Source organism: Cyprinodon tularosa, unplaced genomic scaffold, assembly GCF_016077235.1.
Source record: "Cyprinodon tularosa strain WSP-4 unplaced genomic scaffold, ASM1607723v1 ctg20, whole genome shotgun sequence".
Taxonomy (NCBI): domain Eukaryota; kingdom Metazoa; phylum Chordata; class Actinopteri; order Cyprinodontiformes; family Cyprinodontidae; genus Cyprinodon; species Cyprinodon tularosa.
In genome coordinates, this window is record NW_024038734.1 from 1,752,987 (window position 1) to 1,897,165 (window position 144,179).

At 38.9% G+C, this 144,179-nt stretch overlaps 2 protein-coding genes across 2 annotated transcripts; one reads left to right on the forward strand and one right to left on the reverse strand.

Moving 5' to 3' along the window:
* The first annotated feature begins 5,349 nt into the window (after window positions 1-5,349).
* ctnna1 (catenin (cadherin-associated protein), alpha 1) lies at window positions 5,350-113,114 on the forward strand. Its single transcript, XM_038284582.1, has 18 exons — window positions 5,350-5,539; window positions 9,234-9,349; window positions 11,136-11,331; window positions 17,715-17,881; window positions 20,127-20,246; window positions 21,272-21,541; window positions 26,781-26,984; window positions 51,054-51,134; window positions 51,389-51,541; window positions 57,575-57,667; window positions 60,464-60,620; window positions 61,020-61,220; window positions 62,973-63,124; window positions 71,614-71,724; window positions 75,101-75,282; window positions 91,128-91,233; window positions 110,078-110,212; window positions 111,568-113,114. The coding sequence occupies exons 2-18, from the start codon at window positions 9,245-9,247 to the stop codon at window positions 111,856-111,858; spliced, it is 2,724 nt and encodes a 907-aa protein (XP_038140510.1). The 5' UTR covers window positions 5,350-5,539; window positions 9,234-9,244; the 3' UTR covers window positions 111,859-113,114.
* On the reverse strand, window positions 39,960-45,293 carry lrrtm2 (leucine rich repeat transmembrane neuronal 2). The gene is made up of 2 exons (XM_038284583.1): window positions 44,567-45,293; window positions 39,960-43,987 (listed from the first exon to the last, which is right to left on the reverse strand). The coding sequence occupies exons 1-2, from the start codon at window positions 44,568-44,570 to the stop codon at window positions 42,351-42,353; spliced, it is 1,641 nt and encodes a 546-aa protein (XP_038140511.1). The 5' UTR covers window positions 44,571-45,293; the 3' UTR covers window positions 39,960-42,350.
* Window positions 113,115-144,179: the final 31,065 nt, after the last annotated feature.

Here is a 144,179-nt window from a genome sequence, read left to right on the forward strand (position 1 = left end):
CATTTAAGGCTTTATATGTGAGAAGGAGGATTTTAAATTCTATTCTGGATTTAACAGGAAGCCAATGAAGAGAAGCCAGGATAGGAGTGATGTGATCTCTCTTTTTCATTTCTATCAGAACTCTGGCTGCAGCATTTTGGGTCAGCTGAAGGCTTTTAACTACAGTTTGTGGACTTCCTGATAGTAAAGAATTACAATAGTCCAGCCTTGAAGTAACAAATGCATGGACTAGTTTCTCAACATCACCCCTGGACAGGAGATTTCTCATTTTTGCAATATTGCGCAGATTAAAGAAGGAAATTCAAGAAACCTCATATGGGGTTAAAATGACAGGTCCTGAAAGTTAAGAGTCATCCAGGTTTTTATGTCTTCAGACATGCCTGTAATCTATGTAATGGGTTAGCTTCATCTGGATTTATAGACAGATATAGCTGGGTATCATCAGGATAACATTGAAAATTAATCCCATGCTGTCTTATAATTCTACCGATTAGGAGCATATATATATAGTAAAGAGAATTGGTCCTAGCACTGATCCCTGTGGTACTCCACAGGTAACCCTTGAGCATGAGGAAGATTTGTCATTAATGTGAACAAACTGAAATGTGTCAGATAGGATTTAAACCAGTCTAGAGCTGATCCTTTCCTACAAAATATTCAAGTCTTTCTAAAAGAATATTATGATCAGCTTTATCAAATGCAGCTCTGAGATCTAACAGGACAAGTACAGATACGAGTCCATTATCTGAGGCCATGAGAATATCATTAGTGACTTTCACCAGAGCTGTTTCAGTGCTATGATGAGCTCTAAATCCAGACTGAAACTCTTCAAAAAGTTAATTATGGTGTAAGTGATCGCACACTTGTTTGGCTACTACTTTCTCAAGGATTTTAGATAAGAAATAAAGATTGGATATAGGTCTATAATTGACCAAGTCATCTGGCTCAAGAGACGGTTTCTTAAGCAAAGGTTCAATTACAGCAACCTTAAAAGCCTTTGGTACATAATCCTGTAACAGGGAGAGATTAATCACATCTAAAATGGTTGAGTTTTGTAAGAATCAGGGATAAGATTGATATTTCAGTGATAATGGAAAATAGAGACCGTTTGGGCAAAAAACAGTGTCAATTAAAAATTTCCACAAACAAAGCAAATCAACTGTTTATGCAATAGATGTGTGTATGTTTAAATTGGGGAAATTAGATTGAGAGAGTGGCTTCTGGCCTCTCCAGATAATCTATTTACGTCTGTCACACTTCATTATGCCCAAACCAAAACTATTTGACACTTGAACATGTTTATCGTGTCTAAATGCCATCAGTCAGCACTGGGGCAACAAGATAAAAGTGCATCTCCTGCTTACAGATCATGACTTTCATTGGTTTTCTTGACCTTGAAGTTGTAAAACCATGTTATTTGATACATATTTTTTTTCCATTAGTGACATATCTTTTCACTAATGTTGAATATCAGGATGTTTCAGTAATCCAATTTAATGTGACAGACTTCAGCGTTTTCTTTCAGCATTTGTATCCATGGCTGCCTGAGTGCAACGGGATCTGCCTCTTGAGGCTGCCGTCGTTTGAAACAGCTAACCCTTGAACTGACTGACTTAAAAGCAGCTGCAAACAAACACGCAAAAGGGAATGATTGAAAAACACTTTTAGTAAAACTCTGAGGACAAGCAAGGTTAGCTCCTGTGTGCCAGAGAGATGGTTTCTTGTCAAAAGAACTGTGCAGATCAGGAGAGAGCGTGTGTGAAATATCTTTTTAAAGATTACTGTCAAATGGGATTTGCAAAGCAGATCTGTAGTAACTGAAAAGTACATTGTTTACAAATGTCCTTTTGCTTTCATGATATATATATATATATATATATATATATATATATATATATATATATATATATATATATATATATATATATATATATAATTAGCCTTTTAATGTTATTTGCTATTTTCCTTATTCTTTAAATCTTCCAATCTATCAGGACTTTTTAGATTATTTTAAATGGTTCTTTGAGGGCATTGTTGTTAAAGCATCTTTAATTTATTTACTTATTTTCTTTTTCAAAATTTGGTGGATCTTTTATTGAAAACATGGTTGTACTAATCCTATGGTTCCCATGATTTAAGTTCTGACTAGAGAGATAAATGTCCACTCGTTTCTGTTTCACTGTTGTCCACTTGAGTTCATACTAAATTCTCTGAGTTCTCTGAATTCTTTCCGAAGCACTTCTATTTTGAGAATATTGTGATGAGGCAAAAGGTCAGCATGCTGTCATCTTTTTAGCTGCTAGTGCTTTTTAACTCTACATCACATTTTCTTGTAAATGACACAAAAAAAGGTTTTGTATGTTTGTGAAAAGATTATCCAAACCAATACCAGTAGGAATAAAAGTGCCAAAGTGAAATATCCATCTAGTTATTAAAGCTTTCATTATTCTTATGTTGCATTTTATTTTTATTTTCTGTTTGGCATCAACATGTTTTTTCGTTTGTTTTTTGTAAACGGTTTTGCTTCTCCCACAATCTCCTAACATTCCAATGGAGTTTAGAGTCTATGGAAGAGGATTAGGGCCACTGAAAAAATAAAAAAGTTAACTGATTTTTAAATATTATTTCAGTTTAATATTGGGAAAAAAGTCAGAATTCTGACTTTTTTTTCTTGAAATTCTGACTTTTTTCTCAGAATTCTGACTTTTTTCTCAGAATTCTGACTTTAATCTCAGAATTTTGGATCTTAATCGTATAGAGCACCCCGAAGGAAAGATGTGGGAGCACTCAGCTTCACTAACAAAGATGTGAGTTGTTTGAGAGGGCCATTAACACATTAGAAAATGGCGGAATTAGGCGACTTTTTACATGCCCTAAGGATCCATGGTGATGCTATTTCATTAATGTAAGAGCGGAAGGTGATTATAAAAGAGAGCTAGTTTACTCTCAGGATATGGGTACAGCTTGATGCTAACATGTTTGTTACCTCTCAGAATTCTCACTGAATTCTGAGAAAAGAGTCAGAACTTTGAGATTAAAGTCGGAATTCTAAGAAAAAAATTCAGAATTCTCGTAAAGAAAATCAGAATTCTGAGATTAAATTCAGAATTCTGAGAAAAAAAAATCTGAATTCTGAGATTAAAGTAAAATTTCTGAGAAAAAAAGTCAGAATTCTAAGATTAAAGTCAGAATTCTTAAAAAGAAAATCTAAATTCTGAGAAAAAAGTCAGAATTCTGACTTTTTCCCATATTAAACTGAAATAATATTTAATCAGATAACTTTTTTTTAATTTTTTCAGTCGCCCTTATCCTCTTCCGTAAGAGTCATCTATATTATTTCTTTCTTTTTTTTTTTTTATTAAAAAGAAGCTTCCCGGATGGGAAGAGAAACGTCTTCAAACTTGGAAACAACGTCCAGTGGATTGTTTTTTTTTGTTGTTGTTTTGTTTTTTGAACTCTTTTTGGAAAGTCTAGGAAAGGAAACCATAAACGATCCCACACTACAGGTGCTGGTCATAAAATTAGAATATCATGAAAAAGTAGATTGATTTCAGTAATTCCATTTAAAAAGTGAAACTTGTATATTATATTCATACATTACATACAAACTCATATATTTCAGATGTTTATTTTGTTTAATTTTGATGATTACAAATGACAACAAATGAAAATCTCAAATTCATCATATCAGAAAATTAGAATATTGTGAAAAGGTTCAAAATTGATGGCCCCTGGTGCCACACTCTAATCAGCTAATTAACTCAAACCACCTGCAAAAGCCTTTAAATGGTCTTTCAGTCTAGTTCTATAGGCTACACAATCATGGGGAAGACTGCTGACTTGACAGTTGTCCAAAAGACGACCATCGACACCTTGCACAAGGAGGGCAAGACACAAAAGGTCATCGCTAAAGAGGCTGGCTGTTCACAGAGCTCAGTGTCCAAGCACATTAATAGAGAGGCGAAGGGAAGGAAAAGATGTGGTCGAAAAAAGTGTACAAGCAAGAGAGATAACCGCACCCTGGAGAGGATTGTGAAACAAAACCCATTCAAAAATGTGGGGGAGATTCACAAAGAGTGGACTGCAGCTGGAGTGAGTGCTTCAAGAACCACCACACACAGACGTATGAAAGACATGGGTTTCTGCTGTCGCATTCCTTGTGTCAAGCCACTCTTGAAGCACAGACAGCGTCAGAAGCGTCTTGCCTGGGCTAAAGAGAAACAGGACTGGACTGCTGGTGAGTGGTCCAAAGTCATGTTCTCTGATGAAAGTAAATTTTGCATTTCCTTTGGAAATCAAGGTCCCAGAGTCTGGAGGAAAAGAAGAGAGGCACTTCATCCACGTTGCTTGAAGTCCAGTGTAAAGTTTCCACAGTCAGTGATGGTTTGGGGTGCCATGTCATCTGCTGGTGTTGGTCCATTGTGTTTTCTGAGGTCCAGGGTCAACGCAGCCACATACCAGGAAGTATTAGAGCACTTCATGCTTCCTGCAGCTGACCAACTTTTTGGAGATGCAGATTTCATTTTCCAACAGGACTTGGCACCTGCACACAGTGCCAAAGCTACCAGTACCTGGTTGAAGGACCATGGTATCCCTGTTCTTAATTGGCCAGCAAACTCTCCTGACCTTAACCCCATAGAAAATCTATGGGGTATTGTGAAGAAGAAGATGCAATACACCAGACCCAACAATTCAGAAGAGCTAAAAGCCACTATTAGAGCAACCTGGGCTATCATAACACCTGAGCAGTGCCACAGACTGATCGACTCCATGCCACGCCGCATTGCTGCAGTAATACAGGCCAAAGGAGGCCCAACTAAATACTGAGTGCTGTACATGCTCATACTTTTCATGTTCATACTTTTCAGTTGGCCAACATTTCTATAAATCCTTTGTTTTTATTGGTCTTCAGTAATATTCTAATTTTCTGATATGATGAATTTGAGATTTTCATTTGTTGTCATTTGTAATCATCAAAATTAAACAAAATAAACATCTGAAATATATGAGTTTGTATGTAATGTATGAATATAATATACAAGTTTCACTTTTTAAATGGAATTACTGAAATCAATCTACTTTTTCATGATATTCTAATTTTATGACCAGCACCTGTATATGACTTTCCTGTGTTTCTCTCTGAGCTTCAAACGCATAAACTTCCTCTTTAAACTCAGCTGTTAACGGGTAAAACTGGGACTTACTAGGAAAGCACTAATTAAGCCTTATATGGCCGCGTGCGTTAGGGGCCACGCCTAGAACCCCTCGGTGCTCACCGGGCCTGCTGTGGCGTGTGGCCGCCCTGCCTCACTGCCAGGAAGCTCTCGGTCACCGCCCCCTCCCTCCGGCCCCCCTCCCTCCTCCTCTTAGTCTCCTCCATTGTTGAGCAATAGTCCATCTAATCGAAACGGTTGTAACCGAAACTCTCTGTTCAGTAAAGCGCTTCTAACTTTTTCAAACGCTCGCTATCGTTTTCAAAAAGCGGTCCAGAGGAAAGGACTCTAGTTTTCGGGAGGAGAGCGCAGCAGAACTCTTTGAGGTGAGGAAAACTTTTAAGGGCGATGAAATTCCATACTTCCCATTCCTCCATTTTGAACTTTTAAACTCCCAGTTTATCAAGCGGTTTGTTTTCCAAGAGTTAAACGCGGTTCGTCTCTCTACATTCCATTGTTATTTTTTGAATTGTTTAAAACTATAATATGACAGCTTAAAGCGTAAAAGATGGTTTTATTTTTTTTTAACGTAACGGTTAACGTTGGTGTTTGTTGTTAATCGGCTAACGTTAGCAATAGCTGCTGCTACAGCAGGTAGCGGCGTCAAGCTAATTTGGCTAAAATGTAGAAGTACCAACTTGCTGAGATTTGTTCTACTTCCTCATTTATGTTTACTCACACAGCTGTGTTTCTTTAACACTGTAAACTAATGTATATTCAACAGGATGGAACAAAACTTTAGTTTTGTCGAGCTTCTCAGGGCAACAGGTGTGACCTGGTTGTTTAAAGTAACAGTACCTGAGGTTAGCTGAGCTGGGTTTGGTCGACAGGTATTCACACATCTTTGTATTTTTTTTTTTGAATTTTTGTTTCTATATGATGTCAACTAAAATCTGACATACACATATGTTGGTGTCCTTAAAGTTTTTAGTTTCATTTTTACGCTTTTAAGTTTACCTTTAGAGCGTAGGTGCCCCACCCTAGTGGATTGGGTAAACATGTTAGATCAGCCTCTGTCGTGTTTTGGATTCAAATCACGACCGTGATTTCTTAGCTGTTGGCCACACTGGAAGCCATTTTTAAAAATAAGGGACAGAGTTTAACATTTAAAAACAACTGTTACAAGAATAACCAGCCGAACTGCAGTTATATAGGTTAAGGGGTAAAAAAAATCAGACTATTCACATTGTTTACTTTTTGTTTTATTCCTATCAAAGTAGGTTCACACTTAATAACAATGGCCTATATAAATGTGTGTGTATATATATATATATATATATATATATATATATACACACACACATTTTTTTCCCCGAACCACAGTTGGGCTGTCTGTAAAAGTAAAAAAATCTTCAAGTCAATCTACTTTTATTTTAAACTTTTCTCTTAAGGATTACACTAGAGGAAGACTGTTTTACAAACACAAGTATCAACGAGTAGTGTTGTCACAACACTAAAACTTCCCACTCAATATGCTGATGAAGATTCTCCGTCATCCAGGTTTCCCACTCAATTCCCACTCAATACTGATTCCCAGAAAAATATTTGACACCTGATACCATGGGAATGAAATATGCCACTTAAAGGCATAAAAACATATTTATGACCATGAGAAACTCACCTTTTAACCTCAAAAATCAGAATCACAGATTCAATCAGTTAAATAAGTGTACAAATGCATTTAGGATAAATAACCCAAATATATAAAAAAAAATCAGTTGTTTGAGGTTCTATTCTGTAAATAATCTAGAAATCTAAAACAATAAAAGCAAAGACATGCAAACAACTTGTTTTACTACAGATACCATGTCATATTAGTATGGTATCTGAATACTGCTTTTGAGTATTGATAGTTTTCCCCTTGCACAGGGATAAGGAATAATTACCTACTTAAATTTAGTCATTGTGTCAGGTAAAATCAGAATATACAAGAGGAAATTGATTTGAAGCTATTAAAGATATTTGTATTGCTTGTTGGTCTACAGCTCCTTAAAAAGTGATTCTAGGGGCTTTTTTTCAGTAAACTGCACTATTTTGTTTTTGCTGAGGCACAGCCATAGCTTTTAATACCAAACACTGGCGCTGACGCAGCTTCAGACTCGTTTGGCCAGAGGAAAGAACCACTTTCATCAGGAACTATGAGCAGGCTTCCTTTTTAATTGCTCAAGTATAAAACTTTACAACACAGCACTTTAAAAACGAAATGTAGAATTAGCATTGGAATCACAGACGTTGGATGTTTCTTATCTTCCTGCAGTTTATTTTCAGTTTAAGTAGGTCAATGTGCTGCTCACAACTGATCTCACAGTCGATTGTTTTCCGCCGCATCCATAAATGTTATTTCCGACTCAGTTCTTTACACTGTCTGTCTTTTAACGTCACTAGATGCTGTTAATGAATCTTGCTCTAAAAGCTCTGTTCAGCTCCCGTCTTTCCAGCTCTGCTGGTGCTGATGAGAGATCAGCTGATTAGGGCTGTGATGCATTCATAAGCACAGCAGGTTGTTTAAAACAGGCTTGATAAAGTCAGGTTGAGGTATTCAGACATTTATCCGCAGGGATAGTTGAACACCATATTATTCATGTGGTTAAAAATGTGTTCATGCACCACATTCCTTAAAACAAAAATACAAGAGAAAACCTCATAAGAGGGTCAAATGATGTAAAATGATTTAAATTCGAACTAATTTTACATAGCCCAATTTAATAACCAGAAACTGGTTAGTGAAATACCCTATTATATCAGTGCAAAGATCCATTAACACTCCAAATCCCACATTGTTTTCTTTTGTTAATGGATGTTGTGTTTAAAAAAAGAAATGTAGGTTATGAGCTGCTTATAACATTGTTCCCACATTACAGTTGACCAACATTTTAGTTTTGCTCTCAGCCTTCGAGGGGTTTGCTGTTTATCTTTCCCTGCCCCATGTTTGAAGGTTAATCAATGGAGTCGCAGTGAGTGTCTGAAAAGAAAAATGAAAAGTTATTGTGTGCAGCCCTTGACTGTCCTCCTCCAAGGGAAGAGGTGTTGTCTGTTGGATAAAAAGGGAGCAAAAATATTTTTGAACACTTTGTGTGTTGAACTCTTTGAGTGCTTTCTGAAAAGATTTTCACAATATGAGGTCACTGTTTAAGACCTAATTTCAAAACCTTAACGCATCTGAATTGTTTGCCATACAATACAAGTTTATTAACTGGGTCAGACTGGATTTTGAATGGCCCTGAATAACCTATTATGTCAGCATTTAAATTCTAGATTAATAAAAACTGCAATTGTTCGTTTGATAAGAACATATGGTGTTAAACTTTTTCTAAAGTAAATATGAAAAACAATATCATGGGCTGCATCTGACACAACTTTCATTTTCCAGCTATTTAAGGATTCGGATATCAGTGCAGCCATTTTAATCTTGAGTTAAATCAGCAAAGGTAATGTTTAGTACAAGGCTAATTAACATCCCATGATAATTGCATGTTTATATTATTTAATCTGCATATATGGCCTTACATGATGCACTAAATTCAGCACTTAAGGTCATGCGTAATCAATCAGACAGCACCTGGGTAATGAGCGTTCACATTAACTATGTGTTTGACTCTGTTGGTATCGGTGTTGATCTAACGCTTGCTGTGGCTCATGTAATCCGCCTGTATCCATGTTTGCATTCTTGCTGCAAGCTGTTGAAGAACCATTATGCAACCTCTCTGTGGGAAAGAGAGAAAAAAAAAACCCTCCAGGATTTCAAACAGAGATTAAATGCCTCTGCTGAAGGAGGTTGGCAAAGGTTGACTGTGAAAAGGATATCTGGGATTTCATCAGCACTGGGCCTACAGTATACGGATGTTAGACAAAACTATACTGTTTAATAGACTAGTCATCCTCATGGCTTAAAAGAAGAGTGTGAGGAGATGCTTTCTGTAGATTCAAAGTAAAATGCTTATAGATTTCTTTCAGCATGTTTATATTTATGTGTGGTTGCAAGTTAAAAGTTTTTCCTATTTATTTGTTTTTAATCCATAGAACCAAACAAGATGACTAGCATCAACACACCCAACATCAACTTCAAATGGGACCCAAAGAGCCTGGAGATCCGTACTCTGGCAGTGGAGCGCCTACTGGAGCCCCTTGTTACCCAGGTAATGCAAACATGGATAACATCTTTAGGCCCCGTCCACACGAAGCCAAACCCTGGCCTAAACGCACAAATTCTTCACCAAACCAGCCTCTCATCCATACGAAGCCGGCGTTTCGGGGGTCTGTAAACAATCTTTTTTTTATTAAGGCTTGTGGGAAGTGGGAAGATTTTGAAACGCCGTTTTCGCGTTTCCATCTTTAAGCTCTAACCTTTTTTTTTCTTACACGCATGCGTCACAGCGTCGCCTCTAAACACGCATGCGCGACACAGTATCACAACAACAATGGCGCCGTACTGTGTTGAATGGTTGCTGCTCATGCTACTCACCCTGCTGTCGGGCTTACAACAGAATCTTCTTCTTCCGGAATATCTCCAGGAAGAACAGAGCAATATCGACGACATAGTTCAGCACCTGAATTTGACTGAACCACGAAAATGGACCCGCAGGGCAACCATGTATAAAGATTAGTGCGCATGCCCAACATTTCGTCGCCTATTTTTGCTTTGGCACCACAGCGCCACTTACAGGCCTGGCATACATTTTGCAGCGTTTTCATGCATTCGTGTGGACGCTCACATTTATTTTACGTCTCCGTCTTTACGACAAACGTTCTGGAAAATATTAGCGTTTCGTGTTCGTTTTGACTTCGTGTGGACGGGGCCTAAATTTCACTTTTTTAATGAAATAAACCAAAAATCAGTTTGCAAAAGAAGAATGTTAAAATGGATGGAAACTGTAATTCGTAATATTACGCTACGTTCAGACCGCACACGCTAGAGGCAGTGGAAGCAGCTAGTTTACATGCAGATACGATGGATCAAAAGGTCCTGCAGCGCCTTTCCAGTTGCAGGAGCAGCGCATCATGAGCTTCTGAGCATCTGACGAGCGTGACGTGCTGCGAAAGCAGGAAAAATTTAACTTTTGCTGCTCGACGCTGCCACAACAGCCAATGAGAGAAGCTGGTCTGGGAGCTGGCAGGTAGACGGACACAGAACTGCTGATGCAGAACGCTATGATCACCCCACTGAAACAGTTTATTAATTCCTAAATTAACTCAAAATGTCGAAACCTGCTGGCAAAATATGTTTGCTTTTATGAGTCTGGGGCATGCAGTTTGAATTACGTACACGGAAAAGGCCTTCCAGCCACTCCGAACAGTAGCCAAAAACCGCAAAGAGGCAACCGGCCCAGATGCTGCCCGTGAACAGGATTTCCAAGGACAGCACACCGCAGTACAACCGCTCAGACCCCCGTACACCGGCGGTACACAGACTGCACAGATGAAGTTTTAAGGCGGACTTTATAACTTAAAAACATATTAAAACCACTTTTTACCCACTGATCACAGCAAATATAGCAAAGCCGCTCTCTACCATTGAACATAGAGCATCAGACGCATCTGGACACACTTTACTGGATGTCTGACCTTAACGTGGACAAACATAAAAAATTAGGGAGCAGAACCTTTGCTACCGCTTCCAGCCTTTGCGGTCTGAACATTGCATTATTCATTACAATAAGCCAAGCGACTCTCTCATGTTTATCAGTCATTGTTAGTGACCCAACATTGTCAGCCAAAGGATAGGGTAGCTCCACCCAACACGCATCAGACCCAGTTTTTGACCACCCAGCTAGAGCAGCAAAGATGCTTCAGCTGCGCGGTGGAACTAAACTTGTACAAGCATCAAAAATGAAGCAGTACCTGCATTTTTTTTGCTTCCAGTGCTAGCATTAGAAAATATGCTGTGTTAGACATGAATGTGACATGTAGTTCTTTAAATGTTAGGTCACCACGTTGGTAAACTCCAGCAATAAAGGACCATCTAACAAGAAGAAGGGGCGCTCTAAGAAGGCTCACGTTTTGGCTGCCTCAGTCGAGAACGCCACTCAGAACTTCCTTGAGAAGGGAGAAAAGATCGCAAAGGAAAGTCAGTTCCTTAAGGATGAACTCACCGCTGCAGTGGAGGATGTCCGCAAGCAAGGTACAGTCTACATACGGTACAGTATGTCAATTAAATGTTTTTCAGTTCGGTTTATCTCTATAGCATCAAATTTACAACACGTCATCTCAAGGCACTTTACAGTTCAGATCATCCAGTCAAATTGATTCAAAGTTTTCTATCTAAGGAAAACCAGTTGATTGCATCGAATCAAAGGCAATCCCTCAAGCTAAGCATGCTTATAGCGACAGTGGAGAGGAAAAACTTCCTTTTAACAGGAAGAACTAAAATATCTGCCTCCCATTCTACTTTTAGAAATTCTAGGGACCATGTATGTCTCAAAAGAGTCCCAAAAGATAGTGAATAATTTTTAGTAAATGTAAAGCTTTCGTTGGTTCAGTACTCAAGTTGAGGGGGGATGGGGAGGGGTGGCATCCCCCTTCTTAAATCACCTGTGACATATTAAATAATGTGTAACATTTCTACTATATATTAACAGTAATGGAAATAATATTGCCCTTTCAACATTTGTCGGGCTGTGGGCTTACGAGTAGCCTGATCAAAATAATAAAAATCAAAGAAGTGTCCTACCATGACTATGAAGCTGATCTCAGTGGGAAATGAGTCCCTAACTATGTAGGGGCAATGATAGCCATGCTAACTCTGTAGGGGCAGTGATAGCCATGCTAACTCTGTAGGGGCAGTGATAGCCATGCTAACTCTGTAGGGGCAGTGATTAGGTAAGTGTTAGGTGCCTTGGCCAAGGTCAATGAACAGTCTACCTGGCATGTAACAATCATACCAAGCATATTGCTTTAGGTGAATAGACTATATTAATCAGGCTATGGATGCTTCCAAAAAACATTCTGCCATCCCTCTTCTTTTTTTTTTTTTTTACAACTAGACTACTGCCTGGAGTACACAGATACCTGTTATTGAGAGCTTAGCTTAGCAAGGGTCTAGTAACTGATTATTAAAAGAAAAAAAGGCTTTGATTGGCGCTCTAGTCAGACTTTGGCTTCAATAGCTGTTTCACTTTGTAATCTTAACACCTTTTTATTGCCAACTCTGACAATATTTACAGGCATATTACAAAGCACTTTTTACCCATTTCACACCTACTGTGTTCAGGAGCAGAAACGTGTTTGATTTTTCATTTTAACAAACTAATGTGGATGATTGCTGAGAAATATTTGCTCCCTGGAGTTAAATGGTGATAATGGTAAAGATTTACCTACCAGTCGGTTTTTAAAAGTTTCTTCTCCTTGTTCAACGGAGGAAGATCTGACAAATACGCTTTCTGCTGCTGTTTCTGGTTTTTAATTAAAAAGCCTCCCTTTAAGCTGTTGCCACAGAGATCAGAGTGGTGTGGGGCATGTAGTGATAAAAGAGCATAGTTTCCTGCTGCTCCTGACTGTAGATTTATTTAAATGTTTGTATCCTCCTGTGTGGGCAGGAGTCCTCCCACTCAGCTTCTACTTCCAATTTAATTTTATGTCTCCAGACAAAAGCTGAGAACCGGCTAACCAGCCAGCGAAATAGAGTTTTTTTTCCCCCTGCTTTTTTTTTTTAGTGATCCTTTACTCCCAACATCTTTCAGAGGCAAGATTAATTTGCCTGTTTGGATGGGGAGCTTTAACTTGAGGGTGGGCTGTTATCACCCTGTGACGCGACATCCGTATCACGCCGTTTTTTTCTTCCCGGATCTCCTCTGCTCAAGTTCAGCTCTGTGTTGTAGCCGGAAAGGCTGCGCTGTGCCCAGGAATGTTAGTGTAGTTTGGGTGAGCTGTCACTGGGCTGGAATTCACTGCCTTTTGTTTGCCGGTGCCCAGGCCCGGCTCTCAGCTATGCCACGCTGCTCAGTGGAGCGTGTTTGGACTGATAATGCAGCCATTGACCAGGGCAGCACCACCTTGGATTCTAGCCATTTTTAGCCCACCAACTGATTTTAAAATAGGATTATTATGAGTTATAAAAAAAAAAAAATGGATGACTATTAAGCATACATTTCCAAATAGTTAAACAAGGTTTTTTTCTCCCTCCTTCCATTTTAAGTGGTTTGGATATTTTACACAGCCTTTATTTTAACATTCATGTTACATTAGAGTAGAGCTGATGATGTACACATCTATTGTCATGGGAGGTTTTCTTTACTCAGCGGTTTCTCCCTATACGTGTCCTTGCTCTCCCTCTTGCCCTTCCCACCTGTCTCTTTGCCGTCCTTCTGTTTGAGAGGCTTATTGTGTGACTTGCATTTTAATCATTTCATCGTCACACAGCCGGCTGCAGATAAGTGTTAGATAGATGAAAGTTTATTAAAGGAGCACTGATCTCTATCTACCTTCCGAAAATGGCCTTATTGATTTTCTTTGTTGCGGGTGTGGGGGGGAGGGACAGCCTAAGGGGCAGACTTTGCTTTTTGAGGTCTATGTTGTTGGTTAGTTGCACAAACTGAGTTGGAGGTGTAGGAGTAATGTGGGTGAATCGGTTTGAGCAGATCTGCTTTAGAAATATCTTTGCAGCTGCATATTGCCTTGTCGACTTGCCAGATCTCATTATATGCATGTTTTGGTTTGATAAAACGGTTTGTATGCACCTTATAACCAACAGATAATGTCATAATTATCAGTTAATTTGTTAGACAGCTACTAATTGGCATCTTATGATGATTGAATTGTACCTATAGAGATGGAGGATTCAGCAGTAATATTATTAAGGTATAACAGCTTTCAGGACAATGTTGCTTTAAACACAGCTGTTGTATTGGTAAATTAAAATTAAATTTAGCTGTTTCTATCTGTGGACTTTTCTGTTTCACTTCCTGCTAGATTATTTTCTCTGCAGCAGCAGAAGTTTATTGTGGTGATTATGATTGACAGCTGTGAACCAGTCAGGCAGCCTATATGGCTCACAACTCCCCACAATTTCTCACTCTGCTTGGCTGCTTATTATAGTTTTGGTTTAAGTTAACTAGAGATATAAGACCCTTTTACTGGCAGAAGCTTAAAAAATAACTCAAACCCACATCCATTAAACATGATACAGCGGCTGTTGATAAATAGAAAAATGAAGCAGCATAAGCTCGACCCAGGAAAGTTGAAAAAAAAATGAATATATTGGTGAAAATGGACAAATATACTAAATAATACAGAATGAATTTAAAAAACAACCCTTAATGATCCTCATTGGTTGACTAGAAGGATGTTTTGCTTATATGTACGCTGTGTACACATGTTGCAGAGGAGAATATCTGACTGAAATCTGCTTGGAGGGAAAGTATTTCAGTACAGGAGGGTTCTACTTTTAAACGGGAACGTAGCAGCCGATGCTAGGGGGGGGGGGCAAGATGGTGGAAGAATGACTGGATGTGATGGAGATGAGATTATTGGAACACGTTTCCGCTCTCCTTCTGCTACAAGGCCTTATTTGCATCAGACCCTCGGCTGGAAACTCAGCTGCCTGCTGTGTGCCCTCCTCAGTGTGGATGACACTGTGATGCCTGTAAGCCAATTTCTAACAGAAATGGCCTCTATAGGTAACATGCTCGTTCTGTAACACGACCACAACCTTCTGTTGGTTCGATCCTTTTTCATCTGTAGCTTTTAGATATGTTCCTTTTATGTGAGTTCAGGCTAAAAAGTAATGTTAATGTAATTTTCATGCTGCGATAACACAGCATCAGTCCCGCTAAGTCGGACGGTAATATTCTTTAGCTTAGGTTATTTTTTTAAGAAAAGCTAAAATTTATTAAAATGGAATTCTGTCGTATCTGAATGGACAAAGAAATAATTTTATTCTCATCTTGATGTATCTTAACTGGTTGCAAAAATGCAACCTTTTTCCCAATTTATCATAATTGTCATAATTATAACCCTCTTTGGTGTGGAAGTTATTACTGAGGGAAGAATCATAGTTGTCCATTTTAGGGTCAGAGGTTTATTAACCTGAAGGTAAAAGAAGCACAAAGGTGATTAAATCTGTTTTTCTATGGCGTGTTGAAATGTGTTGGTGATTTATTCAGGTTGGATGAGAGCAAAACCTGATCTTTTTTAGTTTCTTTTCTTTATCTCTTTTCATCTTTGAACTTGGATTTTGAAGAATCCCATTTTCAAAAGACATGGCAGATCAAAGCAAAGCCCTACATTAAGAAATGGTCTCAAAATATTATTTATTGGACATAGTGAAGACAAAAATATATCGGTTTACATTTAATTGGACATGTTTCCTTATTTTGAATTTCCCTAATTTTTTTTTTTTGGTGATGAATAGTGTATTTAAAAGAATTTTTTTTTCATTTAAAAAGTTTAATAACCCAGTTTTCAACGGCTCATCAGGAACTTTAAGATAACTTGAAAAGCTTTTCTAGAATCTTTTCAAAGGGGCTTTTTTGGCCTTGGCCTCAAACTTTTACATTGACTTGACCTGCAAAGATGGAACATGTTGAGCTTTGAAGAAAATAATTTATGTGACAAAACAGACGATGGATGAACCAGGTGCAGTTTTAGACTGATAATTAGGTTCTGGTTTTCAGTTTTCTGCTGGTTTGTTCTTTGGCCTCGAAGCTTCTTATTGTCTTGGCAACATAGGCAGAGGCAGATGAATTTGTGCAGCTATTTAATTTATGCTTTTCCAGAGGTTTCCGTCTAGAATTGACTCATTGTAGGTCACTAGTTGTCTTAAAAGGTGGAATTGGACTCATTTAATGGCTTTTTGCTCTTTTTTTAAAACTACTCATATGTTAGCTTTTTTCATCCTACTCAGAAGTGTCTTTTTTTATTTTTGTCTTGAAGACATTTCTTGTCTTAGAAAACCCAGTCTTCTTTCTGTGAAGACAGCTGGAATGTAAACACCTTAATTAGCTGGCACCTCTGTTCTGCAGCAAAGAAAAGTTTGTTTTGTGGCTTGTTTCAGTTTTATCTGCACTTCAAAGAAGAAAACTAAAATCAAGAAACCGTGTTTGACCTCCTCTTCAACATTGAGGGGTCTAAAGCCGCACCATTTGCAGCTATCATCGATGTTTTTTATGTCTTTTGGGCGACTGCATTTCATGATTAAAAGTTTCATCCAGGAAAAGATGTAGGAGCTGCACTGATCGGGTCAAAGTCAGGCTGCATTTTTAAAAATAAAGATATGCGTGTTTCCACTAGAAAATAAGTCACTAGCTTCCATTTTTAATTCTCACTGTTATTTTAAACATGCATGAATCACAAAGTCTACGAAGCAAATGGAAGAAAAAACAAAATTATATGGGGTACATTATTTAAAACGATTAATATGCCAAATGATGATTGACTTTGGACGTCTAAGTTACATTAAAACACCATTTTCAGTCAGTTTTGCAATAATGGAATGTTAAAATTAAAAGGGTAAAAACACTGTAATCCATAATGAGCTAAAAAAACAACAACTTTAGATTAGATAGTTTTAGGTAACTAAAGCAAACTTAAAATAATTTTGCAAATTAAATCAAGGTATTAGATTTAATCTCATGTAGATTTTTAATCATAAATCTTTAAAGGATTGTAGAATAATTTGTCATGAAACTCTCCGTAACCCTTGAAAGGAATATAACACAGATTTAATATTTCAAAAGGTTGTTTGCCTGCTCACACAATACACCTATCATCTCAGACGAATAAGTTATCCAGATCATAAAAGACGAGCAGAAATGAAACATGGCAAAGCACGATTTGTTCCATATCTACAGCACACCTTCTGTGGAATAAAACGTCCATTTAGATCCGTACTGCATTACAGGAAATAAATAAGATAAATACCTGTCTCTTTTGTCTCTGGAATACAGCAGTGTTGTTTTTAGACCTTTTATATAATAATTTTGCCTGTCGCTTTCAGTGAAGTAAAGGACAGCTTTGCTGTCTTGTTCATGATTTGAGGCTAAAAAGGCAATTTGTGTGCCAAGTCAGCTGTGCAGACCTGTCCAACGTGAGCCCAACGCACAATGCTGGGAAAACCAGACAGTGAGCCATTGTTGTGGTTTTGACCTCCATATTTTCCTTCATGGGGAAGAAGGAACGCTGAGCGACATGTGCTGACCTTTGCTGAGCAGAAAGATGCATCAGACCGCCGCTGTTCCTGCGCACTCCTCTTTCTCTAATGACTTTTGACGCAGTAAACATGTTGTGAAGAATAGACTGTGACTGATTTCAAACATGTCTTGACCTGCAGATGATCACTGCTACAGCAACAAGCTGATACTAGACACAATAAATGCTGTTTAGTGCACTTTACTCGTAATGAACCGTACACTTTTATTCCAATTAAAAGGAATATAATTACCTTTTTCTACCTCTATCCTGATGGTCTTCTTCATGTATACTAACCCAAATATCACCAGTGATTAAACAAGAACCAACTTTAATGTGTGAAATTAAGATATTTTTGCTCTACCTTCTTTTTTTACTCAGGTGAATCAATGCGACTGGCCTCTGGAGAATTTGCAGAAGACCCCTGTTCCTCTGTGAAGAGAGGCAATATGGTGCGAGCAGCCCGGGCTCTTCTGTCCGCCGTCACACATTTGTTGGTTCTGGCAGACATGTCTGATGTCTATAAACTCCTGGTGCAACTTAAACTGGTAAGATTATTTTTAAACCAAGCATGTTTCTTTTATTTATTCGTTTTTACCTAAATGTTAGTTCTTTTTATTTATATTTTATTGGAGGTGAATCTGATGAATGGCGCTTGCAGTGCCTCTTCATTCTCCCTGTCGGCAGGAAAGTTCCAGCTTCACTGTTTAGTTTGCAGCTTTAGTTTGGCGGTGTTCTGAATTTATAATGAAGCATGTAAAAGTTGTTTAGGGCTTCAAAATATAACCTGACTTAAAAAAAATAAAAAATTTTATATCTCATATGGGAAATTAGTTGCCAACAAATGATGTATTTTTAGGTTTTAAAATAATATTGAACACATAAATTCCAATCTTAATTCAAAGAAAAATGGTTCCAAAAACATACTTCTGGTTCTTTTAATGTCATTATTTTCCATCTTGTGTTTATTTCCATCTTGTGTTTAAGAAAACATTTAAGACTAGTACATTATTTAGCTCTTTATATACATTTTAGCCAATATTAAGAGCCGCTGTAGGGGGTCCAAAGAGCCGTATGTGGCTCTGGAGCCGCAGGTTGCAGACCCCTGGTCTAGTGTTTCCAACTCTAGTCCTAGTTTGAGCTCCTCACCTGCAAGGTTTACATACGGCAGTGAAGCAGAGCTGTAACTAGTGTTGCACCGATACCAGTATCGGGCGAGGCCCCAATCCAGCACTAAAATGGTGGTATCGGTAACGGCAAGTACCAACAAATAGGACACAGATACCATTTTGAGAGTCAAAAGTTTATTCAACTATTGTCACCCATTCCAGGTAGACAATAAAAGGTTCTACTGGATTCACTTCGTATTAGTCTTTTTCCTGCTTCACAAAGGTAGGCAGCAGCTTGACAAAGCCATAATGGTAATCATTTTACATCCAAGTAGTATGCAGTTCTTCATAAATACAAACATCAATTTCAAAGAGATGGTATCGGCCGATACTGCACAGCCAGGTGCAACACTAGCTGTAAACCCATTATGTCAAGTTCTGCGGTGCCTGTTAAAAACCATTTATTGGGTGTTGGATACGTGTGTGTCAGAAATCTAAAAAGAATCTTTTGAGGTGACTCAAAATGGCTGACTGTATGCAGAATGACCTTGTTCTACTTTTGTTGAAAGCAAAGAAATTTTTTACAAAAGGAAATATGGGAAAAAATATATATATAAAAGGAACTGAAAGATGTTTTGTTAAAAAAAGGTTTTGAGAGTAGCTTTGATTTCTAGGATTTCTTTTTTTATTTAAAATTATTGTTTATATTTTAACATTAAATTGTCAACAGATTTTTTTATTTTTGCCTTTGAGATTAAGTTTTAGACATTGCGTCTTTTTCAAGTTGAATTACACATCATATTCTCTTTAGAGCAAAGGTGCATTTCTATTGGTGAAACGCAATTTAAAACAAATGTAATTCGTAAAACTCAATCTGGAGAGCAGAAATGTGAAAAATTAAACACAAACTCTAATACAAGTTAAAAAAAATAATTAAATCAGAAATAAAAATAGAAATTATAAAATTACTTTTTTTTTGATTGATCTGTTTTCAAAGTTTATTTCTGGATTGCTTTTTTTATGTGTGTTTTATGTGTTCTTTTTACTTGGACAATTAGTGTAACAATGACTCTGAATTACTGGTCTTATAAAGGCCTATTATAAGTTTGGAAAATTGAAACTAAGAAATAAATCCTCCAAATTGTAATGATCCATAGTGGTTTACTTTGAAATAAAGAAATTGTTTTAGGACTGTAATAATAATAGAGGATTAAATGTAGCTGTTTGAAAAGACAAAATTGTTTTATTAAGGGCTGCTCAGTGGAGAAGTGGGTAGCACTGCTGCCTTGTAGCATAAAGGTTCCAAGGTCGATTCCCAGCCCGGAGTCTTTCTGCAGGGAGTTTGCAGGTTCTCCATGCATGCGTGGGTTCTCTCCGGGTATTCCAGCTTCCTCCCACAGTCCAAAAATATGACTGTTAGGCTAATTGGCTTCTCTAAATTCTCCTTAGGTGTGAGTGTGTGTGTGAATGGTTGTTTGTCCTGTTTGTCTCTCTGTTGCCGTGCAATGGTCTGGTGACCTGTCCAGGATGGACCCCGCCGCAGCTGTAAATGGGCACTGGCACCCGTTGTGACTCCAACTGGGATAAAGCGCGACAGAAAATGGATGGGTTGTTTTTATTTAAATGTAAACCATAGCCTGCTGCATTACTGCTTAAAACAGATTTTTTTCCCTCTTTGGTTAAGGTGGAGGACAATCTGCTGAAGGTGCGAAATGCTGGAACAGAGCAAGAGTTAGGAATCCAGTATAAGGCCTTGAAACCAGAGGTGGACAAGCTGAACATGATGGCTGCCAAGAGACAGCAGGTAATGTGAAGTAGCCAAGAGCTGTGATTAACAGAAAAGCCTGAATTTTATGGAGCTGTTTGTTTGGCGTGGATGGTCCATATGAGATTAAAATCTCTCGTACTGAATGATGATCAGAAAAAAAATTCACATAAACAAAACAAATACTATTTTATTATTTAAGTGAGTAAAGGGATACATTCAGTTCTTGTCCTATTCTCCTTCCCGGTGCAAGTTAAATTAGCCTAATTTGAATTAATGTGCTTAATTGTTTTATGCACTTGTTCTACAGCACCATGACAAACAGGAAGTATTTAGATGAGCAAACATTTGTCATTTGCATGATGTGAAGCAAAAATAATTTGTCTTCTTTAGAAGTGGAGGATTACAGAAAAACAGTTTGTACCAATTTTCCAAAGTTCATAAACACTGGCTGAGAGAAAATGAATATTTTTCACATCTAAATAGCTGCACCCGAAGGGCCAATGTCATTGTTTAAGGTAGCATTTCATTTCTGCTTTGTTCTTTCGAAGTATACATGTTTTTTTAAATCTTAAATATATTAAATGAAGAAAATTATCTTTTACTGGGGTAACTTGCATAACATTATCTTATTTGGCTTGTTTAAATAAGTCACCTGGTGATGAGCACAGAGTTTTAAATGGAAGGATAGGCTGCATAAAGTGATGGAGCTTAGCAGTGATCAGTAGTATAGGAGGACAAGGCCCTCATTTTCAATGTGAAAGTCTTTTCTTTGTTTTAATATCTCGCTTGTGCTTTCGTTTCCCATGGCTGTAGAATCTCAGTGCAGTTCTAAAATCTAAATAGCAACACATTAGATTTCAAAGGCACTTTATAATGGCCTGATTATGACTGTTGTATTACCACAGGGAACAGAAAAAAAATCTAGGTCATTTATTACAACTCTTAGTGTCTCCATCAGGGCACGATAGGCCCATTTTAAACTGAAACTACATCATCCCGGTAAGTGTTCCAGCTTTCACTTTATCTCCAGTTTCATCCTTTTTTCCATTTCACCCTCCTAGGAGCTAAAAGACGTCCATCATAAGGACCAAATGGCTGCAGCACGGGGGGTGCTGCAAAGGAACGTCCCTATGCTGTACACGGCATCCTGTGCCTGCCTGCAGCACCCTGACGTGGCAGCCTACAAGGCTAACCGTGACCTGATCTACAAGCAGCTGCAGCACGCCGTTTCTGGAATCTCCAACGCCGCCCAGGCCACCGCCACCGAAGAGTCAGCCCTGAATCAGCCAGGAGGGGCAGGAGAGCTCGCCTACGCCCTCAACAATTTTGATGTAAGTTACATGAGTGATTTACAAGTCACAGCCTCTTGGCTTATGAAGTTATATAAAAAAAACCTTTTCTAAATCCTATATCCACAGGTTAAACATTTTAATAAATAATTAAAAAAAAAGATTTAGATGTATTTATTTGACAGGGACAGTTTACTTTAAAAATATTCCTTCAAAGCGCTAGAATTAGCCAAAAGGCTAATGGACAGATCTGAAATTTTTTTCCTAGATTACAGACTTTGGGTTAATAAAATAGAATAAAACATTCAAATAAGTTAAAAGAGAAAACCTAACTAAATTATGAAGTGACCAAAACCCCTGAGGGGCTTGAACTGGAGGTGGAAATGGGGACAGGAAGAGCAGACAATGTGGGACATGGCTGTGGGGTAAAGTGAGTCTGCCATTGAGTCACTACCGCTTCGTTTCTTAATTTGCTTCTATTTCAAATCAATGAAAACGCCACAAACATTCCCTTTCATGTAAAGACCTACATTACGCTACACAATAAGCAGACAACATAACCCTTCATAAACAATCATAAAACAATTTTTTTTCTCTAATAAGAGTTGTTCTTTTCTTTTCTTTTAGATAAAAATCCCTGATATACAATTACAGCAACCAATTTATTAGTTGTATAAAACATGTGACCCTCTACTCATAATATTGACATGAAACAAAACATCAAGATAACTGATGGCTTAAAAATTGAGCTAATCAACCTGATGCTCCCTATGGAGATAAATACAGAGATGATTAGATTTTCTGTGGCACTAACCTCTCTGACAGGCAGGGCATTAGATATTCAGAAGGATTGTTCAGTTAAACTCCAAAGACATCCTGTAGCTCCAAAGTCACAAAGGTCTTTAGAAACACCTTTTATTTTTCTTCTGTTGTTGTAAATCCAGTCACATATTTATTCATTTGACAAGTAGCAGTGTCAAAAGCATGTGTTCGTATTTGATCAAGTTTTTCCCCTGAAATTTGTATTATTATTACGCCAAAGGGAAAAACACTAAACTCCCTCACTAATTTTCAATCTGCATAATTTTTGATTCATAATGGAGACGTTGATTTAACAATTTTATCTACATACAAAAACATGGAAACCTGTTAGTACAGCTCTATGTCTCATGCATCTATAAAAGGGGATTATTTTGTTAAAACATCTTAAGAGAAATAACCGATATTTATATTAGGGTTGTCACGATACTAAACTTTTCAACTCGATACCGATACTAAGGAAAATATTCGATACTCGATACCATTTTCGATACTACAAGGATAAAAACTCCAAATTTCAACAGAAATATTTGATTAATAATTAAAATACAATAAGCAATAAGAACAATATTTTGAGGTCGTTTGCTGTGCACAGTATTAAGCAAGCTTGATAAAAAACGTACAAAATTAAAATGAAGTTTTCCTTACTTGGCTATGCTTTGCACACATAACCATGACACTAGCCAAACCGGTTAAGAAACAAAAATAATTCTCAGCAGCTGCCCCTGTTACAAAAAAAAATTTGAAACTGAAAAGTGCACAGAATTATTCAATCACACAGTGTTCTGAAAGTGCTTTTTCCTCTATTCTGCACTTTAGATGAATGACTGTTTAGGTGCCACTGGTGGTAGCACCGTATCGATACTTTTGAAAATGAGTATTGTATCCGGATACAACGTTTTTTGACAACCCTAATAAATATATATAATTCACTTTTTTTTGGGTCACATAATTCTGGCTATAATTCTTACATTTATTAAAAGCACAAACCTTCATTGAGCGTGACAGTTGCTATTTTTAAAATTCTTTTAAACGGTTACATAGATTTTTAGGTTTCATGTGCTAAACTGGCCCGAGAACCCCCTTACACTAGAAAACATGCAGCAAATTTTTCCTGTTATTGTGACTTAGGCCTGGATCATGACTTATGGAGTCAAAAACCTGGTTTATGCTCAGAAACCAGGTCGTCGGCATGTGTGTCGCATTTAACCCGTCACAGAGAGGAGAGAAAGGAGGCTTCTGATTGGTTAATTCTACATACACTTTACACCATGCATATTTCCTGTTTGGTACCTAATGGCAGAAGCTCTGGCTGTTGTGCCATCCACAATGCCTGGAACATCTCGGTTACAATCCCAGACAAAGTGCAAGACGCTAGGTTGTAGCTCCTTGTGACTGTCTGTTGGTATGCATCTGAAGCCAAAACACGCAGCGCCACGGCCAGTCTTTGAACACTCACGGGTAAACTGTGTTTCGCCCGGCGTATGGATGAGGTGACGTAGACGGCGAACAAGCTCATCAAATCGACACAAGGACACCTGGAATAACATGGCGCAGACCGCGCTCCAAAATTGGGCATAAATCAAAAATATCTGCGTCAAACCTGCGACAAGCTAACTGCGACACACTTCTGCGGGAGGATACACAGCCCTTAAAGGCATACTATGCAACCTTTTTTTTAGTTAATTAATGTGTTCCATAACGTTTTGGATGATTAAATGAGTCATTTCAGGTCAAACAACGGTTTTCTCGGCCGCCCTGGTGGTCTGTAGGGGAAATAGCGTACTTGCAACTGCAGGAGCCCTCGGCCCGCACCCACAGGCTCAGAAGTCTCGTGCATCGAGAGAGTCGGTCTTGCTTTACGGCGAGAACTGCTACACGCCCCCAGTGAAAGGCATGGGCGTTGCTAGCACAGTGGCGATATTTGTGCAGTTATCATGGCGGAACCAGCGAGAAAACAGCGAAAGCCGATGTCGGAGCAGGCAAGAAAGTGGACCATGTCTACTCTACCGCAGTAGACATGGTGATTCGTTGCGTTCGCCTGTCTGCTATGCTCAGAACAACCGCGCCTGGCTTGACTGAGAAACCAGGAGAACAGCTGAGCATATATTTATTATTATTATTACTTTCGCCCTCTGGGGGGAGCCTCGCTGGAAAATCAACACCGGTTGCATAGTATACCTTTAATGTTAAAGCTGTTAGTAGCCACTGCTGCCACCCTCTGGTTTATGGGGGAACTGCTTGTTTTCTCCATAAATCACTATCTCTCAATGTTAAAGAATCATTAAAAAAAATATCCAGATTATGATCTGGATCCTCACCAGAATATAATAGATAGTTCATCGGCATGAGGCGCACCTCTGGTAAAAATGTCATTAAAATCAGTTTATAACTTTTCAAGTTAACCTGTACACAGAAGGACAGACAGACACACAAACTCCTAAAAGCATAACATCCTTGGCAGAGGCAAAAAGAGGCCAGAGTACATTTCCTCCAAAATATACGTCCTTACCTTAATTCTGAGCTTTCAGAAAGCCTTTTTTTAATCCTGCATTTTCCATTAGAGGTTGAGTGCTGAAGAGGATAAGGAGGAGCAGTTCAAGCCTCCTGTTACATGCTAAAAGTTTCAGTCTTGCTGCCTGAATGAACTGCAGACATCCTTGACATATCAGAGAAGAATTTAAAAAGCGTTTCAAACGTTTTACATCTCTGGGCTTCCTGGCTTCTTTAACAAGTTACTTAGAGAGAAAACAGCTGAGCTGGTGTTCTTCACTCACAGTAACAGCTTACGCACTAAAGAGGATGTTTGTTTAAACCGGCCCCCCTTAGCTATGTTGGGTTTAGTAATTAAAAGGCAATTAGCTTTTTTTTTTTTCTTCCTTCAGATGGGTCATTGGTCTAAAAGCACTCAAGCTCAACTTGTTCTGTTTTGGTCACCTGTTTCTCTCCATTTCTAATTAGATGTGGGAGGAAGGAAAACTTGATGAGTGATTTTAAATCTCTTGGAAAGAAGGTGTGATTTCATTCTGAACAGTCTTCGGAAATTGCTAGACATCTGAGCAGCCCTGATGTCTAGATAAAGAACCTCTCTTCAAATTATAGCTTCATATGAGCATGTTTTATAAGCTGATTGAAAAGTTTGGAGCTGTTTTTTTCTGTTATTCAGAGTCAAATTTCAAAGTCTTCTAATAGTGGAATAATTTAATAAATTAGTCTGGATCAGACTTTTTGTGTCCTGTATCAGTGGAGATGAAAGCAGAAAAATTCTTTCAAAATAAAAAGTCCTTAAATGTGCTTTTTTGTTCTTTTTCTCCCTGAAAATCGCCTCCCTAAAACCTGCTTTCAAGTGCTAGTCAAAATTAGCAAATGAGTCAACTCCCCTCTCTCTCCCCCCTCTATTTTCTCCTCCATGTCTCTCCCTATGCCTGTTACCATGGTGACGTGTCACGCAAGCAGGGGAGGTCGGATGAGACCGAGCGGACGGGTCCTATGACAGAAGACGAGCTGCTTAAACAAACTACAATTATAACAGCCTAAATATTTTGTAGCAGCAAAGCATCTGAAGTCGTCCAGATGTCAGGAGGACGCTGGTTTACTTTCATTAGCTGCCAAAAAACCCATGAAACATTAGGGCCTTGACTCGGAGCTGTAGTGAGATCTAATGCCTTTTCAATGCTTCAGCAGCAGAACTACTTGTAGGCTGTTAAAAGGCTCGCCCCTGCAAAGTCAAACTTAATTGGACCCGTCTTGTCCTGCTGAACTAAAAGAGGCAAGACAAGGTTATAGGAGTGTCTCTATTAGGCAAATGGATGCATATCTGAATTATATTAATTTAAGTGTTATGTCGTTGGGTAGGAGCATTTCATATTTTTCAGCATCTCTGGTCCGTCATCTTTAAAACATTTCATGAGTTTTACAATTGAACTGAAATTTCAGAATTGGATTGTGAAATGAAAGTCCTGAAAAGGAAAGGAAAACGACTGGAAACATTTTTCACAATCTGTTTTCGTACTTGGAGGTCCTTGTCAAATACTTCTGACTCTTTAGGGTATATAAAGATGATTTCTTTAGAAGGATCGTATCAACGAGCTAATCAACCACAAACTGCTACTTTAAACAAGTTATTATAAAATCTTTACTGATATCCTTTTATTTGCCAAGTTGTGCATTTTACTAAATTTTCACTTGGGTGGACATGTTGCCGTTTAGGCTTCAATCTAGTTATGACACCAACTTCAAATTAGAATGCAAACTTATGCTTTTTCTTTCAGTTTGGATTATTTGTTAGCCATATTCAGCGCATAGCATAGAGATGTTGGTGCCTTAATATTTGTCCACCTTATGACTTTCTAATATGTTTTGAGGTTATGCAGTCAAGTTTAGTACTGAGGCTGAATATGTTCCTTAAAATGATCTTTCCTTGGTCTTTCCTTATTTTCTCTTATTTTTTTCTTTCTAACAGAAACAAATCATTTTGGATCCCGTGGGCTTTAGCGAGGAACGCTTTCGTCCATCGCTGGAAGAGCGCCTTGAGAGCATCATCAGCGGAGCTGCTCTCATGGCTGACTCTTCATGCACACGTGACGACCGCAGGGAACGCATTGTGGCCGAATGCAATTCAGTGCGCCAGGCTCTGCAGGACCTCCTCTCTGAGTATATGGGAAATGTAAGTGTCTTTATTTTCTGCCAGATCCTTAACAAGCTGCTGCAACTGTCGAGTGTTTCTCTCCCATCACATTACAAACGTCGCATTATGATCCTATCTTTCATGGTAGTGAACATTAGTATGCTGTATACAGCAATTCCCACCATACTGCCTCCATTTGAACACATAGAAAATACTAAACTGATGTTTAGCAAAGAAAAAATAGTATGGATGTAAAAAGTTTAAAAAGATTAAAGCAATAGTCATTTTTTTTATTCCCTATATTATCACAATAAGCTCAACCTTTGGGTTTAGTGTTTTGGCTTCATTCCTGCTTCATTTATTGTTTTTGTTGGTTTTAGTTTCTTTTTTTACTGTCTAAGTCATTGTTCTGATTTTCACTACCCGATCCGTCCCGGAAGCACGATCCATCCTGCGCATGCACCATCAGCTCATGCGTGCATCCGGATATACATCCGGGTCGCCCTTGATTTTCATTTTGTTAAAAAGACCTGAATGACATTTTCCCTCCCCAAAAATGGTAAGCGTACTAAAATATAATGTGTTAAAGGTTAATAATGTATTTCCACCCGTCTCTGCTCGATATGCCCTGGAAATGGGATCCTACGCTACTTCCAGGAGCTTACTCTTCGGCTTTGGATTTAAAAATAAAGCTAGTCTTTTTTTGGAGTTTTATGTTTTCCTTCCGTGTTAACATTGTTATTTAGTGCATAATCTTAAGAAAGAAACGACTAAAATGCAGATAAACATGGATTAATTATATTTTGCCGGACTGCTCTGAGGATGTCAGATGATGTCAAGAGACGCAGTTTTAAGAAGAAAATGTAAAAAGCATCAAAATTGTCTCACAAAAGTCATACATTTTTTTTAAAGATGTGTATTATCATTCCTTAGTGAGTAAGGATAGAAATAAGTAAGCATGATTACAATATTTATGGACATGTACATCTATCTGCGCATGCGCAGGACTGATCGCGCTTCCGGGACGGATCGGGTAGTGACACGGCGTGTGGTGTAGATTTTTATTCCCTTGGAAACTTCCTGCTCCATCATAACAACCGCTGCCTCTTGTATTGTCCAGCTGAGATCAAAGTCAGTTTATTTTCAGGTCCCACCCAATCGAGTTAAAGGAATAGTACACCCAAAACATGATTAGCCTTCATTTTCTACTCACCCCCATGCTGAACAAAACTCTGGAGTACTTTTTTGATATCTCAAATGCATCTGGAGATCTGGGAGGCTTCTTGCTGTCTGCTGACATTCAAATAATGGAGGTCTATGGCGCCCGAGACAGAAAGGTCCACAAAAGTCCACAAAAACTTGTCAATATTCCTCCATACTGCTCGTCCAATGTAATCCAAGTGTCCTGAGTGGGTAGCATCCAGAATTTACTCGAAACAAAGTCATTTAGAATGTTTTTAGAGCATAAACAGTAGTGTATAGGATTTCCTAATAGCGCCCCCATGCGCGCTCGCGATTCTACGGAAGCCGGCAGACCAAACCAGCGGATTCAGCTCGGCAAAGAACTCATGCTCTTCCTCAACACTGAAGTCCTCAGACATTTTTCTTTCGTTGTTTCTTTCTTTGCACAGGTAAACAGCACATTTCTTCTTCTACGCTTGCATTATCGGCAGACCAGACGCTGAATGCGCACTTTCTTCCGGTTTGGTCTGCCGGCTTCCGTAGAATCGTGAGCGCGCATGGGGGCGCTATTAGGAAATCCTATACACTACTGTTTATGCTCTAAAAACATTCTAAATGACTTCGTTTCGAGTAAATTCTGGATGCTACCCACTCAGGACACTTGGATTACATTGGACGAGCAGTATGGAGGAATATTGACACGTTTTTGTGGACTTTTATGGACCTTTCTGTCTCGGGCGCCATGGACCTCCATTATTTGAATGTCAGCAGACAGCAAGAAGCCTCCCAGATCTCCAGATGCATTTGAGATATCAAAAAAGTACTCCAGAGTGTTGTTCAGCATGGGGGTGAGTAGAAAATGAAGGCTAATCATGTTTTGGGTGTACTATTCCTTTAAGTCAGTGTTTTATTTTATACATTTTCTATAGCATCGAATTCCTGCTCCTCTCTGAAGTCAACTATGACTAGAGAAATTGTGACGGTGACTGGACATGGCAGTGATATGACTACTCATTTGGTCAGATGAAGAAAATAGATTAGAAGCATAATGTATTATTGTCTGTCATGTGCATTAAATGGCCTAATTTGGCCTGTGAGATCTATGGCATGTGACATGTGCTTAGCATAGTGAGAGAATGTGAGCCTTGACCTCATGCCTTATAGTGGTGATAAACTGTCAGATGCTCTGACTGCATTTGTCAGGGATTTTGAAAGATTGAACAAACATTGCAGAGGCTTCATGACCATATGTGTGCTGTTCAGCCTGACTGGGCGGTAGAAAGTCTCTCATCTGGGATTTTATTGATTTCGTTTTTAGAATATTTGCTGAAGCTTGATAAAGCACACAGATTCAGCCACTGTATTAATAAAATGAATAGTTCACAATGAGACCTTTTTAATTTCTAGGATTTATTTGGCAGAGAGTGAACATTTTGTTCTAAAAAAAAAAAATGTCAAATAAGGTTTTCAGTGAGTTTGAAAATCATTTAGCTCATTAGTTCCATGTATCTCTGTATGTATTTGACTGGATTGAATAGTTTTGCCAAACATATTAAGAACATTAATTAATCCCCTCTGGCTTTTTTTTTGAGCATCTTTTACTGCTATAGAAAACATTTTCTGTAAAAACGGAAAACAAAATCAAATGGCGAATATTAATTAAAATGTCTCTGTGATTGAAAGAAAATGTTTTGACCAGTTCTTATAATAACAAGTATAGTTATTATTTTGGTTTTGAAGAGGCTACTTATTTTAAATATCCTGGGATCTTTTTTTAAGGTTTATCTTAATTATTCACCAGGGTTTTCCAAAGTTGGGATCATTTGATTGTTGTCAGAATCCCGGTGATTTGATCCCTGAGGAATATGGAAATGCATAAATGTGAATAACATCGTATAAATTGAAAAAAGTAGATGTAACATTTATCTAAATAAGTAATTCAAATATTAAAAATACTATTAAATAGTAAAATGCACAATTGAAATGTTCCACAAATAATAAAAAATACCATTTAAATACGGAAGCCAAGACCAGTTGTACACATTTTTTTTTTCCTTTGCCTTCTAGCGATAATCAATCAAACTTCTTTATTGTCAACTACAATTTACATTAAAATCAAAGTTTCAGTTTCAGTAAACGTTCGGGGGAACGAATTTACTGAGGCCATTCGGCAGAGCGACGCATTCTTATGGCTTGCCAGGTTCCCACCAGTTAACTGGCTTCCCAGGTGGTTACCTATAGCGCTGCCTTTTATCTCTGTGGAAAGATAGAACAGAGATTATGAGATATTTTCATAAAAAAAAGGACCCTGAAAAAGAGGCAATATATATATATAATTATGCCGTTATCACGGTTAAACAATTGTTTTCTAGAGATAATGAAAATTATCTCGTTATAACAAGAAATTATTAACCTGTATGAGTAATGAATGAGGCTGTCCAACAGCCCTGGATTCCCAGTGCATCCATGCCTGCGGGGCCCGTAGTTTTGCAGTCGCGGCACCGCATGTGCGTAAATAATCAGTCTTTTAGTTCCCATTTTTTCTTTTCACGCATTGTCAGGTCGTGGTGGATGATTGGATTGCGGGGAATACAGTAGAAACAAATCTGTTTAGAAAAAAAAAATCTTTAATCTGGAATCATTTAGGGGGTTAATGCATCTTATACCTCTTACAGGCATAATAGCCGGGGTTGTTCAGAAGGCACCGGAGGCAAAGGTCCGATTGCTTATGAATTAGAAGTGGAAAGTTAAACACAGGATTATTTACAGAATTACACATAGGCTGCCATGACTTTGGCTTATACATCCTCTCCCTCTGTTGTGGTATTGAACGATGTAATCAGTTTAAACGCACCAATCATCTCGTTATAACGAGAAAATTAAAGCCTTTTTCTCGAAAACCACTATGAACAAGTATTTCAGGTCTCAGGTTCCATATTTAAAAGATTAAATCAATAATTAGATATCATTTATAAATGTAGTTTAAAGTTGAATATAATTCAGTTTATGTATTTAAACTAATAAAGTAAACTAATTGGAGTATTTTCAGAGGGTTGTCAGTCAGCTGCGTTCTTCTTAAGGGCTGAAATGTCTGGGAACCCCTATTATAGACCTTTCTTCATGTCGGTGTTAATTATTTGCAGTCATCAAACTTCAGTGAAGTTTAATACGAGTTATTTCTTATGTACATTCTGATGCTGAGGTGTGTCAAAACAAAAACATTTAAATTATATTCTAAATCTACCTTTTCTGGGAGTTTTATTCACCATAAATGTTTAAAAAGCTGCAAGAGGTCGATATTGACACTCCTTCCCAGTTCTAAATCGCACATTATCTGTAAGAAAGAGTAAATGGGACACATTTAGAAATATTAATCTTCCATCTTTTTTTAAGTCAATACCAACTCAAAAAACACAAATGGAATATTGCCTCTTTTTCTGGGTCCTTTGTGTATGAAAATATCTCATTCAGAGAGGGATTCAGAATTGGTAGAAAAATATTCTCCTGCTCAGGGTAGAAGAAATCCTGCCTCATCTTTATTTCCTTTTAACTTAAACTTCAAGCAGCATTCTTGCTGCTTTCAGTCTACCACAGAAGAGGGAATTGATTTTTTTTTTTTTATATATATTTTTCAGGTGACATTGTTGCATGCATCACCATTGACTGCAAATGATCACCAGAAGAGGAAATAAATTTCTCTTAAAGCACATAATCAAACTTCATACGATATTTACCCGAAGAACATCTAAATGCTCTGTCTCTGTGTGCCTCTCTGACGAAGACTTAAGGGCAGATTAGACTTCTGCAACCGCACACATCAAATGATGCTTGCGTCTGGTGGCGAACCAGTTTTGCTGGTATGCTTCTGCAACATCAGTCTGGGAATTCTAGGGATGCCCAGTAGTTTCCCGCCAAGGCGCAAGGGGGAGCCTATTCGAGAACTTGCGGGAACTTTGGCGGAAAGGTCACGAGAACTTTGGCGGTGACAGCGGGAGTGTTTATCTTCTAAAATGACAATGGCACGTCTGCAAGATATCACGGTCATGGAGATGGATCTAGAGATGCTAGACATCGAAGAGGAACAGGTTCTGTTAATGGAGTTGGCAAAAAGACAGATTAACCTTTCGTCGTAGTTGTCCACTGTAGTTGTTCCTCGGCACCGAATCAGGGCGACCATACAGACAGCCGGAAAGGCATACGAAGGACCAATCACAGCTGATTTTTGTCTGCGTACTTCCGCTTGAAGTCTGCGCGGGTTTGTGATCGTCCGACGCTTAGTCAGGATGTTTTTGAGGTGCGCAACGACAGTTGCAGAACCTCTGTGCGGGGGGCGTGCTCGTGCAGAGACAGATTTGACTGTTGCAGAGGCTATGCGTCGAAGCATAAATTGGCCTTTGATAACGGTCTCTTTCCATGTCTGCCCCTCCTTTTGCCTTGTTGGTAATGTCATAAAAAGTAAATTTGGAAACGAATAGAAACTAGAGCTTAATGATCTATTGGCCCAAGCTTGTATTATGATATATTTCTTAATTCTAGTCGATGCAATATTTTATTTTTTTCCAGCTTTTTTTGCTTTGACTTTACACTGCCACAAGAAAGGAGCAATGAAATGATCTCTCTGCAGTTAGCCCATCCCCTTGGGGAGCGGTGGGCTGCTATTGTGTGGCGCTCAAGGAGCAGTGTGGGGTTAAGTGTCTTGCTCCGGGACCCAGAGTGGCAGTCTGTGGGAGTGGGGCTTGAACTTAAAAAAGCTGCTGCTGAACTAAATTGATATCTTAAAGCTTTCTGGCATAATTTAAGCTTTGCACACTTTTATTATTCTTAAAGATTATTTGGAATCAAAGGTTTATCCTCATTTTGGTGTGATACGTTTATAGTAAATCTGTTTTATATCCTTTGAATGGCTCGGCCAAGAAAAACAACATCCTATGCTCAATATGTTTTTTTTTGTTTTGACCTGGATAATCTTTAATGACGATTTAAAAAGTAACTACATAGTGTTGACTGAAGAATGGCTTCCAGCTCAATCTGGAAGTTGACGGTTTTGTCGTAAATTTTTTGTTTTTGATGTGCATTTGCTGGCCAAGTTATCAAATGTGGCATCGACCATCAGCTTTGTTTCTCACTCGTGAAATGTTTGTGCAAAAGTGTTTGCTGAATAAGTGTGATATTTGGTCATGTAAACCTGATTAGCCATGGGCTAATTAGCTTTCAGTTGCAGCTGATATAAACAGAAATTAGAGCTGAATTATAGGGAGAATCTGGTTTATTGGTAGAGTCTGAAGTAGGGTATCTCTTGTGAATAAATCTAGTTGAATTCTTTGGATTGGAGATCACTTTTTATTATTTTCCCTGTAGCAGCGTGCAGCATCATAGCTCGTCTCTTTAGCCAGTGAAGTGGAAAGGTGGATAAGGGGTAACGTTGCCCCTGCTCTGCCATGTTGTGAAACCTTAATTATTCTTTATAGCCACACTGTTTTACGTCCCACATGTTGAGTATAAAGGTTTGACACTTTTTATTATTAGAGCATCTGTTGTTACTAGCATCTGTCAGGGTTTTGTCTGTTGTTGCAAATTGATGCATGGTTTCTCTGACATACACAGGAACTGACATTTAAGTCCCTGTGAGTTTATTAGCATTTACACCTGCGTGGAAATGACACGCTGTACCTGGCACCTGTAGTGGGACCCAACACGGTTTTCTGTTCAGCTCGAAGCCGTATTAGCACTTGGCAATCCTTAACATTCATTATACACATTGAGCAGCCGGCTTGATCCCATTTCCTCCTGTGCTGTCGTCTTCCTGTTTTGTCCCTCTCTCTTCAGATGACTTGCTCTTCCCCACAACTCTTACTTTTTTTTTGCCTTGGGCTCCTTAAGTGAGTGGAAGAATTTAGTTCTATCCAATTTTCTGTCTGCTCGCTCAGATGCATTTCATTAAAAATGAATTTTTGTCTTTTTTTCCCCTACATTTTTATAGCGAGTAACATCTAGTTCCTTTTTCTGACCATTGTAGGACACAGACTGAATGCATTTTATAACCTAAAGCTAACAAGTCTCTTCTTTAAATACATCTAGTACTTTACATGTTTAAAAGCTTTGAAATGCTGGTAATTTAAGGAGGGAGTAAGAATGCAGTGTTTAAGGCAGATCCCTAGACTATTGCTAAAACAACGCTACTAGGGGTGTGGGGGGAAAATTGATTCGGTGATTTATTGTGATTTCCAGTTCCTAATATCGATTTTTAAAAGCATTTTACCTTAAACAATGAGGGAAAATTGGCTACCTCTGCACCGCAACTCTGGTATATAGCACCATGGGGCCCTTGTGATGTGTGAGGCACCGCCATATCTGTAGTTCAGGCTGTCACAGTGCAAGATATGGACTGACTACAACCCCAAACAACATGGATACCAAAATAATTAAATGATCAATATCTTCTGATGAACACATACGGCACTTGCTTTTTTATCTATACGTTTAATTTTGATATTTGGGAAATATATTGTAATATGTAGTGATATTGCAATATTTTGATTAAATTGTATATTGACCCAATAATAGTGATATCTATCATATCGCAACACCCATGCCAATATTCGCCCCTAAACGCTACACAGTTTTTAGTTGTCAGGGCAAACTGTTTCATTTGTTTCCTGGCTGAAAGACCAGCATCAAAAACTATAACTAGGTCAGGTTACACAGTAGCAGCCGTTCAAAATGGCCGTTCCCAGTCAAACGCTAGCCGAATGGCATCATTCTCCCCTGTGACTCCCAGCAAAATCCCCCCAACCTCAAGCCACTCGCCTTCTTCTGGGTGTGCATTTTCTTTTACTCTGACTCCACCCTTTCACTTAATTACAGGGTCTGACCAGGAGATGACGCTTAATGTCCACAAATCATGACCGAAAGAATATTTTAGTACAAAGATTGATGTTTAAAAAGGAATTTTAGGGGACCAGCCAAGGATCTATCATGGAAAGTGGTGAAATTTTGAATCGCTACTACTGAGATGAGAGTTATCTTACTTTCTTTAGCCAACTGAATGCATTCAATTCTTGATAGCGAGAGTTTGAAGGGTAACAAGCAAACCAGTAGGTGGCAGTGATGGAAGATATTCTCAAAATTTAGATGTAACATTTATCTGTTTCACTTCTTAAAAAGAATCAGAGCGAAGCCATTTGAAATCCTTCATTTCGATCGATGTCGATCCAATAAGAATATTTCATTCATAAATCTTGATTCTTTAAATTAGAAAATAGGGTATTAAAAACAGCTTTGTCTAGTCGGCAGACTCTCTTTATGCAATCTGTTCTGCGCACACTAGCTCCTATTTATTTTGGAGGCTTTCATAAATTTAATCAATTAATCCCCTTAGTGTTAAGCGTTATGTTGACGTGTCAGTTATCACCAACCTGCAATTGTCAGCCAAGCAGATTTGTACCATCTTCACTGTACCTCCTTATTCATAATTTTAAGGCACTTTGAGAAGCTAATAGCAGGTGGCATCAACAGTCAGATAAAGCTGGTGTTGGTTTGGTCCAAAATAAACGATGAGATCCTTTGTGGTTTACGTAGTTGCGTTTTGGAGAATGTCTAAATAATTATAATAATCCTTTGAATTACAGGTCACTGTTGTGCAGTTCACACCCCATTGACATTTGGGATTCTTAAAGTGATGTAAGAAAGGGATTCAACAGTTTATTTATCCCTTTATTAGGAATGTCTGCTCACAAACTGCTTGTCAAGCCGGCTGACAGCACTGCCACAGAAACACTGAGAAACCATCATCAGTAGAAAGAGCTGGAAATAAAGACGATGACAGAATGAAGGACGACACAAGAATCGCTATTAGAATACATTTAATGCTTTCTGATTTTAAATACTTCAATTGAAGAAAGCTGATCTACAGCGAACAGAAAACAGTTTGCAAGGGAAAAAATCCTTTAACCTAATTCTAAAAAAATGAAAGGCAGCCTCTTTAAAGCTTCATCGTGTATAAGGACTGTTTGGAATTAGACGACGATCAAACCTAAACTTCTTGACGAGGTATAAATGGACTTAATATTGTATGCAAAGTACATATGCTTAAATGGAAATCTCTTTATTGTCCCACAGTGGGGAAATGCACTATCTGCATTTGACCCATCTGTTGGGGAGCAGTGGGCTGCCATTGTGTGGCGCCTAGGGAGCAATCAGGGAGTAAGGGTTTTGCTCAGGAACCCGGAGTAGAGTCTGTGGGGATCAAACTGGTTACTTGCAACTTTCTCGGAGAACAAGCGTACTGCTCTAACCCACTAGGTCAACACTCCCCCAGAATCATATGTGGAAGTTTTAGGGCCATTAATTAACGAAAAAATGGCGACTATCTCATCTTTCTTTAAACCCATTGTTTGACACACCCTCTGACTTTTACCTACTAACCAACCCCTCGATGTAATGAGCTCTGGTCGCCACTAATCAAGTAGAAAAAAATAAAATCATAAAATGGATGAAATATTACGGAAGATTATTTACATCAGGTGTTTTAAAAAAAACACAAAAATGGCTGTAACAGACTGTTCAAATTGATTTATTTTTAATCTAATCTAAATCCACAATTAAAAGAAATTACACAGCGCACAGTGTAACAGGAGAAAAGATTTAGTGTCTTGAAGGCTTCACATATATTTACGGCCTCCATAAAACACTAGTCTGTCAGACGGCGCTCATTAGGGAACATTTTTTAGACGTGGCCCTTTGATCTGCGCTTGGTGGATTCGGGGCCTTTGTATCGGCTTTTCTGTCTGGTAGAAGAGTTGGACCGTTTTCCTAAGAAGTAAGGGAGAGGAATGCAAAGGGATCGCAATAACTTCTACAACTTGACTCTTGCCTTTTTTCACAGTTGTGCGAGCTTGTTTTCATTAGTGTTCATCTGCTGATCCATTAACGGTCAATTCCATTAACAAAGCACTGTTTGGGGAGTGTAAAGACAAGTGGTTGGTTGTAAAGGGAAAGTATAATACTGCAATTATACCTGGTCAAAGGTTTTAAACCCCTTTTTCATTTTCCTACCTTTCCTTAAAAAATTCAGAGGGAAAACAGCCATGAGAATCTGTTAAATGTCATTTATATATATTTTTAAATTGGGCATTGTTTTTGTGTAGCCACAATGACTAACATACATATTCATCCACATTTTAATAAATACTGGTTCAAAAAAATAAATAAAACTGATGATAAACTGATGAGCCATGACTTGGCCCGGAGGACATTTTCCTAAAATATTTACGGTTCAAACAGATTTCTATCATCCCTCAATCCACCTTAAATTAATCATACATGGTTTAGTTTATGCCTTGACCTTCTTTACCCCCTTTCCACATTTTAAAATCCACTTGAGAAAATCCTTAGCTCCCTGTCACGGTTTAGTTTGGAGATTGGTTTTGAGTTGGCTAAAATTAACTGAATTTTATTTCTGATAGTTTCTGAAAATTATATGAATCTGTTTGAATACAAATTGTTTTTCTCGCAACATTTTACTCTAATCCTAAACATAAAGTGGCCCTGTGAAAGTGAAGGAAATATGTTTTCTAGATCTACCTGCAGTCAGGACTATTTTACACCCCTCTGTTTTCCTCACATACTGCTTAATCTGTTATTAGGATACCTTTCAGGTTGAACGGGCCTTTGACATTAAATGAAACTGACTTGATTCACCCGAACTCCAAATGATTTAGGAATTTTTTTCTGCTGTCTTTCTGGGATATTTTAGTTCAGGGTTTTATATAAAGAAACTGAACAGAAAGTATTGCTTCTTGTAGATGGCTCACCTCTTTATCGCAAGGCTTGCACACATGGATACATTTTTACACCCACACGAAGACCTGCTGGCTGTAGTTGTTTCCAGTTCACCTGGGAACAACTGCATGTCTTGGTGCTCTAGTTAAACCAAAGCTAAGAAATACTGGGAAGAATAATTGGATCCTCGACAGGGAAGAAGCTTCTAACTCCGGCAAACCAGCATAGGGGGCTTAATTTGTAACCAGATGGCTTTTGAAGGTGTTTGCAGACTGTTTCTTGACTGGTTATTGTGAATGAAAAGATGATCTGTCTCTGTGATTGTTCTTTAAAGTACAGCCAGATCATTAAATCAAGTATCTGTTTATTATAGTATTGCATTTTGGGATGTATATTTAACGACCACATCTTGAAATACTTTTGGCTTAAAAACATTTCCTTCATAAATTCTGTTTCACATTCCCAAGTCCAACAGATTACTCTCTGATTCTGCATCCAAAGGAGAGCACAGCAGTATTTAAGACAAAGTGCTCGTCTTGTTACAAACTGAATATCTGTTAATATGATGTGCATGATAATAAGGCAGAGAAACACTGCTTTAGGTCATGAATTAAATCTTTATCTCAATTTCATTTTCTTTTTTTTTTCTTTTTGTAAAACCAGATTAATCCAGTAAATTGCTGCAATTGTTAATGCATGCATATCATCCACAGTTAAAAAAACCTCCAAAAACCTTCAGGTCAATTTTGAATCAGCAGTTTTAGACTTCGTTAATCAAATGATCTGAGAATGTAAGGTTCACAGAAAAACTACACAACAGATTCAAGCTTGGTTATAATAAAAGTTAAGTGTGAGCATTTGGATTTTTATTGAAAGACAGGAATAGTTATTCCAGTTTAAAAAAAAACAAATTATGATCTTTCAAAAAAGATAAGTCATTTAAAGATTTCCTAAAATTAAATTGTTGTTTGCTGTAGTATTCACTGAACCTCCAGTAACTGGTGAGCAAAACATTGATTGGACCATTTGCTGGTTATTTCCATACCTTATGGAAATCAATATTCAGAGATATTTAAAATAAGATATTTTCCCTTGGCTGCAGTGCATCAACATCAATATAAATGTCTCCATATAAGAAAACAAGCAGAATTAAGATATTAAATATGTCTTATGTTATGACTATGCAGAAGTGCGTCCTATTCAAGTAAACCTGAGGGGATGATTACGTTAAATGGAAAAATACTCTTGTGCAACATTTGACCGAAACAGCAGACTGAATTATGACAATATTCATCCAATAGCTGCATTTTTTAATTTCACCATGTAATTAAGATTGTTGGCTGTGACACAGGCCTCACAGAGATTCATCGTATTAACTCTTAAACTTGTTACAGTCTAAAAGGCTCACAGCAGCAACATTAGGAGTTAAACTACGTTACAGTGAATTGGGATGAATCTAAATCAACAGTTTAGCAGAATTCAGTCATTTGCTTTCTCTTTTTATTGAAAAAACAAATAAAATAAGGTTATAAAAAATGTTTTTTTTTTCTTCAAAGGAACATTTATGGCTTAAATTGTGAACCTTTCTCATTTAACTGTTGGCTTGTTAAAATCTCATATCTGTAATTGAACTGAAACTATTCTGATGTAAACAATTATCAATATTTTAAAACAGAAAGGATAATACATTTGTTTTTCCCACTTTGTTCAGGGCAAGTCAATTTATTTTAGTTTTCACCTCTGGTAACAATAGTTTTGTTTATCAAAGGGAATTGGAATCAAAGTAGCCTTGATTCTGTATAAAGGGAACATTTTTATTTTTTTTAACCCTTTTATGTTAAGTTAAATGATTGGATTTAAATCTATTCAAGCTAGGAATGTGTACAAGAAAAAAAAAAAAAGACCAAACCAAGGTTTCTGCGTACATCAGTTTGCAAACAATATGCAAACAATTATAACCATTTTATTTAAAAAATATATGTTTTGAAGGGACAATATTGTTTTTTTTCTTTTTTCAGTTTGGCACATCTTATCCACTATACAGATATGAAATTGTACATATTACAATACAAAAGGAAAATGGGAAGAGAAAAGCATTCAGTTTTGCACAAAGAGTTTGAAAATGAGAATAGGGAATCTTTTGCTTCTTTTTCCATTTCAGCTTTTTTTTTTTTCAGCAGGAAGAGAAGAACTAGGATGACAGGAGGAAACAGAACAGTTTACAAAGAGCCAAAGTGCAAAGGGATGCATAAGTCTACAAATTCTGTGGATTTTTAGTCACATGGTACAACTTCAGACAGTAAATTGTCTGTGATGATTGAAAAAAAAAAATCTTTAGATTTTCACTGACTTCCCTTTTCATCAGAAATGATGTCTGGTAATGTTTGCTGAATGAAATTGAGAAGTAATTTCCTCCCAGTTGGATTTTTGAACATGCAAGGTCAGAAGGGCAGTAGTAAAAGCAGTGCTAAGCTGGAAAGGAAACTCTAAAGGGGAATTATTTGGCTTCAGATGAATGGTCTGAACATAAAACGTAAAAATTTTTTGGTTACATATATATTTTTTGTTGATCTGATTTTTTTATTTTTTTTTAAGGACACACTTCTATAGATGTTTATGTAAATGCTCGAAGCCAAATTAGTAGACTAAACCTCAAATGGCTCCTTCTGCTTCTATCCAGACTCGCCCAACCAGAGAAATGATCTCATCCCCTCAGTATGATGCATCTTCCTTAAAGGTGGTGTGATACCGGAGCAGTGGCTCATTGCTGCGTCATATGAAACCAAACGCTGAAAGTAGTGACTCTTGCTGTTTTGTCTACGGTTAAACCACAAGCCATTATAATTCAGTAACTGTTGTATTTAATCATTTTATATTTAAGTCATTATCCATTAATTTGGCCCTCTTTTTTTTTCTTTCCTCCCATCAATTCTTCTTCAATCCCACATACCGTCACCCTGCTCCCTCTCCTGAATCGAACATGAAGTGCGAAGCTGCAGCAGCTTCAGACTGATGCTAATGCACATCCTCTCTGTTGCATACAAATGTGTCCTCACTAAAGCCCGCTGTTTGCTTATCATTGGCTCTCCATTTGCCTAGAGGAGTGAGCCCCGTTTACCTCGACAGTTGTTAGTCCAAACATAAAAACTGATATATTTAGAAATCCATTCTCAAGCCGCAGGTGACAATTTGATTGATTTCTGTTGCATAAAATAAAAAGTTTAACGGGTATTTTTGGTCTAATCGCACCAATGATGACAAAACTGCTACAGTTTACAGATGAGGGAGCTAGACGTTGCTAGATCGCTTAAACGGGAGGCAGAATATTAGATTCCTTTTTTTTCCTTGCCTTAATTGGCTCAATCTTGAACCCGTCACTCTTGGTTAGTCTGTAAGCTTAAAAGTGTGGGCTTCTGTTGGAGGTTTTTATTTTTAAGCTTAAAATGTTCTGGCATTTGCTCTCTTCATTGCCCTTTCACTTGCTACTTGAATATCACAGAAATCTATAAATTGATCCCACTATGCCAAATCCGCAGATGTACTTAAATACATTAAGGGCAAAGAAATATTGCTTCACAGTTTGTATGGCCTTTAGAAAATGTGTAATCCATATGTAAATCATCTTACATTAAAGGTGTTGTAGTTTTGTGTTAAACCCAAGGCGGAACTCTAGACTTTCTGTTTTTAATAAAACTGATTGGATATTAAGTGCTGATTATTGTTTATTGTTTTATTTGTATTACCTGACCCCGATTAGACAGAAGCTCAAACATGATATGACTAATGCCAGGGGTAAACCAGGATTTCTGAGCACATGTCTGTGTTTTTGACTCTAATTTTAGCTAGGTTTCGACACAAAACATTAGAAAAAATTCAAAATCTATGTGGAACAGGCTTAAAACTGTAGGTCGATCAAACTTCCACATAGCTGATTGGATGGATGAAATGCCTTTTCAGGTTTCCTCTCCATAGATTTATTATCAGTATGGTTGTTTTTAGTGCCTTTAATGCTTTTTGGGAAATATAATTTCAAAATGTTACCTATTATTTAAAAAACAAAACAAAAAAAACAACATAATCCTATCCCTTCACTTTAGGTCCTTTGTTATCAAAGGGCTACTTGGCCCAATAATGAAGCTGTGCTGCAAAATATAGACAATGTAGAGACAAATCTCACAGTTTACAATTTTCTTATTTAAAATGATTGCCCCTGGCTGATATGAACAACCTTTCTTTCATAGAAAAATAAAATTGTGACTATCATATAGTGTCTTTACCGTCCAGCCTTTTGTCTTTTGTAGCATTCGATATTGATCATGTTTTCAAATGTCACTTGTAGAAATCAGGCTTTTTACACAAACAGGAGACAAATTAAAGAAGCAAACCCTGTTTCTTCTGAGATGGTCAAATGACGAACCTTATGGTCTAGGAATAAATAGGAGTTCATACTTCACACTCTTTGTAAGGCAGTTGCTGACACTTGCACTGCCCATAGCCATTGATGATGACGAGCGCCCCTTCCTCATGGCTAGGCTCGTACTCGTTATAGGGTACCTGTGTGGCTAGGTCTGCCATTGGCTGTCGCTGCTGGGTCCTCATCTGTCTGCGGTTCTGAATCCCCGAACAGTGACGTATCCGCCGCAGAGTGGGGGGGCAGCACTTTCGTGAGATATACACAACAAAAATTATGAAAAAGAATGAAAAGAGAAGGGCCATAGTTCCAATAATAACCCTATGAGTCATGACAGTGTTGTCTATCGCTAACAAATCATCCGTTACAGCTGCCTCCTCCAGCAAAGCAGTAGTTGCTTCAGAAGTGCTTGGTTTTTGTGTTGTGGTTGTGGTGGTAGCAGGTGTGGTAAAGCTCCCAAAATCCTCTGCATAGTCCTGTGTTGGGGTCGGCTGCATAATTCCAAACAAGGAGCTTGTAATGTCAGCAGCCGTAGTGGTTTCTGTGGTCGTACTGATGGTCTGAATGACTGGCGCTGAGAAGTTCTGGCAAAGCTGGAATCCATAGACGGCGTCGAGTATCTCCTCGCCTTGGGCGTATTCTGGACTGTGGCAGAGGATGGAGTGTTCCCACCTTCCCTTGAAAGCGCTCAGCCACGTGGCCAGAGAGCAAATCCTTTTGGTACATTCCCAAAGGTTGCTGGACAGTCCAATAGTACTCAAGGACCGCCACATATCCAAGACCTGGCGCTCCAGGCTGCTGAGTTTGTTGTTATCCAGAAGCATAATTTTTAAATTTGGCAGCGTTTGAAAGACATCAGGTGTCAGGACACGTATTTCGTTTCCTGTGAGGTCCATCTTTTCTAAAGTGGTCCAGGTCCACTCCATCCCACATGTGACATTGTTGATCTTATTCCACTGCAGATACAGAAACTGGAGGGCGACGAGACGAGGGAAATGGGCCAAGTTAATTTTGGTCAGCTGATTATGCTCCAAGTGGAGCTCTTTAAGCTTGATAAGCCCAGCAAATCCATTCCGGGCAACGCTCCGCAGACGGTTGCTGCTCAGGCCCAGATACTCCAGGTTACGGCAGTCCCAGAATGCTCTCACAGGTGTGGTGCGAAGTAAATTTGAGCGTAGGTGAAGTATCTGGAGCTTCCTAAGTCCATGAAACAGTTCTGGTTCCAGTGATGTCATCTGATTGAAGGAAAGGTCCAGGATCTGAAGGTTGATGAGGTGGATGAAGGTTGTGTTGGGCAACTTGGTGATACGATTGGAGCTCAGGTTGAGATCCTTCAGTTTATAGAGCCCTTGAAAGGCATCCTCTTGTACGGTGGTGATCTGGTTGTGGTCTAGATGAAGCCAGGTGAGCTGACTGAAACCGTAGAACTGATCAGGGGAGAGCTCAGTGATGCTGTTGTGGCGTAGCGACAACCCCAAGGCGCCCTTCTCCACCCCATCTGGTGGTGCCTTAAGCTCCTGGGTGTCGCAGTAGAACTGCAGGTCCTCACAGCGGCATTTTTGAGGGCAGGTTGTGCATGATGCGGGAGACAGCAGGCACGCTAGGAGCATACTGATCACACTCACAGCCACTGGTGCGGGTCCCACCAATGGCCACCTTGAATGGAAACCTGGGTCGGTTCAAAGACAAGAAAATGAACTTTGGGGCGGGAAGCCTAATCTCTGCAGAGCACCTATTAGAAATTCAGGCTGGAAATGGTGCCTTTTTACTCTCTCCATCTCCAAGATATTAAGCAGGCAAAACATTTTACATTTGAAACTTAACTCAATGCATACAAACAGGTTGTCTTAAATCATAGCTCTAATCAGGACATCCAATTAGACATATTGCCACCAATTACATGTGACCTAGGATGATTTCATTTTCTAGAATTAGGATGCCCTGCTCTTATTTTTCTTTCTTGTGCTGCAAGAATTAATTGCATATCAACGTCTCAAGAGACGTAAACATCCTTTCCCCTTAACCCCCAGAATTTTGAAGGGATATTTGTAACCAACAGATGATATTTTTTAGGGGGCATCTTCTTAACTTAGTCGCTGAAGAGCAGTACATTTGCGTGTGGGGTGGAGGTGGTGGGGGGGGGGTTGCAGTACAAATTGAAGCGGAGGAGCTTTTAGTCTTCACCCTCTCTCCTTTTACTTGTATTCTCTATTCTTTACCAGACCTACCATATAAAAGACCAACTTACCCATTCTTTTGTGTACATCGGAGGCTGCATTCAACTATCCTTTTCCAAAGACTCTTGGAGCAACGGGATGGAAGAAAAATCCAAAGGGAAAAAACCCTTTTGAGTAAACACAAAAGGAATCAGCTTCTTTTGAAATAAAGCAATTCTGAACCCACCTAATTGAAACAAAATGTAAATTTCCATGTCACAAGATGTTTATTCCTTATGTTTTTACCAGAGTCCCCTAAAATCCAAGCTCAAAGAAGAGGGAATGTTTCTTCTCTCAACCCACAAAATCCTTGATAAAGATAATTTTTTTCCCCCTCCAAGTTGATCAGTTAGATCCGGAGCGACTCCAGTCAGCAGCTCCCCCTTTTCTCTTCTTATTTCACCCTTTTGTGTTCCTTCAATGCAGTGATGTTGGCTCTGACGTTCAATTGAAGAACAAGTGTTTTTCATTCATAGCCGTGGTCATCCAAGCTTAACTTGTTGATGGCAGCGCAGAGATCTGGTGTCTGACGCCGGTTCGGTCTCGTCAGAGCCTCTGCAGAGCTGTGAGCGGAGCTCTCATCCGCCAGCAGAGACGCAGGGAGAGGAAAAAAAAGCAGAGCTGGGAGTCGGGGATGTTATTCTGTGCTTTTTGTTGCAGCCACTCTCTGCTGCAGAGTGGTGGCAGCCTGGCGTCGATCATCACCGCTGTTTCTCTCTCTCTCTCTCTCGCCTTTTCTCTCTCCCACACAAACAGCCGCTCACTCTGCTGCTCAGTCACTTGCTCTCTGCCTCATACACAGTTCTTGGGCACCTTAGTCTCCCTCCACCTCCCTCTTACTTCCCCTTTTCCTCCCACTGGCTCCTCAGCATCAGAATATTGATACCTTGAACGTGTTGCCGCAGCTTGCTGTTGGAATTAACCACAGCTGTAAATCCCAGCAGCCTCTGTGTTGTTGTTCTCCAGACACTGAATATGTAGTTAAAACCTAAACAGAATAAAAAGAAGCAGCCAGTCAAGTTTTAAGGAGGTTGATTCACAAGGATGCTTAATCTAAAGCATGATCTAAAAGGAGAATTTCTTGTTTTGAGGGACCATTAGTTCAGTCCTGCTTCCAATACTGGAACTCGAATAAAATCATATTACAAGCTAAGAAATGTACTCCAGAATATAGGGTTAGAATGGGGGAAATGGGTCCCTTTTGGATCAAGCTTAATGGGAGTCATGGTTTGATAAGGCTGCTTAATAACTTACTTTATTACTTACTTTTTATTTTTCCCTTGATTCTAAAATCCAGCAGGGTATTACCATTTCTCTATCTTTTCAACTGCAGCTTAATCCATGTCCAGGGATTTAGTGTAGTTCAGTGCTTAAATTATTTTAAGGTTATTTATTGCCAACTGATTTTTGGTTTTAAAAGAACCCAGGCCCAGCACCGCCTGCTGTGTGTGCGGTTAAGCCTCATGTGATCCACATTGGGCAGGTAATCAAAAACCTGTGAATATTTCAGGGATTTTATTTCGGTTTTAGTGAGTAACCATTGTAGTCGCCGTGACAGAACCATTGCTTAGGTTTTATGGTTCACGTCCACAGCGAAGCGAGTGTGGCTCCCTCTTACATGCGCTGCAGCCAAACAAGACATCTGTCAGTTTTATTACGTTTCTAAAGCAGCAACACTCCTGCAGCTGAACCGACCCTCTCAGCAGTGGATGTAATTTACATTAATGACTTACTTTTGTACCCCGCAGTGGGAATGACGGAAACAGGAGTAGAATAAAGGGCGTAGAAAAGGAAAACAAATGCGTCGGGTTACAACTCTAAATATGATGCCTTAAGTTGTGAAAAGTTTCGATTAGTCCTGGATTTCCCAGGAATCTGTGTCTTGTGATATCTAAATCAGGTCGACTTCGCGTCTCACAACTTATTCTTTTTTTCTCTTAATTTTTTTTTACCTACATTTACCAGTTAAGGGCTGTGTATCCTCCCGCAGCACACGCAGTTAGCTTGTTGCAGGTATGACGCAGATATTTTTGATTTTTGCCCAAATTGTTTAAGCATGGTCTGTGCTATGTTATTCCAGGCCACAATGCAAGAGGTACAATCATGAACTAGCTAGGATTGTGGATTTCTGTGTGTCGGGAGCTAGTTCGCCGTCTGCAATCCTTCATCCAACGACGTGCGACACACATTTCAGTCGTGAGTTTTCCCAAAAGGCTGGCCGTTGCGCTGCATGTTTTGGCTTCGGGAGCAAACCAACAGGCTGTCGCACGGTGTCTAGGATAGTGTCCGAGGTTTGCCAGGCATTGTGGACGGCATTACAGCCAGAGTTTCTGCCATTAGGTACCAAACAGGAAATACACATAGTGTAGAATGGATGTAGAATTGACCAATCAGAGGCCTACTTTCTCTCCTTCCTGTGACACTACCTGCAGCACTGTCTACGGTCAGTAGAGACTGAAATTTTTTCGGGAATCCCACGGGTCATGGGATTCAAGTGGGATGGGAGTCAGTATTAGTAACGATCACGTGATTGGGACGGTACAGGATTAAACATTAACGGGAGCAGACGAGAGCAAACCAATAGTAACTAAAAAAAACTAGGATCAATGACAAAAAATAAAATGGAAAGGAAAAAAAATCGTGCCGCCATTTTATAGTTTTTTTCCTTGAAGCCTACCCTATAATGCGAGTCAAAAAAACTACACGACCCAAAAACCAACAGTGCTTCCGCTCAGAGTTTTTCACCCACGCTCAAAAACAACAATGGAGGGACCAACAGTTACTACAGTTAGAAACAGGAACTTAACTGACCCTTCATAGAAATTCAGATTCAATGTATTGGCAGAAATCTTATTGAAGACAACAAGAATGGGAGTGGTGCAGGAGCGGGAGTCATTCTGAATGGGAGCGGGATGGAAGTGGGAGTAATTTCACCAGGAGTGGGACGGGACAGGATTTAGATTTGTACTCTGGCCCGGGATCGGGACGGGACACAATTTTTTTTTTTTATGTGGAAGTTAAACGGGACAGGAGTGAAAATCCACTCAGTCAGTCTCTAGCGGTCACCTACAATTTTGGGGGGTATCTGCGGGGGGCATATCCACGTTAACTGCGACGCACGCAGACGACCTGGTTTCTGGCTTTAGGTTCCCCAACTGTCATAAATGTTTGGGGTTTTATTAAACCGTATAAGGTTAATCATAAGGCTGACTTCGCTTTTGGATTCAACATGTTCTGAGCAAATGTTTTGCTCTGATAATTTAAAAGTTTTATTTTCTAAAGATTTAATTTTGTTTGAAGTGTTTTTTTGAAGAGAATATGACCGACCAGAGTACCATCAAATTTGTGCTTTTATAATAAGCGCCTGAAGAAAATCTGTGGACCTTCTGGCCGAGATGGGAAATGGAGCCCAGGCATGAAGGGATTCAAAGGCTAGGTGTAAGCAGGCTAAACCTCTTTGCAGCACTGGATTCAGAGAACGCAAAATCAGAGGATTTGTGCTTTTGGCTCTCTCTGGTTCCCAACTATCTGCACACCCCACCCCCACCCAATGGGCAAAGGGCAGCGGGGAAAGAGGTCAGTGCCGCCGCTGTCCGTGGAGTTAGTCGCACTTGATTTCAGCAATATAAGGGGGATAAAATGCCTAGAGCTTTACGACTTGTTTGCCTTTTCCTCTGCAGCCCTTTTGTGATGTTTTCAGAATGGATGCATCTCATGCCCAGCTCCTCAGTCTCCATCCATCCCTCCATGTTTCTTGAAAGTTTTACATTTTGAGGTTATGCTTGAGCGAGCTGTGGAATGTGACTGAGCATTTCTTGGCTCTCAGTGGGGGGGTTTGTGGTTTGGACCGACTGCTGTGCAGCACTTTGTGGTCCGACTGCTGCCTACTATGTTTAAATGGTACTGTACATAATTTACAGTTAACCAGCTGTAGCTAATTGTTTTTATTCAGCAACCATGCCATTGGAGAATCTGAACAGCCAGCCTTATGCAGGAATAACTGGGACATATTTATCAGCTTTCTATGTACGATCAAGCGACAGACCTTCTCCATACCAATGTGGATTAAATCAGATTTTTTTTCCCCTTTCATAGCGTCCAACTGAAGCTCTGCTTCCCTTCTCAAAATATGGGATGTGAAATTGTTGATGTTTCACAGGGAGAGCGCATTATTTTTAAAATTCTGCCATGATTGCAATCCTGCCCTGCTTTTTCCAAAACATTGTTGCAGCACAGCTCTGCTTGGAAACAGGCCCTTAAGCCACATCTGTAAATGCCTCCTTAAACCAGGTGCAGCTTTCCCTTTTATTGGTTGTAAGGTCCGAATTGAGGCTGCTTGTTGTCCCTCCGTTTGCTGCACCGGCCTTGCTAGCTGTGAAGCACGTAACATTTACATACCGATTACAATAAGGAGCAAATCTGAAGCGTGTAATGAGAGCATGTAATCACGTTACACTGCAACAGTTGCAATCTGACTGATTGCATTAATACGCAAATAAACAATTACAGCAGGCGGCTCCAGGTTAAATGAAAGACGTTATATTTCCTTCACTGATTGCTGCTTGGTCTGTGTCCTGCGTATAAACCACATTCTTTCACCTTCTTATTAAAAACTTATTGTGCATATTTACTTTTAAGGGGCATCATTTGTATAAATTAGAAAAGCTAAAGAAGCTTGTATAGATTAGGAAAGGAACACATGTTTCGGAACCCTTTGATAAAGCAGTCTATTGCCATAATAAAGCATAAAGTCAGATTTCACAGGCCTTTTAAAAGAAAATAATTTATGTTAGGGCTGGGCGATAATTCAATAACGATATATATCGATCGATAGACGTGTGGCGCAATAGAAAAAAAGAGAGTTGATAAAAGTTCGATAAAAAAGAAACGCAGTTTTCCTTCCTTCTCATTGTAGCCTAGCATGTAGGTTTATGCTAGTCACTGCTTCCTCCCAACCAATCACAAAACGCGGACCCAGGCATGCCGTCACAAAGCGCCGCTCTCTCAAACCACAACACAGAGTACATGAAGCTGTGCAGCAAGGAGAGGCGGAGGAAATTGTTACAAAGAAAGGTTTTTGTAGTTCGGCAGTCTGGCAGTATTTCGGTTATGGCAAGTCGGACCAAAAACAAACCACAGCCATCTGTAAAATGTGTAGGGAACCAGTGAAAACCAGTCTGATAACGAAACCAATTTTTTTTATCATCTCAGCCGCTCACAACCGCAGGAGTACGAGCTGTGTAGGCCCCGGCGCGGCTCTCCTCCGAGGAATCTTCGGAAAATATATATATATTTTCAGTTCTGGGCAGTTTCCCACGTAGTTCTAACAATTGAGATAAAAATGCTGAGGGGCCAGAAACTTCAAAGTAATAACTCAGGTTAAAGCAGGAAAAACGGGGGCGGCGGCGGCGGTGGGGGGGCATTTATTTATTTGTTATATTTATTTTGGTCACTTTTCTGGTCACTTTAGTTTATTCTTTGTCAGTATTTAATAACATAACCCAGGTCTCTTAAGTTATTTTTCTTTAAAACAATTCTGTTATGGTTAAAAAAGTTGGTTAAATAAAGATTTAATTCGAAGTCTGTGTTTGTGTTTTTTATTAAAATTAAATCATTTAGCAATATTAGAAAAAGTCCAGGCAGAGCTGCACATAAAATATGGTTTCAAATCTTTTCAATAATTATCGATATCGATCAATATGCATTTTTTTTTTATTGATAAGCTTTTTTTCTACATTTCTATACATAAATGCATGAAACTCTTCCTTTTTTTGCTGATTAAATATTCAATACAGCTGATTAAAATCTGTTTTAGATCAAATTTACCCTTATTTTTATGCATCGTATTAGCCTATAATGATTAAGAAATATTGCCCATCTGCCGTTTCATAGATTACATGAATGCTCTTCATCACGAAACACTTAAAGTGTACCAGCTTTAGTTTTTCTATTACAATAAACCAGGACTTTACAATTATTCTGCTATTCAATCAATCTGTTGAGAACTTTTTGGATGATTTATTATTAACCAGACGGCAAAAGAGGTCTTAAAGAAGATCGTGAATATAAAATAAACCAGGTGAAGCTTAAACTTGAGGATTTCTGGATAGAACATTTTCACAGAAAAAATGTTTATAGTATTTTTACAGTTTTAGATTAATGCTGCTTTAAATCAGTTGGTCTGTTAGCTAGCGGCATGTGTTAGTCTGTAATCTACAGCTTATGAGTAATTGATTACCAAAGAAGTTGATTATTTCAATCATTGGATTGTTTTAGCTCTACATGAAACCAAAGAATGAATCTTTCTGTCACATACAGAGGATTTTTTTCTTCCAAAATGTTTTTAATTTATGTAATACCTGCAATCATAATTAGCTACCTGTTTGTCTGAACATGTGGGATCTTAACAGATCCCTTTCTGAAGTCATTTAGAAGTTGTTTAGTCTGTGAACAGCTACCTAATGTGTGTTCCTCACTTAATGAAGCCATGCTCAACATTTTTATTCTTGAATGTTTCAGGCAGGAAGAAAAGACAAGAGCGATGCTCTGAACACGGCCATCGACAGGATGACAAAGAAGACCAGAGATCTCCGCAGACAGGTTTGTTGTTGAAAAGAAAGCTTTTGTTTCTTCGCCCCTAAAGCCTTTTTTTGTTTTTGCGTCCTGAATTGTTAAGATCAGAGAAGTGATCACAGAATTTTGTTGTTTTTATTTATTTATATTTTTACCATAATTGAATATTTTAAGCGATAGTTCTTCATTTTAATTGAGGCATTAGGATGCATGCCCAATTTCACAGGTCCCACCATCCTAATTGCAGCTGCTTTGTTTTGTTTGTTTTTACTTATTTACAGCTGCGTAAAGCCGTGATGGACCATGTCTCAGACTCTTTCCTGGAAACTAATGTTCCCCTCCTGGTCCTCATTGAAGCTGCCAAGAATGGTAACGAGAAGGAAGTGAAAGAATATGCCCAGGTGTTTCGTGAGCACGCCAACAAGTTGATTGAGGTAATTAAACGTGTTTACTTCAATGTTTTAAGTGCGAAATTTTAGGGGTTTTGACCCACGTTGAACTTAATTTACAGCTAAATGAAATTATTAACATGTAAAGTTGGTGTTGGGAAATTATTCATCCAAGAATCTTTATCACTTTGAGATGTAGTGACTGTAAAAGACACAGTCTGGGGAGATTGTGTAATGATCTAAGGTTTGGCAGCTATATTCTGTAAACTCCTTGCAGGTAAGCTATGGACCTTACCAGACATGCATCAATAATATGGATTCATTAATGAATGTCTGAATTGGTAGATGCAAACCGGTAATAGTTGCCTTAATGAGCTGATGTAAAACAGATCAGAGTTGCCATTTGACCCCGATACTGATCATTACTCCTTTCATCAAACCCAGAATGTCATGACATTGGATGGATTTTTAATTCATTTCTACCTCTGCTTGTCGGTCACAGGCTGCACCTGCAACCTTGTAATTAACCGGATCAGCTTGGCATATTTAAACACGTTATTGCAATTAGCACACAGTTTATATAGAATCTTGCATTTAGGCCCACATCCGTTTGAAGATTCCACAGAGATACCTTTCTGTTAGACTGTGAGAATTGATTGCAAAGTCAGTGATGAGAAGATTTTCTCAGATCTTAACTTTGATATGTTCTCTAATGCTTCAGTCAAAGCAACTTTTACTAACTTTTAAGCAGCTCATCCCCAAGAGTAAATGGCCGTAAGTAGTGGCTAAATCACTAAATTCTGAAAGGCGAGGGCAGCGTTAGGATTAACCAGGGGAAACCCGCTGGAGCGTTGGAGGGAAAGCGGGACCGCGCCGGGGAGTAGACCCTTAAGCAGCTCCTAAAGGCCTGAGTGTCATGTTTGGCATTAGAGCCTGACATTGGAGAACTTTTAATGCTTCTACTTGTGCAGGCACTTTTAAAACAGGCTGCTAAATGGGATGGGAGGGTGTAGATTCAGTACAGAAATGTCCGATATTTTAAGGTGGAAGTGACGGTAATCCAATTCTTTTTTTATTTAATTAGGACATTAGCATATATGCGTCTCTGTTGTTCAAAATCCACCATAACATCGAAAAAATTTAGATTTTGGGCATAAAAAATATTAATATAGCTTTATGTTTACAAAAGAGACCCATAAAAAACACTAACATTTCAGTTTATTTCTTTTTTCTACAGAGCTCACTAAACCTTTTTTTAAACATTGCTTATTAAAACTTGATTCATTACAGTCTTTTGTTTCAATGTTTTAATATGATGTTATGGTTTTTAGCATTCAACACGGCTAAACACCAAAACCACAGATTCTGATTTAGCTGCCCTCTCTTTGCTTATAGATATAAAATTATTTTGTTTTAATGGTGTAGTCAAACCGATCCCCGATATATTCTGTCAATTTTTGGGAGCGGTAATTCTTTAAGCTTTGCTTTCTCTATTTCTATACTGAAAATAAGTAGATGGTAGCAAATGTTACAGGAGTGCTGACTGAAAAGAAGTCATTAACATCGTAGCTCATTTAACATCAAGCTAATTCATGTTGATTAAGGTGTTAAAATGTCCACTAATAAAATCAGTGCTTGACCAATCGGAGTCTCTACACTTGTTGCTTGGTTAAATCCAGGTGGGCTCGTGTTTTTGTCCAGGCAACGTTTGACTGAAACAAGTACATGCTAGTCAAAGAAAAGTGTTTCATAGCATGGTAAAGTCACCGAAGTTTGCTGAGAGCTTGTTTATTAACCACAAAGATGGAAGCTATTGTTGAGGCCGTTAACTTTCCAATCTGATTTTTATTTTTTTCCCATGTCACACTGACTGCATAAAGCAGATCCTAATATGTGAAGATTTTTCCACTTCTGTTCAGTGCCCCACAAATTGAGACAATTCCCACATTTATTATAAAAAATTATTCAAAATAAATAAGTAAAAATATTTTTAAAGATCAACCAGCGCAGCTACAAAGCAAAGCACCGCTATGTGAGTCTGTGCAGCAACCAAACCAGAGGATTTTTCTAGGCCTGTATTAAAAATATAATGGGAACCACTTTTAAAGAAAAGGAAAAAGCAGCAATAAAAACTGGGGTACTGGGTGACACAGTGAGAGAAGATCTGTGAAGATTATTTTTTTCTACAGTAGAGTGATCAGCTGCACTTTCCTGTACTGTCTCTCATTGTTTTTGTGAATCTAAAAGAGAATCTCTATCCGTTTTCTGTCCTCCTTAACTCCTATCATTGACAAATAATTCTGTTTCTTTAAAAAAATAGTGCTTTTGATTGTTTATCCAAGCGTCTGTCCAGCCAGCGACTCCAAACCTGACTGTTTCCCCATGTGATTAACAGATTTTATTTTGTCTTTCCCTCAAAGCTAATGTGTTTTACTTTGTCACCGCATCGCTCTTCCTGTCAGAACCATGAAATTGACGTGGAATTGCTACATAGTCCGACTAAAGAATTCTCATTCTGAGCTATGAAGCCCCCTGCAGAAAATCATGTTGGGTGTATTTATCCCCATTGGCTCAATGTGCGCTAAAAGCCACAAACTCATCCGACGTGATTTTCTGTCAGATCGGAGGCTAAATCTGAATCGGTGTGTTCAGGTCTTAAATGGATATCAGTCTTCTGGCCAACAATGGATATTATAAATAAGCTGAACAGGATTGTTTGGTCTTTAAGTGGTATCCTTGGTCCTTACAAAATGAAGAAATATGCAGGATTCACTTTTCATTGGTGGAACCTACCAGATCTTTACTCTGTTTTTAAGAGCAGAGCAACCATAGGCAGCCTGAAGGCAGTCGACCTGTTAGCTCCCACACATTGTACAGCTACATTATGAGTGACCCATATCCAGAGAATGGAAGCAAACAGAAAAGGGATTCATTTTACCATGCACCAGCACAAAAATATGTTTTTCCGGGCATTATAAAATTTTTTTCGTTGTAAATATATCAGGGTAAAGAGCTGTAAATTCATAAAAAAATTTGCTGTAAGAGACCAGACAGAACTGTGCCATGCACCAGAAGGAACTAAATATGCTTTAATAGTTATACAGTGTGTTCATTTCTGCTTTTGGAGAAGTTGGTGTATTCACAAATTTAGGTTTTAAATAATGAGAGAAGGGATGAAACATTTCATCTGACCCTGGATTTTAGGAGCATTGCTCCACTTCTAGCAGCTGAAACCATTTGAATACATTTTGATTTTTGTTTTATTTGGAAGTCTTTAACATTTTACAAGTTAGTAAGTATGTAAGGTTTATATAAGATGTAAGTGCAGCTCACTGAGCCTGCATAACGGCCCTTATGATGCACTTAAGGCAACATTTTCTGATTATAATGTTTATCTGGAGTAGGGGTGTAAATCACACCCATCATGGCGATTCGATTCAGTATCGATTTCCTGAGCCAACGATTCGATTATTTTAGATACTCAAGCATACACCACGATACGTTTTTTTACACCTTACAGGTTAAACAAAGTTTCAGGTTTGAAATAAATCAATGAAAGCTGTAATATCGTTATGCATTTTTTTTTTTTTTTTTTTTTTAGAAACGGCAAATAACAGAAGTAGAAAAGTTGCATCAAAAAATACTGCAAAAATGCTGCACATAATCAGTGCAATGAGTGCAATGCAATACCTCGGCTCCAGACGCCCCGCCCCCTCCACAGACGCTCCGCTCTCCTCTCCCAAATTGCAGCTGACCGCAAACAGTGCCGCAGACAGAAGGCCGGCTTGTTTTGTTTTTATGACCGAAATTGCAGAAAACACCTCGTGAAGTTTGACCCGCTAGAAGAGCGAAGTGCACGAGAACGCTTGGACCCTCTTTCCACCTGGATCTCCGCTCTTTTTGGCCCTCATGTCCCTCCGTCGTCGGACTAAACTCGCCCCCACTTCCTCGCCGCCTCGGCCGTATCTAGACCCACAGTGTGTAGCACAGACCACGCTTCAATACTGAGCATAATTTAAAAATGTCTGTGTCAAGCTTGCTGCAACACACTGCTGTAACAGTATAAACAGGAAGCGAGGTAGGAGGGCAAAATAGGTTTAGCGCCACCGCAGCACGGGAGGGCGAATTACCGGGGCAAAAAGGATAAAAATAGACCGGAGTACACACAAAAAAAAAAAAAAAAAAAAAAAAAACATAAATCGACTCTCTTGTGGACGTGTCGATGCATTGGATTGTTGGCTGTTGGATCGATGCATCAATACAAAACGATTATTATTTACACCCCTAATCTGGAGTGTAATAAGTTAAAGATTGCAGTTATAGAATTCCTACTCATCCTGTTTACCTTTTTTTTTGTCCAATTCTATTAAAAAAGATTTTAGAGAACAAAGTAAGGTGCTATGACTTTATACATTTGGAACTGTAACTTGAAAAATAAAAATGAAGTGGATAAGAAACCTCATTAAGTTTTTAGTCACTCTGATGACACTGAAAAGGGTTCATTTCAATATTGCAGTTCTTGGATAACCTGTTATTCTCCCCTTATCCTGTGTGATAACCTGACAGAATATTGGCCTGTTTGGCTTCTTCATGCAGAAGAGGCTCCCAGTTACTAAGAGCTTATATAAAAGTTCATCAAAGTATAAATACAGGTCTTGTATAATGCATTTTTCCCCCCTCCAACCACTCTTTCAGCCCTCCTTGAGGATTAGTGTTTTCACTCTGTGGTCTCTGCATGTCTTTCAGTGTTGATGTTGAGTATGTTCATATCAATGTTTCAGTGATTCCCCTCCCTGTGCACTTGAATAAACACTTCTCATCAGAACAAATGCTCAGGACTTTCAAGGAGGGGGCAAACATTTGAGGGAGCAGAAGATATTTTATAATCCGATTCAGTTTACCACTTCTGCAGCCCCTGAGGTTTCCCTCCGCCAACATCAACCTAAAAAAATATGTCTAACATCTCTATTTTATGTGCTAGTTTACAAGATCTAACCTCAGCAACCGAAATACCACGAAAGGAAATCAATTTAATTGGTTTCTGTGTTAAATTCTTTAAAAAGTATCCTGTGATGTTATGCAGCTTTGGGTTTGTAGCGCTTTTTAGAGTTAAACACTTTTGATAAATGGGGGGAAAATTATTATCTTACAGAACTGATTGGACTTTTTTTACTTTAACATTTTTTGAACCTGATCAGATAGAGAAAATTGATGAGTGAAAATAATTCCAGCTTTGGTGCAGTCCTGATTGGTTTTTGTTTTGTTTTTTTTACTTTGCATTTGAAAGTGATTATGCTTCAGCATATTTTCTGTCCATTGGATAATCCCATTTTGGCACAGCTCCTCATTTCCCAGGCATTCTGTTTCAGCTTTGTTGCCAGCACATCCCAACCAACAAATGAGGAATCTTTAAACTCTCTGACCTAAATTCATCTAAATATGCATGGATTCATGTTTGTCCTTCAGAAGAGTCAAGTTTCATCTGTTATGATTCAAAAACTGTGAATATTTCCTCTGATTTTATAAACAAGTAAGGCAAGGTTTGTTCAGGTTTTTTTTTTTTTTTCTCCAGTTCTTATTCTGCTGCTTAGTATTTCTTTTTTTTTTTTTTTTTTTGTAAAGCCTGGACTATTTGCCGCTCCAGGAGGGTGATGAAAATCTGGCTGCCGGTTTATTTAGTCACTCAGAATAACCATATCCTTGAGTAATCAGCTACAGCTTGGATTGGCATTAAGTGAAACGTACCTGTTTTTAGGTAAAAATGGAGGTCTTATCTATTCAATCAACAGTGTAGCTTTTGTTTTTCTCCTGCTTTTCTCTGCCTGCCCTCCCTGCCATCAGACTGTATCATTTTAGCAGCTTTATGAATTAATCCCCTACATTGAGCTTGTATTCCTAAGGGATTATTTGCCTGGCAGAGCTGCTCTACTTCTGATCAATAAGAATAAAGGAAGCTAAAATACTAATTTTTAGTTTAATTATGTATTCGTGTTCCTTTCCCTCCTGCTATATAATGTGTTTTCATGCCAGTGGCTGTTTTCCCGCTTAAAAATAGATTTATTTGTGCTCTCCATTTAGGTGGCCAACCTGGCATGCTCCATTTCCAACAATGAAGAGGGAGTGAAGCTGGTCCGCATGGCAGCCTCTCAACTGGAAACTCTATGCCCCCAGGTAACGAGGTGTTTTGTAGTTATCATTTATCCGGTGCAGTGATTGCGCTCATCTTTCACAGCCTTCATCATTTTTCTTGTGGTGCTTTTGCTGGATGTTTCAAATGTGTGTGTTTTTTGTTTTTAAGGTAATAGAAGGAACAGATTTAGTTCTTTCCAATGTTCAGTTTTATGGATCTGATGGGTACATTAGTTTTTATCAGTTCGACTCGCCCGAGGCGAGGATAGCCTGACCCAACGATCTAACAGTATCAAAGTCTTTACAGAAGTATTTTAAACGGCTGGATATGCTGAGATAATGTGCTTTTATCTGAAACCGTTGGATAACACATTTATTGCAGATGTAACAATGTTATCATTTTTAAACGACTTCAACAAAAACATATAGTAAACTTGGCTAAATTCAGTAGTTTTTTTGAGTTTTTATGGGACTAGTGGCTCGTTTTTTCAACAGTAGGCTGACAGGAGGGTACAAGGGAGTATGAGACATCAGAGACATGTGGGAAAGGACCATAGGCTTAACCTGACTCCGCCAGATGGATTTGCTCCGCATATCCATCTGGAAACCTTCCGTTGAAGTAATTTTGGGAAGGGGCAAAAATACTGGTTAGCTGATTGGCCTATGTTGGTGATAGACGGGCCAAATAAACCAATCAGATCAACGAAGCATATGACGTACTAACAGAGCGACGACGAAGAGGAGCCAATTGATAGATCAAACTCTTGCCGAAACCAGTCGGGAGAAGAGCAGAAGCATCTTTTCCTCTGAGAAAAGCCTCCAGAGCAGTGTTTAGCTCTTCCTTCAGTGAAGAAATACTCTGTAATTCCGATAAAACTTGCTCGATAGCCACGCTAACGCTAGTTTCATCGGCTGAAGCCGCCATGTTCTTTAGACTGAACTGTCGCGCTTCTCGTTGCGTCACACCTCAACCCGCCTCAAAGCCAACGCTGATTGGACGTTCGTTTGGTGAACGGCTCCAAATTTTCTTTAACAGAGAGTCTCCAGACTGATTAGCGAGTGAAACCTTGAAAGATCTAGAGATCAGGATGGTCTCACGAGGCTATCATAGGCTGGATTCAAACCCGTGTCGCATACATGGGTCATGCGCGTTAACCACTGCACCACCTGCACGTCCTAAATTCAGTATTTTAAGTGATTCTTACACTGATTGTACCGTAAATTCCGGAATATAAGCCTCTACTTTTTCCCCGCTGTTTGAACACTGCGGCCTATAATACAGTGCGGCTAATAAGTTTTTTTTCATGGCGCGAAAAACAGACCAATAAAATTGAGTATTCACAGAGGTGATGACCAGTGGTGAGAAATCCGTCACCAAAACTGGCCGCATGCATTGGGCATCTTTCACTGATGTCTGCCAGTGGGTTCTCAATGTGTGGAGCCGTGTGAAAACATCCAGCATCGACGGCGGGCTTCGGAAGGCTGGGCTGCTGCGGGATGAAGAGGACCGCGAGTGCTCAAGTGAGAGCGACAAGGATGAGACTGAAGTCAGCGACAGCATCCTGAAGCTGTTCCATTCAGACACCGAGGAAGAGGACTTTGAGGGTTTTAGTGCGCAGGAGGAAGAAGAAAGTGATTAATGAGTTTTCCTGTTCGGCTGCAATGTTAGGTGTGTTGTTCGATTAAAAGTACCGGTATATGCAGCGTTATTTGCGTGTTACCGACACATACGGATATTTAAATGTGTTACAGATAGTTTGAGAAAAAAAAAAAAAAAGCATTCATAATATGTACCGTATTTGTTTGTTTTATCATACGGATTAAACCAAACGTTTAAAAATGCTCATGTGTAATATCTTTATTTGTAAATATTTCATACAAAATGGGAAACCTGCGGCTTAAAATCCAGTGCGGCTTATAAAAGTACAAAATTGATTTTCTTTCTAAAATTAGAGCATGAAGCTTGTAATCAGGTGCGCTCTATAGTCCGGAATTTACGGTAGAACTGTACAAGTTTAACGAGCTGATACGAGTTGGCTAATTAGCTTAACTATCTGCTGTTGGCTGCTGTCCTTTCCAATCATAGCTCACCTTATTTTGCCTCTATAGCAATAATGAAATCTGTCTGCTTTATACGCCATGGCATGTCCTCTTTGTTTTAAAAAAATCTAAACAGTAATTTTCTAAAGGTAAGATTCAGGAGCCTGTTTTAAGCCAGCTGACCAGTGGTGTGCAGCAGCAATTAGAGGAGATTCAGCACTTAATCACTTTACCCAAATTCAGCTGAAGAAAGCATTTATTTTCTTTGATTTAGAGGAATATAAACCCAGAAACTGAACTGGTCTGCTTCTGGTTATGAATCTGAAAACATTTAGTCTTTTAGATGTTCTCCTTCCTTCATTTTTATTTGTAAAAACAGATTTATACAGATTTGTAGCAACAATTTAGCTCAAGTTAAAAGCTAATCAAATACATAAACACATTATATATCTTGGAAACCATTCCCCCCCCCCCCCCCCCCCCCCCCCCGAAATGTGTTTTTTTAGTTGGTACATCTTCCCATGTTAATTACTGCTTCATTATTTATTCATATGGGATGTCTGACCTCTGGATTTCTTAAATTCTCCTCTTAGAATCTGCCCTCAGAAAACCCCTTAAACCTGCTACTCAGATTTGTTCTTCTGTCCTTGAAACCCCCCCTCACTCTGAGCGATGAATTTGCCTCTTGATAGAATCTGAACATTGATGTGGAGGCTTTGTGCAATCAGTGTATGCTAATGTTGTGGCTGAGGGCTATAGTGTAATTGGGCTCTAATGGTTGTAATCTGGCGATTACAGGTGATTAATGCTGCACTGGCCCTCGCTGCCAAACCCAACAGTAAGGTGGCCCAAGACAATATGGACGTGTTCAAGGATCAGTGGGAAAAGCAGGTTCGCGTCCTCACTGATGCTGTTGATGACATAACATCGATTGATGACTTCCTGTCTGTATCTGGTGAGTGATAAGCTCTGTTGTTTCTGCACAAAATAAAAAGAAATACTGAAATTTTCTAATTAACTTTAAGTATTAAATATAATCAAAATTAAAAGATAAAAATTTTTAATTTTTTTCTTGTCTTATTGGGCTGAACTAGAACCCCATCAGACATGTTCTCATTAAGCATTAAGTAGTGATTTCAATCACCTCCAGTCAAGGACGGCCAGCGATTTACACACTGGACATTTGTGATAATAAGCAGATAAAGACTTTGTCTTAAATTTTTTTTCTATAATCTTTTTTTGTGTGCTTTATAGATAAAACGTGATAACATTTTTAATGTGTTTCTTTTAATCTATGGGCAGAGAAGTAATGTGGGAAAAATCAAACAAAATTCTCACATCTTTATGTTCCCAGAGAACCACATCCTGGAGGATGTGAATAAGTGCGTCATTGCCCTTCAAGAAAAGGATGTCGACGGTTTGGACCGAACCGCTGGGGCCATCCGAGGCCGGGCTGCCAGAGTTGTCCATGTCGTCACTTCTGAGATGGACAATTATGAACCTGGAGTCTACACTGAGAAGGTTCTGGAAGCTACAAAGCTCCTCACCAACTCAGGTGGAGTAAAAAGTCTCTTCAATAATGTGTCATTCACTGAAGTTATAGTTATTAATGCTGTTTTTTTTTTTACTTATCTTTTGTTAAATTAATTGATTAAAATGCTTTAAAGCTGTCAAAAAAAAAGCATTGTAAAGGTTTTTAGCAAACTGTCAGTTTTGTTTGTTTAGCCCTTGGAAGAGAAATTAGTGTTTTTGTTGTTTGTTTTTTTAGGAAAACAGATGCTTTAATCTGATAAAAAAGGGTAAAATATTAATTAAAGATCAACATGCATGGTAAACAAATTGAGATATACTTTTTTCTTTTCTTCCACTCTTAGTTTCTAGATTATTTTTAGTTTTAAAGCAGTTGATCCATTAATCTTCACTATGTCCCTGTTTGACGTGTTAATTATTGCAGGGACTTTTAGAAAAGAAAACCTGTTTACATCTGGATTGATTCAATTTCAAACTCAAATCTCTGATATATAATTTTTTATTTTAATCAGCTGTGGGAGAAAAAAAGAATAATTCAACTGAAGTTGGATTTTAGTCGTTTTGTCCAAATAATGAGGTATATCATTAGTCAGAGAGCATCTATCTGTTAGCTCCCATCACCAACAAACTAATGTGACAGAAAGATTTTTCGGTTGTCAGATTTGGAAATGACTGGGCCCCCTTGAGGGTGGGTCTGTTAACTGTCACAAAACGCACACAGATTTTTCACCGAGGACTTTAAATAAGGCGGAGGGGTTCTGTTTTTTATCCTCATAACTCTAAAGTCAAAAAGATTTCTTTTTATTCTTAGCGGTTTGGATAATATTTCATAAATTTCCTCAAGTGGTTTTATTTCGACTTAATAGAGATTAATGTATCCAGTAACAATTGCAGTTGAATAGATGCAAGTATTAAATTTAAATGAGAACATGATTTAATTACCATTTTTCACTCTGTAACTGATTCTAGTCGACAGGCAGAAAGTTAATGATTGATTACATCAGCACACTTCCCACGAAAAGAAAAAATATCTGCAGAAATAAATTAATCAAGTTGGCATTTTATTTGGAGGCAATTAATTGTTACTGGTGTTCGACTTCTAAGTTAATATAAATGAATACGATTTGGCTTTAAAGTTGAGCACGTTGAATATCTCAGTCCGATTCTTCTGTACACAGAAGCCTGTAGGCTGTAAGTGATTTGTAAGCTCAAAACAAAATCCTCTTTGTTGATGCTGCTGCTCCCCCACCCGCTACATTTGCATCCAGACATCCAAGCGTCTGCCATGAAGAAGCAGCTAAATCCTAAAAACTGAATTTGAAACGATGCAAATGTGTGGAAAAGGCCTCGAGAGCAGTTATTAAATTGTCACTGGGGCAAAATGCATGCCTGCTGGGGCAGCTTAGTGAAGGCTTCTGTCGGAAAACTCTTCATGCAAGATTAGATCTGTTCCCAGAAGCAGTCTGTTATGTGTTTTAAACGCACCCTTTAAGGCCAGTAAACCCAAAGAGAAAAGTACACCCATCTCAGCATAATGCGCTCATCAAATATTCAAGGTTTTAGGATTTTTTTTTTCTGTTATGACCCTTTTTTCCCTCATACTACAGGTGTTGCCTTCTTTTTAGGTTAGTTATCCGAGATAAAATATAAATTTAATTGAAGGACTAAAAGGCTGCCTGTGGTTCTTTGTTTCTATTTGCATTCTTAATTTATTCTGTTGTTTTATTTGGTTATAATTTCTCATCAAAAGCTTTCTTCTTTTCCCTCCTCCCCTCAGTCATGCCACGCTTCACAGAACAGGTGGAGTCTGCAGTGGAGGCCCTGAGTGCAAACCCCTCACAACCTGTGGATGAGAACGAGTTCATCGATGCATCCCGCCTGGTCTACGACGGCATCCGCGACATACGCAAGGCTGTCCTTATGATCCGGGTGAGTTACAGATTTATTATTCTAAAACATTTTCCCTCCATCGCCATCATCCAGTGTAAGGACCAGTTAACACCATCACTCCTGTTGATTTAAAACCAAAAAACAAAGTTTTGATGAGATATGTAGTAATTACCTACCGTATTTTCACGACCATAAGGCGCACCGGACTAAAAGGCGCACTCTCAGTTATGTGTCCCATTTCTGTATTTAACACACACATAAGGCGCACCGGACTATAGGGCGCGTTTTTTATATACAGGTACAAGTCCTCTACTACCTTTAAATACCTCTACTGCGTATTTAAAAATACAGCGGGGGCAAAACTGAGTATGACTGTGCTTTATTCATGTATTTATTACAAAGTATTAATCAAACCTGGCAGCTGGCCGTGAGACAGACACATCGCAGATGACACAGCGCTGTGGTCACTCCTAAATTAACTTAAAATCCTGAAACCTGCTGACGGAATATGTTCGCTTTTATTGCCGGTATCCTGGTGCCTGCAGCTAAAATTATTTAGATGAAAAACACCTGCCAGCAGCCGCGGTGAACCCCAGGCTGCCCAGCCTACAGGCTGCTGATGAAGAAATTTCTGCTGTCAGCGCACCGCTGGTATGTGGGGGTCTGAGCGCCTCCGACAGAAATAGATAATCTGGATGAACTGACTGCAATTATTAAGTTTTCAGGTGGACTTTCTCACTTAAAAACATATTAAAACTACTTTATTCCCACTGATCACAGCAAATATAGCTGCAAGATTTAGATTATTTAGATGAAAAACACCTGCAAGCAGCCGCGGTGAACGAAAGGATTTCTCCTGTCGGCGCACCGCTGGTATGTGGGGGTCTGAGCGCCTCCGACAGAAATAGATAATCTGGATGAACTGACTGCAATTATTAAGTTTTCAGGTGGACTTTCTCACTTAAAAACATATTAAAACTACTTTATTCCCACTGATCACAGCAAATATAGCTGCAAGATTTAGATTATTTAGATGAAAAAACACCTGCCAGCCACCGCGATGAAAAGGAGGAGACGCGCCGGGGATGCTGTTGAATTAAGTTTTCAGGGAGAAAAATACAGCGGGAGCAAAACTGAGTATGATTGTGCTTTATTCATGTATTTATTACAAAGTATTAATCAAACCCATCAAAGTCATCATCCTCTGTTTCTGAATAAAACAGCTGCGCTAAATCAGACATGCCAGTTTCCCCTTCTTCGCTGTCAGTCACTTTCCGTGCAGCGCAGCTCCTCAGAAATAATGCCGGCTTTTGCGAAAGCTTGAACAACAGAGCCAGCAGACACTTTAGTCCAAGCATCTACAATCCATCCGCAAACTGTGGCGTAATCTGCCCGGCGCTGCCTTCTTATCCTGAAACTGTGGTCTCCGTCGGTCATCCATCGCTCCCACGCCGCTCGCAGCCTTACTTCGAACGGCTGCTTCACACCGATGTCGAGCGGTTGAAGCTCCTTTGTCAGACCCCCGGGATAACGGCGAGCACAGCGTTCATTTGATTCACCTTTTTTTCACATCGGCTGTGAGATGGGCACGCAGCGATGGTGATGCGTGGAAAAAACCACCTAGTCTTCTCGCATACGCCTGCCTCAGCCACGCATCCATCCAGCCTTTTCCATTTGCGTTAATATCATATGTCATCAGAGCGCTGTCTGTCTCGCTGGCAGCTCCCAGATCAGCTTCTCTGATTGGTTGATGCGGCGCGTCCAGCAGCAAAACTTCAATTTTTCCATCTCGAGCAGCAGAAGCGCGGCGCTTCAGATGCTTAAACGCTCCCGACGTGCTGCACCAAAATGCGCTGCGGGACCTTTTGCTGCACCTATATGCGCGTCAACCATTGACTTTGCATGTAAACTCGCTGCTTCTGCTGCACCTGCTGGGTCCGGTTCACACCGATGTCGAGCACCGTTAATTTGTTTCCCCATGTTTTTCACATCAGCTGTGAGATGGGCACGCATGGAGTTACATATTAACAGCGATGGTGAGGGGTGGAAAAAAAACACCTGGTCTCCTTACATTCAGCCACTCTTTCATCATCTCCTCAATGAGGTGGTCTCAAAAGTCGCAGTTACAACACACATAAGGCGCACCGCACCATAGGGCGCACCGCACATTTTGAGGGGAAAAAAAGACGTTTAAGTGCGCCTTATAGTCGTGAAAATACGGTAATAGGAAACAGTTTTTAAATGCATGATGAAAAATTACATCTAGCCTTTTTTTTTTTTTGGTGGTTATTTTGGGGGGAAAGGAGAGAATTTCAAACTTGTTCGTTCCTTGATGTACTTCTCTGTTCTTACTGGTAGTAATAACAGCTGATCCGATGTTTCGACAGTAAATATTCCCTCAGATAATCATCCCCAGTCCATGATGACCTTTCATCTCTCACTTTAAATGTTTCTTCTCCTCTGGTGCCAAAAACACTAGATGTGGCTTTACTTTATTGAAATCCATTTTATCAACTCCATACTTTAGTTTAGCTTCTTTCTTCTGTTTTTTTTTTTTTTTGTTTTTTTTTTTTTTTATAGAAAAAAATGTCTTGGTTTTTTTAACATTGTTTTTTTCTCTGTCTTCAAGGCTCTGATTTCTATTTACATTTTTTTTTACTTATTTTCTTCAGTCTTTCCTTTTCCTGTGTAACTATGACTCCATCAAAGGCTCATATATTCCTCTCTGTTATTCCTTCTGATAGCTCTTTAATATCGGCTGATTAGAAGTAAACATTAAAAAGACAGTGTCTTAAAATGGTCTGTAGGCAGCGACTTAATCAGATTATTCAGCGTAACTTATTGCCGTACCAATAAAAATCAACTTTTATGTAATTGAATTGTACACATTTTATTTTCCTGATGGTTAAAAAATCTAATAAAAAGTTTGACTTTTATACAGCAAATATAAAACAGATATTGTTCATGCTATAAAATAAACATCAACTTAACCCTTTATCGGGCACTCAGGGAAATACAAAAAATACATAAAAAATTCAAGCCAAGAATGTTATTGGAATCCAGGACCTTATGACCTTTGGAACATAAAAAAATTAAGTATATTTGTTTTGCAAAATTGATAACAATGTAATAACAAGAAACGAACACTTGTCCTGATATATTAACAAAAATAAAAAAGTACTTCTATAAGAAATTCATGAGAAACACATTTTTTTTTGTTACATCATAACCTTAGAGGCATTAATGCTGATTTAACCCCTTAACATTTTTTACTTTTTTAATATAGCTTATAAACTGTTTCACTTTTTCATTTAGGTTTTTTACTTTTTTTCCTTTACTTTTTTCAACTTAATTTAAAATATAGGTAATAAATTATTCAAGGACTCAGTTAATTGCTCAAATGCAAAAATAAGATGTACAGCCATATAGCAATATCTTTGCTGATTGGCTGGATATAAATCATGTGCTCCATTTTGAGATCAAAAATGGTAACTTGCCCTATAAAGGGTTGTTCTGTTGTTTTTCCCCCCAAGATTTAAATACTTTTACTAATGGTTTTTTCACAATAGAAAAAAAAATCCTTAATGTAATCTGCGAAACTCTTGGTTGTTTATGTCTTGTATTATTTTCAAAAATTGCAACGGACAAGTTTCCATTTTGTTTCAGAAGGAAAGGAAATGAACTTTTCTCACGAAAGAGGCAACCTAATTGACCAGGCAAGCAACCCAGTTTAGTAGCAATCTTTAGATGTGTTTGGGTTAATGGCTTTTGTCTGAGCAGAACCATAACTGAGACAGATGGTAGAGGGGAGCCATTGAAGGATTACTTAACCGACTGACGATGAGCTAACTGGAAAGCTGTATGCAGCTCTGAAAGTGAAATGGAAATGGATAGTTATCGTGTAACTGGTGTAACCACTTAAGCTTGCCATGTTTTATATGTCTTGCATGAGTTTGTGTTCAATATGTAGCCTATTATATATTGAATAGTCCAAGTTGTGCAGGTCGCAGGCCTTTTGCTCTCCTTTAATATTAGCACGAGTCCACATGGTGAGTTCTTTGCTTTCACTTAAGCTCTAAAACAGTTTATTGCTTTTCATCAATTATGCTGCTCCGACATGGACAAAAGGCAAATGAAAGCCGGCCTATTATGGATAAACATTTGCATTATAATGAGCATCTGATTTAAGATGGACATTTTAATTAGCATACCTTTGCTGTACTGCAGCACATGGGAACTACACTCCATTCCTATCGGCACCAGCTCCTCTCTTGTCATTCAGATTAAGCTATTAACACTGGCTTTATAGACTTGGCTAAACACTACACGGAGGATCAGCGGTTATGTGAATGTGCATGTGTGTTGAAACCAGCAGAGGATTAGTGGGGAACCCTGGCTAACTCTTCATTTATCCAACTGATTCATTCTGCTGTTAAATACCAGCTTGGGACAGAGTGATGGGTTAAACCAAACTTCCTCCATTATCTAAAATCTGCTGTTCCCCAGAGTGACTGGGATTTTACCCCAGGATCTGAAGGGTGATCTTTTAATGTTACCAGGTTTCCTCTGCAGTCTTGGAATAAAGTATTTTTTTTTTCCATTTGGATAATGAAAGGTTGAAAAATATCTATGCTAGGAGATTTTTTCTCTCTAAAAAGCTTTGGATCCATCAGTCCATCTCTTTCCCCTGCTCTATCCCTCTTTTCTTCCCATCTGTCTTTCATTTTACTCAACCAACCGTCCATTTTCTCCTCTGCCTCTCATCCACACATCCATCCCTTTTTTTTCCCCCAGTAGCCGTTCATCTGTTCCTTTTTCCACTCATCCATAATCTTCCAGCCTTCTATGCACCCATTCTTCCTTTCTTAGAGTTAAAAGCAGAATACATTTAAATATCTTCTATCAGATATTAGATTAGGGCTGGGCGATATAGAAAAAAAGCTAATCGATAAAAAAAATGCATATTGATCGATATCGATAATTATTGAAAAGATTTGAAACCATATTTTATGTGCAGCTCTGCCTGGACTTTTTATAATATTGCTAAATGATTTAATTTTAATAAAAAACACAAACACAGACTTCGAATTAAATCTTTATTTAACCAACTTTTTTAACCATAACAGAATTGTTTTAAAGAAAAATAACTTAAGAGACCTGAGTTATGTTATTAAATACTGACAAAGGATAAACTAAAGTGACCAGAAAAGTGACCAAAATAAATATAACAAATAAATAAATGCCCCCCCACCGCCGCCGCCGCCCCCGTTTTTCCTGCTTTAACCTGAGTTATTACTTTGAAGTTTCTGGTCCCTCAGCATTTTTATCTCAATTGTTAGAACTACGTGGGAAACTGCCCAGAACTGAAAATATATATATATTTTCCGAAGATTCCTCGGAGGAGAGCCGCACCGGGGCCTACACAGCTCGTACTCCTGCGGGTGTGAGCGGCTGAGATGATAAAAAAAAAAAAAAAGTTGGTTGTGTTATCAGACTTGGTTTTCACCGGTTCCCGACACATTTTCCAGATGACTGTGGTTTGTTTTTGGTCAGACTTGCCATGACCGAAATACTGCCAGACTGCCGAACTACAAAAACCCTTCTTTGAAACAATTTCCTCCGCCTCTCCTTGCTGCACAGCTTCATGTGCTCTGTGTTGTGTTGTGGTTTGAGAAGGCGGAGCTTGGTGACGGCATGCCTGGGTCTGCGATTGTGATTGGTTGGGAGGAAGCAGTGACTAGCATAAACCTACATGCTAGGCTACAATGAGAAGGAAGGAAAACAGCGTTTCTTTTTTATCGAACTTTTATCGACCCTCTTTTTTTCTATTGCGCCACACGTCTATCGATCGATATATATCGTTATTGAATTATCGCCCAGCCCTATATTAGAAACTGTATATTTTAACGCTATTTTAAAAATATTGGTTGCAATAAATAAAAACTTCAGCTTTCTTCTTCATGCAGGGCAAAGTTTATATGTAAAACAAGCCACTCTGAGATGAACGCAGATGTATGAAATTCTGCAGATCAGCGTAGAACTTCTCTAGAGGGTTTGCCCCCCCTCCTCTGCACAAACACACCGTTGCATGCTTAAATCAAAACAGACAAGCATGTGGTGGGTTCTTTTTTCCTTTTTTTCCTCTACGATGGATGTGTCTTTAACCTCTAAGTGGCTCACAGACAGGCTGTTGGATGTCCCTTGGATATATGAAAGGCGGATAGAACCCACTTCCCACCTACAGTGACATCCGAGAATATCCCTTTTAGACATGAAGCTGACTTGAAGTCAGCCAGCTGCTGACAGCTAGATACAGAGGGCAGTCATCGTCGTTACCTTCTGACTGGTGCAGTGCATCACAGCCCAAGGTGATTTTACTGGCTATATCCCAAAATAAAAATCTGTTCAGCTCACAGAGGCTATGAGTGTCACAAAAAGAACAAAACAATACGAGATTCGGTTGAACGGAGTTATTCATAGCGACGACGATGCACAGAGCTGGAGCCCATTTTCAAATGCCTTTTATTCTTAAGCAGGGTTCCCGCGTGTCCTTAAAAAGTCTTAAAAGGCATTGAATTCTTAAAAATAAAACTAAGGCCTTAATTGGTATTAAAATGTCTTAAATTTGTCTTTCGTAGGTCTTAATTTTTAAAACATAAATAGGATTATTTTTATTAGTATTTATTTTTTTTATCTAAATAAAACGTTAAAATTGACAAATTATTTTTTTTATTTAAAAAAAAAATAACGGCTCGCCAATATTGGTTACGTCCCGATAGCGGAACCAATAAAGCGTTGTTGCGGCCGGGACATTTGGGAGATGCGCCATTTACTTTTTGTCTGGAAAATATGAGCAAGTGTAAATGTAACCAAAATTGTCTCCAGCCAAGAGTTTTCTCCATGGCTAAAACCAGGGAACATACATGAGGCTCAGTGGATTTAGTGCAAGAAGCGATTCAAGCTCAGAATGATGAGAATTAAGGCAGTGGAGTCGCACATGCGAAGCACGAAACACAAAGCGTCAAAATCGAGTTACCGAGAAACAGCCGGTATTTCTCAGTTTAGTTCCACCCTTGTCTCTGCAACGCCTCCACTTATCACCAAATCAAACATACTAAGAAAACCATACAAAGAAAAATAGCTGCAAAAAGACTTAAGAATGGTTATGTTGTGGCTTTAAATCTGATTTTTGTTCCTTGCTAAAACAAAGTTTGTGAATTCAGTTAAATAATTGTTAAAATATATCTCTCGTTTGTGTGTTTTTAGCTTTCTTCCTGTATTTGAAACATTAGTGCAGTGGTTTATGTTAAAATAAACCTTTGGGTTAAGTTGTCGCAAGCTGGTTTTTCTTGTTTCTTGTGAATTTGGTCTTAAATTTTTATTTCAAGTGGCATTAAATAGTCTTAAAAAGTCTTGAATTGAACTTGCCTTATGCTGTAGGAACCCTGTTAAGGACCCTTCCTTCCTCAGCATCTGTAATTTAAAAAATGAAAAGGAGAATTTCGCTTTTCAGATCAAGTGAAGATGTTGGGTATTAAACACGATTAGGAGATTTTATGACGGAAGACTGTTACATATGGTTGAATATCAATTTCAGCCTGTTTTATTAATTTAATCTAACAGCAGGTTATTGTTGAGACTCTGTAGTAGAGTAGTCACCGTGCGTTATCATTCCTAAACCACCCACATTCACAGCTTATCAGGCTTATAGGCCACAGAGGAAGAACGCATGCCCTACTGAGCAGCATTGTCTGAGCTCAATGACATGCCTGAGAGTCTGTATCTGAAACGATCCACATATTCCCTCAAGAACAAGACCATCTCCACAATTTCATAAAGGACTATAAGGTTGTTCAGAGACTCTCTGCTATTTTCAGATGCGAAGGGCTCAAAATCCATTACAGTAGGGAGGACTGAGACAGCTGGATAAGCACAAATAGAGGCACAAGTGCGATAATGCACCTTTATCTGTCTGCATCATCTTCCCTCCTGCCACATCTCCAACAAACACTTTACCTTGTTTGTCAATGTTAGATTTTGCCTTAAGCATAACCTATTGAGCTCCAAATCCTTTTGAATATTATTGACAGACAAAATGTTGCTCCTGGCTCGTTTAGTATTCATGGCAACAGAAGAGGTGAAGGATCAGAAATGAAAAAATCCACAATAAATGCATTTTATGCTTAACAATTTATTTATTTTTTCTTCAGATGACAGCAACAGATGGGCCTCAGAAGTGTTTCCTCTAGAATGTTCCTTACAGGCTCCTTACCTTCATGTTCCTACTCAAAATGCACAGGCAGCACATTACAGTTGATTTACAAATTAATTTGGGGTTTACAGTAGCAGGCCGTAGGGAGGGAGTCATTCATCTGATGCTGGCAGCTCCAAGGCGTTTCTCACAGATACTAAGCAGGTTTATTATTTAATAGTCCTTTCAATGCTGGAGCGTGCCATTGTTGTTTTATGCGTTTCTCTTTATTACAATCTGCTTTTTCTTACCTCGTTCTTCTTCTATATCATTAAAGACTCCAGAGGAATTGGACGACTCCGACTTTGAGACGGAAGATTTTGATGCTCGTAGCAAGACCAGCGTGCAGACGGAGGATGACCAACTCATCGCCGGCCAAAGTGCTCGAGTAAGTTTAAAAACCTCTATGCTGATTCTCAGTCATCCAGGTCATAGTCATAGCCAGTGGATTTCTTATTATTTTCATAACTTTTTTGGTTTAACAACCTTTCAAATCCTGATGTCCTTCCTAAGAAATGCCACAGATGTTTATGGAGTGCCTTGCAGCATTCAAATTGAGTTTTTCCCTTTTTATATTTATATTACAACCGCCAACTTTAGTGCAATATATTGTTTTCACTAACAGGCTAAAGGATCTTCCCATCACCCCCCTCCCACCTTCCTGTTCCCTGCTGAAGAAGCATCCCTTATTGACTTACTATTAATTCATGATTATATGTTTTCTGGTTAATTAATAACATTTGCTAATAATTTCTTTCAGTTTAGTAATGGTTTGTCTGCTAGAGGGCGCCATCATTAATTTTTTAGTGAATTCTCATTGATATTTGTGGTAGAAGTAGTGCTAAAGCAGAAACATTAATGGATGCAGAAACCAGTCCAGAATTATTTGCACTGTTTAACGACGACAAGGATGCAGAAGGAACTTTATCTCGTCCTGTTAGATAAACTGGATCAACTCCTTACCACCTAAATTGCGCTCATTTAACCACCAGTTTAAAGGTGTTTCAGCATGAAGTCTCCTTCAGCACTGAATGTTGGATTACCCCAAAAACATCCCTTCACATGGAGAAGCAGCATTTAGTTCCTATGCTCCACTTATGTGGAACAAACTTCAAGAAAACTGGAAAAGTGCGGAAAGCCTGAGTTCCTTTAAATCAAGACTAAAAACACATTAGTTTAGGATTGCCTTTGACTGTTCTAGTTAAATAGTTCAACTAAAACATCATTAGTTCAACTTTTTGATTTTCTTTAGTCCAACTGTTTTTTTGTTTCTGCATATTTTATTTTATTTTTCCTACTTGCTTTGATTCTGCTTTATTTTCCTATATTTTAATCATGTAAAGCACTTTGCATTGTCTTTGTACGGAATTGTGCTATACAAATAAATTTGCCTTGCCTTTACTGTCCACTGAATTGAATCAAAGTGGCAATACCCTGGCAGCACGTCAGAGCAACATAATCCGTCTTTTAATGATAGTTTTACATCTCTGTACATTAGAAATCATAAATGATTCACCTATTTAAATTGTCTTTTTATTCAGTACACTAATAGGTTTGTGTTTTGTTATCCTTTAAATTGGTCTAGTTTAATAATGTCTAAGAAAACATTTTTTTTATTCTAGTCCGATACAATAGGCAAGGCAAGTTTATTTGTATAGCACAATTAAATAGAAAGACAATTCAAAGTTCTAAAGAGGTATTTAAACAATAAAATAGAAGAAAAACAAGAGCAGAATAAAAGCAAATAAAGATACAAAAGCAGGTGGTAAAAAAAAAAAAAAAAAACTGTTGGACCACAACCTTAAACTAATAATGCATCAGTTAAGTGATACAATAAATGGCTAAAATATCTTGATTTGCTATGTTTTTAAATTCAGCATATTAATACCCTTATGTCAATGAAAAGATTCTCTTAATAAAAGAGAGAACCTATTTAAAATGGCCACCCATCAATTAAAGGTATACTATGCAACAGGTGTTGATTTTCCAGCGAGGCTCCCCCCAGAGGGCAAAAGTAAAAGTGCACTGTGGTAAATATGCTCAGCTGTTCTCCTGGTTTCTCCATCAAGCCAGGCGTGGTTGATTTGAGCTTAGCAGACAGGGGAACACAACGAATCACCATGTCTACTGCGGTAGAGAGCCCTTTTCCTCTTCCTTGCCTGCTCAGACATGGGCTTTCGCTGTTTTCTCGCTGGTTCCGCCATGATAACTGCACAAATATCGCCACTGCGCTAGCAACGATCATGCCTTTCACTGGGGGCGTGTAGCAGTTCTCACCGTAAAGCAAGACCGACTCTCGCGAGACTTCTAAGCCTGTGGGTGCGGGCCGAGGGCTCCTGCAATTGCAAGTACGGTATTTCCCCTACAGACCACCAGGGCGGCCAAGAAAACCTTTGTTCAACCTGAAATTACTTATTTAATCATCCAAAACGTTATGGGACACATTAATTAACTGAAAAATGTTGCATAGTATGCCTTTAATTTGTAAAACAAACCAACAAAATCTAAGGGGTATGAATACTTTTACAAGCCATTGTTACTCTAATAAGGTGTTGAAAATAAAGAAAAAGTGCACTTTAATTTCCCGTGAAAAATATTTGCTTAAGGAACCAGAACCCTTAAAAACAAAGATGTATTTGTGTCTTGTTGAATATTGACCCTCAAACCTGTCATGCCTGAGTTAATACGTTCAATAATGTCCTCTAGCTTTAATAATATATTTCCCTATTCTGTAAACACTGAAAAAGACAGTATTTGTATTAAATAAGTTAAAATTTATTTATTTTTCAAACATGTTTTTATGTTGGGTGCGTTTGAGCATTTGTTCTGTTAAACACTCGCTGTCGATGGGTAGTGCACAGTCGGCTCGCCACCATAACGGCTAATGTGACCAAATCATTTGTAAAAACTCCCTTTGTGGAGCTCTGCCACACAGTCGGCTCTCATTTGTCCTTTTCTTGCTGCTCATAAATCAAGAGTTCATACAGTCTATCCATCAGTTCCAGTCTTCCAGGGAATCATTGATTTTCGGTATTTTTTAATAGGTTAAACGGTAAAATCTAATCTGTAAAGGACCTGAAAAACCTTTTGCAACACAGATCTGCTATTTATTCCTGCTCCACTTTGTGTCCTCTAATCATGCCAGAATGTAGTGCTTTTAATTTGCATCATTGCCCCGCTGTATGTGTGTTTCTTCAGTCCACTTTAATTTACTTTAGATTGTACATTTCGAGGCCAAAAGCATTAATAATTTAAGAAGCAGAGTTATAACTTAATCTTAGAGATCCATGGGGGCAGAATGATCCACTGGTACCTCTCCAAGCAATTTGTTTTGATCGTCAAAGATTATCTGAGCGTTTTGTTTGGGGGGGACTTTTGATCTTTACACTGCTTTATTTAAGCTTCCCTGGCTCCAGAGAGACTGAGCCTTTTTTACCAGTAATGGATTGAAATCTCTTGCGATGATATTCGATTTCCTGTTCTTAAGTGTCTGCCTACCTCAACATGACAGGATCATTGGGTGGATGTCTGATTAGCTGTTTTCTATCTCTCAGGTCTATAGACATGACTGTAAACTGATTTGCACCTTATGTCAATTACAAGTAACCGAATAGAATAAAATTGGTGGCATACAGAGAGGAAACAAAACCAGTCTTCAGCCCAACCCTTTACTCATTCCACCCTCTGATGTGCTGCAGCGCTGTAGTCTCCATGTCCAGGTCTCCATTACTAACCCTGGAAACTTGCTCTAATTCTTTCTGCAGGCCATCATGGCGCAGTTGCCTCAGGAGCAGAAGGCTAAGATTGCAGAGCAGGTGGCCAGCTTCCAGGAGGAGAAGAGCAAGCTGGATGCTGAGGTATCCAAATGGGATGACAGCGGCAATGACATCATTGTGCTGGCTAAGCAGATGTGCATGATCATGATGGAGATGACGGACTTCACCAGGTGAGATGAAGCAATAATGTCTGAACTCATAATGTCACAGCATCTCTGATCACTGATAGTTGAGATCTTAGTGTGGTTTCCTTTTCTATTTACTTAGATGGATAGAGAGATAGAGAGATAGATGGATAGAGAGATATATATGTGTGTGTATATATATATATATATATATATATATATATATACATATACATACATACATACATACATACATACATATATATATATATATATATATATATATATATATATATATATATATATATATATATATATATATATATATATATATATATATATATATATGTGTATATATTTATTTATTTTTTTAGGGGTGGAACGGTTCACAAAATCCACGGTTCGGTTCGATTCACGGTTTCTGGTCACGGTTTTCGGTTCGGTTCGATATATGTTGATTGTTACACCGAAATCCCATAAAAATTGATGTAATTAATGAAAAAATCCCCCAAAAAATAATGGATTCTAATTATTTTAAAAGATCCGCGGGAACCCTGGATCATTTCCGTATGTTTTGCTGCTTTAAATTTAATCATCTAGCGCATGCCCTCTACCATCTCCAAGGGACTCAGAGGGGAGCGGACGGACGGAGCCACAGTGGGGGCTGTAGGCTTTGCTTTGAGCAGCCGGTCTGGAGCGCAGCGGGGCGGAGCGGGGGTTGCTGACAGAGTGTGAGGGATTTCAAGGTTAGCATGACATGTTGGTCATGTTGCTGTTAGCGTAAACAAAACGTGTTGCACAATGCTTGCACACTGTTGCACCTTTATCCACAACTTTCTTTCCGCCGTCATCGTAGGTCACTCTAAAGTCAAAGTAGTCCCATACAGCAGACCTATAAAGTGCTGCTGGCGCGTCTTCCAACTCCTGTTCTTTCCCACTCGCCATTCCGACACAATTCTCCACAACAACTGATTTTTTCCCCCTGCTACACCCGGCTAAGCTGCTTCGCTTCTTCTTCTTCTTGTTTACTACCTGTGGTTGGCTTTGGTCGCAGTACCGCCACCTTCTGCTCTGGAGTGTAAACGCTTCCCCTATGAGAAAAAGGAGCAGCGCATGAACCGAACGAAACACACGCGAACCGAACCGAGACAGTCGAACCGAACGGTTCCGACGGTTTTCATAAACCGTTCCATCCCTAATATAGATAACATTAGACATTACAACACCTTTTACATCACTGCTTCTTTCTGTGTCTCTGCTTCTGTCTCTTTGAAACCCAGTCGGTCTCAGCAGATGGCCGCTCGCACTGAGCCTGGTTCCGCTGGAGGTTTCTCCCTGTTAAAAGGGACTTTTTCCTAGTTGCTGTCGCTACAAGCATGCTTAGTGTGAGGGATTGCCTTCAAGTCAATGATTCGATGAAGTCAACTGGTTTTCCTTAGATGGAAAACTTTGAATCACTTTGACTGTATGATCTGGTGAACTGTAAAGTGCCTTGAGATGACGTGTTGTGAATTGGTGCTATATAATTGAATTGAATTAGCATTGCTTTAATGTCGTCTCTGTTAGCTCACAGTTATATTCCTATACTGTTTTTTTTTTTTTTTTTTTTTTCAATTTCAGTCAACATGTCTCTGTGAACTAGACGGATATAATGAGCTTAAGCTAAGTCTCTGTCATGTACAGTCCCTCTGTAAGACTACATTGGTTAACCAACATTTGTTCGTATTTGAACAACGCTTCATACGGAGGGTGACTCTGCTGTTCGTGCTGCAGAGTTCTCCATTTTACTTAAGCAGTGGGGTAGCTAGGATTTCCTCTTTATTATTTTTCCATCCTCCCTTAATCTTAATATGCAGAGCATCAAATCTCCCCGTCCCCTGTTACATAAATAAGCTGCACTCTGTGTGCAGTGGAATGAAAATTAAATGGACAGTCTTCCTCTAAGGAGATGCTAAAGGCCAAACTCACCCTGATGAGTAGATTTTGTTGGTTTGTTTTTGTTTTTCTCTGGGTAGTACCTTGGATATGAGCTGACCAAATGCATAAACTGGCTAAGTGTCTAGTTCTCAGTTTAAGGATTTAGATTCATTGTTGGATGTAAACTTTTATTCCAGGCTTTAATTTCCTAAGCGTTTGATTATTAAAGGAGGTTTGGTGGTCTTTGGGCTTCCTTTTTTCTACTTTTTTTAAACATTGTGGCCTACTGTGGCTGAGAACAGTCACCCTACCCACTGTGGAGTGTTGTTTTTACAGAAAACCCTTCAGCTGTTTCTCTATAAACACTTTTGGTCACTTTCTTTCTATAGAGCGGCTCAGCCAGCGGTGCTGATTTAGCTAAATCTGAGCTGGCAGTTTCTCTGTGTGATATCGAATTCACCCGGCTGCTTCTGTCACACTGTCGGCACACACTACTTACCTGTTGTCATTGGGAGTAATGCATGCCCATGTCACAACTTTTTTATTCATGGTTTGCAGACAAATATAACTGAGGCCAAAACTTATAATTGTGTTTGTTTTATGGTGGTCTCCACATGGTTTTAGGTAATGGCAAAAAAGACTTTTCTTAGTTTCTATAAGCAGCAGCTGCTTCCTTCCTTTTCCCCCCAGTGACCAGATTTATTGAGTGCAGAAAAGTCATTGTCATGTTTACAGATTCTCATACTAGTGAACCTTTGAACCTCCTTTAGATAGACAGCCATGTTTTGGTAGGTTTAATGCTTCTCCATAATCTGTCTTTTATTTATTTATTTATTCATATGTATTTTTTTTTTCTCATTTTTTTGATGATTACTTTCTGAAACGGTCAAAGTTCAGAGAATGGTTTGATAACTTAACCCTGCTGTGACCTTTTCTTCAATAAATCCCTGACCTGCCTGCTGTGCCACTTGATATTCATGATGCTCTTGGCTCACTAATTTTCTTTCATGTAAGCCTGTCTGGCCTTTCCAGAACAGCAGGGTTACTGGATGTACATCTGGATTTACTTATTGACTTCTGAAGGAGATGGTTGTTTCATTTTATTTGGGAGTATCTTTATTAAGGGGCTGTAATAATTTCATTGTCACAAGTACAGTGCAATGAAATTCACCCTCCGCATTTAACCCATTCCCTTGGGGAGCAGTGGGCTGCCATATGTGGAGTGTCCGGGGAGCAGTTTTGGGGTTAAGGGTCTTTGCTCAGGGACCCAGAGTGGTACTTTTTGGCAGTGGGTTTCAAACTCGCAACCTCAGGAATCCAAGCTCTATACCCGAACCACTAGGCCGTTACTCCCCCTGTGAAATGTAAATCCCTTTATTGTCCCACAATTGGGAAATTCGTTCTCTGTATTTGACCAATCCCCTCGGGGACTGCCATTGTGTGGCTCCCGGTGAGCAGTGTGGGGTTAAGGGTCTTGCTCAGGAGCCCAGAGTTGAGGCGGTGGGGATTGAACCGTTTACTTATAACTAGGGATGCAAATTATCGATGAATTCATTAATCATTAGTTGATTATCTTATCGATCGACTTTCGATTAATTGATAAGCGGCGTTTTTCACCTGAGTTTCAGGGCATCAATAGGGCCTAAATATAATTGAGGTATAATATTACATTAGCCAACATTATGATACCATAATTATATTGTATTATATTATACATTCCTCAAGTAATTATGCATTAGGAGAAGAAAGCAGACACGTTTTTAAGGTAAAACAAAATCTTTAATAAAAAAAAAACCTGGCTCAGTTCTTGCATTTGAAACAGAAATAAAAAGAGAATAGAAGAAATTAAATAGAGAGCCAAACAGAATATTATTGAGCCTATAGGTTAGAAAGAAACTGCATAGGCTATTAATTGGGTAATCCTCAACAATCCTAAAATGAAACATCCACAACATATTTCTACCTCAATTTGTATAGGGTTACAGCAAAATAGAATGAAACGTTCACAGGGTCACTGAACACAACAACATAGCATAACATTACAGGGCCTCAAACCAGAACAATCAAATAAAGTGGTGATTCAATATTACCCTCTCCCAACTGAAATGTGGCACATCACAACTTGACCTAGGCCTAGGTTCTATATATTTTTGTTCAAGAAAATTAGCATGTTAACGTGCTCTGGGGTAAGGCGTGTACGTAGCCTGTTTACAGTGAGCCCAGCTACTGAAAACACACGCTCAGAGGGGACTTATGTGCCTGGCGTACACAAATACTGTTTTGCTAGTGTTGCCAGGGTCGGAAACCTCCTTTCATTCACTTTCCACCAGCACGTGGGGCTCGACTCAAGTGGTGCAGGAGGGTCCTTTAGGTACATATCCACTTCACTCTCCACGTCACCTTTGCGGGCATCGGAATAGGTTTCAGCCAGAAGTAAACTCATAGCAGATGTAGGCTTAGCCCCATGTCGCCGAGGCCCTGTATGGACAGTGTTACCGTCGTCTCCAGTGGTGGCGGCACCTGCAGTGATGCTGTCGCGTTCGGCTGTAGCCATTTGAAGCAGCGTGGAATGAGCTGACTTCCTGGTAGCTGGAGGAAGAAATCCCAGGTGTTTGTGACCCTGGTCTCTCTCGCGACACGAGGCGTGTTCTCATTCTCACGCTTTGTTCAAGTTACAGTAAAGCGCTAGCACCCTCTAGCGGTTAATCGTGATTAATACATTTTGATCGAGCAACCTCTTGATCGACAATTAATCTAAAGTCGATTAACCGTTTGCATCCCTACTTATAACCTTCTCAAAGGACCAGCGCACTGCTCTAACCACTAGGCCAACTCTCTCCATTTAACCCAGGGAGCAGTGGGCTGCCATTTGTGGCGCTGGGGGAGCAGAGTGGGTTTGTCTTTGCTCAGAGAGTCAGTGTGCAAGTTGTGGGAGTGGGGCTCAAACTCAGAACCTCAGGATTCCAAGCTCTACGCCCTAACTACTAGGCTGCCTCTCCCGACATCTAACACCCCTTTTTTTTTTTTTTTTTTACCATACCATACCAACTTTATTTATAAAGCACTTTAAAACAACCACAGTTGATACAAAGTGCTGTACAGTTTAAGAACACAACATAATAAAAATAATTTAAAAACAGTTTAAAAGCAAAAAAACATACAATTTAAAACTAGATCCCACTGGTGTTGAAAGCCAAGTAAAATAGATGGGTTTTAAGATGAGCTTTAAAAATGGACAAAGAAGGGGCCTCTCTGACCTGCAAAGGTAAGTCATTCCATAATTTGGGGCCCATAACAGAGAAAGCCCCGTCCCCTCTGAGCTTCCTTTTTGTTCTCGGTTCCTCCAAGAGCAGCTGATTTGCTGACCTGAGAGACCGATGGGGTACGTAGGGATGAAGAAGCTCAGAGAGGTAAGCTGGGGCAAGATTATGCAATGATTTAAAAACAAACATAAGAATTTTAAAATGAATCCTAAAGTATACAGGCAGCCAGTGAAGTGAGGCCAGGACAGGGGTCACATGCTCTCTCTTTCGAGTACCTGTCAAAAGTCGTGCAGCAGCATTTTGTACTAGCTGCAGACGTGAGAGCAGCGACTGACTGACACCCAGATAAAGTGCATTACAGTAGTCCAATCGAGTTGAAACAAAAGCGTCGATCAGTGTTTCAAAATGCTGCCTGGAAAGAAAAGATTTCACTGACGCCAATCGCCTTAAATGATAAAAGCTGGACTTAACCACGGCTCTAATTTGGCTGTCCAATTTAAAATCACTGTCCACCTTAAAACCAAGATCAGTAATAACAGGTTTAAAATATACCTGCAAAGGTCCCAGGTCAACAGAGGAGGACTCACAAGAGCCACTGGGTCCAAACACCATCACGTCTGTTTTGTTTTCATTAAAGTTTAAAAAGTTCAAGGCCAACCAAGCTTTAATATCTCCTAGACATGCCAGGAGATGTTTGATTGAATGTACATCCTGCTGCTGTATGGGCAAATAAATCTGACAATCATCAGCGTAACAATGAAAAGAAATCCCATGTTTCCTAAGGATAGAACCCAGAGGCAGTATATAAAGTAAACCTTTGTTGAACCACAAATTCTTTTTTTTTGCTTCCCTGTCTGGTTCTAGCATGAAAAATGCTAAAATATTCGGGGACTTAATTAACTCTTTAATTTAAAAATAGAAAGTATATGTTAATCTCTAACAACATTATCACAATTAGGTTCTTTATAATCACAAAATGTTTCCAGAAACCTAAAATTGGGTTAATGTTTTTTTTTTTTTTTTTACAAGAAATGACAGTCAGGTTTTCATGAAGAATGACTGGAAGTGGTTTGAATCCATGTGACACTGAATAACTTTGCTTTTAGAAATGTGGGTGAATCACTGTGGACATTTTGTAGCTGAAGTGTGAGTCACACCGGTAATGATGTAATGCTTCCCTTTATCCTCATCTTCTGAATGGTTCAAAGAGTCTGTCTCAGTGACTAGATATGTAAAACAGCGAACCACAGAAGAACAGTTTGAAATGTTAACAGCCATTGACCCGCAAAGTTTCACCAAACCAAGCAGCTTTTATTTGCTTTTCAATCTTTCTAAAGACTAAGGATAACAGTATTGTAACCTTTTACTACAAAATGGGTGAATGGATACAGGCATGAGGATATTGATTGCTTTGACATTTTTATAATGCATGAATACTGCCTTTCCACTATTGTAAAACTATTGCACAAAGGAATACTGGAGAATTTGAGAAGAGGAAAATGACCCTATAACGAAAAAATCATCAAAGCTTTGGATTTATTTCCTGTTTTGCATTTATGAGATCTATGTATCAGAGTTAAGATGTGGTCATTTTGCGTACTCTTGAGGCTCTATATTTTTGGTTTGGATATTAGAAAGTATCGGATTTTCTGATATATTAAGTTGGACAGTCTCATCCCAAGCAGGCGTTACTTATTGGACTCATCCTCCTCCATCGTCCTGATTATTTTGACATCTAATCAGCAGTTCAGCACGGGTAATAACATGGATAAATCACAGTGCTGTCCAAACTTTCTTCCTTCATGGTTTCATTTATATTTACCTGCAAGACTCCTTATTTTTTCTGTATCCCGTTCAAATGATTTGAAGAAAATTATAGTTCTTTATATGTTTAAAAATCATCTGTCAGAATTCATAACCGCTTTCATCTGTTGCTGTTCTCTTAACGGTGAAACACATTTAAGTTTTTGGTTTTCTCATCTTAAAGCTGTCGGCTGTGTTTTGACGACACAATCCAGAATGTTTTCTGCTGGAACTTAATTTCCCTTCTGTTATGTTAAGAACCTTTTATAAGCTACTGTGGAGCTAAGCCGATAATGTAAATTACTTTCACTGACACTTACAGAAGAGTCTTCCCCCTCAGCAAGATGCTATACCACCTAATATACAGAACAGTTATAAAAATAAACGCTCTTTTCTTCATCTATAAAACTATAGTAATTAACTGTAAGATGATGATTTAGAGCTTTTTGCAGTCCCAACGATTATTATGGAAGGTTTCTGCAGCAAACCTTTAAATATTTTGCAGACCTGGACATCTGGAGGCGAAAAGAAGTAATATTTCTGGTCAGGCATTGCGTCCCGGTCCGCTGCTGTCATTATGCTGTGGTTTTCATAGATTATTTCATAGAGCAATTTCTACCTTCGGAAAACTAGAATGTTATGCCGTTTTTTTTATCCAACCATTGATGGTTGTTCAAACCAGATATGTTTTGTGCATAAAGGGAATCTGGTGTACAGTGGTGGATGCGCCTAAAGGGGCTTAAAGCTTTTAAAGTTTTCTGTTTTGTGCTGCACGTTTAGCTCGATGCGTTGAGCGCGTCTAGAGCAGCCAACGCTCGAGTTGGAAAATCTGAACTTTTGCAGCTGGATGCTGAGCATCAACCAATTAAGAGAAGCTGAGAAGCAAACACTGCATATAAGTAGGGATGCACGATATTGGGATTTTGGCCAATATCCGATATTTTAAAACTCATGTAGCCGATAACAGATATTGATAACGATGTTAAAGCTGGACAAAAATAAGTAGTCATTGAAAATAGCAGTTTTGTCCATCCATTTCTGACACAAAAATAATATACTCAAATATATTTTCATATGCTGATATCAAATTGATTTTTAAAAACGCGGTATCAATCTATTTTACTTTCAAAATCTCGTGAAATTTCATCGTTCTGTTACAAACTCTCGTGATATTTTGCAAATTCTTGTGAGATTTTGTTAGTAAAATAGATCGATACCGCGTCAATATATCAACATAAAAAATATGGCAACATTTCATGAATTTTCAGGGGATTTCGTAGCATAACGATTCTTCTGCCCTCAGTTAGTGTATCTAACGTAACTTAGACAGCGAGCTAAACACATATGGTTCCAGCAATGAAGAGACACGATTCCTTTTCTCTGTCTTTACTGAAGACCATGTTAATTTGTTAAACTGTAAACATACAAAAAAGGAAAATACATAAATGCTCTTGCATAACTTAAAATAATGTCACACACATAGCATGTCAAGTGTACAGCCTCAGCTTTAGCATTGAGCTAGCATTCAACTGCCGACAATATTAGCTTATTCCACACAGCAAATATAATGAAAAATAAAGCACAAAAGTTCCTGAAACTACTGAGAAACATAAAAGTACACTTTACTGTGATGACAAAACTTACAGATTATGATCTGCCAAGAGTCCAAACGAAGAAATGAGTAGAGAGGTGGATGTACACGTTACACCTCCAGAGCTGGATCATAGAAAATACTGCAGGTCGTTTAGTTTCTGATTACTACCGTTGGCCACCAGAGGGCAGCGTTTTACACAAACTTCACACACAAGAAAAACATCATACAAATGACAAAAGTGACCTCTGGGGAAGAATAATAGAACAAGTTTTTACCAAAAATTAACTTTAAGCAAGAATTGTATTTCACTTAAAATGAGGGACAGAATACTCCCCGTCTGGCATCCTCACGATGTCATAACTCAAGATTTCTGAATAACAGCAAATAAATCTTAGAACAAATAGCATGAACATCTCTAAGCATTGTCATTACGCACCAATAACACAACTTCACTTATGGGCCGCAAGAAATGTTTGTGTTCTCCCTTACGGCATATTTTCACCTCTAGCTTTCTGACCCGCCCATCCTCGCTGGGGAAAGTCTTTGTGATTAGTCCAAGAGGCCAGTTGTTTCTGTGCTCTGATCCCTCTTTGAGCAGGACTACATCTCCTGGTTGTAGATTCGGTTTCACTACTTTCCACTTGCGGCGATGTTGGAGTCCAGTAATGTACTCTTTTCGCCATCGGCTCCAGAAGACATTGGCCAAGTGCTGCACACGTCTCCATTGTGCTCTGAATAGGTCATGGCTTTCAAACCTACCAGGTGGTATTGGAGGAGTGCCAACCTTTTGGGTGAGCAACATGGCAGGTGTAAGGATGACTGGGTTTTCCGGATCTGTAGATACTGTTGTTAGTGGCCGTGCATTTACTATTGCAGTCACTTCAGCCATGAATGTCACTAACACCTCATGTGTAAGTTTAGCATTTTTGTGTTCCAGAAGCATTGCATCAAGAATACGGCGTGTGACTCCTATCATTCTCTCCCAGGAGCCTGCCATATGGGATGCATGTGGGGGGTTAAACAGCCAGTGACAGAGATTGTCTTTTAAGAAGGAGTCAATTTTGGGGTTGTGACATCCACTCTTGTCTATTTGTAGCTCTTTGCACGCACTTACAAAGTTGGTGGCAGTTTTTACCAAAAATTAACTTTAAGCAAGAATTGTATTTCACTTAAAATGAGGGACAGAATAACGATGACATATAGCAATATTTCATTAGTAAAAGAGATTGATATGGTGTTTTTAAATGGCAATATATCAGCATATGAAGATATTGTGATATTTTAATGTATCAATATTTTTTCCTCATCTTTAGAAGTTTTTAAGTCTGTAAAACAGAAGTTTTTGAGGAAGAAGTAGTATATATTTTTTTTTTTTAGACTTTAAAAGACTGATAAAATATGGGGTTAAATATCAGTGGGGTGGCCGATGTCCGATATTCAGTTTTCAGGCCGATACCAATAGGGGGCCGATTATATCGTGCATCCCTACATATAAGCTGTGATCTCTGTTCCTGCAGAGCTGTCAGCATATGAACAATAAATGTATAGAACGCTTTTAAAGCACATGAGAATTATATTCTAATTATTAGGGGTGTGGTAAAAAATTTATTTGGCAATATATCGTGATTTCGAGCTGCCCAATATAATATCGATCTTTCAGGTACCAATATCGATTTAAAAAACCCCCCAAAACATTTTAACCTAAATCCATGAGGGGAAAATGGGTTACCTCTGCACAGCCACTCTGGTAGATGGCGCTGTGAGTCAAACATGACTCAAACCCCAAACATCATGGATGCCAAAATAACTAATCACTATCTTTTGATGAACATTTACACCACTCTTTTTTTTTCTACACATTAAATTTGATAGCTGGGAAATATATTGCAATATAGTAAAATATCGCATTGTAACCCAAGTATCAAGACACATATGGTATTGCAACACCCATGCCAATACTCACCCCTACTAACTCAGTTCAATTCAGTTTATTTCTATAGCGCCAATTCACAACACACGTCATCTCAAGGCACTGATACAGTTCACCAGATCATCCAGTCAAACTGATTCAAAGTTTTCTATCTAAGGAAAACCAGTTGATTGCATCTACTTATTGACTTGAATGCAATCCCTCACACTGAGCATGCTTGTAGCAACAGTGGAGAGGAAAAACACCATTTTAACAGGAAGAAACCTCCAGCAGAACTAGGCTCAGTGTGAGCGGCCATCTGCTGAGGCCGACTGGGGTTCAAGGAGACAGAAGCGGCCCCGTCCAGGAAACACACAGCCTGGCAGACGAGCTCCGAGCCAACTCCCATGAAAAACAGGCTAAAAAACAGGCCGATCTCAAATATGTATAAAAAAAAAGGTGTTGATGGCAGCAGCACAGCTGATATTTCCCTCCAAGCTGGAGTCACAGCCAAACAGGAAAAGACCAGATGAAGCTACTTTGAGTGAAAGCAAAGGGAGCCGAACGTTAGAGATTGACGTAACAGATTCTGCAGAGTGGGAAAATAGAGATGGAATGAAACAAAATGATGAAATAGGGGTCCCTATGTCCTCCAGCAGTCTAAGCCTATAGCAGCATAACTATAGAGATAGCTCAGGATAACCTGAGCCACTCTAACTATAAGCTTTATCAAAAAGGAAAGTTTTAAGCCTAGCCTTAAAAGTAGACAGGGTGTCTGCCTCACGGACTAAAACTAGTAGCTGGTTCCACAGGAGAGAAGCCTGATAACTAAGACGTCCAGAGCCAACTGCTCTGTTAGGGACATAAGGAACAATCATATCTCGGATTTAAGATGTAACTGTATTCTAAAACTTGTGGTTTTTACCAAAAACCTAAAACCTCTTTATATTCAGCTGCTACAAATGGTTGTGAAAAATCCTTGAAAGCGTAGCAGAGAGCTTTCACTGGGGGAGGACTAACTTGCTGAAAAATGATAAAACGTTTTTTCCTACTCATCCAAGAAAATAAAGCCGAGCTTCTCAATAGGTTGGAAAGAATAGAAGAGAGAGGCTTAACTACCGGATCATCTGACCTCGAATCGCACAGGTGTCAAAGTTGAGGAGTTGAAGAAGCGTTGGGTGCGAGCACAGCATTGTATTTAGATGGAGTTACATTTAAAAACTTTTTATCCTATATACTCTACAGTGGCTGCATTTTTAATGAAACAGTCATGTTTAAATCGTCCTCATGCATTTCTATTTTTTAACTCCTAAGCTCCCTGGTTAGATACTGCATAATTAATCAAAAGGCAATAAGGTAAAAACAGAGTAACTCTATGGATAATAAGGATGCTGCCATAGCAACACTGACAGGAGTGCACTTTAGTTAGGATCTGATTCAAGCACCAATATTCTCTGGCTTCAGATTTTAAATGTTTAAACTCTAATACCAAAGATAAATCAATGTTCTACTGCTACTCTTGTTTAGAAACCTCAAAACATTCCCCTTTTGTTCAGAGCTCATCTATTAGTGCCGTCTCCAGGGTGAAATTTTTAATCTGGTGCTTAGATTTAATTCTAGCTTATTTTCATTACAGCTTTAACCCTGTAATGCCAAAATATATCATATTTGATACATACGGTTTCTGAAATGTTTTTCATCTGACACTTTTGCATAATTTAATGGTAAAAACTTTGCTCAAAATCCTATTGTACACAATCAGATATACCTGATAACAGAGGGCAGAAGACTACACAAACAATAATCTTGACTTATCACATAGTAATAAATAACTAATATCAAAAATGTATTTCTGTTTTTTTCTTTTTACATATTTTGTTAAAAGGGCAAATAAGGACTCCCGCTTCCACTGTTCTTTCTAGTTGTGGCCAGTAACGTTAGCATAGCATCTTAAGGCTAATCATTGGTCTCCTCAATATTAGAATTCTGATTTCCTATCCAGCAGTCATCTCTGTCATCAATACAATAAAGGGGGCTACATGTTGGTGCAGTTTGTAGCGCTGTTGCCTTGCAGCAAGAAGGTTCTGGTCTTGACTCCTGCTCCCTGAGCATGTGTGGGTTCTCTCCGGGTACTCCAACTTCGTCCCACAGTCCAAAAACATTACTGTTAGGTTAAATGGCTTCTCTAAAGGCTTGAAGGTTTGTACATTGTTGTGTGTCTCTGTGTTGTTCTGCAACAGACTGGCGACCTGTCCAGGGTTAACCCCACCTCTCGCCCGTAGACTGGTGGTGTTCTGCCAGATGAGCATACCCGATCAGACCAGCATACCATAATCAATACCTGTTGATCCTTTTAGTTTTGTATGAAAAATAGACTTTAAACTAACTCAACGGGCGTGTATCCATTTTGTCATCTACAAAAAAACAATTACTTTTGGTGTTTTTTTGAAGTGTATGGCAATCTCAACCTAAAAAAAAAATGTTTTTTTCACAAGACTAAACTGATACACGCCCGTTGAGGTATTTTAAAGTCTATTTTTTGTACAAAACTAAAGGGATGAATGCAAATCTGACGTCTTGACTACGGGTATGCTGATCTGACAGAACACCGGAGATGGGTCGCAGCCCCACCGCAACCCCAACCAGGACTAAACTGAAGAAAAGGGATAGAAGCTTATAAAGGGAGGGAAAAAGCTATACAGTATCTGCAAACTGTTGAAGTTAGGTCCCCCTGAAGGCAGCTGCGCCTCGGAACTTCCCCACCGGTTCTTTACCTGGGAGCAAGTTATTTATAAAAAAGGACTATAAAACAGGAGTAAAAAAGTAACGCCGTTTATTCCAGGCTAGGTCGTTACAGGACAGAGAAATGGCTTCGAGTCGGCACAGCTCTGGGCTCAAAAAACATCAGCGAGCGTCCGGCAAAGATTAGAAATTGATATGTCTGGGTTTAACTGTTAACCAAAGTTCCTTCAAGCCGAACTTTCCTTAACATAAACAGTGAATCTAACATTAGCTTAGCTCAGACGAAGCTGCAAATTTAATCTCAATCCTTTTGGAGCATATTGCTACTGCGCCAGAACACATTTAATACTGTGTGAAGCTTATTTTTTTAAATGCTAAAATCACTTAACCAATTTTCAATTCAGTTTATTTCTATTGCTCCAATTAACAACACGTGTCATCTCAAGTCACTTTCCAGTTCACCAGATCATCCAGTCAGATTGATTCAAAGTTTTCTATCTAAGGAAAACCAGTTGATTGCATCGACTCAGTGTCCCTCACACTAAGCATGCTTGTAGCAACAGTGGAGAATGTAAAATTTTTTAAGAAAACGTTGATTAGCCAGAGGGGGTGAGACTTCCTGAAAAGTAGCTAATAACGGGCAGTTTACTTTCCCTGATTGGTTCCACCCTAAAAAGTTATGAGCACAGAAATGGATCCACAGGAGCAAATCAAAAGGAACATAAAAAGCAAGAGAGCAGAGAAGGAGCATGAACTGATGGTTGGGACATATTGGGAGCCTAAGACTATTAAATCTGCAGGTATTAAACGTTCAAAATGCTTGTGGAGGGTAGTTTACTTGGTTATGTTTTTAATAAAACTGGCCGTATAAGTATTTATTACACATCTGCACTTTTGGCAGAATTCTGGCTTTATTTTAAACAAACCTTTTATTACTTTATTGCCGGTAAGCTGCTCCTATAAATAAAACTTGCAGTTCAAGGTTTAACATCCATTGTTTCAACCTACACTCTGTTTGTGTGTCCAAGGGAGCACACAGATATTTGGCAGCCAACAAATTTATCCGAACATTATGCCTTCACTCTGGTATTCTGCTATAGCGGTGGGAAGGTCAGCAGCCAGTGAATTCAGCCCACATCCGAATTATTGTCCTTTGAACCTTGAGATGGTGTAAAGCTCCGCCAAGGTTAATGCTGTATTAGGTAATCGACCTCTTCTGGCAAATCTGGAGTGTGTGAGGAATTGATGTCATCTTCAGCATTGCTTGTGGCTGTAGAGCAGCTCTCATGGTTTGGCTACACGCAGTATATCTGGCAGCCACATGTCACAGAAGTCACTGTAGTGCTCTGTTTACACGCATCTGTTGGAGCCAAGGACCCGCAGCCTGGAAACGCCTTCCTGTTCGTCCTCATGAATTCATTCTTCATATCAAACCTGTAAAAGTTTCTGTCCTCTTTTATTTTTGTGACCTGTTTTTTTTTGCTGGTGTTGTAGAAATGGTTCAAAACCACTGGCTGTATATAGATATAAAAAAGGGGGACATTACTGGTCTGATATAAATCAGTTGGGACTTTTCCTTATGATGTTTTTTAGAACAAACCTAACCATTTTTTTTTTATTTTGCTTGCATGCCTTTTTTCTCCCCACTCCCCAAAGCATCACAATGCTTTCAGCTCTGTCTCTAGGGGTTGGCTCGTCCCATGAGGACCTCCAGCATGTGCTCTGACGCATGGCCTTTTCCTCTAGGACCCTGGCTTGTTTAACATCAGAGCAGCAGAGGGGGAACAAGAGAAGGAATGTCTGGAGATGGGAGGGAAGGAAAGAGGAAAGGAGAGAACCGAACACGAAATTCCATCTGTTCTGGGTTGGATGGCTGTTTTTTTTTTTTTTTAGCCTGGAGAGAGCAGCTTTGAATCCAATTTGTCTCTCTTGCCTACTGTGTCCCAGAAGTCCCTTGAGGGGTGCTGAAAAAACGCAAATAGCTGACAAGCTTTTACGCTGGGTCAGGTCAGAGCTGGACTGACCTGGTGTTGGACAGTTTGTGTCTCAATAGGGTCAAAATGGATATTCTGTGTTGCAAAAAGTTTAGTGCAGCTTTAAGTTTTTTTATTATTCATTTCTCTGCTGTTAATTTGATTCTTCTTTCTCGTTCTTTAAAACATAAATTTGCATGTTTTCAGTCGACATTTTTTCAGATTTTTTTTGTTGAATATCTAAACAAATAAATAATAATAATTTGAACTTTATTCATCTCACAATGAAGAAATTTGTTTCTGCATTTAACCCATCCCCTTGGGGAGCAGTGGGCTGCCATTGTGCGGTGCCCGGGGAGCAGTCTGGGGCTAGGCGTCTTGCTCAGAGACCCAGAGTGCAGACTGTGGGGATCCAACCGGGTACTTGCAACCTTCTCAGAGCACAAGTGCACTGCTCTAACTCCTAGGCCAGCACTCCCTCATGTTCTAATCCTTTTGTGAGTTTTCTTTATTTCTCTGAACTTTACTTGCACCATTCTCAGGGTTTATGAGATGATGCTGCTTCAGATGGAAAACAGTCCTCTTAAAGAAACAGGGAATCCATTAAAGAGATTTTACTGCCGCATTATACCGACTCCAAGAGAGAAAAAATATGTTTTTGACTGATGTTTTGCTTCTTTTATTTTCAGGGGAAAGGGGCCACTGAAAAATACTTCTGATGTCATCAGCGCTGCCAAGAAAATTGCCGAAGCGGGATCCAGAATGGACAAACTGGGCCGCACCATCGCTGACCTTGTAAGTTACAATGAACGTGTATCACCAATGGCTCATCTTGGTGTCAGCAACGCCTGAGAGCTCTTGGAATCAGATTAATATCTTTAGTTATGCCTGTATCCATGTATTGGGCTCAGTCATGTATTAATTCTGTTCTTTTCTGTCACTCATTTAAACATGCATGTTTTGAAATAATGTGGAATTTAAAGCTTTCCTCCTTTTTTTTTTTTTTTGGTACAAAAAGGCTTTTAAAGCTTTCGGTGGTAAGGTAGCACTTGTCTGCTAGAAATTATTTCAAAAATCAATACGCAATAGGGCAGCGCCATTAATCGAATTTCTATTTTCTTTCAATTTAAGTCAGACAAATTGGGACAGACATCATGAACTGTCTTTTTTAGTTTTTAGAGAAATATATAGAATTCAAGCATAGTTTAATCTCCCATGAAACTAAGAGAGGAAAACCAAACATTGGTTTACTTATTATAGGATTATTAAGAAAGATGAAACCAATTATCTTACTTAGTAATTGATTTAAATGAGTAGATTTTAATTGGTTTAACTTATAGGTGTTATTTAAGATCAGTGTCAGTTCAAATGCCTTAGTTTATTGAATGCCAAATCTTGGCTTTGTTGTTCTTAAATTTAAACCCAAATTAAGAAATATGACTGAAAATGTTTTTTAATGGTTTGTTGACAAAAAAAAAAAAAAAAAAAAAAAAAACTATTAGAAATATGAAGACCGCTTCACAGAATATATGGACCTGCTGTATTTCTATTGGAAAAATGTTGCTTTCCTGTGACATTTTTGTTAAACTGAGGTGTGACAAAGATTGAAATATGTAAAGGCTGAGTGGTGAGGAGAGTCGTTTTTGAATTGTTTTAAATCAATGATTACTTCAAAGTATTTCTTGAGAATTAAGATAATTATTCTGAATATAAAGTACAGGTTTAGGTATAAAACCCTGCCTTCAATCTAAAATCCCAGTCGGTAATTCAACACAAGGCTTTACTTAGGTTTGGGGATTCTGCCTTCATGTTGGCACGCCTACAGTATTGTTGCACTTTATTGCTCTTTACTGAGAGGCTGTACATAATTTTTCTTTTAACTTACAGAAAGACTTGTTGCGTCTGCATTAGGCCTTCACGTCAGTGTGAAAGCATAGAAAACTTTGCTGGTGAAGTTTGCCACAAAGCACACAGAACTCCTCTGTTGGAAGGATATGTTTGCTTCTGTGGTCGACACGTACCAGCTGTGGGTTTTTCTAAAACCACTTTTGTTCAAGAACGCGCTTCCTCTGAAAGGACACAGTCTTCAGATGTCACAGATTTCTGCTCCGAAAAACAACAGTTGGCTTTTTCTGTCTCCCTTAATCTGGTTCGCTGACGACAGATGACATGCTGGCAAAAACCAACACCATAAAGGCGGCTTAATGTGGAATAGGTCCCGTCATAGTAAAACGGTTGTTTGTTTTACAATTTTACATCCGAGGACAAGATGAAAATCACCTGTTTTTTTTTTTCTTCTTATATCATTAAAGATATTCTTTTCTAGATGTAGAAAAATACAATGTTTGTTTTAGCCTAGATTAAGAAACTTTGTGGAAGAGACAAGACATCAGGTGATTCAGGAGGATTTAAGAGGTTAAAGTGAAAAGCTGGTGTTCTAATCAGATATTGTTGATTAACTGATCATCAGCAGGTGTAGCTGCAGCAATAAAAGCAGGAGGCCTGGCTGTGTTCTGCTCTAGCGCATTCTGCTGTGTGTTAATACAAAGGCAGGGGGAAATGTCCATTAATCTAGGAAGGCTTCTAAATCCATTTCCAAATGTCTTCAAGTCAGTCATCCTGCAGTGAGATTATTCACAGCTGGGAAACATTTAAGACGGTTGTCAATCTTTCGTGGAGTGGACGTCCCAGCAAATTCACCTCAAGGTCAGACTCTACTGGGTTTACATGAACTATAAAAACGTCATATCATGCTGTAGAGGCATGACTTGTTAAAGTTCATAACAGTGAAAACAGGACAGGGTTCCCGCAGGTCCTTAAAAAGTCTTAAAATGCATTGAATTCTTCAAAATAAAATTAAGGCCTTAATTGGTATTAAAATGTCTTAAATAAGTCTTTCATAGGTCTTAATTTAAAAAAAAGATAAATAGGATTATTTTTATTACAATTTATTTTTGTAATCTAAATAAAACGTTAAAATTGCCTTTTTTTTTTTTTTTTTTTTTTTTTGTATAAAAAAAAAATAACGGCTCGCCATTATTGGTTCCGTCACGATAGCGGAACCAATAAAAGCGTTGTTGCGGCCGAGACATTTGGTAGATGCGCCAATAACTTTTTATCTGGAAAATATGAGCAAGTGTAAATGTAACCAGAATTGACTCCAGCCAAGAGTTTTCTCCATGGCTAAAACCAGGGAACATACATGAGGCTCAGTGGATTTTGTGCAAGAAGTCATTCAAGCTCAGAACGATGGTAATTAAGGCAGTGGAGTCGCAAATGCGAAGCACGAAACACAAAGCGTCAAAATCAAGTTTCCGAGAAACAGCCGGTATTTCTCTGTTTTGTTCCACCCTTGTCTCTGCAACGCCTCCACTTATCACCAAATCAAACATACAAAGAAAACGATATAAAAGAAAAATAACTGCAAAAAGACTTAAGAATGGTTATGTTGTGACTTTAAATCAGATTTTTGTTCCCTGCTAAAACAAAGTTTGTGAATTCAGTTAAATAATTGTTAAAATATATCTCTTGTTTGTGTGTTTTTAGCTTTCTTCCTGTATGGGAAGCTTTTCAAAATTTGAAACAGTAGTGCAGTGGTTTATGTTAAAATAAACCTTTGGGTTAAGTTGTCGCAAGCAGGTTTTTCTTGTGTTTCTTTTGAATTTGGTCTTAAATTTTTATTTCAAGTGGCATTAAAAAGTCTTGAATTTAACTTGCCTTATGCAGTAGGAACCCTGCAGGAGAACGTTGAAAAATATTTGTTGATACAAAAAAAATATGGAAGTAGAACCGATATTTGGAGTTACATCTGGATGAATTAGCATTTGGAGATATGAGATTAAGGTAAACATGGAAACCAAGACCGTTTCTTAATTCACAAGAAAGCGAGTACAGACTTGTGTCCTCGCCAAGTATGTTTTTGAGAAGACGGAATACTGTAGTGTGGACATTGGGAGAATGGGAGCACACAGCATAAATATGGGTCAATTGAACAGAAGCGTACTCGTGACGTCACCATACGCTCGGCTCATCTAGAGCTGCTTTTCACCTCCTGTTATTAATAGTCTAGATTATAAAAAATTCTGACTTTTTTCATTTATTGCAGAAATAATAAGATAAAAACAAATCAAATGAACATTTTGCCAATTAAAACAAAAAGCTCTGCATCAGAGCCAGCAGTCCTTCACACACGGCTATGCAGAGAGAGGGCTGCTGCGGACAGGCTGCAGTTACCCTTGGAGGTCCGCTGGTTGCCGTGGTCCTCTCAACTTCAGAATTTTTTTTTAAATTACGCATTAAATCGGTAAATGGGCCATATAGTGACGCTTAAAAGTATAATGTTCTCGCCTCAAATGATATTAAAATGTACTTTTATTGAGCAACAGAAAAGAGAACTTTTAATTTGATACTCTGAGCTCTGTGAGCGCTAACCTGGAAGCTAATGCTGCTACTGCTGCAGCAGTGCATTCTTGGACCGCTGTCAATCTCAAGAACAGACAAGTCTGCTCTGATGCATGCTGGGTAATTAGGGAGGGGCGAGAACAACATCTGGGGACTTTGTCTGTTCTCGGTTTGCTGTTCTTGTGAATTGGAACAGTACTAGGGCTGAGGATGATGACGTTTCACAAGTACACGATCACATGAGAACGCAAAAGTACACATATTGAGAAACGGATCAAATTTAACACAAACCTCCTCCCAGCCTTTAAGCATGATGGTGGATCGGTGGTGATTTGGGCTCGCTTTGCAGCCGCACACATTGGGCACCTTCCTGTCAACCATGAACCCCTTTATAAACAAAGGTGTCCTAAAAATATGACCTTTTTCTGATTGACAGCTGGAATGTTACATAAACTAGGTCTTGAAGGGACCTGAACGCTGGCAACAATTCTAGAGTATAACGACTGAAAATAAGGAAAATCCATTCAAAGTCACCAAACTGAGTAAATTACTTGAAAGATGCACATAATTTCCTCTAAACTACGATAAATCTAAACATTGTTGTTAAAAAACAGTGACTCAGGATTCTCCCCAATGATGTGAAAGACATGCTGCCTCCAATTTACCACTGCTAAAAGTGCTTTTATAATCTTTCGAATTTAATGGAATATTTGATGGGTACGTTCTTGTTAGAGCTGGACAATTAATTGCATTTGTATTTTAATTACAATTTTCAAATCACTGAGGAACTAATTTTGGTCAAATTTAGCAAAAGTCAAACACTGATTTTCTCACTCCAGGTATGAACTTATAAATCTCTGAAGAGAAACATTGCCATGGTTGTGCTCGGTGCAAATGAAAATCAGGGTAAGTCTCAATACCGGTTGAAAGGAATCCCAACTGGATATCGGTAAAATAGTTCAGCTCTTGTGTTTTTGACACTTTAAGTAATAAAGTTAAAACCCGACTGGGCTGATCAATTTGAATGTCAGGTTTAACTACAACACATAGATTTGGTTTGATTTTGGAAGTGGAGAAACCTCCAAAAAGCAGCGGTGCTCATTACCGCTACACCTGCTCTCTGAAAGGTTAAGATTCAGTAATGACTTTCTGGGTGTCTAGTTAGTGCTCAACTATTGGATTTGCGGATACCTTCACTAACTGGAAACATCTGCTCTTAGGCTCCAGCAGATTTCTCTCCCTCATTGTCAGACATAATGAGCTGCTGGCCCCCTGGAACCCAGCACATCCGATATTTTATTTAAGGCGCCCTCAGACATTTAATATTGGAGAAGGCTGTCTATCACAAAGTAACTGTCTTACCTGTGCTGACCTAATTACATTTGAATCATATGAAAAGGGAATAAGCTGCCCTGGAAAGTCCCTTTTATATGCCTCGCTGCAGCTTTTGAAGATGCATATTCGCTTTAATGAAAACAGTGTTATCCCCCAAAGAAAACAGATGGGCAGCTGTGCAGGTGTGTATATATGTTGTTCTGTGCATGTCTGCATGCAATGCTTCTGTTGACTGGCATTGGGTCTCTGCAGGCACATATGCATAGATGTGTCGGATCCAGAGGAGTATTTTATCCTTTTATCCTCTTCTATTTGTAGAAACTTGTTTCCATCTTTTTATGTATATCTTCCATCGATGTGCGCATGTAGAGACATCCTTTTAAAAGATTTTTGAGTTTAAAGCACTCAAAGTATAAATAAATGAAAAGCTTTTGCTGTTGAAACAGATGTCGTAGCCAAGAGTAAGGACCCCTTCAGCCTCTGAACCCATCCAGCTGTCCCTCTTAGCCTTCTCTATCTTGGCATGGACCAAAACATTAACAGACCAGGCGACTTTTGGCCCCAGCGTTTCCAACGAGGGCGCCTGGAGATCGTTGTGGGGTGGAGGGAAAGAGAATGCTTCAGTTTGTAGAGGTAGAAAGAAGGGGGCAGTGCGTTTTTGTGGAGAGAGGTATAAACCTCTCGAGAGATGAATCCATTAAGAGTGCTTCGCCTTTTAATTAGCAGCATAATTGCCAGGTGGCAGATAATTTTTTTCTTTTTCATGCCGACGGTTTATATTTGGGGCCATACCTCTAACAAAGCCGGAGATGCCAAAGGACCACTTGCAGCTCCGCACGGCACATGGGGAGGGTGGACATATTCTAGCAGCGGTAGTTAAGTGAATCAACGCTTGGATGCTCACATACTGACAGAGTCAGAGAAGCAAAGGCAATGCTGGGTCTGCTCATTAACCTAGGCATATTAATCACTTGCGTTCTGTGCCTCTGGCCTGCAGGGCCTGTGAGGGTTTGCTCCTCATATAAAACACATTGGCAGATGGTCCCAGACTGATGGAAGCGCAGCTCACCCCACCTTTCCCTCTTTGTTTTTTCAGAACTCTGCCTGGTTGTGTCATGGTCCGAGAATATTGTGTTCACCATAAAAGCTGTGCAGGTGTACATGGTGCTGTTTGGGGCTTTTTGCAAGACTGTTAAATATGTGTAATGGAGCCTTATTAAAATTTAAAGAAATGAGTGTAGTGTAGAGGTGAGCTGCAGGATTTAGGTCATTGCTGTACAAAGGTCTGCACTGCAGTTTATTAAGAATTTATGACGCTCTCTGCAGGGAACCTTATGAGGATTTCATCTGAATTGGCCGGTAAACAAATGATGCTATGTAATTGAGATTTACAATATAAAAGTGTGATCCACTCTTTAGCCTATAAATTATGTCAGGTCGCCTTTTTCCCATATAAACACTTAAATACACACAGAAAAGGGGCTGGCGTATTCAATCAGTGCGCTCTCACTGTTTTTGTGTGGGCTGTGGGAGTTCTGTTCTCATGATGTATACTGACAACACAGGGTGTACTTTTCCAATTTGCATTCAATCAGTGGGGATTTATGGTGATCCATAGGCTCTGTTGCTGGTCACAGTCTAATCCCAGGTCTTGCCCCAGACTCTCTGAAACGGACAGCTTGTAAATTACCTCCTGCAGCAAAGAAGGAAAATCACCAAGATAGTCCACAAATTCTCAGCTCAGCAGATCAGGGGTCAATCGTGGCCTAACTGCAATTTATCCTAATCTAGTGAAGCTCTTATTTTCTCTGCTTGTTTATTTTTCAATTCTGGAATGTTAAGAGCTTTGCTTTTGTTATCGTTCAGACATTTATGGGGTGGAGAGTCTGATGCATCCTTCTTGGTTTTGAATAATTACAGAGCAAAATGTCCCGTCCCTCCCCTTTGGATAAAGATTTTATACCTCAGAGTACTAATTATTTTGTTTTGGCTTCACTAAGCCTCATTTTTTAGTCACACCAGTTTCTTTTTCTGGCTCACTGTCAAAATGTTATGGAAATGGTTTGATCCAAAATTGAAGCATTTTGTGGATGGATTTGGTGAGGATTGCTACACATTGCCTCACGGTGGAAAGAACGACTTATATATATGTATATATACGCTCTATATTTCAATTTTCAATTCAGTTTATTTATATAGCGCCAAATTCACAACACATGTCATCTCAAGGCACTTTACAGTTCAACCAGATCATACAGTCAAATCGATACAAAGTTTTCTATCTAAGGAACACCAGTTGATTGCATCGACTCATTGACTCAAATACAATCCCTCACACTAAGCATGCTTGTAGCGACAGTGGAGAGGAAAAACTCCCTTTTAACAGGAAGAAATCTCCAGCAGAACCAGGCTCAGTGTGAGCGGCCATCTGCCAAGGCCGACTGGGGTTCAGGGAGACAGAAGCAGAGATACAAAAAGCAGCTGTAAAAGGCGGCCCCATCCAGGAAACACACAGCCAGGCAGACGAGCTCCAAGGCAGCTCCCATGCCAGAGGACGAAGAGAGCACATCCACTCAGTCACGGTCAGAGAAACAGGACCACACTGGAAAACAGGCTAATCTCCAACATCTATATACACGCAGATCTAAGTTTGAGTAACAATAAATCATTTCATACAAAGATACAATTTAAAGGAAAAGTCCAGTCAGCAAGGAATAATCAATGGATCATTTATACCTAAATCTAAAAAGTTTGCGATAATTTAATGAATTTAGCGTTAATCAAGAATTTTTTTTATTGCGATCACTGAGTCTGGGAGCGGCCATTTTTCCCAAATATAGTAACCCCTCCCTCCTGCCATCTTCCGGCAGTGACGTCATGGTGCAGTAAGCCTAGCGCCATTCTCCCCGCTTTACAAGCAGAATCAATGGGAACTATTAGACACATCTGCAATCACCATTAAAATTCACCAGAGCTATAGTTAAAATGACAATGCCCACGTGCATGGCAGTTGGATGCTGGAATATATCAGGTAAAACTGAATAAAAAAGGAGTTATTTGACCTTTCCGATTCCTGATCCTCCAGGGACGCGTTCGTCGTTGGATCGCCAACTTGAAGAGGGAGGATTTGCCATCGAACTTCTGGCCAGAGAAAAAACACGTAATATGTAGCCAACATTTGGAAGAAGAATGTTTTCAAGATGACTTGGATAATAGCGCGTTGTGACAAACACCAGATACAGCACTGGGACTTGATCAACAGCCGATACCGCACCGTGACGTCACAAACCAGTAGGTGGCAGTAGTGTTCTTTGACAAACATGGATGTCTCCAGTAAAGCACATTAAAATGAAAATTACTCTTAATTACAAAGACTTTTATGCAACTGTATGTAATAATTTTATATTTAAAGTACTTTCAGAAGTTTGAATTCTGAATATGAGTGGACTTTTCCTTTGAAAAGGGATTATTTTAATCAAACACAATCATTATAAAACACATATCATATTTTTTCATTTTGTCGTTCGTTGTCCATATCAAACAAAGATGAGTATTTAGTTTCTCTAAAGAATTAATATTAGATTCAAATAATGCAGAGAAAATCCTCGCATGACTGAAAGTATGTCTGTGTACCGTACAGTAGCCCATAGGCACTGAAAACTAGGACTCCTTTACATGAAATGGTGCTTTAAAGCAGCGTGGCAGAGGTTCTCAGTCTGTGGCTCTGCTGGAAGCCCAGGTTGTTTAACTGGCAGCCTTCGGCTCCTCTAAATTGTTTGCTCTGGTGTCTCATCTTCCTCTCGACAAAGCTCCATTGATTCCTTTTGGGGGTTTTTTTGTTTTTGTCTGAGGAGTGTTTTTTTTTTTTTGGGGGGGGGGGGTAGCGGGGTTAACCACAGTGATACCATGGCCATTACTTTGTGCTGTTGGGCCAGGTACCGGTAATTGCTGCTGGAAGATGAAATTTGCATCTGTTGCTTAATAGTTCAATTTTTAGTCCTAATTCAATTTATTAAAATCACTTTTTTTGTTTGTTTGTTTTTTGTTGTTTTTTTTGTAGATACACCTGGGAATCAAACAAGTTACTAGATTTTAATCACATTTTCAGTATTATCATATTTCTGTTCTCTTAACTCAGTCTTCTACATTTTACCAACAGACTGTTTATACCGGCTCTATTTTTACAGCTTTTATATTCCAGTCCAGTAAGCATTTCTCATGAAACTGTGTATTTATCTTGAAGTGTCTTCAGGCCACTGCTCGGGATTGATCATCTCCTGTCACTGCTTCGCCATATCTTGAATCATAGTTCTTACCTAGAGAAATAAAACGGTCTCTTCAGCGCATTGCTTCTTTTATCTCCTCAAACTTTGTCTCTGATCTCAAACTGTTATTTCCAGTGGGGAAAAAGGACATCGTTTGTCTGTGACCCCTCTACAGTTTTTGTAGACTGTGGGACTTTTTAGCACCAGATGTCAGGTGCATGTCTAATAGCTGCTTCTCCTGAAGAGTTGCTTATGTAATGTCTATTGGATCATTCTAAACCATTGAGGGTTTTTAATTTACATTTTCTCTGGTGAAATGGAAGAAATGTCTTAGACACTGGTGAGGAAATTCATGGATTGAAAAGAAAGCTTGATTATAACTCAAACATCTGTTGAGTTATTAAAAAAAACATATACATCTGCAGTTAAAATGGGGTTTAGACAGATTTAGGCCATGTCGGGTCCTTTTCTTCTCCTCTTTTAATGTACCTTTCATCCCTCAGCACAATGCGTTACTTAACCATCCTGCAGTGTCATAGTTGAGCCTACTTTTGATTGATGGGATGAGAACAGTCTTTACCAGTCCTTTACGTGGGATACACCCCCCATGCTTATGAATTTGGAAATGTCCTTGTTTTCGACACACAATCATCTTTGTTTAATTCTCCCTAAACTAACTAATCTGATTTCTTGGAGCAGAGACGCATGCCAAACATGTAGGACAGCAGAGCCCCGAGGACAGGAGTTGCCCTCCTCTAGACTTGAAGCTTAAACGTGTTTCATTGTTTGCCTGCATGTTTCTCCTTTTAGAACCATCCAATACTTAACTTCAAAGCACAGACAAAGTGTTGTACCAACCGCAGAAGCCAAATCGTGTCCTCAGAGGCATTTCACAATGCTTTCCACTGTATCCTCTGTGAGCCATCATGCTAAGACTGCGTTCTGTCAATCAGATCCTGCAGCAGCTCTTAGAGATCCACAAGGACTCTTAACTGCCGACTCATTTGCATATTTGCGCTTGTGTCATTATATGCTCTAGAAATACTAATTACGATGCAGTTTTATAGTTTTGCATCTACTTGATGTGAATACATTTCTAAGTGAAAGACATTAAATGTCTCTTCTTTTGAACATGAAGCTATGAAGTAGGTGCCATACCTTTGTCTCGCCATGTGGAAGCTCTTAATATTCTTAGTGGTATAAGAACATATTTTTGCAAAAAGATTTTATTATTCAGGGCAAACCTTGACTTAAGCTTTGACTTGACTTATTGCCAGAAACCTTGAAGTGCAACTTGTTCTAATTCATATTTGGGATGAACAGGAATGACGCATCAGCATTTTTTAATGCTGGATTTGCTGCAGGGGCTGCAATTATTTCTTTTACACTTCAAAAGAATAACAAACCAGCAGGGATGTAATATAATAAGTCATTCGTCAGATGAGGGTAATGTTGTTTCTATGCGCTGCTTAACTCAGTAAAACTTTTAGACACTCTTCTAAGATTGTGAAATATAATGCAGCATCAAGTCTGTGAAAGCTGAATGAATGAGGGATTCAGAGATAAACAGTCTTTAAATATAAGCGTTTCAGATCGGTGTTAAAAAAATAAAACATTACAGAACACTTTCTTTCTGTCTTATTATGAATTAAACATTAAATACTTTGTTAGCTATTTTTAGTTTTAAAAAAATCCCTGAGATACACTCCTTATAAAAATTCTTAAAATGGTTAAAAACTTGCATGAATTCACATTTTTCACTTTTGGATCTTAAAATGTTCTAAGTAGAGCTTCAAAATGAATAAATAAAAAGAAAAGGGAACAGTAGACCAGAAGCTGTGAGCAGGCGATTCATTGACTCAAGCTGGTCATCAGCTGATCAAAAGTTTAAGACCACAACCCAAAAGAAAATGAACGTGTCAACCACTGCCTCAGTAATGAGTTATTCCACCATGATTAATTCCTTCATACATTCATTCTGGCACGCTTCATGCAAGTGTTTCCTAAGGCTACTGAGAACGCTGCTCCAAGTGGGGCAGATGGCTTCATGAAGGGCATCCACTGTCTACAGCTGGTGTCTCTTTGTAAACCTCCTATTCCATCTATTTCCAAATGTTCAGTTAGGTTAACATCCAGAGAACACACACGCTGAGTGAAATGAGTGATGATATTCTCCAGTTTGGGTCAGACAGGTTATAGCATTGTCCTGTTAAAAAAAAATCAGTCATTACCCCACAGACGAGAGGCCTCGGTCATGAGCGTTTCCCCCTGCAACATCTCCACATAGACATCTTCAGGTTGCAACTCGTTGTCATGCCTGTAACATTGGGAGTCATCAGGACCATCAAGGTCAAAAAGAAATCCTCCCCGGAGGATAAAAATTTCTTCCACCTTTGAATTTCCCATGCTTGGTCCTCCTTTGCAAAGTTCAAACGGGCGAGTTTGAGTCGTTGAAGGAGCTGTGGCCTTTGAAGAGGTTTTATTTTGAAGCCCTTTCTTCACAGACGCTGTCTGATTGTTATTGGGCTGCGTTAGCATTAAAGGAAAAGTCCGGTCACCAAGGAATAACCAGTGGGGCATTATTTATACCTAAAACTAATACGTTTGCAGTGATTTGGCGTCAATCACTAAAAAAAATAAAAACAATTTCCATCACAATCACCCAGTCCGGGAACGGCAATCTATGGCCAAATATAGAAACACCTCACTGCTGCCATCTTCCAGCAGTGACGTCACGGTGCGGTAAGCCTAGCGCCATTCTCCCCGCTTTACAAGCTAAATCAATGGGAACTACTAGACACATCTGCAATCAACAACAATTATTGAAGATTTCCAGAGGACTTCACCATTGAAATTCACCAGAGCTATAGTGAAACTGACAATGCCCACGTCCAACCTCAGCAGCTATGGTGTGTTGTGAGAAGCCTTGTTCATTCAGCTCAGCTCTGCTGACGCGTTCAAAGCCTGAGAGCTTTTCTTATCTTTAATATCGGTTCCATTGGGATTTATTGACTGGAAGGACATGGAATGGCGACTGGGGAATGGGGTGGGCCTAGTGGTGGTAGGGCATTGCGCTTGGAATCCAGAGGTTCTGAGTTTCAGTCCCACTGACTGCCACTCTGGGTCCCTGAGCGAAGACTAACCCACGCTGCTCCCCAGGCGCTACACAATGGCACCCCACTGCTCCCCCAGGGGATGGGTTAAATGCAGAGACTGAATTTCGTTGTTCTGTACTTGTAAAAGTTTAATGACAATAAAAAAGCTGGGGGGGAGGAATGCAATTTTTTCCCCCTGTGGTTTTAAACTCTTGATCAGCTCATGAACGACATTGAAAACTATTTTTAAAGCAGAGAACGGAATTACTAAAATTTTTATTTATAACATGAATGTAAACATTCGGGTACCTGGTTCTCCGTACAGTGATGTACATGTTCCTGTTGGGCTTAGAAAGTGTTAAGCAAATATGTGAAAACACTTTGAGGGTTCAGCGCCCATGGCGCTCCCTGCCACGTTGCTGGCAGTGACACATTAGGATGCGGCCCTGCCACTAAATATTGGAAACTGGCATTTCCTTTGGGTGATGCGTTCGCAAAGGTCAGTGCTGGTTGGCGGCAGCTCAGGCGCTCTGTGTAATGGAATCCAGTGGAACTGCGTGGCATTTCCATTGACGAGACCTGACTGTCCTGTTCATCATTTATTTCAGAGAACGTCGCTTTATGCACAGCACACCTCCTGTCTCTCTGGACCTTTGGATTAATTAAACATTTTAAGGTTGCGCATTTTATTTTAACTGTGTTGAAAGTTAAGCTTCAATTTAAGTAAATCCCTTTTAAGTAGGAAGTCATTGATGTATAACAGATAATTCACCGAATTTAAACATCGTTCTGCTAAATTCTGACCTGATTTCACCTTTTATTTTTTTAGAAGCAGTGAGAGGACAACAACTACACAGAAATCATTGACATTTCAGCCTGCACTGCTGGCTCCTTTTTCTTTTTTTTTTTTTTAAGGTGGTGACTCACCTTTTCTATTAGTTTGCCTTGAAAAGAATAATGTGCTGGAGTCTGTCCTCCACCTCTTTCTGCTTTCCCATCTTTTTCAACAACAGGCCACATAAACACACTCCATGTAAGGCCTAAAGGACTTTTTATTTGAGACTCGGGCAAAAGAATAGAGTGTTAAAGTTAATGTCATTGTTTAGCGCTTTGCAAAAGATGCAGAAATCTTACTTGTAATCTGAACCAGTTTACCTCTAGGTCACTGCTGATGTACGCCATAGGCGTAGCAGATTTCTGCAAATATGTTATTCTCTTTGAAGGAGTCTAGATACTAGAAGAAAAGTGACCACCACCCTAATAAGAAGCGTACGTTCCATCTGCTTCACAAAAACAATTTCCTCCTGCCCTCTCAGTCCAGCTTAAGTATTCACGTGACAGTGGGAGCAACGTTCCAGAGTTTCCTGAGTGCCGAGGGAAGCCAGCAGCTGAACCGAGCATGAGCACAAGTGATGCTTTCAGAGCGCCCTGCTCTCTGCCGTCTGAATACTTCCCCAAGCCTTCATTAGCATGGCTGCTGCATTCAGCCTCATCGCAGGTCTTTGCATTTGCATGTTCGCCTCTGCTCACGTACACTTTCCGTGCACTCGCCGTCTCACTCCGACTTAAATGCCCCTCCCAACTTTAGTTGAATCCTCTTGTTCTTTTTTCCCCCAGTCGGATTTCTCCCTTATTTACTCCTCCTCACTGTTTCCCCTCTGGCTGACTTCTTCCTTTTTTTTTGCTGATTTTTCTCTAGTTCTTTCTTGCTGTTTGCAGCCTTCTGTTTTCTCCAGTCCAGCGGCCACGTTTTGGCTCTTTCCTGTGAGACAATCATCCCCTCCAGCTCCATTTCCCCTCATCTCCTTTTGCATACTTTCCTGTAATAAGAAGGCTCTGTCTCACTTTTTAGCATGCCCAGGTATTAATCACCACATGCTGATGGTGATCATTTTACACGTCCAGTGATCAATAATTTAACTCTTTCATGTTCTCTATGCTCTGATCTCTCGTTCGGTGAACGCGTGCTGTTCTGAGTACGTTGTAATTTTAATTATGGCTGCCTGGTTTTATATCTGGCAGTAAGTGGAGGACTCAACTCTCCCGCCAGCGGTACCGACATGCTCAGCAGGATTAGATGCGTCACAAGTGGAAGTTTGTTTGAAGTGTCCGAAAAACATGATTCCTTTTCCTCCCTTTAAATGTAAAAAAAAAAAAATCAATAAATAAATATGTTGCTCTGTTTATAAGCCTGCAGGTGATTCTCACAATAAGAGGAACGTAAGAAAAAAATACCAGAGTTTGATGGTTTTTGCATAAAGATTTGGAACAAATGTCCTGATTGCTCTTAACTGAAAGGGAGCAAATATTCATGCTGTTGTAAAAAAGTTCAGCGTATTAGACAGTCGAGATGTTATCCACCAGGCTTGGTTTGGATACATGCCCTTAAGTAAACTGGAGATTAAATAACGGCACATTTTATGTATTCAAGTGCTGATTGAGCAAATGTATTTTTCCTGCCTTTATGCGCTTAATAAAAGACAGATATTTTTTATTTTTTTTGTCAGCACTGCATTCTCCATGTACCTCTGTGCCAGAGGTCACGGATTAATGGACCGCGGTCCAGATCCGGATCCACCTGCTGGCTAATCCGGACCCAACCTGATTTAAAACATTCATAAATTACCCAATGTTGTCTGACAACAGTGTCTAATTTCACTTGCACCGCTTCTCCTATTAATACGGTAAAGCCCTCCGGAGCGTCCGGCTCCAGGCTGCACGTGATCCAAATGAGCCGATGAGCTGTCAGTCTGGGTTGCTGCTGCTGCTACTTTTAGACACAGCAGGCAAACCTGTGGCAAGCCGGGCGATGGGAAAGAAGGAGAAGACGATGAGAAAAAGAGAGCAGAGAAAGTGTGGACTGCTGGAAGAACTGCAGTGAACTGGTGAAAGAAAAGTGAAATGGCGTGCCTAAAGATGACCCTGCACATTTAGAGGATGTTTGGCTCAACCTGCTAACCTGACTCCGCCAGATGGATTTGCTCTGCATATCCATCTGGAAACCTTCCGTTGAAGTAATTTTGGGAAGGGGGAAAATACTGGTTTGCTGATTGGCCTATGTTGGTGATAGACGGGCCAAATAAACCAATCAGATCAACGAAGCATATGACGTACTAACAGAGCGACGACGAAAACACAACCACAAGCCAGGCACAAGATAATTGATGGATCAAACTCTTGCCGAAACCAGTCGGGAGAAGAGCAAAAACATCTTTTCCTCTGAGAAAAGCCTCCAGAGCAGTGTTTTGCTCTTCTTTCAGTGAAGAAATACTCTGTAATTCCGATAAAACTTGCTCGATAGCCACGCTAACGCTAGTTTCATCGGCTGAAGCCGCCATGTTCTTTAGACTGAACTGTGGCGCTTCTCGTTGCGTCACACCTCAACCCGCCTCAAAGCCAACGCTGATTGGACGTTCGTTTGGTGAACGGCTCCAAATTTTCTTCAACGGAGAGTCTCCAGACTGATTAGCGAGTGAAACCTTGAAAGCTCGCGAGATCAGGATGGTCTCACGAGGCTATCAACCTGCTGCTGTGAAGCAGGATTTTCCACCATGAACAGAATCAAACATAAATCTGAATCCAGGCTCAAAATGAGCACCTTGATATGTGCTTGAGAATGGCTTAGTCTCCGTTCAAACCCAGGTTTAAAGCCTTGCAGTGCAACCTAAAGCCCACTGCCAACATTAGACAGAAAAAGAAACAAACAGAAAACAGTCAGTTCAGGTTTTTCATAAAATATGTGAATCAGGAAATTGATTATATACCAAACGGAACAATTCTTGTTTTTTCTAGATTTTAAAATGGAAAAATTCATTGTATAACATGGGTGAATAAAACATAATTCTATTTCAGTGTTAAATACTATTTAAAGTAACAGTTTATAATTAAAAATGTCTCCAGACCTTTACTGGTTGTTGATTTTCTTTATACTGACCCGGCTGATTTTTAATTGATTACCCCTGGTCTATACCGTTAAGCGCTCCATGCATGCTTCTAACCATCATGTTCTTGTTTAGTTGTGAAAAGGTAAAAAAGAAAAGGATATATGTAGTTAAAAGAAGAGCTGCTTTGCCTTTATCCTCTCCAAGCATTTGGATCCTTCTGAAGGAGCTTTGCTCCTAAAAATACTGCCGTTTGAGTCTAAATGTTTCTTTTGGCCTGCTCTCTCACGTTGTCAGCCATGATCTTTTGAGCAATATGTAGTGTGTTTAGTCGTTGATTCGAAGAGCTGGCAGGCTGTGATCTGTACCAAAGTCAGTTTGTTGATCATTACTGATAAACCATTTGTGACTCAGGTCATTCTGATCTGATTTAAAGCGTCAGGGCCCCCATCAAAGTGTTTACATCCTTCACTTGATGAGCAGCTAAGAAGAGTACTGTGGCCTAATTACTGTGCTGGCAGGGGGCTTGTTTAGCTAACCAGGAAAGGGATTGGAAACGGCGGAGCCCAAGTCTAATTACGATGAGATAAAATGATTCAAAGAGATTGCCAGTGCTAAATGAGATGCATTTATGAGGTTCTTCACATGCTGCCACTTTAAAGTAGATTTTATGATAATGTGTTTCTTGAAGTTGATGGGGAGGGTTCTGACTGTAATTTAGTGACAGCGCTCTATCTAGGTGTCATTTGACAATCTGTCTTCTCTGAAAACTCAAATTAGAGGCTTTTTAAACTTTGGTACTTAGGAGGAGTCAAAATTTAGTCAGAAATTTCCATTTTAGTCACAAGTTCCTTTTTCCCGCTCATGATCCTCCTGTTGATCACCAGACAAAACATTTTTAAAATCATAGTCAGGCACAGCTTGGTCCTCTGTGGTGGCCCACTGTTACTCAAAGGTTTCATTTGGATCTGGGATCTCATCAACCAGGAGCTGCAATTTGCCATAACTGGAGCTATAATCTCACAATTAATTGTTTATTTAGCTCCAAACAATCAAATAAAAATTGACCTTACAAGTTACTTTGCCAAACCCTGTTTCCCCTTAACCTAAATTTGCTCCGCATATCCATCTGGAAACCTTCCGTAGAAGTAATTTTGGGAAGGGGCGAAAATACTGGTTAGCTGATTGGCCTATGTTGGTGATAGACGGGCCAAATAAACCAATCAGATCCACAAAGCATATGACGTACTAACAGAGCCACGACGAAGAGGAGCCAATTGATGGATCAAACTCTTGCCGAAACCAGTCAGGAGAAGAGCAAAAACATCTTTTCCTCTGAGAAAAGCCTCCAGAGCAGTGTTTTGCTCTTCTTTCAGTAAAGAAATACTCTGTAATTCCGATAAAACTTGCTCGATAGCCATGCTAACGCTAGTTTCATCGGCTGAAGCCGCCATGTTCTTTAGACTGAACTGTCGCGCTTCTCGTTGCGTCACACCTCAACCCGCCTCAAAGCCAACGCTGATTGGACGTTCGTTTGGTGAACGGCTCCAAATTTTCTTTAACGGAGAGTCTCCAGACTGATTAGCGAGTGAAACCTTGAAAGCTCGCGAGATCAGGATGATTCCTCAGAGCCGCATCAGCAGAGAGAGGCACATTAGCATTAGCCTGTTTTGGTTAACCATCCAAATGCCTTTAATAAAGTCTTGGTAAATGTTTATTGGAGACTTTGTGGCTGCATGTACAATGTCAGATATTTATTTACCAACAAAACCAGAAAAGCTATGCGTGTTAGAACGTTAAGTCAACTTTCAAAACCTTTTTAATTTGTGATGGAGCAGAAACTCCTGTAGAGGCAAACTTGATTACAGTCATAGAAACAACACAAAGAAACCACACAGATGTAGAAGATCTAATGTTTATAACAGGATGGACTGCCTTTAGGTTGAATATTAAACTGGCATTCAGCACATTGCAAAACTACAGAAGGTCCTTTTTATATTCATTTTTTTTTTCTTTTCAGTAGAGATTATTTATTTTCACCCAAACTCTTAACATTGCAAGTTAAGTGAAAAAACATAATTGAGAAAAGTAGAGGAAATAATTTGGTTTCTTGTCAATAAGGCCCCTTTTCCACATATTTAAGCATCAACTTAAAAAAATCCAAGTTTATGGGAAATCAGGATTATTTCTTTCTCCAATACTTATTTCATACCATAAAAAAAAAAATTGCATTTCGTCCCTCAGCCATTTGGCTTTAAAGTTCACCCATTGCTTTTCCTGTCTACTGTAACGGAGACCGTTATGATCCCCCCCCCCCCACCAGCAGCTGATTGACAGCTCTTTTTGCCCAGTCGTTTAATTTGCATTGCGTGTTAAGTGATCACAATGCGACCTTGTGAAGACAAAGACAGCAGGTTGTGGGCGTTTGTTTGTCATTGTGACTCTGAGCTTGTTCATAGCGGGGGTGTCTACCTGTCACACTGCTACTATCTTATCCTGATAAAGAGAAATGAATGAAGAAACACAAATATATAGATTATTGTCTCTGTGATAAAAGCAGCTGAAACCATCTTTACCAGCAGAACATGCATGAATTCACTGATGTGTAAACATGCTTTTAAACACTTCTAACCGTATGTATTTTTTTTTGTCTGTCCCATAGTGTCCCGACTCTTCCTGCAAGCAGGATCTGCTGGCCTACCTGCAGCGCATTGCCTTGTACTGCCACCAGCTCAACATCTGCAGCAAAGTCAAGGCTGAGGTTCAGAACCTGGGAGGAGAGCTGGTTGTCTCTGGGGTAAGCACAACTTTTTATCTAAAACAAACCTCTATTTAGTTGTTTGCTAAAGAAAAACTTGAAATAGGTTAACAACTTTTAATGAATACAGATGACAGTTGCATAGTTTGAAAAGTGATGAAATGTTGCAGCTTTTTCCATAAGAGAACCGTCAGTATTTTTCTAAGGCTTCATGGTTGAACCCTTATTTTTTTTCCTTCCACTCCTACTGGAATATAAATAATTGAATGCAATGTTTACTGAAGTTTAATTTGTTGCCCAAATCCATGAGAAAAGCTGAACTTGATGACACTGGCTGCTGGGTGTCAGAGCTGATTTACTCTCAGCTGTAATACGCAGTTTTGAATGAATCAGGAAATGGAATAAATGTCTCCAACGTGTCTGTTCGTGTTCAGCAAATGTTTGCTAACCTTTCCACCTTGTAACTCAGCAGCATCTGAAGCCAGCGCTCGCACGCCTTGAAGCGATAATTAACCACTTACTCCCCAGTTTAAAAGGATTACATAGCTGTACCCGAGTGAGTAGGAAATTAGGATTTTTGCCCTTTTTCCTGAACGAACAGGGACAAGACTATTTTTCCGGCTTTTTAAGCGTCGCTTGTGTCTCTGGAGCTGCTAAGCGAGCAGATTAAATTAGTTTGACCTTTTTAAATATTCTGAAACTCGCCAGATAAGGATCCTCCACTGCATGTGTGAGGTTAAGTTTTTGGCCCAAAACCAGAAGACTTGAAAGATGCTTTTTATGAAGTGAACTTTGGTCAATTATTGATGCATTTTTCTAAGGAAATGTAAGAAATCCAACCTAGAAAAAAAAAATTCAGATTTTCTTTCAATTCATTAGAATAACATAATGTTATTTTATTAATTTAATATTTTAATTTTTTTCTCAAATGTTTCCCCTTTTTAAATTAAATGATATTCTTTTCGTATTGTATTTTTACAAATCATAACCCTCCCTCTGAATGCACAAATTTACCAATAAAAATGTGTTTTTGCAGACCGATAGCAACGAGTGTTTGTTTGGAAAGTCCGCCCGTGATTCGTAAATGCATTCTGAAAATCATCCAATTCATAAACCTCAGTCTGAAAGAGACATTTGGAAGAAAATAAGAATTTCAAAAATAAAATCTGCTTAAATCTTTTTATTTGAGAAAATTATTTGACACTTTTAAAAAAAAAAATGAAAAAAATCAAAACATGAAATAAGAAATAAGCAAATGTCCATTTCCAAAATGACGTCTTTTTTTTTGCAACAACAGCAGATAAAACTTCCCTCTATATATTTTATTTCACATGAATTCAAACGGTGCAAAAACAATTCCTTGATGCCGAATTCTCTCCTCTCTCTGTGTTCAGTTGGACAGCGCCATGTCCCTCATCCAGGCAGCTAAGAACCTGATGAACGCCGTGGTGTCCACTGTCAAAGCCTCCTACGTCGCCTCCACCAAGTACCAAAAGAACAAAAACATGGAGGCCCTCAACATGCCAGCGGTCTCCTGGAGAATGAAAGCTCCCGAGAAGAAGCCGCTGGTGAAGAGAGAGAAGCAGGATGACGGGCAGACCAACCGAGTCAAGAGATCCTCTCACAAGAAGCACGTCAACCCTGTGCAGGCTCTGAGCGAGTTCAAAGCCATGGATAGCATCTAGAACCCCCCTCCCCTCCCCAGGAGGACAAGCGTTTGTAACCCAACAGTTTAGATAGATGGAGCCTTTTATTGAGTCAACTTGAACAGCTGTCATTTGGTTGTTCAGCTTCTCCGTCGACCCGTTTTATTCCTCCACTGCCTATTATTCAGATGTGCTTTAATCTGCTGCATTAACTGTGTCTTTGGTAGAAAGTGCAGTTAGAGATGAAACAAACTGGACAGGATATTGTTTTTTTGTTTTGTTTTTTTCATGTAACTGAGAAGAAAGTGGATACAGGGAGTAATTCAAGGTGTTTATGACCATGTTTTCTGTTTTTCAAACCCATTTTTAAGTAAAAGTATTCTGTTTTTGACAGACTGCAAATATCAACTATGCAAAATGTGCTTTTTATTTTAAGTAGTAACTGTTAATCTGGAGTTATTAGTAAGATATTTCTTTCATAATTCACTATCTTTAGTCAAACTAACCCTTTGAATATGAGAATATTGTTCTGAAGCCACTTTAAGACTTTAAACTCATCAGTTGTCTCACTGCATTAACATTTGAGCGGTTTAATTTTGTCTCTAAATCTGTCGTTCCTCCCGTTTTAACCATGACTGCTACATGTAGCTGAAACCTCTCATCCAGTCACTCTAGTACCTTTTCTTAAAGATTTCCAAATTCCTTTCAGTCATGAGGAGCCCAGAGGACGACAGAAAGGGCCGATTGTGCGTCAGTACTTTGTGAAACTTTCGTTTACTTCAGTAAGACCAAACCTCTCCACATTCTGAATGCGTTCAATATAAGGGGATCAATTTTTTCAGTGTAGGGCTTGCCTTTAAACTTTGTATTTCTTGTCCTTGAACACTAAGATTTTATAGCAGAATCTTTATGAAACAAACTTTTTTTTTTCTCAAAAGATAGAGCTTTAAAAAAAAAAAAAAAAACGCTTTTTTTTTTTTTTATTTGTGATCTATGTTTTTGTTGTATTTTTTATTTTTTTTCAAACTGAAGCTGTGGGATGGAGCTGTAAGGTTTGCAGGGTCATGCAGGTCTCTGCTTTAAAGCAATACGCTGGTCCACAGCAAACGCTTTGAGATCCTGCTGCTGGTCTCCTTCAGACGAGCCTTTGCTTTGCTGATAACACCTGAACTCCAGCAGGAGTGATGCGAGGTTATTGGACGGGTTTTCTTTCAAAAGGAAATGTCAGTGGATTGTTTCCCCAGCTTTTGCTCTGTTCGGTTCAAACCCCGAATGAAATAAAACTTTGCTGTGGATTTTTTATTTTGAGAACTAAATAAAAAATTAATAGTTGAATTTATGAATAGTTTGAATTAATAGTTAATGCTTATATTATTGTGCCTGACATAAATGTATATCGTAAATAAACAAACTCAATCCATTTCTCTGCTTTGCGTTCTTCTCTACTGCAGTCTCATCTCCTCCTCTCCCCTTAAGCCTCTGTATCATGCAGCACCTTGCTATTTTCTAGACTTTATGATCAGTCTTACAATGTTATCATTTGGAAATTAAAAAGCTTTAAGTAACTTTCCACCACTTTTAGCTCTGTTTCATAACCAATTGTACATGCATATCTCCCTTTAGTCTGTCACTAACCTGGGGGCAGTCTACAGTTTGCTGTTTCAACATACGATTAGGTTACTCTGGTACTGAGGTTCAGTTTCTCACATAAACGAGCCCCTTTAACGTTAAATGGCTCTTTATCTCGGAAAGTTTTGCTGGAAGTCTGACTTCTGCGACGTCAGATGCAGAAGAAAATGTCAGTAAATGCAGCAAAGGGGGAGAAGAGAGGACCTCTTAATACTGTGTGTTTTTTTTAGGGTTCTTTAAATTTCCGTCAGTCATTTTAGGATTCAAGAATTCAAATCAAGGAAACATTTTTGTCCCCTTTTGATGTCTTCTGAACATTTGTGTCATTGGTGATCTTCCCCAACATTCTGCAGATCACAATATGGTCATTAGACAATATTTACAAATGACTTAGGCTTTATTGTCATTTTGAACCCACAGCATGTATACTAAATGAAATTTCCTTCAGTACAGCTCTCAAGGCATTTCCATTTCTAAAGTGCAGCAATAATAAAATGTAAACAGACTGGTATTTGATTTAGTTTCCAAAAATAAATTGGTGCTTTTGTAATTATATTTTTGGAGACAAAATATTGATTTTTGTAAACTAGTATTAGTGAAAGTAGTATTACAAGGAATAAATGCTGGAAATAAGGAATGTCTAATTTACAAAAATGTTTGACAAACTTTAACGCCATTTGCATTCATAGAGAGGCACTTTTACTTTGAAAAGCCTCTAGTGTATGTTCATATTGGGATGTTTGGAAAGGTTTAGACATTGGGTTGGGGGTCAGAGATGAAAATAAATTTATAGAGCTCATAAATGACTTTTAGAACCTCTAATATCTTAGACAATAACTAAAACCACCATGAGAGAACATTATGGGACATAAAATTGAGAAAATGGTAACATAAGCGAAAACGAGGACCAAACAGCTAAATGAGTCATTACTCACTGCAGATTTGTATGGAGTGAACAACCAGTGTAGAGAGCTATGTGTAAGCGTTTGACCTCACAGCAAAGGAAGCAGAGCATGAGTAACACTAGAGAAGGTTCTGTTTTAGTGACTCTTCTTGAATATGGAGCTCATGAAAGACCTGGATTCCATTAATATAGGTTATAGTCACATTTTACAGGTAGACGGCAGGAAAAAATTACCCGCAAACTACATAGCAATACGAAATGAGTATCAATTGTAACACAAGGTTCATTTCAGTATATATATAGCGCCAATTCACAACACATCAACTCATTGCACTTTAGAAAGACAATTAAGTCAGATCATACATTCAAGATTGGTTCTCTAAGGGTCGATGCTGAGAAACTAGTCCATGCATTTGTTACTTCAAGGCTGGACTATTGTAATTCTTTACTATCAGGAAGTCCACAAACTGTAGTTAAAAGCCTTCAGCTGATCCAAAATGCTGCAGCCAGAGTTCTGATGAAAATTAAAAAGAGAGATCATATCTCTCCTATCCTGGCTTCTCTTCATTGGCCTCCTGTTAAATCCGAATAGAATTTAAAATCCTCCTTCTCACATATCTCACATCTGATATCAGAGATCTGATTGTTCTTTATGTTCCTAACAGAGCACTTCGCTCGCAATCTGCAGGTTTACTAGTGGTTCCTAGAATTTCTAAAAATCTCTATAGTTATTCTGCTATAGGTTTAGACTTCTGGAGGACATAGGGACCCCTATTTCATCAATCTGCTTCATTCTATCTCTATTCTCCCACTCTGCAGAATCTGTTAGTTCAATCTCTAACGTTCTGCTCTCTCTGCTTTTTCTCATAGTAGCTTCATCTGTTCTGTTCCTGTTTGGCTGTGACTCCATCCTGGAGAGAAATATCAGCTGTGCTGCTGCCATCAACACCTTTGTTATAGATGTTGGAGATCGGCCTGTTTTCCAGTGTAGTCCTGTTTCTCTGACTGTGACTAACTGGATGTGCTCTCTTCATCCTCTAACATGGGAGCTGGCTCGGAGCTCGTCTGCCTGGCTGTGTGTTTCCTGGACGGGGTCACTTTTTACAGTTGCCTTTTGTATCTCTGCTTCTGTCTCCTTGAACCCCAGTCAGCCTCAGCAAATGGCCGCTCACACTGAGCCTGTATGATCTGGTTGAATTGTAAATTGCCTTGAGATGACGTGTTGTAAAATTGGCGTTATATAAATAAACTGAATTCAATTGAATTAAGGAAAACCAGCTGATTGCATCAACTCATTGACTTTGCAAGATTCACCTGTTTGATCTAGTGGTGACAGGAGGTATTCGCTTGTATTGTGTCACTGACAATAGAAGTCCCTCACACTAAGCATGCATACAGCAACAGTGGAGAGGAAAAACTCAACTTTAACAGGAAGAAACCTCCAGCAGAACCAGGCTCAGTGTGAGAGGCCTTCTGCTGAGGCCGACTGGGCCTCAAATCAGGACATCAGTAAAGATGTCCTGATTTGTAAATCATTTCTATGATAGAAAAGGCAACAGTAAACTAGCTCCACATTTAATTCTGTCTAGGAAAGGGGGGAAAAAAGTAAAGTTTTAAACCTAGTCTTAAAAGTAGACCGCTTAACAGACTAAAACTGATCATTTCTGATAACTAAAATATCCCGTTCTACTTTTGTCCATTATTACCTTAAAATACCATTGAAGAAAACTATGACTTCTAGCTAACACTTGTGAATTCATAATAAAATATGAATTTTGAGAATAAGCCACACATACATCTGAACTGACAATCTAAGAATTGGGAAAGCTGAACTTTATATTCAGATTAGCTTCAGTGAGATTAGACTAACTCCATTTGGGAACATTTGGAGCCCTGATGAATACAATAAAGATCAGTTTTACCATTTATTAATTGTTAATCTTAGCATTTAATCGATTATCTGATGAGTTTAATCATCTATCGCAATCACTAAAAAAAGAACATAAGCCACAGTTAAGCATTATTTCTACATGTAGTTATTTTTCATATGGGAGCTTGGTATTATCACATTTATTTTCATGGCTAAGGTTTAGATATAATTATTTTTCCCACATTTATCAGTTCTCTTTTGGTTTGAATTATTCTGTTTTTGAAAAAAAAAAAAAAAAACCCTCAAAGCTTAAAGTTAGTATGAGACTTCATAGCCCTGCGCTGATGTAACACACGGCTGATCAGGCTGCAATGCTAGAAGAAAATATTACAGACACGAACAAACAGTCAGATCAGAGGCAATCTAATGAGTCTATGAAAAATTAACACTTGAAAAAATGACATATGGTGGTGGTGTGGTCTTTTTCTGACCCTTTCATTCTGTTTCTTTTTCATCAAGTAAAACAAAAGCAGCAGCAGCAACAACAACAAAAAAAAAACCTTCTTTATCAGTGGCTAAATTTTATTAATTTCTAGGTTACTCATGTCAGGGAGAATAATTCACACCGTCTGATGTCTGTGGAAGCAGGACACTCTGGACTGCAGCTGCTTTAAATTATACAGGTGCTGGTCATAAAATTAGAATATCATGAAAAAGTAGATTGATTTCAGTAATTCCATTTAAAAAGTGAAACTTGTATATTATATTCATACATTACATACAAACTCATATATTTCAGATGTTTATTTTGTTTAATTTTGATGATTACAAATTACAACAAATGAAAATCTCAAATTCATCATATCAGAAAATTAGAATATTGTGAAAAGGTTCAAAATTGATGGCCCCTGGTGCCACACTCTAATCAGCTAATTAACTCAAACCACCTGCAAAAGCCTTTAAATGGTCTTTCAGTCTAGTTCTATAGGCTACACAATCATGGGGAAGACTGCTGACTTGACAGTTGTCCAAAAGACGACCATCGACACCTTGCACAAGGAGGGCAAGACACAAAAGGTCATCGCTAAAGAGGCTGGCTGTTCACAGAGCTCAGTGTCCAAGCACATTAATAGAGAGGCGAAGGGAAGGAAAAGATGTGGTCGAAAAAAGTGTACAAGCAAGAGAGATAACCGCACCCTGGAGAGGATTGTGAAACAAAACCCCTTCAAAAATGTGGGGGAGATTCACAAAGAGTGGACTGCAGCTGGAGTGAGTGCTTCAAGAACCACCACACACAGACGTATGAAAGACATGGGTTTCTGCTGTCGCATTCCTTGTGTCAAGCCACTCTTGAACCACAGACAGCGTCAGAAGCGTCTTGCCTGGGCTAAAGAGAAACAGGACTGGACTGCTGGTGAGTGGTCCAAAGTCATGTTCTCTGATGAAAGTAAATTTTGCATTTCCTTTGGAAATCAAGGTCCCAGAGTCTGGAGGAAAAGAAGAGAGGCACTTCATCCACGTTGCTTGAAGTCCAGTGTAAAGTTTCCACAGTCAGTGATGGTTTGGGGTGCCATGTCATCTGCTGGTGTTGGTCCATTGTGTTTTCTGAGGTCCAGGGTCAACGCAGCCACATACCAGGAAGTTTTAGAGCACTTCATGCTTCCTGCAGCTGACCAACTTTTTGGAGATGCAGATTTCATTTTCCAACAGGACTTGGCACCTGCACACAGTGCCAAAGCTACCAGTACCTGGTTGAAGGACCATGGTATCCCTGTTCTTAATTGGCCAGCAAACTCTCCTGACCTTAACCCCATAGAAAATCTATGGGGTATTGTGAAGAAGAAGATGCAATACACCAGACCCAACAATTCAGAAGAGCTAAAAGCCACTATTAGAGCAACCTGGGCTATCATAACACCTGAGCAGTGCCACAGACTGATCGACTCCATGCCACGCCGCATTGCTGCAGTAATACAGGCCAAAGGAGGCCCAACTAAATACTGAGTGCTGTACATGCTCATACTTTTCATGTTCATACTTTTCAGTTGGCCAACATTTCTATAAATCCTTTGTTTTTATTGGTCTTCAGTAATATTCTAATTTTCTGATATGATGAATTTGAGATTTTCATTTGTTGTCATTTGTAATCATCAAAATTAAACAAAATAAACATCTGAAATATATGAGTTTGTATGTAATGTATGAATATAATATACAAGTTTCACTTTTTAAATGGAATTACTGAAATCAATCTACTTTTTCATGATATTCTAATTTTATGACCAGCACCTGTATTTCTCCTCCTGGTCCACTGGGGGCTGATTTTAAACCTTGTTTTGCCCCAGGTGGAGCTGTCCAGTCTCTTGTGGTGCTGATTACTGCCCCGGCAGAGCAGCTTGTTTTTCTTCATGCAGGTCCACACTGGTCACAATCAGCTGGCTGGAAATTAATCAAACGTTGATTGTAAGGGAACATACATCCATCTGCTTAATTTTTTTTAGCCTTTTCAAGCAAACTCATCAAGGCAAGGTTTGTAAAGGTTTTACTGCACTTTGTGATATTGGGATAAAGATTATTTTATGGCCTTTATTGCATCTTTAACAGAGAAAATAAGCAAACAATGACAATTAATAAGTTGTGACAAAGTCAGAGTATGTTATTGTTTTTAACAGAGGTGGAAAGAGTACTAAAAAATTGTAATTGAGGAAAAGTATCTTTACTTTGCCTAAATTTTACAGAGTAAAAGTAAAATTACCCATCTCAAAATTTACTCAGGTAAAAGTACAAAATTACTTCATTTAAAATGTAATTTGCGTAAAAGTTACTTAGTTACTTTGAGTTATTTAACGCAAAAAAGGATGAGTCATGAATCAAATTGACCACAAGGTGTTTTAATCGATCTCAAGGCGTATTTCAGTGGACATCCACACTTGCAAAAGATCAGCTGGGCTAAAGAACGTACTTCCTCACAGCACAAGGACAGTCACAACCTGTACCATAAAGTGCAAACTATTTTCAATCCTACTGTCCAACAGACAACACCATGATAGATTTAAAGATATTTAAACTAGGTTTTAAAGTTTTCAAAATGCACACAAAATTAAATGCCCAAAAAAATACAAGAAATCAAACTAAAACGCAACAGGATCCCACTGTTATTAACAAGCTCCTCATTTAATGATTTTAACTGACACTTGTTTTTACATCAATTGTTTATATGTTTGAATTGTGTAAATAAAGTGCTGTTAAAAGTCAAAAGTCTTCTCCTATTTTTTAATGGCGATTAAGTGTCGGTTGTGTAACACAGGGGTTTAAATATCCGGCCGCATTTAACTTTTTCACCATCAGTAATTTTTATTTATTTTTTTTACTCAGTAACGTGAGGGGGTTTTAAATGTAGCGAAGTAAAACTACTTAGGTTAAAATTTACTCGAGTAAAAGTAAAAAGTACATATTTCAAAAACTACTCAGAAAATTACAAATTACTCATAAAAAGTACTCCATTACAGTAAAATGAGTAAATGTAATTCGTTACCTTCCACCCCTGGTTTTTAATGACATTTGACTCCTTTAAATATTATTAATTACTATTAATTATGGTTCTTCTTTAATTGTTTGCCTGTGAGTGATTCAGTGATGAAGATCTGTACATTTATTGGATTTCATTACAGCTTTCTAATTTAATTTGGTTCTATTAAAAACTTGTTTGCTGGAAAAGTAGCCACCCATCAGGGATGCACCCCTTGCTAAGGTAGAGCCATAGATTCCAGCAGTTTATTTGAGCATTTCAATTCAATTCAGTTTATTTCTATAGCGCCAATTTACAACACATGTCATCTCAAGGCACTTTAAAGTTCACCAGAACATCCAGTCAGATTGATTAAAAGTTTTCTATCGAAGGAAAACCAGTTGTTTGCATTGACTCATTGACACTTCAGCAATCCTTCACACTAAGCATTCACCTGTTTCCCTACCGCTGATTTGATGACTATAACTCTGTCTACTTTGGCTTGAACCAGCGGTCTGTTCAACGCCTCTAGTTGGTACAAAATGCTGCAGGTGGTTTACTAACTGGTATGAAAAAAAGGATTCCCTCCCCTGGAATGCTGTCGTATATGTCTCAGTTTTAGATTTACCTTCTTGTTTTTAAATCTCTGCATGGTCTTGTCCTCTCCTACCTTCATTGGCTGATCTCTATTCATCCTCCAAACAGAACCATGAGGTCTACTGCTCAGTTAATGCTGTTTATTCCAAGATCTAAAAACAACCTGCCGTTTGACATTAAATCTGCACATTTTTAGAAACTGGCCTTTAACACATAATGAGCTCAATGCTGTTGTTTCTTAAAATGTTTTTTTCTCTCTTATCTTTTTCATTAATTTAGTCTTTTATCCTGGGTTTTCGGTTAGTTTTAGTCATTAAATTTTTTTCTATATGTATTTTTTTTATAGTGATGCTTATAAAAAGTAGCCCTTTTGCCTATAAATCATTTTTTGCAGCGCTCCTTGTTGTAAATGTGCTACATAGATAAATTTGACCTTGACCAACTGGCCTCCAAATGACCTTGGAGACATATAGCATTGCGTAACAACCCTCCAGTGATAAGCTAGTATAGACGTAGGCTCAACTTTATTTATTCCTTGGGATTACTCCTGCAGGAATATTCTGGTTACAGTAGGTTATATAGAGTACAAAGTGTTAAAGAAAAATGCTATTAAAGATATAAATACAACAGACAATATAAAAGAGTGAATATAGTACCAAAAAAGCATAAAAAAGAAAAAAAGTTGTAATAACCTAGAATATGTTTCCCTTAGATATAAAAATATCTGCACAGTAAAGCGCTAAGGGAAGACTAATCAGTGGTTGACTTGGTTTACTGCACTTGTACTGCAGATATGTACTGACCTTATAAATAAGTAAAGAATCACACAGGCTACACAGCAGTTTGCATGTGTTATTGCACAGTGAAAGAGAAGAATATTGCACATGAGTGACAAAAGGTAATGTTTTGCATAAGATGTCTAAGAAGGGGGGTTCTGAGCCTTGTCCCTCTTCCCATCACCTGCGGATTTGTAGATCTTGATTGCTTTGGGAACAAAGGAGTTCAGGATGGATGGAAGGTTTTGATTAGAACTTTTCACTGGGAGAAATCCCTTAATTTTCACCCAACAGCTGGATTTTTTATGCTCTTTGTTTTCTGTAAATGTTACATAGGTCTATAAATGCAATGCAGGGATCACTGAAAGGTTTCTTAAGATCCGCACAAAAAAGCAGCAGATAATATCAGGAAAATACGCAACTAACTGATAAAGAGCCAAACAATTAAAGCAAACAAGCACAAAAATAATTAATGGAACGAGTGCTGGGCCAAGGTTTAAGAGGCCTTGTACTATATTTGCTTGTTGTTGCATTCTTCATTTAACAGAACTAGCTTAATGGTTTACTAGGTATGTAACAAACAGCCTTGACAACCTTGAAATTGCACTAGCCGGGACAACCCCCACTGTCCCCCATGATGACCAAAGGACAGAGCAGCTTATCTGTTAGGCTGAAAACTAATAGCACAAAGCTTTTTTTTATTTCTATCAGTTGGCACACAATCAAACATGTAGTTACAGGCTTATTGATGGGGTAAAAAGAGATAGAGGTGCAGAATTTCTGTAAACTGCTGCTACAGAAAGTCAAGGGGAACCTTTTATGTGAGTCATTTGAAAAGTTAAGGCTGTTTTTATCATTTAATTGTTGAGGACGTTCATTTAATTTGAGAACCAATAGTGAGAAAGGTTTTTCTAAACTCTGAGCCATACACCAATCAGACAAAAGCATTAAAAAGGTGAATTAAATTATACTTTTTATGTTCCTTATGACACCTGCGTAAGGTGACATATATTACCAAGCAGGTGAACCTTCTATCCAGAGACCTGATCTGTTAAAAGTCAGAAAAATTAGCAACAGTCAGATTTATGTTAACAACTTTGACAATTTTCACATTGTGATTGATAGAAGACTGGATCAGCGTCTCCAAATCTGTTGCTGATGTTCCTGAACTGCCACTTTCAGCTCAAACAAAAGCGAACAAGGGAGATAGATTGGTATTAGAAACAGAATCATACGAAGGTTAATAACGGATGAACTTGGCCAACATCTTGCAGTCAGTTATGACTGAATATCTAAATGAATCTCTATGGTTGAGCGATATTTAGATAAACAAAGTCTACCTCATTTAGAATATGCATAGTAGAAAATAAATTATATAATAGTAAAAAATTTTAGGCTTTAAAGGGATCCATGACTAGTCGAACATGCTGGCTTAAATAGGTTGTAATTTCTCCAAATAAATTATTTATCCTTTGTTGTATTTTTTTTTACTCACGTTGGTCAACATTATTTACTAGTGCGATGCATGCTGGGTTAATGATGTGGTTGGGTCTTCCTGGAGTGGACCTTCAGAATAAGAACAGGAAGGCTAACATTATCCATTTTTCTTTAATCCTATTGCATTATGTGTAAAACTAGACAATGCCACAGTGCCTCAATTCAACTTGGAAGGTTCTGAGCTCGAGCCCCACTCCCACAGACTGCCACTCTGGGTCTCTGAGCAAGACCCTTAACCCCCAATTGCTCCCTGGGATCCGCACAATGGCAGCCCACTGCTCCCCAAGGGGATGGGTCCAATGCAGAGGAAAATTTCTCCACTGTGAGAACTTCAATTATTATTATTATACATAAGATATCTGTTGAAACAAACACTTGTGGTCAACTATTTACTATGTTAGCTAAAGCGTACACCATACACTGCAAAAACTATCTAGAAATAAGTAAAAAAAATTCTTAAATCAAGTATATTTAGCATTAATTTGAGCAGGTAAATAAGATGATTTGCCAATGGAATGAGTATGTTTACTCTTAAAATAAGATAATTAGATAATATGCACTTGTAATAACACAAAGCAATTGTTTTTTTTTAATACTAAATGTAAATTGTCTTGTTCCATTGGCAAAGTGTCTCACTTACCTCTTCAATTCAAGAAAAAATGCACTTCTTTTAAGAAAAAGTGACTTATTTAGATACATTTTTTTGCAGTGTAAGCAAAGGCTATTGTAAAATCAAAAACAAATTGGAAGATTTAAAATTTAAAGGGGCAGCGAAGCATCTTTCAGTTGTTGCAACTCATCATTCTAAAAAATCTAAGAACATGTTTGGATCCTGATCCTTCACTTCTAAACTGGAACTCTTTGTAGCATAACCTTCCCTCACGGTTAGCGTCTCCTAACAGGAGCTGCACAAAAACTAGTTTCTTCAACCAACTCTCTCCTCTTCCTCTGTTTGGTTCTCTTTATCTTCATCAGCTGTTGTGATTTCTACATTGTCATAAATTCCTTTTGCTCTGGTTCGAACTGAAAAGGTTTAATGTTACTCACTGCTATTTTAGATTGGATTAGCTAGAGTCGGAGGACCTAGTATACGTCATTTACCCAGAATTTATTGCAGCATAAACAACACTGGAAAAAAATCTAGATAAGTAATTTTTCCTTATAATAAGTGCATTTGTTCTTGGATTGAGGAGGTAAAACAGACATTTTGCCAATGGAACAAGACAAATTACACTTAAAATAAGAAAACACAATTGCATTGTCTTATTTCAAGTGCATTTTATCTAATAATCCTTTTTTAAGAGTAAAAATACTAATTCCATTGGCAAACTATCTCATTTACCTACTCAAATTAAGGGTAAATACATTTAATTTAAGAAATTTTTACGTATTTCCAGATTGTTTTTCAGGTGAACACATTAACACCTGTGCAACAATTTTATTTAAATGTATTAAAATTCTACCCACTGCTCAGTGGCGCAGTGGGTAGCACTGCTGCCTTGCAGCAAGAAGGTTCTGGGTTCAAATCCTGGCCCAGGGTCTTTCTGCATGGAGTTTGCATGTTCTCCCTGGGCATGCGTGGGTTCTCTCCGGCTTCCTCCCACAGTCCAAAAACATGACTGTTAGGTTGATTGGCTTCTCTAATTTGTCCTTAGGTGTGAGTGTGTGTGTGAATGGTTGTTTGTCCTGTGTGTCTCTGTGTTGCCCTGCGATGGACTGGCAACCTGTCCAGGGTGTACCCCGCCTCTTGCCCATTGACTGCTGGAGATAGGCACCAGCACCCCTCGCGACCCCAATTGGGACAAGCGTGTAAGAGGATGGATGGATGGATGGTATTAAAACTAAACAGTTTACAGTATTTTTACTGTATTGTGATTGCATCCAAATAAATATATCTTCAATAAAGTTTTATTAATTAATTGTTAATCTATTTAATTGTCACTGGCTGAAGGACATAAGAATGCTCACTCCCATTTGTAATGTAACTGCAGACCAACCAGGTTGACAGATAAACCAATTGGCTCTTAGTCATCAGTAGTGGACCTTAAAGCAAAGTATACATTCACCGGCCACTTTATTAGGTACCCCATGCTAGTAACGGGTTGGACCCCCTTTTGCCTTCAGAACTGCCTCAATTCTTCGTGGCATAGATTCAACAAGGTGCTGGAAGCATTCCTCAGGGAGTTTGGTCCATATTGACATGATGGCATCACACAGTTGCTGCAGATTTGTCGGCTGCACATCCATGATGCGAATCTCCCGTTCCACCACATCCCTGCCTCAAAGTTCGACGTACTGTGCGTTCAGAGATGCTCTTCTGCCCACCTTATTTGTAACGGGTGGTTATTTGAGTCACTGTTGCCCTTCTATCAGCTCCAACCAGTCTGGCCATTCTCCTCTGACCTCTGGCATCAACAAGGCATTTCCGCCCACAGAACTGCCGCTCACTGGATGTTTTTTCTTTTTCGGACCATTCTCTGTAAACCCTAGAGATGGTTGTGCGTGAAAATCCCAGTAGATCAGCAGTTTCTGAAATACTCAGACCAGCCCTTCTGGCACCAACAATCATGCCACGTTCAAAGTCACTCAAATCACCTTTCTTCCCCATACTGATGCTCGGTTTCAACTGCAGGAGATTGTCTTGACCATGTCTACATGCCTAAATGCACTGAGTTGCCGCCATGTGATTGGCTGCTTAGAAATTAAGTGTTAACGAGCAGTTGGACAGGTGTACCTAATTAAGTGGCCGGTGAGTGTAGTGGTGGGTCGGGTGCATACGCGTCGCTTAGCTGGGAAACAGTTTGATGTGTTAATTTGACCTCCAAAAGCTCCAGAGCTCAGTCCAATTTAGCTTCCATAGGGTTTACTGGACAAACAGGGCAAACCCATCAGGGCTGTTTTGACAGCAACAAGCCAAGCAACTCATTTCCAGGCAGGTGTTCTTATGCTACACTGACAGGGCTTTTAAACTGCCAAAAACTGATGCAGATCCGACATACAGACAGTTTCCAGTGTGTAAATATAATTCAATTACATTAGTTGATTTGCATTTTCCTTTTTTTCCAACAATACTTGTTCCCTTTCCCCTTTACTGACTCTCTCTGTGGGCTTATGGCAGAAAATCCCTTGTATACATAGGAAACAATGATGGCTTAGATTCAAGTGCAACCCTTTACAGATCTCTCCACACATGACAAAGCTCTGTTTTCAATTCTGCAACACTGTCAAGGTGACAAATGTAGCTATTAAGACTTACGCATGACTTGGAATATATTTATAAAACCTCAGAAGGCTTTCTAGTGGAATCCTTTTGTTAAGAGTGAATAACATTATCCGGACGTTGTGTCAGGGGAATATTTACCATCATGCCTTAATAATGCTAGAGTTCTTTATTTGATGTGAAACGGTTGCATGAGATATTGCAGCTCTTTAAATCGAAGCCTTATTTGCTGGTTCATCCTACTTTATGCAGACAACATGACCCACCACAGCCGCCCCGAGGACCTTGCTTCTCTGTAAATACGGTTTTCCCACAGGAGACTCAGATAATAACAGGATGGTTTCCCCTCTGATGCTCTGAAACAGGGGACCTGAATCAGCCGAGAGGCTGAAGAAAAGGAAACAACGCTGCGTTCTTTGTGTGAGCTTTCTGAACACAAATATGACACAGAGCTGACAATGCCGAGCGGCTCGTTGTGTCGCAGGCCCAGCTGCTGGTCTCCCCCAACAACACTCCTCCCCCTCTGCTCTATTTTTGTTGTGCTGTATCACTCATGCTGCTGTCATTGTACGACATGTTTGAATGAAGTTTTATCAATCACAGTGGTTAAGTATGACAGTTTAATCAATAGGGTGACTTCTCCCAGGTCCCAAGGATGCACATTGTTTTGAAATCTAGAGGATCGGCGAGGAAAGCGACGCCTTCCAGATTTAGAAGAGTTCAGAATCTTGTGAGGGTTTATTTCTTGAACTAAGCAGGAGAGAGCAAGTTTCTAAAGCATCTGTCTGTCATTGGAGGTTTTCCGATTGAGCTCTGTTGAGTGGAGTGTATAAATAGCAGGTACAAACTATCTAAAAAGACCGGTGCAGCCACACCACACAGAAGTTAAATAAAGTAGTCCTTACTTAAATGTCAGCAGTTTCTGACAGGATCCGAGGGTGCACCAGGACACAGAAAAAAGCTGTCATTTATTTGGGACTTCTGATAAATCCCTGAACACACAGAGAGGCTCTGTAATTCACCACATGAATATTTTGTAGTGCAGCCATTAGACATGAGAAGCTTTCCATTTGACTAACTAGAGGGTAATTACAGAGCAAAGTCAGAAGTTAGAGGTATGGTATGTGTTTAATCTAGTTCCAAGGTCTTCCAAACATTTTCCTGTATCTATTAGTTTAACCTTTATAGGACGACAATATAGAAAAATAGACACATTAATAACAATTTTATCTGCAGGTTGCTGTTTGAACAGGAATTTGTTCCAGATGTCCTCTAGCACAGAAGCCCACTGGCTGAGAGGGCAAAAACTTTGCAAAAACCTGAAGGCCAGGCAGAGACACAGGAAGAGTCAATTTAAAGGTGCATCTCACTTCATTATTTTTTATTTATCCTTTATTTAACCAGGTAATAACCATTGAGATTAAAAATCTCTTTTGCAAGGGAGATCTGGCCAAGATAGGCTTCAAAATTACATCACATCATTACATACGTACAAAGACACACACACATAAAAGCCAAATATGCACTTACAATAAAATTTCAATTAAAACATTGACATGTGAGGGAGTCCAACTCTAAACATCTCATTCTCAGCTTAAAAGTATTCAAAGGAACCAATTTACTAAGTTCATTAGGATTCTTTGGAAAGTTTATTTACTTACAAATTTTATACACATAATGAATATGCATACCAATATCCAAATGTGATGATTTTGGCCAACATGGCATGAAAATGAATGATTCAGACTATAAAAAGTACTAATGCTACAGAAGACCAATAAAAAAGAAGTCATGGGTAGGATGGCTCACTTTGACAGGTTGGGGTGGGGTGTCTCAGCAGGTAATAGCCACAGAAGTTGGCCGTTCACACAATGGTGTATGCCAGCATAAGAAGGGACAGTTGAGTGGAAGTGAAAGCTGTGGTAGCTAAGAAAAGGTGCACCAGCAGCAGTGATAATATCTGATAACCTAAACCTTGAGAGGATTATGTAGCAACGTTGAAGGCTCAGAGCTTAGGGTAAATGAATAAGGAAAGCACTGAAGCTGGAGTCAGAACATCCAGAACCAACATATATGTATGTAGGACATTGGCTGAGCTGAGTGGGGGTTATACTCCCTGCAGCAGTGTGGCGCAGTGAGGGTGTCACGGATACTTTTGATTTATGTCCAAATTTGAAGCGTGGTCTGCGCTGTTATTCCACGCCACAACACAACTAGCTGTGGGTCTAGATACGGCCGTGGCGGTGAAGTGGGGGCAAGTTTGTGTGCGACAACGGAGGGAAATGAGGGCGAAAAAGAGCAGGGATCCAGGTGGGTCCCAGCGTTCTTGCGCACTTCGCTCTTCTAGCTGCTCCATCTTCACAAGTCGTTTTCCACAATGACGGTCATACAAACAAAACAATCCGTTAAGGTACCAAACAGGAAATACGCATAGTGTAGAGCGGATGTAGATTTGACCAATCACATGCCTCCTGTCTGCGGTCACCTACAATTTTGGAGAGATGCAGCAGAGTGTCTGCGGAAGGGGCGGGGCACATTCACTGTGACACACACGCAGACGACCTGGTTTCTGAGTGTAAATGAGCCTTTAAGTGTCATAATGTGACTCAGGAGAAGGAAGAAATGGACTGTGGCTTATTGATTCTAATCTCTCTGTTCAGGTAAAAGCAAGTTTTACAATTCATTTGTGAAATCAATGTCCCTGTATCTGGAGGAAAAGTGGAGAGGCAAACATGGTCACTTGAAGAACCTTTTCACAGTCAGTAGTTTTATGGAGCTAGATCGGTCTCAATTTTTACAGAAACACATATATGATTTATACATGTGCAGAACAAGATTCACAAAAGTATTTCTAATCCATAAACAATCATAAATTAATTTACAATGTACCAGAGGTTTATAAACGTCACTGCATTTATATGTGGATTTTTGAGACTCCCTTGATGTGCCTCGATACACAAATGCATTTTTTTAAGCAGGGAATGGTTTGCTACCAATCACAAAGTTCCCTTGTATATAAGCCATTCACAAGAAAGTAGTCCACTTGGGATCTGTTACCCCCAGATTTCACATCCTCTGAATACCTTGTATACGTTGGTTGAATCTTTTTCTGTGTATTTGTGGATCTTGTATGCTTGCGTGCTGTGTGCGTGTGTGTGGATCTTGTAGTGTATTCATGGATTTTGTTGTGCTTCTTTGAATCGTGCTGTGTGAATGTAGAGCTTGTATTTTGTGTGTGTGGGAATTTTTTTGTGCTTGTGTGGATCTTGTAATGTGTTTGTGGATTCTTTGTGCTTTTGTGAATCGTGCTGTGTGTGTATGGATCTTGTATGCCTGCGTGCTGTGCATGTGTGGATCTTGTATGCTTGCGTGCTGTGTGTGTGTGGATCTTGTAGTGTGATTTTGTATTTTTTGTGCTTGTGTGAATCATGCTGTGCATGTGTGGATCTTGTCCTGTTCATGTATGAATCACATATGTGTATTTGTGAAAATTGAGGCCGATCTACCTCCATATAATTTAAAGTTTCATGTCATCTGCTGCTGTTGGTCCACTGTGTTTTCATTATCAGAAGAGCCATCTACCAATACAATATAATACTGCTTATGATCAAGTAAATCGATATACTCCAAGCATCCATCCTGATAGTGTTCTGATTGTCCAGTTTTAGCCTAAATAGAACTCCAGCAATGGGGGCCATAAGGTGACATAAACAGACATGGCGCCATCTACTGGCAGAGCTGCCAGAAAGCCATATGGTGGCCATTGATGCGACTACTAAATAAGTCCCACGTGGAAAACCAACAGCTCTGAGGTCGACCCACCACCCACCAATGTTTTACTTAACATTTTTGAATGTTTTACTAGTGTTGTAAGGTAGATATTAGTGTATTATGAATATTATAAAATATCAGCTTTTTAAAATATTATTATATGATAAACTGACTTTCATTTTATGACCACTCTAATTTTAATACCTCACCATGCCAGTAACACAGGCAAAATCTTCATTGTAATCTGTCCCCCTTTTTATCACTTCTTATCAACTGAGACACTCCTCTTTATATATGTGTACATACATATATGTATGTACACATATATAAAGAGGTATTTTGCTTTTGACAAGCTGGAAGAATTAAATATAAATAAATCAGTCATACCAAGTGTGTAGAATTGGCTGGCATATTATGTTATGGATTTTTCTGTTGGAGTAGATTTTTTTCTTTCTCTGTTTTTTTTTTTTTTGAAGTGTTTTTTTTGTTGCTTTGTTTGTAACAGCTTTGTGCTGCAGCACCAGCAATAAGCTTTGCTCTCCCAACGATCAACAGTTCTCAACCATAGGAATTGACTCTCCCACTCTTTTCGATAGCTCTGTGGGTGGTTCTGTTTACGCTGGCTCTGCCCTGCCGTCTTCTTAACCTTTCCACCTTCTCCTCCTTCTCCCGGTTTGTTCAATCATTTACATCTCGTCCTCTTCCAGATCAACTCTAATTCTTCTTTTAATATTTCTCTTTTCCTCACTCATGGGGTGGACGCAGCAGACTATTCAGCCAATCATGGCTGTTGTTCTGAGGCAGATGATACAGGTCACTCATAGTTCACATTTGGAAAAGCAAGATTGGCAGGAATTTCCAGCCAGTGGAGAATCTGTTTCAGAATCTGGACGCAGTGCCTTCAGAGTTCACAATAAAACTCACAGTTGCGACATGCTGATCATTCCATTCACCTGCTTAGCTCAGCCCAGTTCTTTCATTACTGCTCATGTGTTTCGCCTGTTCCAGCTTCTATTTAACCTGGCTTCTTTCAGACATCAGTGTCAAATTATTTAAGCCTTTGGTGAGAGTCTTCTAGCGAATCTTAGTGTGTTCTGATTGCCTGACCCGCTCTGCCTTTGAACCTCTAAGCCAGCCTGTTCCTGTTCTGATCTGTTTGCCTGACCTGTCCACCCTTGCTGGATTCTGCCTGTTTACTGAACCTTGAACTGCTTCCTGACACCGCCCTGGATTTCCCTTCTGTACCTATTCGTATCTCTGATGTTCTGGCCCGGACTCCTGAGCAGCTCCTTGTCACTCTTCTGCTCAGATCTGATCCTCTGCCTGTTCTCAGGCCTCTGGAGCTTCAACGCCTGGGACTCTCTGGGCAGCGCTCGCGGCGTCCTGTCGGCAGCCGCCTGGCTGGAACCAGCCTCGTCCTCTGGGGACGGACTGAATTACAAGACCAGGTTGGTGACTGACGTGTTCATAATCATCTGCTGCCAGACTGATGTGGTCACTAAGCTGTGGTCACTTCCTGCAGAGGTTCCTGTCTTTGACGCCCTCGCTGTTTACTGCAGATCTGTTACTTTATATAAATGTCTCACTGGAAAAAAATCTAGATAAGTAATTTTTTCTTAAAATAAGTGCATTTGTTCTTGAATTGAGGAGGTAAAAGAAACATTTTGCCAATGGAACAAGAAAATTTACACTTAAAATAAGAAAACACAATTGCATGATCTTATATTAAGTGCATATTCTCTAATTATCTTATTTAAAGAGTAAAAATACTCATTCCATTGGCAAACTATCTTATTTACCTACTTAGAATAAGGATAAATACACTTAATTTAGGAAATGTTTACTTATTTCTAGATCGTTTTTGCAGTGAATTGAAATATAAAACTGTCTATCTGCTTTGAAGACTGAGTCCTCTATTCTGAGCCTTGACATGCATTGGGTCAAATTAATGTTCTTTATAGGGGGAAAACCCCTTTAAAAATTTCCAATCGTGTCTTAAAGCATATTTTTAAAATTACTTTAATATGAAAAAGAAAAAAAAAGAAAAACAACAGCAACTCCAGGTTGACATTCACAATAAAGGTGAGCTTCATATGTACAGAGGAAATATCTCAGCTTTCTCATTATAAAGATCAGCCGCAGTGGCTGGTGATCCTACTAAACCCTCTTTCATACCCTAACCTTTGGATAAAATTGCTCCCCGAATCAGATCAATAAAATGAACATCCTGAAATGAATTCTCTCATATTGTAAGTACAGCTCAGGGTTTTTATTTTCCTATAGCACACAGCGGAGCTCGATGTCATGCATTCCAGAGAAATGTTGGCAGCATTAGAAAGAGTACAGTTTTTTTTTATTTCCCTTTTATAATCAGCTCCCAAGCAATGAGAAAAAGTGAAAAAAAGTTATAGAATCAGCAGTGGGACAGGCGACTGTAATTATGTTAAAAACTCCTTTCACAATGATATGCTTAGGAGAGAGAAAACACTGTAAGTCTAGCAGTGAAGGCTGCTGTCATTGTGTTTGGAATAAATGACTGTGGTGAACAGTGTGTGTTGGCTGGCCTGATTTCTATGATGTAATTAGATGCAAAAAGTTCTTTTTCTTTATCTTTAATTGTCTTTAAGGTGGAGTGATTTGTGGTTTTAAGGTCCTTGCTCGTGGCAGGGTCTTGTCTTCAGTCATGGCCAGTGGATTACAGTGCGTGTTCTGTGAAGGCCTGAGACATGTGTTGGGGAACAATATTGATCAAACGTCATCATTAAGACCAACAAACACAGAGGAGATGCCATATAAAACGTTACGGCGAAGTTTAAAGTGTGTGAGTTCTAAAATTATTTTCCAGGCATTGCGAATCTCATATATGGAGTGACTTTTGTTCCACTATTATTGCAAGCAAAGGACATTCTTTGTAAATTGAAATTTGAAAAACAAAAGAAATCCAGAAATCAAACTTAGAAAAGTGTTAAAACAAGTTTTTTAGGGGTAACTTAATTTTTTTTTCCTGATTTTGTTTTTTCCCATTTATTTTCAAATAAAATCTTTTTCAAAAATGTCTTTAAAGATTTTATATTGTCAGTGCTTATTTAATACTTTTCAATTCATTTCTGCTTTTTAGTTTCAGTTTACAGACTATATTCTTTTCTATTTGTGTTTCACAGATTACATTCTCTTCACTTCAAGCCCAATACAAATGTCAGTGTTGATGCCCATATTGACCAATGAAAATGTTTGCTGGTTGTTATTTCAGATTTGATTTACTATGCAAGTGATGGAAACAGAAATCAAACTCAGTGTTTGAACTTATTAACTTAGCAATAAACTAATAATAAAATACACCAATTTTCATACCACCCTCTCCTGTCAATGAGCAAATATGATATTTTAAGATGTAAGACTTTAGATTTGGAACAAACCAGAGCTTCAGAGTCCTCTGACCTCCATCTTTGGTGTGCTTGAGGATTTCACACACTTCACGAATAGGGAAAGTAACGCTATTGCTTTCGCATCTCTGGTAGCCCGGAGACGCATATTACTTCAGTTGAAGGATAAGAATCCTCCCTCCCCTGACTCTTGGCTGAAGGATCTAATGTCACTCCTACACTTAGAAAAAATGAAGTACAGCATTAAGGGATGTATCGACAAATTTGATAAAACTTGGAATCCCATTCTTTCCTTGGTTGACTGAACTTCCTCCTTAGATGATTAAAAAGTATGGCTTTAATTAAGATATACAGACATGACCCCTCTCTAATAGAATCACTCCTAATTTTCCAGTGGTTTGAACTGTTGGAACACCAGCCGGGATTTTAAGAGAGGCCAGTGGTTGGGTTAGGGATTTGTTGGTCGAACCTTAAGAACAACATGCAATAAACGATATACTTATATTTTTGATTTGGTTTTCTAAGCATTTTAGATCCCTCCTCTAAATTCTGTTTGTCTATTAATGTTCCCTTTTATTAACATTTCCCTTTTTTTTCTTTTGTAATTTCCTTGTTGGTAACTGTTCTCCCCTCCTGTTTTCTCGTTATGAGGGAGAGAATCACGTTTGCTTATTGTTAACATCTCTCACTGTATTCCTGGGAATGTAGGGAGGTGGGGGATAAGTGAAATGTATTCTCATGTTCATGAATGTATTGTACCCTGCTAATCCAATAAAAATTCATATGAAAAACAAAAAAGAAACAAACAAAAAAAACTTTGGATTTGGGAGATGCATCCTCAACTAGAGATTTTAAGCTTTTAAGAAGCAACCCGATTCATATATAAGAGAGGCTCAGCCTTATTTATTATTATTGCAAAGATTTTTATTTGCAAATTGGCAGATTTAGAATATGAGCTTATCAAGATGGTGTATCATCACCTTGCTCAGCTCTGCTGTTTTGTCTTGTGTGGATACTGGCTATTTGAACAGAGCCTGAAATTAAACACACAGTTGAACACCTTTGCATAAGGTAATCCAGCTGTAACACACAGCAGGGACGACTACCAATCATTTCATGTGTATTCCAGCTCCCCGCTTGAGTCTGCACAGTATTTTAATGGCTGACAACTCAGGGCTTCAATTCAAGTGTGATTTATATCTCCTCAAGTCATCTGATCCAAGGATTGGACTTTGTGCTCACTGGTTGAGCACTGCTAAAGAGCAGGAAAAAAGGGAGCTGTGTCACTTCCCCAATTTCCAGTGAAAAGTTGAATCAAAGGTGTAGCAGCAGGGGTGAAGATGGTTAGATAGAGAGAGAGAAAAAGAGGGTTGACGGGCTCTCCACATTGGTAGGCAAGCCTGTGTCTCATCCTTAAACCAATTTCCTTCCTCAATACTCTGGGGAGTGGTCTGATTTGCACCGTTTCCTTTCTCTGAGTAAGTGTTTATCCTGCGTCTGCAATTAGATGTCGCTTCGCGCTGCAACATTAATCAAATAGCCAGACAGATTCTCTGCATTTGGAGGCTGAGGGAATGTGTCTTACATGACTTCTTGTGGGCTAACAGGGAATGAAGCAGCTCAGCTATTTGAAATCACATACAGAACACAGATCTGAGTGGTCAGAAGAATTCCAGGTTCTTCTACAAAACAGCTCCAGTGCATGTTAATTGGATTTATATTGAGGGAAAACATCTCTGTGACCGACTGTTAACAGAGCTGCAAAAAAGTATTTTCCCCTTGGAGATTTGTTTCTGCATTTTCCTCACAATTACTGTACATGTTTCAGATCATTAAACAAATGTTCATATCACAATAAATGAGGATTTCATTTAGTAAGCAAAAATAGGTGGAGGGGGTTTTCAGTGCCTGGATGATCCAGAGGCTACGTAGTCAGGGGCTCAAATGCCCCTGGTAGGGTCTCCCAAGGCAAACGAGCTCTGGGTGACAGGTCAGATAAAGAATGGTTCACAAAGCCCCCATGATGACCAAAAATCGAGGCATGTGAAGTCGCCCAGTATGGCGCGGCTGGTCGGGTTCTCCTCTAAATATAGCGTGGGCTCTGGAACTCGGCTCCTTGAGAGAGACTGGATTCCCTTCAACTCTGGAGTGACCCGCGGTTAGAGACAGACGGCAGGGGGTGGGACTGCTCGTCTTGCCAAAGCTTGTGTTGCAGTTTAGCCTGGTGGATGAGAGGGTCACATCCTCATTGGGGGAGGTCTGACTGTGGTTTCGGTCTATGGGCCAAATGGCAGTATGTCCTTCTGAGCATCCCTGGGAGGATTCCATCATTCTGCTGGTGGACTTCAACTCCCATGTGGGAGACGACAGTGACATCTGGAGGGGTATAATTGGAAGGAGCAGTTCCCAGTTCTGAAACCGTGTGTTATTTCATTATTGGACTTCTGTGCAAGTCACGGACTGTCTTTAATTAAAACCGTTTTCAAAGATAAGAACGTCCACTGGGGCACCTGGCTCCAAGAAACCCTTAGCCCAGAAGTTAATGAACAATTTTGTAGTCATGTCTTCTGACCCCTGGCTGTATGTCTTTGACATTCATATGAGGAGAGGTGTGGAGCTGTCCACTGACCACCACCTGGTGTTGAGCTGGATGCACTGGGGAGGAGGACGCCAGACAGACTCAGCAGGAATAATGAGGGTCTGCTGGGAACGTCTGGTAGAGCCCTCTGTCAGGGATGTGTTCAAGTTCCACCTCTGTGAGGGCTTCTCCCAGATTCCTGGTGAGGCAGGAGAAAGAGTCTGAGTGGGCCATTTTGTCTGCCTCTTTTGTCAATGGTGCCGTAGATGTGGCTATAAGGTCTGCGGTGCCAGTTATGGCAGCAATCCCCAAACTCTGTGGTGGAAATCCGCAGTAAGGGATGCTGTCAAGCTGAAGAAAGAGTCCTATTCGAATGGTTGACTTGTGGGGCTCCTGAGTCAGCAAGCAGGTAACATGCGGCCAAGCATGCCATTGCCTAGGGGGTTTCAGAAAACTAAGGCCTTGAGGAGTTCGGAGAGGCCATGGTGAAAGACTATTGGTTGGCCTCAAAGCAATTCTTTTCTGCCTCCGGAGGGGAAAACAGTACTTTGCAGCACTGTTTTCATTGGGAATGGGGAGATGTTTACCCTGTAAATACCATCCAGACGATGGAAGACAGGATAATCCAAAGGTACCGAAGGGAAACTAGAGGTACCGAAGGGAAATCCAGGTCAGGAAGCAGTTCCAGGTTTGGGATACAAGCAGAATCCAGCAGGAGTCCGAAGACAGGTCAGGCAAACAGATCAGTACTGGTAAAAGGCAGGCTCAGATGTCTAAAGGCAGAACTGGTATCAGAAAACACTATAACTCAACAGAAGACTCTCACCAAAGGCTCGAATAATCTGGCACTGATTACTGGATGCAGGCAGGTAATATAGACACTGGACCAGGTGACACAGATGAGCGATAATGAGAAACTGGGCAGAGCTAAGCAGCTGAATAGAATGAACAATCAAGCCAGTCAGTGCCAAGATTTGACACTTGGGGCCATCTTCCCCATGTATTATTAAATCCTTCTTCACCATCACTGCCTTCTGTTTTCCTGTTATGGCTTCATATAGGCAAAGCTCGAAAATGCTTGAATTTCCTTCCTCTAATGTCACAGTATTTTCTCATCCTTATTGAAAGCAGAAATGTCTCACCTTTTAAATATCCTTTTCTTTATCATCTGCAATATCTAAAGTAGCAGATATGGAAAAATTAACCAACTTTTTATGAAAGAAGTCTATAGCAATATGAAGCCAGAAATGATCATATTCTCAAAGGTCTTACAAGCAGTTTCATATTATTTGATATTATATATATATATATATATATATATATATATATATATATATATATATATATATATATATATATATATATATATATATATATATATATATATATATATATATATAATATTTCATATAAAAGTATATATTTTATTATATATTATATTTTGGTAAATTAATATTAGATTTAACACTTGTAAGGATCTTTTTGACAAACAAATGATTCAAAGTATAATGAGATGAAAGTAAGTTGGCAGCTGGGGGAAAGGGGGGGAAACTGCCCCCTGTAGATCCGCCCCTGCCCCTTCAGTTGTTCATTATGACAAATTTAGACATTATTTCTTAATACATGCATCTTGCAGTTTTTATGGTTGATATGTTAATGAAATTCAACCAGAAGAATATTTCCTCAATCACAGTTTCAACAACTTTATACGATACAGCAGGTCTGTATTTTATGTAAGGGTACGCTGGGGTGTAATTTGTGTGTAGAAGAGTTTTTTTCATTTTAAAACATCACTCTGCTTATCTTTATCTAATATTAAAATTGGTTTGACAACATTTGTTTCTTGTCAACATTTAAGTGTGATTAAGGCAAAACCCAGAGACATCTGTGAGAAGGCAAATACTTTCCCCCAGCACGATCTCCTAATATATTTTTGTATCCTGCTGAGTGAGACGGCTGACAAGCTTAGAGATGTTGCTTTTGTTCTCCTCTGAAGCTCATTAGCAGAATATTATTATTTTGAAGACAAAGTTTTCTTTTAGTAAAGCCTTTCTGGACCATGAAAAGTTGAGAAGATCACGGAAATAAAGCCCGGAGTTGTTTTTGCAAAAACAAAACAATCTTAGCATTGAATGACGCAGTAATTTTAGCAGAGATATCATGGTTTGCATAGTTCACAGCTAAAGGTTAGGGAGTTTTATCTTTGTGTGGATGTTTGTGTGTTAGTTCTGTCTTCATCAAAGCAGAATGCCAATAGAAATCCATGACTTAATGCATTCTGCTGCTCCACTCTTCGTATGGACAGCAATAATCGAAGAGCTGCTCATCGTTAGTGCTGTTCTTTATAGGTAAGGTTAGTGATGATTTTCTAACGCGTGATTCGTGGCTAATTACAGCAAGAGCTCGTTAGACCACATAAAGTGTTTGCTTGGGTTTAGTGGGAGCGGGCAGCGTACTGGTGAGATGGTGAAACAAAGGGCTCACAGCGTGGCTTCCCTTTCTGCCTGCTTTCCAGTTTGAGACGATCTGAAACACAACACAGCACAGATGAAAGGAGCGGGGTTGTTATTACTGGGAGGGAATGCAGCATTGTGATCTCCCTCAGAAAGAGATGATTTACCAGTCGAGCAGTTGCCTCTATCACCATGGTTACCTGTGGAAGTTGTGACTTTCACCCAGGAATATGCATAAAGCCCAATTTATTAGCATAGAGGTGTTTTGATTGAGTTAGAATTAGGGATGATGTGGTGTGATATCAACATATAAGTAACTAATCAGCCTTTTAGGTTTAATAATGACGCGCTTTCCTGGTGCTGCATGTTAAGTAACATAAGCAGACATGACACAGCAGTGGAACAGACTTATTAATTCCCTCTAGTTCCCGGCTTTATCTGCATTAAAACATGTCCCTTTTTACATCTCTCTACTTGTTTAGTTTCTATTTTCTTTTCTCCCAAACGGAAAGCTTTTTAGGTTGACATCATTTGCAACTTTTTTGCTGTGTCAGACCAAATTACTTTTATCAAAGTGTAAGTGTTTAATGCAGCCCTGAGGTAGGTCGCTAATGCAAAATGTAAAGACTGTAACTCTAGAAGTGCAACATCTATCTTAGTTGGACAAATGTAGGTACTTGTTTTAGTAAAAAAAAAGAGAGAAAAATTTGACCTGATTTTAATATAATATCATGTGATATTGAGTACAATTTAGTTTCCCTTGGGATTTATGAAATATTATTTGTTCTTTGACTGATTTGATTTGAATTATTCAATCCTTGCTATCTCATCAAATAAGATCCAAATGTTAAATTATAATTTTAAATGAAGAGAAATTGTGTTAAAATTGCCCTTTTCACAAATGCATTGCTTTACATTAATTTGACAGTAATTTGTTGTTGTTGTTGTTTTTCATTAATTTTGCTTGTCGTTTTAAGGCCTCACTCTTCTGGTGATATAACTAGAATAAGGCAAAGGCGCAAAAACCCTGAGGTTTCTAAATAATATAGTAGTCTTGTATTTTATGGGGTGAATTTTTGTCTGGTTATTGTTGCAAGCAAATAACAGGTTTTGCAAATGGAAAAAAAAAACAATAAAAAACTAGTTTGATAATAGAACATTTAGAAAATGCAATCTGGAAATCAAACTTAAAATAAAATGAAAAAAAAAGAGTAATTTTGCCATTTACCCAGATTTGATATTTCTATTTTTTTGTTCTTTAAAGTAAGAAAAAATATTTTTTTTTCTTTAAAATCCTATTTTTCAAAGATTGTATTTCATATGATTATTTTTTACTTCTCTTTTTCATACAGTTGTAGGAGTGAAGACTTATTTATTTTGGTCTGTGAGAACGTTAACAACAACATTGTATTGTTTAATTTGTGTGTCTAGAGCGACTGTTTGTATTGGTGCTGAAGTGAAGAAGTGGTCTGTAATATGCTATTTACATATCACATTCTCTATCTCTGTTACAGACCAATAAAAATATGTCTTCGCTTCTCACTGTAAGCCCACCCCCTAAATTTAAGCAAATGTGATCTGGAAAACGCAATTTGAAAAAATGCAATTCATAAAACTCGATCGGAAAGAGAGAAATTTGGAAATCTCATCATCTTCAGCTCCTATGGCCATCTTCGGGTTTCCCCAGAACCTCGTCCACCTGGGACGTGCCTGGAACACCTCCTGAGGGAGAAGTAAAGGGAACATCAGACATTAAGCCGCTTTTATCCGGGATCTCGTTCTTTTGGTCCAGATTTCATGACCATAGCTGAGGGTAGGAACGTAGACCGACCAGTAAATCGAGAGCTTTCCCTTTTAACTCAGCTCTCTCTTCATCACGACAGACTGGTGCAGGGTCTTATAGTGGGAGCCACATCAATCCGTTGCTCGATCTGCTGCATTCTCCCCTCAGTCTTGACCAGGACCCAAGATACCTGAACTCCTCCAATCTGAAGGAGACAAGTCACCTTTTCCCGCTGGAGAACCAAGGCCTCGGACTTTGAGGAGCTTAATCTCATCCCAGGCGCATCACACTGGGCTGTGCATATCGTAGGTTCTGGTAGGAGGAAGGCAACAGAAAAACATTATCTTCAAAAAACAGCGACAAATTCTGCACGTCCCCAAACCCGACCCCCTCAGGCCCTTGGCTGCGCCTAGAAATCCTGTCCACAGGCACCGTAAACAAGTCAGATTTAATTCCCGGCGATGCAGACCAAACCCCTGCTCTGCTTGTACAGAGACCAGATGGCCCCTAGTAAAGTACCCTCCACCCTGTATTCCCTGAGTTCCCACCAAAAGACGCTACAAAGGACACGGTCAAATTCCTTCTTAAATGTCCAAAAACCTTTGGACAAAAAGAGTGTAAAAACCTTTAAGTTGACGTGTACATTAAGCTGCTGTTCCATGCATCAGGAATGACGTCTTTTTTATGTAAGAATGGTGAATAAGTTTGTTCAGAGAAATTAAAAATGCAGAACTATAAGCATCCTCAGAGGAGACTTAAAAATATGAAAACACCCAGATTTAAATATTAAACACCCTTTAAGTGTGAAGAACTGAAGGTGATGTTGTGGAACATAAAGCTTAGTCAGACATGATATAAATAAGCTTGAGCTGTTTGAGAAAAGAGTTCAGATTATTGATGTGAGAAAGATTGTTTTTCTTTTCTTCATATCATCTTGTCTTATATGGACCTGTAAACTGTCAGTTTGTTTTGGCCAGTGTTTCACCAGAATCTTCTACTGCAGGACAATAAATGCAACAATATTCTATAACATTTTAACCAGGAACATTATGGGGTGAAATTTGTTGCATTATTGTTGCAGGCAAAAACAGATTTTGTTAAGGGAAACTAAAAAAAAAAAAAAAAATCCATTTATTAATTTGAGAAAACAAATGCAATCTGGAAAAAAAAACTTTGGAAATGTTTTGTGTCTGTCATATTTAATTTTTTCACCTTTTAGTTTTTAATTTTACGTTTTCTTCAGGGATTTAATAGTTTAAAATGTTATTCTTTTGAAGTCTTCTTTTTTTCTTAACAACTTTTTACAGATGTTTTTTTCAGACTGATTCTTTTCAGATTGCATTTCACAGATGACATTCTGTAAGTCTGTAAAAACGGAGAAAAATGTATAGAAAGATTCAATTTGAAAATTGAAAAATTAATTTGAAAAAAGTTGATGTCTCAGAAAACAGCAAAATTGCTCCGAAACCTTGTCTTATTTGAATGCTTTTCTAAAAAATCATTAATTTCAAATATCCATCCATCCATCCGTCCGTCCGTCCGTCCGTCCGTCCGTCCGTCCGTCCGTCCGTCCGTCCGTCCATCCATCCATCCATCCATCCATCCATCCAGTTGCTGCTTTACCACATTCTGTATTTAAAACCCAACATTTAAAGAAAAATCTTAAGTTAACTTCGTTGGAGTTTTATATTTAAACTATAAAATTTTGCAAATGTAGACCAATGTGTGTGGACTTAGAAATCTAGAAACCTATGTAACTTAGAAAATCTAAATGATAAATTGAATTTTGTGGATGTAAAATGGAGAAATGCATAGAAAGCTTATGCATAGAAAGATAATACATTTTGCAAGGCATTATATGAGTAGGTAATCCTAAACTAGTCATCGTGTGATTTAGCTTTTGGGTCTTAAGTTCTTAAGCTGAAGATAAACTGAAGATAAAGACAAATGCTGATTGTTTTTTTGTTGTTTGTTATTGTATTTTTTTTATGACTGCAATACTCTTATTTTGCACATTTGCTCACATGTTGAGTGAAACACGCATCCTTTCATGTTGCAAAAAGCCCCTCGCTTGTTGTGTATTGCATCCAGCTTATTCAAAAACATCTCAGAGGAAGAGGCTGGTGCATTAAGAGTGATTTAATTCTATGAAGGGCAGGTTTAACCTTCATAAAAAAATCTATGCATGAGCAAGACTATCTCTTTAGAGGTCATTTAGACTAATGCATCTCAAAGACCAGAGACCCTCTTCTTCTGCTGTCAGCTCCCATATTGCTGCTGTCATGTATGCTGTATTGTTTGTAAGCCTGCAGTGACACTGCTGAGGGTGGTGGGGCTGAGCTGGAGTGGAAACAGGGATAAATGCCGCCACTGAACTGAACTGAGTCTGAAGTACATTGAGTAAATCAAGCTTCTATTGTAATGAGCTGCTCTGTGGGCTGACTTAATTAAATGTGATGCTAAATTATTTCTCTGTGGCGATGGTGCCATGAACTTTGGCTCAGCCTCACAGCACGACCTGGTACCCCCCCTCCACGCTTCATTTCAGCCATCATGCACCCTTGAGAAGCTCCTATTTGCTAGAGCGAGACATTGTCTAGAAAATCAGGTCTAAAAAAAAAGTCTTAAAGTGAAACTGTTACCTCTTTGGCTGCTAACCTTGCTTAGCGACTCGTAGGGATTGCATGCATATCTGGTGATGTAGGCAGGGCACAGAGCAGCTCAGAAAGCAAGCGGTGTTTTGGACCAGTGCCTCACGAGCGTCTAGATTCTCATATTGATGGCTTCAGGTTACTGAAACTTCTATAATGTGGACAGCTGTTGTATATGTAGTGGAAAGCAGGAGTCATATTACATTTTTTTATGAGTTGACTGATTTTCTCAGGCTGAGGAGAGGAAACCTATAGACCAGAGGTCTTCAACAGGGGGTCCGCAACCCCTAGGGGGTCCGCGGAGGTACTGCATGGGGGTCGCGAAAGTCTTGGTTGATTACTTTTTTTTATATTCCCTCCTGCAATTTTTTGCACTAATTAAAATGTCTTTAAATACACCTTAACATGAATTCAACGCACTGTAGTAAACAGATAAATGAAAGCAGATGTCGTCCTTCAGCCATCAATGCACACATTTAGCGACAAACAGGGCCTCTTTCAAACCTGGGCACCATTTCATTCACAACACCTGTCCCATCAACCAGGAATCAGAATCAGAAACACTTTAATAATCCCAGGGAGAAATTACTTTCATTACATGACTCCATATGTAATAGACTGACTATAGGACCAGTTTGATATAACACAATTTCATAAAATATATATAATTAGGGGGTCCCCGCTCTATCTCGCAATCAGTTTGGGGGTCCTTGGCCTCGAAAACGTTGAAGACCCCTGCTATAGACTATTAAGTCCTATCTTTTTTTTAAACTGATAAAATTCCCCAGAACTAAACATAGGATGAAATGATTTGATACAAACCTCTTCAGCCTCATTAGAATGTGTTTTAAGTCCATTTATCAACATAACTTAAAGGAAAAATAAAAATATTCTAAATTTAAAACAGAGAAATCAGAATCACCCAGTTCATTGTTTTTATAAGTAAATATATTTCTTTCCAAAAGGACAGGAAGAAGCTACCATATATGGATGATGAGAAAACATCTTTAAGTTGCAAAAAGAACATAATATATCTGTTGTAACAAAAAATGTCAAATGTGTTTGTTGCTGCTTGTTACATTGAGAGCACCTTTTTCCTCACATGAAACAGCATATCAGCACCACTGAGGGATACCTAAAGAAAGAATTTCACACACAGGATGATTAACTGTTTCCTCTTTAATGACACTCTTTTATGCATGTTGTGGTGATCAGGTTCAAAAACTGGTTAGAAAGTATGAGGAAAAAGGAGCTATAGGTCAAATTAAGAATGAAAGATCTTCAGAGAATCTTCTGACATTTTGATCATGCTGCTTTAAAGAAAAAAACAAACAGAAAACTTTAAAGTGGGCTTTACATTTTAAGCATGACAGATATTAGTGTGGTTTGAAATATCTGTGCAATGCAGCAAAAGTCTGATAATAAACATCAGAACATTTCAGGTCAGCACTCCGCAGAGATGTATAAGATTTATTTATATTTTTATTTACATTTACAGAAAAAAAAACTTTGACCATATTTAATGGATATCCTCAATGAACCCCCAATTAGGACATTCTAGTAAGATTCAAACCAAATATAAGTTCACAGAGATTTCTGATTTTTGGCCTGCAGGATTATTTTTATTAAATCATAGGGAATGAGGCTGTGGAAAAAAAATCAAACTTTAATATTTGGTCAAAGTTTTCGAAATGTTTTAAAAGTTCGACGTAACACAAAGTATTAATATTATAAATTAAA

What these genes read in the sequence shown, in the direction of transcription:
- ctnna1 (XM_038284582.1), top strand. Translation starts at nt 9,245, where the DNA reads ATGACTAGCATCAACACACCCAACATCAACTTCAAATGGGACCCAAAG. An exon ending in AGGCTGTCCTTATGATCCGG is followed by an intron (nt 63,125 to 71,613) that starts GTGAGTTACAGA and finishes ATATCATTAAAG; the next exon opens with ACTCCAGAGGAATTGGACGA. An exon ending in GAGAGCTGGTTGTCTCTGGG is followed by an intron (nt 110,213 to 111,567) that starts GTAAGCACAACT and finishes CTCTGTGTTCAG; the next exon opens with TTGGACAGCGCCATGTCCCT.